The 139,593-nt window shown below is 31.5% G+C and overlaps 4 protein-coding genes and 2 long non-coding RNA genes across 9 annotated transcripts; 4 read left to right on the top strand and 2 right to left on the bottom strand.

Moving 5' to 3' along the window:
* The first annotated feature begins 41,435 nt into the window (after nucleotides 1-41,435).
* How (held out wings) lies at nucleotides 41,436-96,405 on the top strand. 3 transcript variants are annotated; one of them, XM_064056285.1, is made up of 9 exons: nucleotides 41,436-41,713; nucleotides 86,002-86,135; nucleotides 87,676-87,792; nucleotides 88,310-88,450; nucleotides 88,960-89,062; nucleotides 90,623-90,760; nucleotides 90,815-90,937; nucleotides 93,319-93,413; nucleotides 94,636-96,405. In XM_064056285.1, exons 1-8 carry the CDS (start codon nucleotides 41,587-41,589, stop codon nucleotides 93,402-93,404), a joined length of 969 nt encoding a protein of 322 aa, XP_063912355.1. In that variant the 5' UTR covers nucleotides 41,436-41,586; the 3' UTR covers nucleotides 93,405-93,413; nucleotides 94,636-96,405. The 3 variants fall into 3 exon arrangements, with proteins under 3 accessions (XP_063912355.1, XP_063912354.1, XP_063912356.1); XM_064056284.1 differs by having other exon boundaries at nucleotides 41,437-41,713; nucleotides 90,623-90,937; XM_064056286.1 differs by lacking the exons at nucleotides 93,319-93,413; nucleotides 94,636-96,405 and having other exon boundaries at nucleotides 41,437-41,713; nucleotides 90,623-91,503.
* On the bottom strand, nucleotides 96,362-97,962 carry LOC135129173 (vacuolar protein sorting-associated protein 72 homolog). Its single transcript, XM_064056283.1, has 6 exons — nucleotides 97,554-97,962; nucleotides 97,375-97,501; nucleotides 97,227-97,323; nucleotides 96,991-97,173; nucleotides 96,670-96,943; nucleotides 96,362-96,611 (listed from the first exon to the last, which is right to left on the bottom strand). The coding sequence occupies exons 1-6, from the start codon at nucleotides 97,688-97,690 to the stop codon at nucleotides 96,392-96,394; spliced, it is 1,038 nt and encodes a 345-aa protein (XP_063912353.1). The 5' UTR covers nucleotides 97,691-97,962; the 3' UTR covers nucleotides 96,362-96,391.
* Nucleotides 97,963-98,058: 96 nt separating this feature from the next.
* Nucleotides 98,059-100,240, top strand: LOC135129176 (uncharacterized). Its single transcript, XR_010280520.1, has 3 exons — nucleotides 98,059-98,159; nucleotides 98,400-98,676; nucleotides 98,733-100,240. It is a non-coding gene; the product is annotated as an uncharacterized LOC135129176 (long non-coding RNA).
* An 8,347-nt stretch (nucleotides 100,241-108,587) lies between these two features.
* LOC135128955 (uncharacterized) lies at nucleotides 108,588-110,004 on the top strand. Of its 2 annotated transcripts, none has more exons than XR_010280477.1 (3): nucleotides 108,588-109,177; nucleotides 109,479-109,684; nucleotides 109,734-110,004. It is a non-coding gene; the product is annotated as an uncharacterized LOC135128955 (long non-coding RNA). The 2 variants fall into 2 exon arrangements; XR_010280476.1 differs by having other exon boundaries at nucleotides 109,471-109,684.
* Nucleotides 110,005-116,622: 6,618 nt separating this feature from the next.
* Nucleotides 116,623-122,432, top strand: LOC135128977 (DNA damage-regulated autophagy modulator protein 2-like). The gene is made up of 5 exons (XM_064056058.1): nucleotides 116,623-116,874; nucleotides 116,938-117,059; nucleotides 117,903-118,132; nucleotides 118,195-118,333; nucleotides 122,150-122,432. The coding sequence occupies exons 1-5, from the start codon at nucleotides 116,804-116,806 to the stop codon at nucleotides 122,317-122,319; spliced, it is 732 nt and encodes a 243-aa protein (XP_063912128.1). The 5' UTR covers nucleotides 116,623-116,803; the 3' UTR covers nucleotides 122,320-122,432.
* Nucleotides 122,433-133,180: 10,748 nt separating this feature from the next.
* On the bottom strand, nucleotides 133,181-137,721 carry LOC135129172 (DNA damage-regulated autophagy modulator protein 2-like). Its single transcript, XM_064056282.1, has 5 exons — nucleotides 137,583-137,721; nucleotides 134,177-134,298; nucleotides 133,902-134,125; nucleotides 133,629-133,758; nucleotides 133,181-133,575 (listed from the first exon to the last, which is right to left on the bottom strand). Exons 1-5 carry the CDS (start codon nucleotides 137,660-137,662, stop codon nucleotides 133,403-133,405), a joined length of 729 nt encoding a protein of 242 aa, XP_063912352.1. The 5' UTR covers nucleotides 137,663-137,721; the 3' UTR covers nucleotides 133,181-133,402.
* Between the last annotated feature and the right edge of the window lie 1,872 nt (nucleotides 137,722-139,593).

Genomic DNA, 139,593 nt, shown 5'->3' with positions numbered 1-139,593 from the left:
GATTTTTAGTACACCATCGTAACAATGGAAGATTTAAGTGGTTATATTTGTAAAATTCTGAAAGCTTTGATTTTAGTTTTCCGACTTAGTTGTTATTAATAATAATAATAAGTTATATACATGTTACGGTTTTATTTGTTTTTATGTTAAATTGAAGTAAGCATAAAAATTCTTGTATGTAGCAATACGAAGGAATGTTGATAAATCGCCAGCTGTAAATAAAGCCGAGAGCGGCTACTATAACAAGGGATGAATTGTTTGACAAGTAGACCGTTCTAGACTTTTTTTTTGTAACCCCTGTTACTAAGAATGATGCTCCTGAGGTTAGCTCCAGATTTTTATTTGGATTTGTGTTTCGCTGACTTAAATTGAGGTCACCTTGCGTTGGATCACGAAGGTAATAAAAGCTTTGCATTGAAATGAATATAACGAAAAAAAAAACTACTTCAAAGTTATAAAAATCAAAAAAGTACTGTGGATGACATGATTTTAAAGGGCGACGAATTGGGCGGTTCAAACGTATACTTGAGTCTTCAAACATTTCATAATATGAAGGTGTCTTTCACTCAGTATATCATGATTTTGGTACGAAAAAATGAGAAGTGACAATCAAAACGAAAAGGGCCATCACGTGGGTTGCGCAGTGAAGCAAGTTACGTTGGTCGAGTCAATTCATAGCTCTCGGGGGATAGAAACATTGGGCAGTAGCGCCGTTAATTTGTCTTAGTTTTGTACTGTCTTCGTATGTCTGGTGCCAACGTTTTGTCTCCTATTTTTTTTTAAGTTATTATTATTTATTTTGTCACTTTGTATTTATTAGCAAGAAGAATTTTGTTTAATAGGGTCCTTAGAGCATTTATTACTTTAATTACATTTTATGATAAGTCAGTTACGCCACTGGTAAGAGATAGGCGCGCATCTGAAGTTCCGCCCATGTCACCTTCCGTTCTGCTTGGCACTCCATCAATTTCACCCTGAATGCTGATCAAAAACGATTCAAAGGAACAATTTCGAAGTCACTTTGCCCCCGTTTTGCAGAAATCGCTCGAATTTTTTAAATCGTAGTGTAATTATGTTGGAAATAAAGTAACAATTGAAGGAATGAAATATGTAGTAGATTGTACATCGAGGGAGAGAAATGCGTTAAGGATGGCATTTCGCTCCTGAGGTGTATATACAATTTCTTGCACTCGCAGAGATCCCTACAGTCTTTCACCTTATAAAAAATTATATCATTATTAAAATAGTAATCATAATAGCCTGTGGATCCTATGTCTAACAAAAAAAAAAAAAACTCAAACAATAAATGTATTTTTTTTTTCAATCGAAAATATCGAAATGCGAAATGAAGATTCGCAAGAAATTCGTACTGCTGCTGAAGCTGCTGTACTGAATTTGTTGCCTCCTAAATTAAATTTGTTTATGTATTTCTCTCCCGAGGGACCGAATATTCTATTTCTCTCCCGATTTTGCGGTCGCGAGTGCAAAAATACGCTTTTCCCCTGTTCCAGAGTAATTTCGTGCTCAAAAATTGGCAGAAGCAGTCTGCGCGCAATTTTAACGCATAAGAATAATTTTGTCGAACTATTTAGAAGTGCATAAAATCATGACTGAACGTATTAAACTGCATTTGCGCAAATGATGTTCAAACTTTCGTTTAACTTCATGTTATGTATACGTATTTATTTATACGATTTCACAGGCGATAAAGACACTTGCGGTTTCCGACTTTTGAAATTCTGTAAGTTTATACAATTACATTTAATCGTGTATTTTGCTGATTCTGTATTCTATTCTAAAGGTACGTGTTCACTGGAGAGCAACTCTCACGAGAGTTCTGATTTTAATTTTATACCATCCTAAAGGATCTTAAGTTGTCATTTCAAATTTCAGAGGCCTATTATTGCAATGAATTCAGTTATTACGAAAAAAATACACGTAAAACAGACTTATCGGAGATCACTATCCCATTTCGAAATGCGTTCGTATTGTGGGAGTCACTCAGAAACTCGGAGAAAGCAGGTAAAAACGATACGCATACCCAGTTGAGGGCAGGTCCGACCATAGCTTTACGGGCTGATTTTGCAATTATTTCTCGCAAGCGCCCTCTCAAGTGGACACGTACCTTAACACTAGCAGATTGTATTATTTCTAAAACTGGTACAAAGAAAATTTTCCTAATGTGTATCAAGCTTGATTCCCGGGACCGTTGCCGGCCAAGTATGCGTTATCCATCTATCATGGCATATAACATCAACGTCAAAAATAGATTTACACAAGATACATTTTTCATTTTCCTCATAATTTTTATGAGAGTTTGTACCAGTTTTATATGTCCACCGATTGTACCTATGACTTTTGCTAAAATCTTGTATGTAGGCATATAATAAAGCGATTTTTCTATAATACACACGGAGGGTTTTGTCGCCTCTTGTAAAAATCGATCGAAGCTTATTTCGACATTCGACAGAACTTCCCTCGCCCCTGGAGTACAATAAAAGCATATCCCGATTTTTCGAAAAATACAAAATTTGATTTTGCCAATTTCATTTTTGTATGAGAACCCCTATAAGTTAACGCACTGTTCAAGTAAATGTGAAGAAGCGTTGCTACACGTATGTTTCAAATGAATTTTTCTTTTATAAAATCTCAGTTTGGACAGGTGAAGCGTAATAAGAGTATTTTATTCTCAAATTTTCGAGAAAATGGAGCGATCCGTTCCTGTTTTAGTCAGTAAAATAATTTGACCCATTGTTTGTTTAAGTCATCCTGTATTAACAATTTTAAAAAATATGAATGCATTGCTAAATCATAACTACAGACTCGTCATCTTTTGCACATTTTTGGAGAGGATAAACTGATAAACAGATATATTTTGATTAAAATTTACCACGTTTACTGTAACTTTAAAACGTCTGCAAGATTTAAAAACATTCGGTTTTGCAGTTTCTAATTTAATCGATTAAATAAATTGATTTATTCATTATTTTGAGTCAATGGTTTTTTTTCCAAAAATCTGGATGTCGCAGGTAAAAACTTATTTTATATAATTTAAAACCCATTTACTATGTACAATTTTGAAATGACTGCATCACATTGTTGATGGGGATGATTGGACAGAGTTTGGTTAATGTTGTACTATGTACATGATATTCATAATACACATATAAAACAGATGACAGCATTACTCCATCTATTTTGCATTTTCTTTTCTCTCCAAATTTTCAGTAACAGGTGCCAAAGTTTTCTTGAAACCTTTAAAATTCCAACTGGTATTCCATTCTCTCTTGATGTGGTTGACTTTCGGCACTTAAACCTGACTATGTACAAACTGTTCCTCGGGATTTGGTTAGCATTTTAAAATTTTATAAATTTTCAAAGTACTTCAGGGGTGAGGGGAATTCTATCAAAATAATTTTCGACCAATATTTTATATCTTCTTTGATAAGTCGATCTCTGAAAAAAAGTCGAAAAATTTCAGAAACAGAACTATCAACTTTAGAAACAGAAAATTCTTAACAAAAAAGAAAGGGAATAAAAAACAAATTAAAATACCATAATAAAATAGTATAATAATATTTCTAGGTTCGATGTGAAAAAATTGATACATGGACATTTGAAAATTATAATAAGTATTTTTAAATTTTTTTATAAACACGATGTGGTGCTAAAGCAAAACTCTTTTTATGAGAAGCTATAATTTTGGCGCAGTCAATTAGCCGACAGGCGTGTAAGAGGTGATATGTTTACAACTTTCAGGCTTCCACAAATGTTAGTTCACCCATCTTTTTCCGTCTCAAGTTGGAAGCGGACAATCGTCGGACTTCTATTCGACAGAGCGACAGACGTCCGTCACTAACAGGACGTTCACCGAATGGAATGCATTACCCCCTGAAGTTGTTGAAAGTGCGTCCGTTCCTACATAATTGTATAGTAATAGTATATTTCAATTAATTTATAATTCCAAGTGTAGTCTTGCATAGGTATAGCACACTTCGGTCTCTGACGCTGTTCCTGAAATAATCAATATATCTACATAAGCAGGTCACTTGTGGCCTTACATAGATCCGTATTTTCTTCCCGGTGATTCATAAGAGTACCTATCCTAATGTTTAAGCCATTAACAGAGATTTGTAGGTAAATGTGGTAAAGTGCAGTTTCATTGTTACCAAAGACGTCATAATATTAATAAAAGAATATTTAGTAGCTGCTTAAGATGTGGTTAAGTAACATGATAGTTAAAGAGGAAACCTGTCATTTATTGTTTTTATTAAAAAAAAAACATTCTACCACTAACGCATACTCATTATCAAATTGGAAGCCTAAAGTAACATTTTACAAGAGACGCGTTCAGCTTTGCATATTTTGTTGTTATATGCAAAACAAATTATGAAAAATATTTCCCAAAATTTAGATAAAGTTTAAAAATGAAGAGTTACCTGAAATTCCGTACAGGCCGATACGTGGGATCATTTCAAACGAAAATTTGGAAAGGAAATTGAAATCGTTATTAAACTGGTGAGAATGAAGACGACACGACACGCCGGCGAGGATTTTCTTTACGAAAGTGATGATCAGATTTACTTACCTATATTGAAAACTAGAATTTAATTATTATTATTAACCTTAAAAATATAGGAGTAAATGATTAAAAGTTAATACCTATCTACCAAATGAAACATGTCATGTCAGTCTATAATAAGCAGTGTGTGAGTAACACACAGATTAATTTACGATGAGTACGTTCAACCCCCTGAAGGTTGTGGTAAGAGTTTTCCCTCCATATCATAAAAACTGTTTTGTTTTATTAGATGCCGTAGGGGTAAGCATAACTAACACGTTTTTATAAACAGTAATAAGACTTAATTACTGCCATAACACAGTGTATCATTTTGTTTATGTATCCACAAAATATTGCAAGGCAGATGTTTTAAATAACCCTATTGCGATTTTTTGTAAATCTTCTCTTTGTTAAAAAAAATCAACAAGACTAGAACGCAGCGCATCATTGTATGGAATTTCAAAGTAGAAATTTTTGCATTCATGATCCTGGTGAGTGAGCGAAATTCATGAAAAAAGGTCATAAGTGCAAAAATTATTCTTTCGGACTAACTTAATAAATAACCAGTGAAGAAACTTTTGGAACAGATAAAATATAATTTTAAAGTTTCTGCTGTTACTTTAGTATTGTTTTTTCATTAATTTACTAGTTTAATTGTGCAACATATTATATACAATATTTGCCATAAGTATAATATGATATTATAAATCAATTCAAATACATACTACAGTTTATAGTCACATAATTATTACCAAAAGTTTGACCGAATGCATGATCACGAAACACTTTTGAAACACGTCTTATTACGGAAAAAGTTTAAGTTTATAATTGTTAGTCAAACATTAAAAAAAAATATTTGTCTGTTGCGTGGACGTTGATTTTAACACACTGAAGAACTCTCACGATTATGCACACAACCATAAGTATTATAATTATAATTATACCATAATTAGACATTATATGGGGCACCATCGACCTCATGAAGGTAATGAACAGTAAGACTGCTGACTACCTACGAGTATAAGACATGGTATTCATAACGGTAAATCAGATATGATACGTATAATTTATAATTAATAGCAATTGTGTTCATTTACCTTCTTCCAAATATAACAATCGACACTATATTTTGGGGATGTGGTTGGTGAAGTACTTAGATGTCAACTTATTTTTTTTTTAAATAAGTAATATAAATAATGTAAGTTGAAATCTATGATGAAGTACTAAGAATCGTGCTTTTTACGTTGCTGTTGTTATAGTTATAGTTTGTTACAACAATGAATTTAATTTAGTTATAGCAAAACTTTGCATTTACCAAAAGTATACAAAACCACACAATTAACCTTGAACTTATCACTCACTTAGTTTGATAACATTATATTTTATAGAAGAAAACATTTTGCTTCATTCAACTTACACCTATTAATGAGAGCTTTAAAGTCATTTGTAAATAAAACCAAAGTAAGTTTTATTATTACTGTGATTATTATTATTTGTTCATACTCACAGCGTATCATCAAACTAACCAACTCACAATATCTCTAACATAAAAATTGATAAAGAAAAATAAAAATATCACATTGTTTAGGGTTTTTTTAAGTTTACTTCACTGCTCAATATGTTTCGGTTGTAAAAAACATAATAGGCATGCAGTCGTCATGTTTTCGACAGCGAGGGAAGTACTGTCTAAACTCTTTAGACCCATTTTTTAATTTTGTTGAAATTTTTGCATCACTTATTTAAAAAAATCGAGATCCCAATTATTTATGGATTTTGGAATGCGGTTTCCACCACTGTTTTTAGCTTCCAAAACATTTGAAATCGTTCTCGACTTTATTTGTTGGAACTAAGATACAGCAAAAAGAAGCGTCTAGAAGCTTCTACGACACAAGCTTCTTTTCACTGTGTCTCATTTACAACAAAAAAATCGAAGACACATCTGGCACAATTTCTAGAATTTTTGAAAGCAGTGTTGAAAACCGGCTTCAGAAATGTCCATAAGTAGTTGAGATATTAATTTTTAAAGATACGTTACAGCAAAAATTTCACTAAAATAAAAAATAATGATAAACTGTTTTTAATAAAACTGCCCGCGTTGTATAAAGAAAGTTGTGGACATGTTGTACTTAAAATTTCACAACCTAAGTCTGCAAATAACGCAGATATTAATTCTAAATTTGTATTGCAAATCTCATGCAGAAAACGTAGCGATTGGTCTTAACAAAACCGTTAGGACGTTGGCTGTTAGTCGCTTTAGAAACTAGAAATTCTTTTAAAAAGGATGCGACACAAGTTTTCTGTACTCTAATTAGGGTTACAGAAAAATAATAGATATTTATTTTATTAGGAGTTTAAGTGATACTTTATGTGTCGAGTATGGACGATTAAACGCCGAGCGATAGCGAGGCGAATTAAGTTCATACGAGTCACATGAAGTGACTTAAACTCCGAATGAAATACAATATTTTATTTTCAAACGATTAATCTTCTTTTGAAATGATTATTTTCTATCTTATTGCTTCATTAACGAATTGCCTTGATTTCACTTACCATAGTTACTATGGTTGACAACCACTATGATTTTCACATATTTATACTCCGGCGGAGTATAAATGTTTTATTTATACGCCGGCGGAGTATAAGTTCTATTTATACGCTGCTCAAAAACGCTGTCATAGAAATGACACTTAAACACCGGTAAGAACGTCATATAAGTGTCAGTTATATGACGTTTGAAAATAAAATATAAATAAAAATATTTTCAAACGTCATATAACTGACACTTATATGACGTTCTTACCGGGGTTTAAGTGTCATTTCTATGACACCGTGTTTGAGCGGCGCATAAGTACTACCTACTTACTACTCCGCCGGCGTATAAATAAAACATTTATACTCCGCCGGAGTATAAATATGTGAAAATCATAGTGGTTGTTAACCATAATAACCAGTAGCGGCTCGTGGTCTTTCCGTTAGGGGAGGCAACATTTTTGTTTCAAAATCAGCAGGTATTAATTAACATGTTCGCAATTACTTTTGTAAAAAGACAGATTCTTTATCCGTTTTTATGAAAACAATACAAACAACTCTGAGTCAGTAACATATTTCCACCCTTTTCGAATAAAAAACATTTAATTGCTTCTCACAAACCAACGAGAATGTGTAAAGACTACAGAATTTGCTTTATTAGCATAAATTTTAATTCATATGAATTAGGGCTGATTTAAATATATTAATCAATTAATTAATAAAGTTCTGCTCAAATCTGGGATGAGAGGTTCCTAAATCTTTGACATACAACTGTTCGTCGTAAGAAAACCGTGCTTAAATATTTAAACTTTATAAGAAATTCTACAATATCGTTAGAGAATTAGAGATTCTTAGTTCCTATCAGCATTGCAAAACTGACATTTTCATGGTCCTAATGTTTTCAAGTTAACTTAAAAGTTTTAATACATAACCTTGGCAATGCAATTGCAGTGAACACCTTTTCTCGCGTCTAATTAATGCACGCTAAATGCATTCAGCATCCCTGTTCAGCATTGTGCAGTTTCACTGTGAGATTAAAAAATTCGATCCGATTGGCTTAAGGACGGTAGGCGTTGGTGCCTCCGCTGGCGCTTTGATAAAGCACTGCTGACTATTGTCTTTCTCAAAAACATATTAGCACCACTGACTAATCATACTGAAGATATCCGTCTATCTGAGGCATGCCTCCGTCTGAAGTTGGCCTACACGGTGATAATCAGCGCTTATTCCTGTCGAAAGCGCGTACTTCAAAATATGTTACCAAGACGCGTTTTAATAAATCACAGTGTTCTATAAACGTTATTTGCTATATCTATAAAATATATTTGAAGTTGAGAGATATTAAAACAAAAACTAATAGTCAATTTTTCCAGGGGAGGCACTGCCTCCCCTGCCTCCCCTGACGAGCCGCCACTGATAATAACCATGGTAAGTGAAATCAAGGCAATTCCATAATGAAGCAAGAAAATAGGAAATAATCATTTCAAAAGAAGATTAATCGTTAGAAAATAATATATTGTATTTCATTGGGAGTTTAAGTGACTTTATGTGACTCGTATGGACTTAATTCGCTTCGCTATCGCTCGGCGTTTAATCGTCCATACTCCGTCACACAAAGTATCACTTAAACTCCTAATAAAATAAATATCTATTGCTTCACCCACAGATGATGTCATTTTTATAGACTAAACACTCCCAAATGTGTTTTAAAATATTCATAATATAATGAATAATCATTTCCAATATGTAAAAACTGGTTTAAGGTTATTTAGACAGAACTTCCATCGTCCTTCTACAGTTCAACAAATTACAAAATTTGATTTTGTGAAATAAATTTTTTGATAGCCTTAAAAGTTAAATTAAAGATATGTAGTGTTAAAGTAAATGTAAAGAAGCATGCTAAGTATATGTTTGAAGTGAGTTTTTTCATAAAAAAAATTGTAGTGACGTCATCAACATTTTAGCAAGATACGGATATCAACTGCAGTAATTTTTAAGTTTTTTGTAAAGTTGGGTAATCCGTTCCTGATTTAATCAATAAAATAAATTGTTTTCTTCATTAATTTTTTTGAGTCAGCTTGTATAACCAATTAAAAAAAATGAATATGAACTCATAATATTGACACATTTCATAGTAATCATTTTTGGCAATTTCAAAGTTAAACTGTAAAATGTAGTTATACAATTTTGATTTTCACAAATATCTGGATATAGAAGTTAAAAAATAAAGAGATAAATCACAAGTGTAGGAGTATATGTGTTTGTAAAATTTTGATGATAATTTAGGATTTGATACAGTGCGACTTTCTTAGTTGAAGTTTATTCGAGAACTCTACATACAGGGATATATAACCCAAGGTACATACCTGCTTAAGCTATTCATTATAGAAATTTCCAATAACATGTTATTTTATAAAACTTAAATAACATCTTAAATAACATTTACCATGTAACATTTTAAGTGACTTTATCGCATTATATACCTATATAGTATGTCTATACAAACATGAAAGTCATATTAAATTTGACAACAATTGGTTCGGTAGTTTCGGAGATTGTCTGTCTATAAACTATCGATGCAGACGATAGACGAGAGAGAGACATACTCTAATAAGGTTCATAGTCTAGGATTCATAAGCCGTCAAGAAAACATGAAATTCCAGTCGGCGGATGTTCACAAAAATAAAGTGTTTCCAAGAAGCTGGATTTGTTGAACTGGACTTCAGGAGCGAGGGAAGTTCTGTCAAAGTAATCTTAGACCAATTATTTGCAAACTGTTACAAAAAAAAACATTGGGTTTTTTTCTGATCGTTCAAGTATTCAACAAGTTAACTAAATTTTTAAGAGTAACGACATCCTTCTTTTTAAGACTTTACTTTTGAACAGTATCACATCATACCTTTTCAAAAATTGTTACAAAGCTGCATCAGATGATGTAATTTTATTTTTTTTTTTTAATAAATATTACTAATCAATTTATAGATAGCAGTTAAATCATGAAAATTCTGTCGTACAACGCTGAGTCATCAATTCATCATTGAATATATGGTAAATACACAAACTGGGCACACACAAAATTAATCAAGTGTACAACGTATATTAAAAGTTCCATAAACACGAACAAAGTTTTATGACTAAATATTCAGTGCATTAGGGACCTTTCTTTAGGGTCTCTACAATGCATCTTTGAGCACATCCATGTTATTATTCGGCCGTGAACTGATATTCCTGTTATACTTAAGCTTCCTTTATTCATATTCATAACTTCTCTTTAAACTTTGCTGGTGTCCAGAAAAAAAATTGTGATTTCATTGTTATTTAAGCATACAGCAACGTTATGTTTGGTGTTTTATTAACTATATTATTTGTTCTCTCAGCAAGGAGACGACAGGGTTTCAAGAAGATAATTAATAAACCTTGTTTAAAATGTTTTAATATTCAACCTTTATTTTTAACGTTGACCGCTATCGCACTGCAGCTCGCTTGATTTGAAAAATAGAGCAAATTAAATGTACCTACATATTTCAGAAAGTTGCCAGTATTCCTTTTTTAAAACATATTATGTACATATAACTTCTAGACAAAGCCGTTGATAAAATTTCATTGTAAATAACTTTAAACATGTTTTCTTAATTAAAGTAGTAAGTAATATTTGAAAAATTAAATCATACCAACGTCGGGGTTGCGAGGACTACAGAAATATTATTTCAGCTGTTTTGGAACCAAAACCAAACAACATTCTAATGAAGAAAAAAGGCTGTAAAAAAGTAGTTAAAAGTAGTTAACATTAATAAAGTGTTGCAATTATACCCTACCCACTATTGATGGAGCGAAATGATTCATCGTGTTTGTTTATATTTTTCTCGTTATTTTTATGTTAATTTGGAAATTATTCCAGAAAAATGGAAACATAAATATCAACGATTATTTAGAAAGCAATAATTTTTTTACCTTTGAAAACGTGTATTTTATTGTGTAATCTGTATGCCTTCTTTGTTAAATTTTCATATAACTGCTAGCAGGACACGGACAAATATTGATGAAAGCTATATTTATTTATATCAAAATACTTTTAACTTGGTGTTCATTGAAGTATTGGTCGTGTATATGGTGTAGGTACATTACAGTTTAACAATTTCACTTTAATATCTAAGTCATTTCAACAAATAAAAGTTCGAATTTTAGAATGGTTAATTAAAGCACTGAAATCTATAAAATGAATATACCTACCTCAATGTACCTACCTACTCTTATTACCATTATCTTACCCGTAGTTTTTTTAAAAGTGACGTCAAGTAGAATAACGTATGTTTTTTAAAGGAGTTAAGTAGAATATTTTTTGATTTTTATGTGGTGTAGCACTTAGGTTTTTTAACTAAAAGAAAAATCTTAACGTTAATAAAAAGTCGTAAAACGCGAACTGTGTGTGAGTTTTTTGCCTTTCTGGTTTTGAGGCATATGATCGAACTAGGAATTTACATATGCCAGTAGTACGATATATTAATTATGTATGTGGTGTTTGCAAACAAACCTTGATTTAGTGCTCCCCTATGACATCATAGGTTAGGTCGAACCCTCGGGTTTTACGTACTAACTTTCAGCTGTTTAATGAGAGTCATTTAAAAGTTAACAAGAAAAGAGTAAGTGTGAAGAAGTGTGGTATATTATTCATCCAAGAATTTCAAGATGACGATGCCTATTTTAGAGCTCACTCACTTTAGATATGAAATAATTTAACTGTTATCTCGTTGTAGCGTTGTTTTTTTTTTTTTTAATGGTGTGGAGTAGGTTATTCAGAGTATTTAGAATAGTTTGTTATACAACAAATAACAAATATAGTTTGTAAACAGGTTATATTTATTAACTTATTCCATTCCATATTTACAATAAAAACGTCACTGTCTTATAAATACAATAAATACAAACTATCCTCAAGCTAAACATAAACTTTGAAATCTACAATTGCAGCATAAGAATAAACATATTAAGTAATTCCATAAGCAAGGTTTTTTTGTAAACTTGATTACACAGTGTAATGTTTTTCCAATGCGCAGTTACCTGTATGTTCCTATTTTGGGTGATGGCAACCTACGATAAAGTGAGCAAGGTTCCACTCTCTGCATATGGGGTTTCGACCACATGGTAGTTTCTGGTGGGTCGTCTTTTTGGAGAGACCGGCACCTACCTCAGGGTGACGTCAAAGTACTGCCTACGGTGCCTGAACATTTCCAGAAATTTATCGTCGCTTCTTTAATAGGAAAATGTCAGTATGTTTTTATACTATAAACACGACACAGTGAGCCATCGGCAAAATTCAAAATTTGCTAGTAAGCTACATCATTCATCGCATGTTACACTTCATATGTGACAAGAAATTTTGAAATTAGATTCATATTCAGAAAACAAAAATGAGATACAAAACAGGAGACGACAAACAATGATGAAAATGATGGATTACGGAAGAATGCTGGATACATAAAGAGTCGAGTTATACGAGGATCTATTTTTGAATTCTGGCGCCGACCCCAAATCTCTGCATCATGCAGGTGTTACAACCATATTATTGTCGTTTCCCGTTTCAGATACGTTCTTAAAAACGACGTTGAAATACATTCAGTGTATTACTGGAACAACGAATGTGGTAAATAATGCTGAACGGTTGTGTGGATGCATATGACTACATCAATGACTTCACCAAACAAAATTTTTTCCATGTATAGAATTTTTTTAAACTTTTGGATTAATATTGTTTCCTAATATTAATTCGTCAGCTAACTAAGTTTAGATATCGCAGCTTACATGTAAAAAATGTATCTATTTACGCAATGGTTCATGCAGTCATTTTTAGTGGATTAAATTAATAAGTATTTTACTAGTTTGTATCAGCAAAACGTGTTATTTGTGTAATACGAATTTTAGTGTATTTTCATTTTATTTAAGGAATATAGAACTCAGGTAATAATAATTCTACCTACTACAATGTGTTCAGAATAAAATATAGCAGGAAATAGAATTTTAAAAATAAGTTCATGTGTTTTCTCTTTCTCGTATGTTTTCAGAAATACGGAAATCAATCCTACACACATTTACATTCTGTAGTCGTTTCTAATATATATAAATTAAAAATTATGAAACTATTCGAAAAACTTTGATTAAACAACAGCTTAAAAGTTTGTTTCTTGGACTCTCGTAGTTGGTAGAATATGAAAATGTAGGTTTCTCCTTTCTGTGTTTCTGTCTTTTGATGGCGCTTATTGCAAATTTTGAACAAATTGACTCTTAAACCAACTAAAATTTCTCTGTTCCACCACACATAAAAAAATATAATTTTACTTCCCTATTTACTAGTAAATGACATTTAAAATGAGCAGCGTGGCGTGCTTTTTAAGTATATAAAATTTTTGTTCCCCCTATTTATTACTGATTTCGTTCATAGCTTCACTATTTTATTTTTGTGATCATGTTTCAAATGTTAAAAAAATTACCGTAAGACCAAATTTGACTAGTGTTACCTCCATTGCATTGAAAATATGAAGGTGTGTATTGAGGTGTATGCTGAATTTTTTATAATTGGGAGATCAGAAAATTTTAAAGCAAATAACTCTGTATTGTTTTTATTTTTCTTCTTAGGTATATTTGTTAGGATCAGAATTTGTTTATTTTTATCACTGATTAATTCATTATACTTATTAATATAATGTCCGAAAATGTTCTGCTGCGCTAAAATTGCCAAGGACACACACAGTTGTAAATATTAAGTAATAAATACACACTGTAGTTTCTTTAACATTTGTACTGTTTTAACGTCAACCAGCAATTCTAAATGCCAACTAGTTCACGGTTGTATAGGTACATCAACCATTAATTAAACTATAGGTAAAAATTTCCCTTAAAACTGTTAAACCAAATCGAAAAGGTAGTCTAATTTTTTGAGAAATTTGTTATTTTATATATACGAAAGCCTAAAAACTGATTTAAAGTTGTTTAGAGAGAGCGTCCCGCTTGATAAAACCAGCTAGATTAAAATTTCATTCTGGATTTGTTTATTTTTTGATAATTCATATATCATAATGTAAAAATAAGCATGAATTACTACTAAATTTCAAGTAAAGGGGCATACAAGATACGTATTTTATTTTTATTATTTTTTAATGACAATTATAATTCCTGGATGTGTTTGGCTAGAAGCACAATTTTTATTTTCTTTTTTTCTTTCCCAACCAGCAGAAGAAATCTAGCATCAGTATCGTTTTCTCCTCTCTCGAATTTTTCATTCTTCTCGTTCCATAATACCTGCAAATGTTGCTTAAAAAGTAGCCAAACATCAGAATTTGAACAAAAAGCGTTTTAATAACAACAAATAATTTACAGTAGTAAGTTCTCTGTTGTTATTTTCGTATATATAGTGCAATTATATATCGAATGCTGTCAAATCTTGCAAACGTTTTAAGGTGATTGTAAGCAAGGTACATCGTTAATCAAAATTGATTCGTTTGTCTTCTCTCAAAAAATTGATTACGTCATCTCAAAATTTTACTGAATAAATCCTAACTAAAATGCGCAAAATATTATAAATTTATACTTGTGGTTTACCAATGCAATAATATTTTTTGGAATTACTTATACAGTGTGACTCAAAAAAATTATTGAATGAAGGAAACTTTTATTGATCAAATCAAGAACGACTCACCCCACTTTCCCGAAAATTTGAGTATACTGTACTGTTATTAAACATATTCATAGCATGCTTCTTTACTTTTGTACTTTAACAGTCCACACATATCTTTATTTTAATTTATAGGGTTATCAAAAAAAAAAAATTCACAAAATTTAATTTTATAATTTTTCGAAGAATCTGTATTTGTTTGTCTGTAGTTCAACGAGAGGAAGTTTGAATGACTACACCAATTTCTTTGTACACAAAAAAAGAACTTATTGCAGTATGTGTTTGACCATGTTATTTTGTTCGATGTGTTTATTACAAGGTCTAAAGTGCCTCGGTGTTCAAAGTTTTTTATATAACTATAACAAAACTTCAGTTTCAATTTTTGAGACAAAGCTTTTTAAGACTTATGAGAAAAAATTTGACATTTCAGCAGGGGAAACAAGTCATTGAAAGAAAGACTGTAAGTATTCTATAAGTTATTGATTAGTTATTTGGTTCATTATTGCTTCACAATTATTTTATAACCTTGAGGTATTTTCAGGGAGACCGCTAAGATCTTCTAAGTGGCGCTGTTTTTCTTTCCATTTTTTGTTAATATGCAGTTTTCTAACTTTAATGAATCTACGATTTCTTTCTTGAAGTTTGATAAGATTCGAATAGAGTCTTAATTGATTTTCCATGGTTGGTTATTCCATTAGGAATATCTCATTCATTGACATATGAGGTTTTTCTAAATTTTCATAAATTCAAGACGAATTTTGAAGAGGTTAAGAAACTGTACTTCACAAAACTTTAGATGTATTTTCTTGGTATTGGTATTATTTTGATTATAAATATATTTTTCTTTTGGACTATACCAACATAATATAACATTTCAAAATCACAAATCTGTGGTCCTGTGGTTGAAAAATTAAAAAGGGCATCCAGTATTATTATTTGAAGTAATATAGAAGTAGTTTTTTTACTAGCTGTAAACACTCGTAGCGACGCACTGGCTACGACCTTGTGGACCAGCTCAAAGCGTCCCCGCTGCTCGCCGTAAAACACACCTTACTTCAACTGGGGGATTGCACCGGTGAGATAAATCCCCGCGTACTGGGGTGCGATTTTGTTTCTCGACCGAAAAAAACCCGTCAGCGATAAAATCTCGTTTGCTGATTGGTTGAGATGCTACATTTCTGTCACATTTCTCGATTCTGTCACAAAATCAAGTCTTCGTGCAGCGATCTTTTATCGATAGCTCTGAGTAAAGTGATAAATTTTGGAGACATAACCTCGAAATTTATGTCAAAATAGAAGTTCAAAATCGTAATTCTGAGTTATAAGTTCTTAAAATTAAGGTAATTGTAAACTTTTGAGCATTTAATAAGCTTATATGCAAAGAATAAATGCAAACTTTTGCATTTAAAACCTACGTAATGACATTTATTTTATCGCTTCGGTCGAGAAACAAAATCGCACCCCTGGTAATGATACATTTCTTCATTTTTTAATCTATCCAAGACATTTTTTATTCTAGACTTTCGTAATGTAAATTTCAACAATTGTTTTCAGCATACTATGTAAAAAATTGGTTCCAATTTGACTGTCTTGTGGTATTTTCAGGAATAGGTGGTATATAACTTATACAGTGGTAAGCCAAACTAAAGTAGGACACTTTTGTTTTCCCACTGTAACTTTCAAATTTTTATTAACGTTTATATGTCATTTTCAATGAATATCTATTCGAATGAATCCAGTTTACACCACTAAATTTCTTGATAAACATTTCGGTCCAGAATATTCTGATAACTGTCAGACATTCAATTGTGCGTCGTCATATCTTTGGAACAGAACTCGAACAATTTCAATTTCGCGGGTTCTGTTAGAGGGACCTCTAAAATCATACAGCATACAGAAATCTCTTTGAAAAGTTTTAATTTCAATGATTTATAACATAACATATCTACTTACTTGCCTTTAGACGGGTTTATGCGTTTTGTTTTTGGTAAAGTGTTCAAGTATTAAAATAAAACATTTGTAAAATTCAGTAATGAATTGTTTAATTTTTCAGTGCTAGAATAGAAAAAGACAATGGATCGTATGTTTTTCCTTTTGTGAAGTCATTCATTATCTAAAATTTTGATTAAAATGAGTGACACAATACGATAAAAGTATCTATCAGATAATGAGAAAAAAATTAACGAACGTCTCTAAATATTAAAGCAAAAGAATTCGGACCTCTGTCAATATCTACTTTTTATATACATAATGTTAACTAAAAAATTTGAACTGTTTTCAAATAAGCCGTCTGTTGAATTATTTGAATCGGATTTCTTTACATTAAGAAAATTTTGTTCTTGGAATATTTGGGATACATTTGGTAAAATATCACTACTGTTTTCATAACACTGTTGCTTGTCTCCTACTATTTTTGAAAATATTCCTAATATTCGATGTACAATTCAGCAACGCTCTAACTTCCAATTCCATGGCGCTTGAGAACAGTGATATCAGCCCCAGCGTCTCCGCTGATTCCCACAATCAAAAATGTCTAATTTTTGGATGGAATCAAAATAAGGTAAAAGTTATTTAGAACTTTTCTTGTCTCGTACCGAATTTTACAAAATTTTGCGTGCAACTTGTGAGAAAAAGTGTTTTTCCACATTCGATCTCGACTTGACCTAGATCAAAAAACGTCCTCAATGTGGAAAAAAAAAACACTATTCCTATCTCATTGTAAAAATAGCTAATTTAATTCAATTTTCTTTAAAGATAATTCTGTAATAAATTAAAACCAATAATAATACTTAATCGTTTGATTTTACAGTTAACGCTAAAATATAAATTAAAGTGTCCATCTAGTATAAGTTACAGACTATATCGTTGGAAAAAGAACCAACAAAACAAAGAATATATTTACTAGATCGAGTGTATTTGTAAGTGCGGCGGACACGTGGATAAAAAATCTCGCATATGTATAAGATTTTTTACTAAAAATTGACTTAACTTAGATGTTTAAAACTCTGAATGTGTGTGGCCTAATAATAATAATTAGAATGTATGCCACTATTTTTACCTAAGTCACTTCGATGCCCTTTTGCAACTTTCTTAGTTTCTTGGATCAGGGCCGCACTCGGTTACATCAGAGTTATGATTTTTAATAGTAATGACTACAAACGAATCAATCACTCCATAGTTGTCATTGTATTTCCTACCGTTGATTGATTTGTGAACTATGAAGGCGTAAAATATGATTTATTAAAATTCTACCTTGACTCTTCATCTTTCGGATAAGAAGGCTGATGTTAATTTAATAAAATTATTATCCAGCCTGGCTGGGAGGTGTGATAAAGTGATAAAGCCACGATAGAAGTGCAATATGTTATGCAAGAGTGACTCATGTCCTTCACAGCATCAAACCAGCCGCCAAAACGCCCACACTATGCCGCCAGCAACCTATCTTGGATCGCCCATAATGGAAAGGTCTGTTTCGAAGAAATATCTCTCAAGACTATCATAGTGAATAAATGTGAATCAAATAAATACTGTTTAACTAAGAAATATTTTTCTATTTGAACCAGATGTATATATATATTTACAGTCAGTTATTAATATTTAAGACAATAAAAGAAAATGTAATTGAATGCCTCTCGTTTAGATTTGTTGATTTTTTTATTTTCATTGTTTTGTTTTTCACAGTATAAAAATGATATTCTATAATAATGTAAATAAAAAAATAAAATTTGTAACTAACACCATATTCGAAAATGAACTTCAGTCTGCAATTTGTATTAACTTTGGAACAATTGTATACTCTATTATCGTTTTTATGTAATCTTCATTTTTCTGGAATTTTACGTGTGTAAAAGGGAATATAGTATAATAAGTATACGATTCGGTTCCTAAATAAATTAGGTATGTTGGTATGTATAAAATTTTAATATAAACGAATTCTTCAAAAAAACACATTGGACTAGACATAATGAGTCTTCGTATTTTTTTGTTTTCCACACTTGTTCGTTATTTTTGAGATTTAGAAAGGTGCTTACGACAAAATAATTTTGAAAGGAGTTTTAAAATTGTTTTTAAAATATAGCATCTGTAAAACTGCTTGGAAGGTTTGAGTTTGGAATGTTTTGCTAAATTCAACATTTGTTTTTTTTACCTGTTTAAAGTTTTACACAAGCATACTCGGTTTCGAATCCTATTTTAAAATGTGCACAAAAAAAACAATTGTTATTAAAAAAAAAAAAAAACATCGAAACATGATAAGTTTGACAGCGACAGTCATAAATTTTCGATTTGGTAAAATGCAAATGATGGAAAAATATTTGATCAATGCGAACATTTTTGTCAGATTGTATTTGTAACTTTATAACATTACTGCCACATGTTACGTTTATTATTGTTTCTTAATAAACTGTTGACACGTTTTATCGAACGAAACGAAATCCTCGCTGTCGGCTAATAACAATGATCTAAAAGTAATACCTAATGGCAGAACTAAAATTTCAATGCCAGTTTCTTGGAGCAAAAGACCACAGTGTTGATCGAAAACGTGAGTTTAAATTGAACTAGTATCAACAGGTACCAGAATAAATTTAAGACATTTTACAACCTCAACCCACGCTTGTTCACGTGTCCTCCCACGCGTGAACTCACTCGACTACCGACTTATATGGTATTGAAGAAGTTATGGAGGCAGGTAAACATGCAATATCTGATTAGCGCTCGCCTCATAACAATTACTACATTAACTACTGACAAAATCCTTACAAGATTTTTTTTGTGGCGACCATGCAACAAATATTTACGCAGATAAAAACTTTATACTCGCACATCCTTAATGCGAAACAATTTATAACCGTGGTTGATGGTTATGTTTAGTCTCTCTAGTAATGCATCTGTTAATAAAAGTAATATTTATATTATTCAAATGAAATTCGTGAAAGGGCTGACACAAAACGGGAAATTTTTTAAATAAAATTTAAATACAGCAAAATAAGGTAACAAATATAGGTGGACAGCGGGGGCAGAATTATGTAAGTAAATAACAAATTTGGTAACAAATGATGTAAGTTGCCTTTTAGGAAAAAATGGGGGCTATATATATTGTTTTTAATGGAATCATATACTTTTTAGTTGACATGTCGTTTAAAATTTACAGACATACTTACGTGTTTGATAATGTTCAGATGAAGGAAACTGATTTGATTCCAGATGTACATTTGTTGCCGTTTGTCACAAACTTGCTCAAATGTTTCATTATCATTATCAGGCATGTTTCACTCGTTTTTAAATTTTAGTTATTTTGAATATATTCCGGTTTGTCTTCGCATATACAAAACTCAGTTAGTCCCATTTAAAACGCTAGCACAACTATGAAATTGTGTTTTTCCTTTAACATCGTAATATTTTTATGGAACTGTGAAAATGTCTTCACCCAGTTCGGAAGCAACCATATAATCGTATTTCATAGTCGCTGTTATATTAGTCTAATATTTACAAGTTGATGAAACAATTAGTTTTGGCAGCACGGCGATGCACATGCAAGTAGAAAACATGGAACCAAATGCACATCAGTTTATTCATTTAAACAGTCTCCAATGATTTTTATAACATATGTTGGATATTATTCAAAAACAGTGACGAAATGATGCATGTACAATGTACATATCTCATTGTAAAGCTGTTATCTTCAGATATTACTTGCAGTCACTTCAAAAATTATAATTCAGGGTAGTCTTATTTTATCATTTAATTTGTCTATATCGTCAGTTAACCACGAAATATTTTCAAGTGAAGTATTTTGAAAAATTTCTGCAATTTTCTTGTTTGTGCAAAACATAAATATTTATACATTACATCGTTAAAGATTTTAAAATGTACCAACACCTCAGTGATAAAACGCAGCTGAACAACTGACAATTTTTCAGGGATTATAAATGGTCATGATTAGTCAGTGTCTAATTGTATCTGGCAAGCACTGACCTATCAAATTCTGTGACAGACATCACCTTGTACGAACTAAGTACACAATTTTGTTATAATCAAGCGACTTTGAATTTGACGTTTTTTAGATTAAAAATACAGCTGGAGTTACAAATTGGTTAAGAGTTTGACGCACCTGAATCGAGTACTTTAATACGGTACCCCATTTAAATAATAAAATAATTTTATAGAATACAGCTGCATTTATTACCAATTTTGATTTCCTGAGCGTAAGCTGAGGCAGTATTGTAAACGCGTCCATCGTCCCACTCTCTACTTTTATGTTTTCTCGACACACCTAGAATTTGAAGAAATACGTCTCCTGCTTCCGTCTGTCTGTATATCTGCCGTCTGTCCAGATTTTTATTACACAGATAATCTCCGAAACTACTGGACCGATTGTTGTCAAATTTTAATGTACATTAGGAATATCATGTAGATGGCAAAACGCTCACCAAAATTTCGTTAATCATCCCCACCAGCGACGTCATATCCAAAATTTACAATAATCTGTTTTTTTTAATTATACAAAAAAAGACACTTGTGATGTATGAATTCGTGTTGAGTTTTCACCCTAAACATACAGATTTTTGAAAAAATAAATCAAAATTGTATAACAACATTTTGCAATTTAACTTTGAAATTCCAAAACTGAATGCTATGAAATTTTGGAAACGTTTTAAGAATATGATAATGATGGTAAATCGTTAATCAAAATTTATTAGTTTATCCCCTCCCAAAAAATTGATGATGTTATCTTAAATTTTTTAATAAATCTTTTTTAAAATGTGTAAGTCTACACATGTGATTTATCATTCCATTAATAGTTTATACAGGGTGTCTCAAAAAGATTAATGAACAAGTTCATTTATTTTATTGTTTGCTTTGAAATCTTGCAGACATTTTAAAGTTATCGTAAGCATGGTAAATTTGTAATCAAAATGTATCTGTTTATCCCCTGCAAGAAATTGATGACGTCATCTCAAAATTTTGCAGACTAAATACTATCGAAAATTTGCAAAATATGATGAGTCTATACTTGTGATTTACCACTACATTCATATGTTTTAGATTTGCTTATTTATATAGGGTGATTCAAAAATATAATTAATGACTCAATTTATTTTATTTATTAAATCAGGAACTGCAATGCTTTGAAACTCTGCAGATGTTTTAAAGTTATCATAGGCATGGTAAATTTTTAATCAAAATATATTTGATTATCCCCCCAAAAAATCAATGACGTCACCTCAAAATTTTGCCGAATAAATACTGTCTACAATGTGCAAAATATGATGAGTCTATATTTGTAATTGATCATTGCATTAATATTTTTTAGTTTTGCTTATACAGGGTGACTCAAAAAATTAATGAATGAGTCAATTTATTGTACTGAATAAATCAGGAATTGCAAAACCAAATGCTTTGAAATCTTGCAAACGTTTTAAGGTCAAGGTTTTACCATAGTAATGGTAAATCGTTAATCAAAATGTATTCATTGATCCCCTTCCAAAAAATTCATGACGTGATCTCAAAATTTTTTCGAATAAATTTTCGTTCAATTATGCAAAATATTATTATCACTCCATACTAACTTGTGATTTATCATTAATTAAATTAATTTAGCATTAATATTTTTTAGATTTCCTCATGCAGGTGACTCAAAAAAATTAGTGAATGAATCAATTTATTTGATTGTTCAAATCAAGAACGGCTCACTGAATTTTTCCGAAAATTTGGGAATACAATACTGTTATTATTAGTGTCCCCTACGTCGATTCAAGTTGATACACGTGACCTTATTACACATATATGTTTATTTCAATTTATAAAAGTTCTCATAAAAAATAAACTTCGTAACATTAAATTTTATACTTTTTCGAAAATGCTGGATATGTTTTATGGGTTCTATTTATTTGGTCAGTATTTATATGAATAAATTGCAAGTATTTTTAATAAAAATGGTCAGTATTTTGTGTATATTACGAGCAGTATAATATACATCATTATCAGTATAATATTGATTTGAGTAAAATAATAATTCATGTATGGTCAGTAATTTTATAACCTTTTATCAGTAAAATCTTTAGATACTGTTAGTAAAAAATAATTGAACGTCTTTAAAATATAATTTTATTTATTATATTAAATAAACAACAAATAAATGGTAGTAAATACATTTTTATAGGAACATACTTTAAATGCAATTTAACGAAAAATATGATTGTCTTACAAATAAACGAAAAACTCTGTATCAATAAAACTTAACTGTAATAAATTCTTGTAAGAACATAACAAAAAATATAGGAATAATTGTCTAAAAAATGAAAAATAAACAATAAACTCTAAAATACAAGCAAATGTAATAAAATAAGACATTACAGCCAATCAATTAAGAGAGCCCGTGTTGCCAATTTGGGTCTCCCTCTTGACCGTTTTTTACCTATAGGTACTTGTTTGGCACTGGGAGGAGGTGCGACATATTTTAACCTAATGGATAATCCTATTTCACGTCACTCTTTTATAGGTTATATTTCTGCCGCGAAACTACATACTGCCACATTACATTATAAAAAACAATTTTAATTAATTTATAGACGTTACAAATTAAAATACTGCTAGTTTGTCTTTAATACATTACCTACTATTTAAAATACTGACAAAATATAAATTTTACTGACCACATTTTCACTGATCATAAGCTACTGACCTCATCCAAAACAAACTTATTTTAAACTATAAATACTGACCATTTATTAAATTTGCGGACAAAAAACAATCAAAAATACTGACCACATAAATGACAGCCATGTTTTATTGTACTTCAGGTCCGAGGGAAGTTCTGTCGAAACAACCTTCGACCATTTTTTTTAATTCGATATAATTTCGTATATAATCTTTTCCAAAATGATTTGTTAATATAAATAATAAATTGAACATAAATTTTGCATTTGCATTTTTTGTGTTGTTTTTGTAATTTTTTAATACTTACGAGTATAATTATTAAAACTGTAATTTTTGACATTTTGATAAACAATACTGTACTTTGCAATGGAGTGTAAGCATTATTTTAAAACAATTACGTGTTTTTATAACATTGTTTATTATGTTGTGGATACGTATATTAATAAACGTGTACAAAATTTAAGCTCACCAATATTCTTCTAAAACAAAGAAATTGGAACAAAAAGTTTCAAAATTGTAGGGGAAAAATGTCCGCATTCGTATAAAATATTTTTTACGTTACAGGTAGATATAAAAACATCTGGTTTGTATTCTAAATCTTTCTTCACTTATATGTATCTACTCAGAGTAGCCAAACGGTGGTATTCTCTCCAATATGTTCTAAAAAAGTTTGTAATATGTGTGCTTTATTTTTTAGTTAAGTTTTTATTTTTGAAAGAATCGGTGTTCCAACTTTTTCTTTGAAGTAGGTATAACAATTATAATTTTTCCTGGTTAATTAACATTTGGTATCGTTATTTGGCTCACGCTAATGTGTACTCAGATATTTAAACAGAGTTCTATGTTATTCCTTTACTTAGAAAAGACAATAGCTTTGAAATTACAAATTATCGCGCTATGCCAGCCGTATGTAAAACTGTAAAATTAGTTAATAACGTAGAATATTTTTGTCACTTTCAAACTGGTAATTGTCACAAACCTCTGCCTTTTCACTAATCATATTTGTCAAGTACAGGAAGAAGGTTTTCAAGTCGACACCAGTTACACCTACTTTAGCAGTATTCATTTGACAGAGTTGATTATGATCTTTTATACTTTAAGTAATAATGAATGTAGTGGTGGGAGTTTGTAGCATTGAGTTGAAATTTATGTAAATATTGTACACGTACTACACATTTGGAAGATTATTATGCTAATTCTTTCATTTTAAGTTCAGGTCTTCCACAAGGTAGCTACCTTGTTCCTGCTTTATTTTGTTTATTTGTAAACGATCTACCTTGTCAGTTAAATAATAGTTTACTATTTATTGAAGACATAAAAATTGACAGCAAACCTTCATGTTGTGATGACGGGCTGAATAACTTAGAAATAAACCGTAATGGTCTAATAATGTTATGTGTTTAAACGCTGATAAATGTAAAGTGATAATATTTGCACGTAAACCTAGTCCTGTTACTTATCCATATAATTTAAATTAAGACACTTTTGAATGCGTTTTAATCTCAATAGACAAATCATAGATTTTCCTAACGTTTACATACATTTTTCATTTGTTTAGTTAGGCCCATCCTGGAAAATTGTCACATTAGTTGATATTTATTTTATTCATTATACAGCAGTAGCCTAGAATAAATTCAACGTTATTACTTTTGACTTACTTTTTAAAGACTATTTTTATAAGCACCTTAGCTCCGGCTTGTAAACTTCGAACTATTCCGGAGCTTTCGTAGTCATTTTTTGTGTAGAATAAGATTGTTTTATTTGCGTTATTTTATACTGATTTGTCGGCAATAAGTATTTTTTAATTGATAATTTTATTATTTTTGCAGAGTAAGAATAATTTTTACTTCTGATTCTGTGTATCCCTTGTTGCCACAACTAAGATTAGTTGTAATATTTGTTATAAAATACAAGTAGTTCTAGTGAGGTTTATAAATTAGATGATGAAATATATTTTGGCAAATTTAAAAGTTTAAATTATTCCATCAACGCTTAGAATATTATTTATCTTCTTAGCAAAATGTCTAATAACTATTAATGTTTCAAATTAAACTGTTGTAACATGTAATATGTGTCTGATGTGCTATAAATTTTAAATTTGTTAAATATTGTGTGAATGTACGCATTTAGTTTTGTAAGTTTCCGTAAAAAGAATGAAATGTGTCATATTTAAACTTTCTATGCGAGAATTTACACAAGTGGGTTGAGATTTATTTGTAGACTTTATTTAAATGATTTGTCCATTACGCCTGAGGTAACTTTGACTAAAACGGATATTTTTAACAAATTCCATGTTTAAAAATGACATCAATTCATAATTACAAATTATACAACACGAAGTAGTCATGCGTTTTGTTACTAACGTGAATTAAATGTAATGTGTTTAATTAAGACTTTTGATAAATAATTTGATGAAAAATCATTTATCTTTTGGGTGGTAAAAAATTTTTACTACTAGCTACCGATTATATGGTAGGTTATATCATACACATACATTACGTCAGAGTTGTTTACATTACCAGATGGGTAAACAAAATTTTGAGTTGTGGTTTGCCGAGGTTTGCAGATGTTACTTATGGAATAAATTCACTAACTTAACTACGTCTAAAATTTGAGGATGCATATGCGTGTTTTTTTAAGAAAGGGTTAACATTTCTTTAATATTTAAATAATTATGTTATACTTACTTCAATTTTTAACTAAATACAACATAATAGTCCCTGTAAGTAGATCTCTCAAACAATGATGTCATAACATTTAACAAAGATAAAAGCAATGATTATCAGGCCTTTGGAGATTCAAAATTACATTGTTAAAAGTGAAAGTAATGAATTTCCTAGATTTTTATTTAGTTAGTTTTTTTAGCAGTTTTGATGTTACACATGACAGTGTCCATAATTTTCGAAATGTAAAAATAAACATAACTCTTTAGTATTGTAAAGATTTTTGTCTTATTATAAACACAGGAAGTTATTCACCATCAATACTTTCACAGATAGTGTTAATTAAAATGTTTCAAAATCTGAAATAAGTATAATTGAAAGGCTAATTCAAATGGACACAAATTTATGCAAATTATTACTAGTGTTTAAATCAAGGAATTTATTCTTAATATTAATCACATTTTACAGAGTTTTCTTAATTTTCTTTTTTAACAGTGTTCATTGGTATGATCTGTTATGTTATACAGTCATATACCTACAACTTTTTTGTACGGCATGATAAGCATTTTTTACATTACATTTTTTACAATTCTAAATCCAGAAAAAAAAGCATTTAAAAATATGGTAACAAATAATAACTCTAAAACGCATCTCTAGAATAGCAAAAACTAAAAATACTAATATAACTGTTAAATTAAAATATGGTTAGTTATAAATTACAATATTTAGTAAATAAGTAATTTTCACTGTTAGTTTTATTATTATTTTAGTTTTGTTTTTATTTTACATCTCGATTCCAGTTTATCGAAATTCTTTGGAGTATCAGTGTGGATTATCAAAAATAATATTTTTTTCAGGCACAGTAGGTAACACTGGCATAACAGTTGTATAATAAACCCAGGGCTTTAATTGCATTTAAATTACTTAAAAGAGCTCTAAAGCGTATTATTTTCATAGCTAGTTCGAATTTAAAAAAAAAATCATTAAAAGCTTTTAATTTGTTACGGTTTTAAACTACGCATTAATATGTTCTTTGCATCGTAACGGATAGAAAAAATACCGTTCTAAGTATGTTGATTGAAGAGAGAATTAATGAAGAATTAAATCTATGTAAGTATACCTATGTATATACATATAATTTTAAAAGCAATTCAGATTTAAAACAACGACCCCTTGTTATAAAAACATTAAAATTTTTAAACCTCAAAACAATTACAAAAGTTAGTTTCATAACTAAATTATTTATTAAACAGATCTTAGGTAATTCATGATTATTGTCATCGGAACTTGATTAATATGCACTAGTTCATAAAATATTCTAAATCTGATTAATCTCTGCTTCCGTCGTTGAATGCAAGAGGTATAAAATCTGGTTACGAATAAAGTACTTAATCTTTCAGGAAATTACCAGTTCGATTTACACAATTGGAAATTTAAATGTTCTCTCTTTTCGTTGCATTTATCCAATCAATCTGTACAATTTTAGTGACTCGTAAGGAAAATGGTACGCATTGTAGGGTGATTTCCTTAAAGAGGGTTAAACGAACTCGAGAATTCGGACAGTCATGGGTAATTATCAATTTATAATTAATAAAGACCTTTTAACTTCCTTCTTGAATGAAGACAATCACGTTGGGTGATGTATTCGTTATATAGCCTAAATAATAATAAAGTTATAATTTTAAATCTTTGTACGACCATCTCATAAGAAATTTCTTTCCAACAGATAAAATCTTACAATTGTTTATAACTCACGTACAGACTGTGGCACTTCATGTGAAAACTAAAAGCTAAACAGTTGTACAGTGTTATAACTGTTGTAGTACATTTACTTATGTAATAATAATTCAAGTTGAGTTAAATTCAGCTTTTGCCACATTTCGATTTGTAAAGTGATTATAAGGAAGTTGTTGTCAAGGAAATACTTAATATAACATATAAAGTTAATGTTTACGTTTGTTTCGCTGAGTTAGATTGAATTAATGATAGGTATATTCTGTTAGCTAATGCAGGTAACTTTTTTTTAAATGATAGGTATATGGTGTATGTAAGGTGCATGTTTATAATAATAATTTCAAGTTGATGATTTAATGGGATTTTAATTAAAAAATTACATATATAGTCATCAAGCTTTTAAAAATATTAATAATAACACTAATGGCAACGGTAATAAATTATGAGGCAGTAATAAGTCTAATAAGCAAAGAATATAATAATTGTTGGTCAGCCCACTCTAATGCCCTAATCTGAGCACTTGTTTGGAATCAACAACTATAAGGTGGGTTGTTTTCATTGCCGTTTTCTCTACAATTTGACTAGCAACTAATGCGACACCTATAAATTATTATTCAAAAACTCCTGTGGGTTTATTAAAGGATGTGAATGTTCAAATGCAAAATGACGCCCAATATTAAAATTACAATTAATAAGATCAAGGTAGCTAAGAGAACCTTACATGCAATGTAAGGAAATACAGAGTACTGAAGAAACCTTCAAGTAAACTTCACCAAGTAATTAAACAAGAATGCAAACAGTTAAAAGTCCTACTGTAACGTAGATAACAGTGGAATATATTAAACATAAAATACAATTTTTTAAATAGAAAAATGCTTATAAATTAACTAACACATGATGACATGAACACATAGAAATTTTTATTAATGTTAGAAAGACGCGGACACAGCAGGAGAAATGGCCGTTAGTACGAACGTCGATAGAAGGAAAATTAAATTCAACTGCTTACTCATACACTGTAGTGTAATAACACCGACTAAAAAAAGACAAGCCAAAAACCGTTCTAAGTTCACAAAAACAAAAAAATTGGTCTAAAGAGTTTAGACAGTACTTCCCTCGCTGTCGGAAACGTGACGACTGCATGTCTATTATGTTTTTTTTCGCAGTAGATTTCATTATTTTTTTTGAGTCACCCGATATATGCAAATTCAAAAAATATTAATGGAATGATAAATTACAAGTACAGACTCATCATATTTTGTATATTCTAGATAGGATTTATTCGGTAAACTTTTGAGCTGACGTCATCAGTTTTTTGTAGAAGATAACCAAATATATTTTGACTAAAAATTTATTATGCCCTTTATAACCTTAAAATATTTGCAAGATTTCAAAACATTCGGTTCTGGAGTTCCTGATTAAATGAATGAAATACATTTACCCATTCGTTAATTTTTTTGGGTCACCCTGTATATGCAAATCCAAAAACTATGAACGGAATGATAAATCACAAGAAAAGACTCATCATATTTTGTACATTTTAGATAGGATTTATTTAGCAAAATTTTGTGGTCACGTCATAAATTTTTTAGGGGGGATGAGCAAATACATTTTGATGAAAAACTTACCATGCTTATGATAATTTTAAAACACCTTCAAGATTTCAAAGCATTCGGTTTTGTAGTTCCTGAGTAAATCAATAAAATAAATTTACGCATTCATTATTTTTTTTGAGTCACCCTGTATATGCAAATCCAAAAAATATGAATGGAGTGATAAATTACAAGTACAGACTCATCATATTTTGTACAGTTTAGATAGGATTTATTCGGAAAACTTTCGAGCTGACGTCATTAATTTTTTGGAGGGGATAAGCAAAAATATTTTGACTAAACATTTATTATGCTCTTTATAACCTTAAAACATCTGCAAGATTTCAAAGCATTCGGTTTTGTAGTTCCTGCTTAACTCAATAAAATAAATTCACGCATTTATTAATTTTTTTGAGTCACCCTGTATATGGAAATCGAAAAACTTTGAATGGAATGATAAATGACAAGAAGAGACTCACCATACTTTGTACATTTTAGATAGGATTTATTCGGCAAAATTTTGTGGTCACGTCATAAATTTTTTAGGGGGGATGAGCAAATACATTTTGATCAAAAACTTACCATGCTTATGATAATTTTAAAACACCTTCAAGATTTCAAAGCATTCGGTTTTGTAGTTCCTGAGTAAATCAATAACATAAATTTAGGCATTCATTATTTTTTTTGAGTCACCCTGTATATGCAAATCCAAAAAATATGAATGGAGTGATAAATTACAAGTACAGACTCATCATATTTTGTACAGTTTAGAGAGGATTTATTCGGCAAACTTTCGAGCTGACGTCATTAATTTTTTGGAGGGGATAAGCAAAAATATTTTGACTAAACATTTATTATGCTCTTTATAACCTTAAAACATCTGCAAGATTTCAAAGCATTCGGTTTTGTAGTTCCTGCTTAACTCAATAAAATAAATTCACGCATTTATTAATTTTTTTGAGTCACCCTATATATGGAAATCGAAAAAATTTGAATGGAATGATAAATGACAAGAAGAGACTCACCATATTTTGTACATTTTAGATAGGATTTATTCGGCAAAATTTTGTGGTGACGTCATCAATTTTTTAGGGGGGATGAGCAAATACATTTTGATCAAAAACTTACCATGCTTATGATAACTTTAAAACACCTTCAAGATTTCAAAGCATTCGGTTTTGTAGTTCCTGAGTAAATCAGTAAAATAAATTTACGCATTCATTAATTTTTTTGAGTCACCCTGTATATGCAAATCCAAAAAATATGAATGGAGTGATATATCACAAGCACAGACTCATCATATATCATATTTTGTACATTTTACATAGGATTTATTTGGCAAACTTTTGAGCTGACGTCATCAAGTTTTTGGAGGGGATAACCAAATATATTTTGAGTAAAGATTTATGATGCTCTTTATAGCCTTAAAACATTCGGATTAGCAGATTCAAAATTAAATTGCAACATGTTGTTTTATAATTTTGATTTTTTTTCCAAAAATCTGGACGTTTCGGGTAAAAACTCAATTCGGAGTCGTAAACTACATGTTTAGGACTATATTATTTTATACAATTTAAAACCCATTTACTATGTACAATTTTGAAGTGACGTCATCACTTTAATGGTGGGGATGATTAGACAAATTTTGGTTAGCGTTTTACCATCTACATGATATTCCTAATATAACTACAAAATTTCACAACAATCGGTCCAGTACTTTCGGAGATTATCTATCTAATAAAAATCCGGGACGGCAGACAGACGGACAGACGGACGGACAGACGGACAGACGGACAGACAGGCGGAAATGGGAGACCTATTTCTTCGTCTTCTAGGGGTCATGAAAGATCGAGAAAACGTAAAAGTAGAGTCGGCCGACGGACTCGATTACAATACTTCCTTTGCTTACGCTCGGGAAGTAAAAATTGGATCATTTTTGGCCAAAACATCCCAAAATAAATACACTAGCAATAAAAATATTAATAACTATAATAGGAAGAAATCATTTAAAATTATGTTCTCGCAAGCAAAAAAAAAATAGAAAATGTATGTGAGTGTACCTTTGTAGGAACACAAAACTACAATTCACGAGACGCTTTGTTCAAATGCGATTAATTTTTTATTTGTTTGAAAATTATCATAGAAACTATCAAGATGACTTATTAGTTTATTGCGGTAATAGTTTTTTCATTTAAACTTTTATAAAATTGATTTTAAACGTTCGTTCGCAGAAAAAATGATATATGATATACTTGAGCAAAGTGCTACGCGTCGGGCCTCAACCTGAATCCGCGGGAGGAAATGTTTCACTTTGCTCCCTTGATAATAAATAACTATTATTGTCACTAATAAGTTATGACGTTATAAAACAGTAAACAATTGTAACAAGAGAAGAAATATACAACAAATATTACAAATAAAAAAAATACGTAAGATTCTCACGTTGTTTTTTTGTTCGAAACATATTTGATACTCGAATAGATCGCATCCGCAAAGAAATGTTTTTGTAATAAGACTTGACCGCAGGATGAAAGACACTGGTTGTTTGAACATTATTAGCTAGACAATTCCGATGGTCGAGGAGGCTGTTCTCCTCCCACACGTCGAAGGACTTCCTCAGGAAGCATTAGACAAATTAGTAGGGAAGAAACAATTCCAAAGAGTATGGTCCATGGCATACCCAAAGCGGGAAAACTATATGCCTTCCGTTATACTAAAGTGGAAGCCTTGTAAGTAGATGACTTTCCTCGTAGAAGAAACTCTGCAATGGGGTCTTTAACCGAACTCAGGAAACCGAAAATTTCACACGACAAGTATTGTGGACCGATGAGACGACTTTTACTAGAAATGGCATACTTAACGTTCATAATAATCATTACTGGGCAATGAAAACCCTCATGTTACTCCGTAAACGTCTGGGCAGGCATAATAAACTAAAGACCTCAATTATTATGGTCCATACTTTCTCCCCCCACGTGTAGATGGTAATATTTTTATAAATTTTTTGACTTGGTCTTTGCAACAAATGTTGGAGAAACTTACTCTAGTGAAATTAAAGAGTGGTTTGATGCAAACCATGAAAATCGCCAACATCACACGAAACGCAAACGCCGGTCGTGACGCAAATCGTCATAATTTTAAATATTTGCAGTAAATGGATTAATGCGTGAAGCTACCTTTCTCTTTTTTAATTGTTCTTTTTCATTTGGTTGTTAATGTAAAATTGTTTGTTTTTAATTTTCTATGTACGTGCATTATGAACGTATAGTTATTACTACAAAATTAGGAAAACTTCCACGGAGGCCATAGAAGTTATAATGAAGTTGTCATGATTTTTAATAATTTAATTTTATTGGCTTAGCTTTTCAAAGGTGACCAAAGTGGTAGTTACTTTTTAGGTTTAAATTCTAAATAAGTTTTTTTTTTCAACTATTGTTGGCTATTTTACTAGTTTTAATTTGTTTGTAAGGCAAAGATAAACGACATGGTAATTTTTAAGCATTTTTCTCGTATTCCATGTGGCGTTTCCAAATTGTACCTTCAAGGAAATTTGGGACATTTTGGAAACCAGTATGTATACTTACAAAACCGCTACTTTTAAGAAAAGTAGAATTCTCCTTTTCAAGAAATGCGATAATAATTTTTTTAGAGTTTTTTTTTATAAAAATATTGTGCCAATCATTGAAGTTCCCAGATTCACCTAATGGTTACACTAATGTGTAAGTACTCTACTTTTAATTCAGTAAACTATTTAAGCACCTACTTAGTTTATTGTTATTTAATGGTTTTTCTTCGTTGAATTCAGTATATTATGTGCTTGTTCCAAGAAACCCAATTCGTTTTTTGTTCCTGAGGGCTTTTTGTTGCAATAGGACATATTTTGAGTAACTATTTATTTTAAAACTAGGTATTTTTATGAAATCATTACGAACTTATTGTTTTTTCGTCTCAATAAATAGACCTACTAGAAAGTTAGGTTAAATAATGCAACTGTCTCATCCTTATAATTTCTTGGATTTTCCTAAGTACTTGTATGGTCAGTTTTACGTAACTAATACAAATGGTGCAAGGTGCAAGGTTATTTAGACACAACTTCTTTCGCTCCTGATGCACAGAGTCCGACAAATCACGGTTTCCTAAAAATCAATGGGCCCTATTACAATATTTTCTTAACTTACGCTCAGGCACTAACAATGTTCATGAACTCATGAGTAGAACTCCTACAGTTTAACTGCTAGAGGTAGACCCTGTCTTTTTCAAAGAAAAGATTTTATTTTAATGGCAAACCTCTTAATGGCTTAAGTGTGGGTACTCTTTTACTACTGGCTATCATTCGGATAACATTCTCAATTTGTTTAAATAATTAACCTAGCTTTCAGTATAGAACCCCGAAAATTACACCAGGGTACACCATTACCCTTGTGTAATTTATTATATTATTGTATCCATACGCAATTTTGTAAAAGCAGCCACCATTTAATTTGAAATATATAGAGATTTTGCAGAACTGCAAAAGACCGTATTATATTCAGATTAATCAGAGAAAATTTTTATAGGGATTGATGGTTTGTGCATTTACGTAACTCTGCTATAAATAATAATAATAACTAATCACACGATCCTAGTGTATCATTTTTTTGTAAGTAAAATGTATGTATGTCTGCTTCTGCATCCACACAAAATGTCAAAAATTGAGCTTGTAACGAAGTGACGTGATGCAAACTTGGAAGCACAAACAACAGAACGAAACACGGAAATCCAGGAGAGATGTGTAAGATGACGAAGACTATCACTAGTAATTAGAGGTGTTTTTGTTTTGATTGCGGGTCAGTATTCAAAAAATTTCCTTAGGGGATTTCATTATGCAACTGATTTTTATAACAAAATTAGAAATTCAAAAGTTTATTTTTATTTTTACAATAATAATTATTAAAAACAGTTGGAGAAATATTATTAAGAGGAATGGAAGTGTTTTCGATATCTATTATTGATTTCTTGTGCAATATTTGATCTGCTGTGCTACTTAGTTTTGGTTTCTACTGAATTTTTAGTTAACTCTCAGTTGTCGTCGTTCATTTTCAATCCCTGTGCCCCTTTGTACTTAAGTATTTGCATGAGCATCCAATAAAAGAGTTGCAGAAGTTTTGCGTAGGTAGTAATCGGTGTATAAGTCTGTACTGGGTAAATCCAAGAAGATGACCACCATATTCGGCATTTTCCAAAGATATTCTTCCTAAATGGTTGTACGGTACATTTCCCAGTTTTGTGGAATAAAAATCATTGACGATGATTAGTGTGGGAGCCATGGAGATCAGCGTATTTGCGGTACATACATACTCAACATTTCCACACTGCCGTCGTTAATGATAACTGCAAAAGTTTTGGGGTTTTATTCTTTGTGTTGGGAATATTGATGATTAACGACGTTCCCACGTCTTCAATATCATTAACTTTCAAGTTTACGAGTTCGTCTGCCCGGCATGCGTCAGATATGCCCAAAAACACTGCAACCTACGAAGTATTGGAATAATTATTATACCTACATTTTATGCTAAAGCTGGCAAAATATTTTACCTTGATCATCAATTCATCATCAAATATTTCGTATCTAGCCAAAAATATTTCTACTTGTTCATGTGTCAGAACTTTTAGGTTTCTTGTTTGATTATCGTCAGAGTTTCTTTCCAGTTATACTTGTTTATCACTTACCACTGACTTGAAGACATGCTTTTTTATCGTAGAATGTTGGGCACACGCATAAAATATGTAATAGATGATTCGAACGCATTATTTTATTATTTCGCTGAAGTAAAGGAGTATGATATTCTCACTGTAAGTTTGAATTTTTTTTTACGAGTACTATTCTTTAAAATAATTATTTAATCATTTTTTCAGATTCTTTGATTTCAAACTAGTTTTACTTTTTTTACAGACGTTACTGTGTACACAAATTTTATCTGTTGTAATGGAGTTTAAAGATTACCAAATACAGAGGTTTCTTAAATTACGAGGTAGGCTTCTAATGATGTTGGGGCAAAACTGTGTATACGTTTTAGAAGACCATTTTTTCTTCGATGTTTAGTAACTTTTTAGTTACAAATTACACCTCATTACAAATCATGTAATATTTTCCTTAGATGCGCAATTTACCCTTAAAATTGGTCTAAGGTTATTTACACAGAACTTCCTTCACTCCAGAAGTTCAGTACAACATTTTCACCTTTTTCGAAAAATTATAAAATTTGATTTTGCGAATTTTCTCGTTTTTATGATAACCCTTGTATCCCCGTAACTTAAAATAAAGATATATGTGTACTGTTAAAGTAAAGGTAAAGAAACATGCTATCCGTTTGTTTCACAATTTTTCATTACAAAATTTTGTGATATAAAAAATGTGTGCAGTGTTAAACTCAGATAACAGTAAAGAAACATGGTGTGTAAATGTTTCTAGTGACTTTTTTTCATTACACAATTTTGTGATAACTGTACTCTATTCTCAAATTTTTGAGAAAATGCAGTGAACTGTTTTTGATTTGAATGATAAAATAAATTTGATATGCATTGATAGATTACGTGTATAGATATACAATACAGGATAAAAAATTAAATTATTATTAACGATTTACCATGTTTACGATAAGCTTAAAATGTTGGCAAGATTTCAAAGCATTCGATTTTGCAGTGTCAAAGTTAAATTGTCAAACGTTGTTATACAATTTTGATTTTTGTCTAAAAATCTGGATATCTAGGTTAAAACATCAAGACGGATTCATGAACTACACTTGTAGGAGTATCTTATTTTATACCACTTAAATATTAATTAGATAAATTTTGGTTACATAGACAGACGGAAACGGAAAACCTAATTTTTCGTACTGTAGGGGTCATGAATCAATTTATCATTTTATCTCAGAAGACAGAAGACAAAAATTATAAAAATAAATATATAAACGAATTATTGAATTAGTAGATTGAAAAATTCTCTCAAATCAAAATAATTAATAGTAATTTAATTCTTCAGCTGTTAAAAAACATGATAAGAATTTAAAAAATAAAAAATAGAACACAATTTGGTTTGAAATAAGTACATGGTTATTATTTTTCAAGTGTCAAATATTATTATCTTTTATTATTATCCTGCTTTTGTAGTATTTCTATTACCTACTTTTGTACTAGTTGACTGGTTCTAATAGAAACGTAACGTGTTGTTTTAAGTTTCTTTTCCAAATTGTAAATTTATTTGAAATTTAATTTTTTATACACAGCATAGAAACATTCCATGTCATAACGTTACTTACAAAGTAATTATGCTATTGTGTTACACATGTTGACACCTTTCAAATAAGATATTATAAGCCTAGTCTTCAAAAACAATTGTAAAAATAAACCAAAATGGAAGGTCATTGGTAAATAAGTGTGCCCCCTTTTACCCTAAAAATGGTTTTGTTTATTTAAAAAGCTAAATTATCCTTCATGATATTTTCCATATTTGGCGTAAGTAATTTAACACTAGTCTAGTAATTTTATTGGTGTTATTTGTACCGTGTCATCAAATTTTATTTGTGATTATTTACAGAGTAACAACAATTATACCAATACATGTTTATAAGCAAACAGTCAACGATTAAAAATTAATCATCCATGTTGCAAACGTTTTTAAACATGGATGCGATAACGCTGAAAACAATATCATGAAACCGGAAACAAAATGCTTTAGAATAAACTAGCACTGATCGTCGTGTGCCATCAAGGTTCAACCTAAAGTTCTATCGGTAAATAGATATAAATATCCAGAATTGAAAATCTTAGTTCTACAATTTTTTGAGAAAATATCATTGGTTTCTTGAAAGAGACAAATGAACAAGATTTGGTTGGCGTTCCACCATGCCCACAACAGTTTCAATTAACTCCCTGGTACCTGTTGTCAGTATGGTTGATAGTTTGCAGATAATTCTTTACGAGTTACATAGTACCGAGACAGCAGTAAACAACACAATCGAAGAGAGCCTTGGAATTTTTAAAATTTGTCTTTGAAGAATCTTTGTCTTCTCAGGTTACCATCAACTTGAAAGTTTGAGTTGATCAAAGACAAACCCTTAGAAATCCATGGCTGCCTTTGATCTAACGAGTCGAGATATTAAAATTCGGTGAACGCCACTGGCAAAAGCTCAATTTGGTACATTGCAGTTGCTCACAATCAAGTTTAATTTTTTTAAGTTTACTAATTGTATTATTTTATCAACTGAAAATGAAATAAATATCTAAGTGTTGTATACCATTTTAATCAGAATTTAACAGTAATATTAAAATTCGTTAAAAAATATGTGCATTGCAGTTTAAAAAAATATGTTTACATCGCGACGCCATCATGTAGGCGTCATATTTGCACTAAATTATTATATTAATTGTACTAAGCTTTCCCGTTCAAGCTAAAAGCAACGGCGTACATAGAATTTTAATATCTCCATCCATTCTTTAGATGTAAGGCCGAGAACTTTTAATTGGACCACCGTGTATACCTAAAATTTCAAACTCTTGTTATAAATGTGGTCATAGACTGTAAAAGATGTAAATTTCCAATAGTTATAGTTACCTACAGTTATAGTTAATAGTTCATACTTTTATGGTAATCCTATGGAGGGCTTTAAAAATTAGGTCTCTCACTCGTATTTTCCACTACTACACAATAATTGTAACTAAATAATAACTAACATATTTTTGTCCTGCCGTATTTTTATATCTTTGTCTTTTTCTAATAATAATTCTATTAAAATTTGTTTAGTCATAATCATAAGACTTAATGATTTATTAAGGTTTCAACGATGTTCCTTAAGTGTTTTATACGGCAAACTGCAAACTTTTTTGTACAGTTTTTAACATTTTTACATATATTCATATGTCTAAAGTTAAAAGTAAGAGTGGATCAATAAATCACAAATAAAGGAGCACATCATTCTAATCATTCTATACATTTCAGTAAGATTTATTGCATAAAATTGTAAAATAACAACATTTTTCAGAAAGAAATTAATAAAAAAATTATTAATAATCTGCAATCCAGTAATCACTAAACCAATATTAGATAAAAAATTGTGATATTATGACTTTGGCATTTCCAAACCCCTAGTTTACGCAGAAAGTATCTCTAAACAGTCCGGTTTAGAAGAAACGTGTCAGCCAAACACAACAAAGAGCTGCCACCTATATTTAGGGTGATGTCATAAATTTACATCTAATATGCTGCATTATTCGTTGGCAAGGGTGGTGAAGGAGTCAAAGTCGTAAAACCATTATTTTCGCAGATGGCCTGCACCAAAATTTTCCTGTATTAAACCCTTCAAAAATTCATGACCTCGCAAATTTTATTCAATAGTGTACATAGCACGACGTCCTCTCTTACATATTGTCTCAAACACCACATAAGGAAACTTTTCATAATTCCAAAATAGATAAGCAGGTAGAAAATAATAGAATACTAATAAGGTAATAAGTAATCTGTATTCATTCTTGTTTTCCAGAGTAGTCATTATATAAAGTATCTGGGAAAAAAACTTTATTAATAAGTGTGCTCTGAGTTTGTATGTTTGCACCAGGAACATGCGCTTAGTTTTAGCAAGTGATTACTGATTAGTGATTATATAGCATACCTAAAAATGTATTAATTATTATTTATTTAAAATACTTATGCATAAATGAGGTATTTGCTATGCTGTAGGAGCGAGGAATTACATATATTTTAAAGATTAATGTATAGATTAATTTGTTACACTTGAATATCTTAGGAACGGCTTATCTAATTTCTCTAGAGTTTTACAAACATCTGATTAGTGTTAATTTTGTAACCAAAACGTCCATTATATTAATTATTACATTAATTTTTACTTCTTTAACATAAGCTGCCAATAGTGCCAATGGATAAATTCGTCTTTTCTTTTTGACATTTTAGAGCTCGTGCAATATTAAAATACCAGTCGTCTGTTTCCGCCTATCTGTCAATTATATCTACTGGACTGAATGCTAAATTTTACGTGTAAAGTCCAGCAAAAGATAAATGCAAACGCCGTCAATTATTTTATGAGGGATATTTAGCATAGTGCTCCAACTGCTGGTTCGTTTTTATGACTGCATCCTATTGTGAAGGCGTTAAGTCTTCCACAATAGGCCTCTCCCGCAAGTAATCCAGCGGTCATAAACCATCAAGGGACCAACTGTACACTACACAGGGCCGTATGGGCCCGTAAACCTTTAAGATGATTTATGGCATGGCTATTTACATTTTCAATAGAGTTCACCCCGCTCTTCAGCTGTGCAATAAAATTGACAACAGGGCTGTAAAACAAATTAACTTTGGGATTCCATAAAATTCATATAATTCTGGACAATCTTTACATACATAGTGAAATTCTAACCAAAATGTGCATGTCTTCTTGTCTCCCATAAAAATTTGGTGACTTCATCTCAAAATATGTATTGTTAAGTACAATACTTTTTTATGTGTAATTTAAAGTAGGGATATTTTGACATTATGCATATAGATCAGCGTCAAAAAATTCACTTTGTAGAATGTGCTTGTAGCATCAACTTTTTGGTGGGGATGAACAAATAAATTCTGGTTAGCGTTTTACCATCTACACGATAGTGTTGAAGTACACGAAAACGGTTCAATAATTTCGGAGATCTGTTTCAACGAAAATCGTTAATCGACGAAAAATAGACAAACGAAAAACAAATGAAAACAAGAGATCGATATTTTCTTGTTCTACAAGTTATGAAATGTCGAGAAAACATGCACTTATACATTCGTCGAAATGATGAGTTTACGCTTGGAAAGTAAAAAGTATTACAATTCATACTTACTGTCCTTGAACAGAAGAGAAAAGCTTTATTGTACAACCGATCAGCTAAGGGTTAATGTACTGAGATGTACTAAATTCTGGATATAAGAAATAACAAACATAACACAGTACTGGGTATCTGGTAACAAAAAGTATTTTCGAGATTTAAAAAAAAATGACCTTAAAAGTGGAATTACAGCTTAGGGCTGTGAACATTGTACAATTATGTGTGTTTCTTAATATCAATTTTTTTGTGGTTGGTGTTATAATTTTTGAAAAGTGAAAAGTTTTTTGTGACTTGATCGTGCATTTTTCCATTCTTTACCTAGCAACCTTCACTGAATTAAATTATTTTAGCTAAAGCGTTTACGATTTTTTTTATGCAAGTAGTTACATTAGAAGTTTATAGAACAGTACTATGTATGAAGTTACTTAATAAAAAAAAGGAGTCTTTATTTTTGAAAAGATTAGTGATTACTGTTATGCCTCAATGATAATTTTGATCAGTTTAGTATAGCTGATTAATTTTTTATATAAATAAGTAATTTAAACACAAATTTACAACTTGGGTTAAATTTTATTCTTGACAAACGTAATTCACATCCCTTGAATGTAGATAATATTATCGTGTAATCCAAAACTTTGGGTTAAAAACTTTGTTGTCCGTAGTCGTGAAAATGATACATATACCTACTATATATTTGATTTTTACCAAGGAATTCCGGTACCTTGAATAGTAATGGACCCTTGACTTGAAATGGAAGTTTACAAAAAAGGGTCATTTTTGATAATTAGAAAAGTACACTTTTGCAAGAAAATGTTTTCCGATGTAAATATGCAATTGCTTTCTTTTTTAATTTGCAGATGTGGAAAATCTGAGACAGACGTCGATTTCTTGAACCATAGTGGAAAGTTTGTTAATGACGAAACAGGTGTGAGGCACATCCTACAGCATCAGAAAGATTTCATAATAATAGCATTTGATTTGGATTGTATGTCGGGTAAGTTATGAAATAATTAATTAAAAACCTTCTCCGAAGGGCGTATTTCCGTGCGTTCGTTTTTTGCGATGGTATCTCTCGACCAACATAATCCAAGAAGAGATTAAATTAAATCCGAAAAACTTGTGCGCCCCTTATATGGCCAATCCAAACTGCGCAGAGGCGACTTTTTCAGTACGCAGCCGCACATTCAGTCATGGACTCCCGTTCAACTTTCAACCAAATACCTCCTACCATCTCAGTTCAAGTTTGTAGTGCGTTGAGAAAGTTGGTGTCAAAAGTCCATGATAACAGCCAGTAAACAAAGTTTGTAGAAACCGTGTTGCCGTGGACATTTTGTTAACAAAATGTGTGATACAACGAATGCCTCGACGCAGAGCATAGCGGACTATTTAGCACAGTTACTCAAAGATAGGAAACAACTCGCAGCCTTTCCGAACGTATTCATTCACGTCGAACGTCTTCTGGACGAAGGTGAGTTGACCAGACTGAATTTTCGCCCCGATGCGTCGCCGAGGGCTCTTGCGCGGCCGATTTTCGCGTTTTTGGCCGAGATATGGCCCATATCGCGAACATGTGACAGGCCGTGACGCACTGTTGACCCAGACGTGCCGCCAGATCGTTCGCCCGAGCGGCGGCTCGAGGGAGCATTTTCGCCGAAAACTATGAAAACGCAGAAATTCCTTGCTGCCTTGGTCAACCTCCACGAACGGCAGGCGTGGCTTTATTACGCTGGCTGCTCGGTATGTAGGTAACTGCTCAGAAAAGTCGATCGCTACACCAGAGACCGGCTCAGCGCTGGCCTTTTGTTTCTCTCTGAGACGACCGGCCGACTAAGATTTTCGATTTAAGCGGTCGCCATAATGTCATTTGCCATTTTTAGATGTGGTAGCAACAAATTACAGACAATGATGTCATTTCGTCGAGCTGTCAATAATAGAAGGCTTTTTTTTATAACTTGAGTGGGCGGACGGTAAGCGCTAATAACGTGTTGTCACATTTCTATGCTTTATAAACTAATTGTTTACGGTATGTGAAAGCACGCACCCTTTCATAGGGCGCAACCGGTGGAAGCAACAGGTTGAGAAGTGGATTCCTACCTGTACATTCATTTGTTATGCACCCCTACAACCTTCACGAATCTCATTGGATAAAAACCGGAATCAGAGATAAGATTTATACACTCTGAGGATTAGTTGATTCGATACAAAATTTGATTGGGCATTGATAAGTGAGAGTAAGAGGTGGCGTCGGAATTCAATCAAACTAAATTTTATTTGTTTAATAAAATTTATAAGAACGGGGCATAAAATTACGACATGTTTATTGTCATTTGTTGTTATTACTTTCATTAAATATTTAAAAACGTTAGGAATGAACCTAATTATTGAATACCTAATCAAATTTTGCCATAAATGATAAGATTTAATTGCCTTTAAAGTCTTATAATTATGTGTCAGGTTTATAAGAAACGGATGACCTTCTGTGCGCCAGCTTTGACGCATTATCGTGGTTTGTTGCTCTTGATTCACCCAGTCTATTTTTCACTTCAGATTATTGTTTATGCAAAAAAGATGATCAAAAATACATTTATGTTTTACTTATAATTGGCAATGAACGATAAACACTATCTTTGAAAGAAATTACGGTTTTTTTTGTATGTCGGAAAGGAATAACTAACTCTCTTATATGCAGTGTCGAGATATAGATCTGTTACATATTTTTAAGTTAATGATACTTAATAAAAGTAGACAACATTTTTAGATGTTTGTTGTTAAATTGATTGTAAATTAAATAGTTTTAATCATTAAGAATAGTACCAACATTCATTTTTTATGTATACTCATATTACACTAAACACACAGTTTCAATGGTATACCGCGATTTTTTAAAGATTGATTACACTGATTATTATGTAGGAGTATATATTAATGAAGTGTCAAAACTAGAAATCACTAGTTTGTTTGTTGTTATATCACTAGTTCCTAGTAATAGTCTTGTGTGTTTTCTTTCATCCTGTACTGTAGCTACTGTTTTCCGTTGTATATTAAAAAAAATATATAACGATTCACATTTCATAAAAACTTTCTAAATTTTCGTTTCATAAGTGTGAAGCTTATATAGCAAGTTGTGAACTTGAGAATGTTGGGTTTTCATGAAAATTATTTTGTTGTAAAAGTGCCATTAATGTATATAATTTTACGCAAAAAATTTAGTGGTGGAGCTGTGAAAACTATTTTTTTCTTTTTTATACCGTTTTTGTAGTGCTAAAGCGAAGTATTGTTTTTTTTAGTTTTTTTTTGGTTTAAAAGATCTATCCTGAAAATTTGGAATTTGCTTATAGAAAAAAAAAAAATAGAGATGTTTTCGTGATCCTGAAGGATGAGTCTCTTTCGTTCTGGTAACAGGAAATTCATATTCGGTGAAAAGTTGCATTCTAAGTATAAAAATACCTAAGGAAATAATAAAACGAAATATTGAATCTGACTGGGTTTTTCGGTGTTAAAATTTTATGTAAACACATGGTCATGTTTTGAACGTCTGCGCAATTTCTTGCACATATTGCCATTCAAGTATAGAATATTTTTTATATACAAATTTTGGTAGTAATTTTCGGAGGAGTAATTTTATGATGAGTAAAAGGGCCTTTCGACTATTTTTTTTGTTGTAGGAAATATGAGGAATTTAACTTATAAGGTCAGGGAAAATGAGAATGAAATTCTCTAACGTCTGTATTGTTATTGTGGCGTTTATGGCGTATACAACGAAATAGGCAAGAACTGCCGTAAGATATCACAAAATATTTTCTGCTAGATACTTTCAAAAATTAATCAGAAAAATATAGGACAATGGTATATGCTTATGCAGTTTATGTCTAACCTCTCTCCACTGTTCTAATTTCTAGAGTCATTAATATACTTATTTAACAGGTACAACAAATTGCCACTGTTCTTGGATGATAGAAAATTTTGTATTTTTAGTGTGATACTTATATTGTATAGAATGAAAGATGAAATAATAAAATAATAAAATAGATACGTGGTACCGTCATGATAACCAAAAATGTTTAAATCTAAAAAAGTTATCAAAAATAGACTCAAGTTGTTCTGTATTGTCATGTTTCGTTGACAATTCCTCCATCAACAATTCCCAAATACGTAGACAATTTTTCTCGAACTAGTCAAAATAAACCATACAGTAGGTTTAACAAATAAAAAATCAACGGATTGTGTAATATTAATTCGTTTCAGTGCTGTTCTGCTGTGCTGGTTGCAGTTAGATGTGCATTGGCAGTTTTTTTTTTATTTGACTGTAGGTTTGTTAATAAACTTATGTATGATAAAACAGTGAGGTAGTACTATCAAAAAGGTGAAGCATGTGGCATTTATGGTTCTGTAAATTTTTATACTACGTCATATATGTATACAAACATAATTTTTTAGTGCTGTTTTAATTGCTTATAATTAATTGTACGTATGTATATGTTTGAGTAAGGTTTTCCGCCAGCATGTACGATGAAAGTAATTCTTTTTAAAATCTTTATGAAAAGTTGTTGCAAACACAAGCTTTCTAAATTGCTTAACGTAGAAGTACTGGGTAGAATATGTCAGGTATGTTTTAAAATAATTAAATTGCTTGCAATAAATTGTTTTTTTTTTGGCTAGTGAACAACAACTTGGCTAAACGCCTTAAAGTAAAATGCATTTTACGTTATTCTTAATTGAAAAATATGTTTCATTAAAAGCAACAATTACTGCGCTTTATCTGGCCCAGTAGCTCTTTTATTTATTTATTTGTTGAGATTTAAAAGAAAGTGTTTTAAACTCATAGGTATATGTAGTTGAAATTTGTTCTAGCAAAAATAGTTGTTTTGTTTTCTTTTATTATAAAGCATGTTTCTAAGTTTGATTGTCCTTAAATATGACTTAAGATGACGTTCTAAGGAAGTGGAAGTTTAAAAGGAAGTTTATAAGAAGTATGATAATTTGTTGTACTCAGAATAAACGTATTATACACTTTAAAGTTTTTAAGACAAGATTTATGCGTTTTTCGTACATGTTAGATACTCTTAAGATATACAGGATGTCCTGATACAGAAATACCATTTATTCAAACCATAAAATTATAATAGAAAGAAAACGTTCCACTCAAAATAAGCAGAAACAATATTTTTTTTTGTCAGCGACGCCGGCCACTGCATTGGGTTTAATTTTAGAGTACGTACGTACATGTATGTGTCTTTTTCAAAAATACTGGTTGAGATAAGATATTTCTTGTGCTTCAGGAATGTGTCTATTTTGTTTTTTTTTTAATCGTTTCCACACAATATCCCAAAAGTTCTATAGCTAATCGATTTATTTAAATGAATTATCTCAAAAATGATTGCCCCATTTTTTTGTAAATTTCTGGGAATAGTTGTTAGTGTTACATTAAGATATTAAAATAATATATATATATTTCTCTTACCAATTAAAAAAAATGTATAGTGCGTGTACATAGTTAACAGAATTGTTTATAGTTATATGGCTAAGTTAACTTGGCATATGTAATTCAGTATTTGGGATTGATAGTGCATTGTAAAAATCAGGTCGCAAGTGAAATGCAAGCAGTACTAGAATTACTTTCAACGTGGTGAAAAAGCTACATCCCCAAGTAGCACAAAACACATCAATTTTGATTATTCACATTTTTGAACATATGTTTAACTATAATTGATAAATTGTAAAATGTCGATAATTTTTGTGGACAATATACGATTATTTGTAATACTGTTGCGCTCAGTGAGAAAGACGCATAGTTATCTACCCATCGTGCGTTCTAGCTGATCAGTCTGGGTGGTAATTGTGGAGATCTAGGTCATCTGCATTTTCTTTAGTCATTGATCAACATGCGATGTGCTGTGGTTCCGTAATATTTACAACTGTTGGTTACAGTCGCCTAAAAATTTGGACGATGCAAAATTATCTGCATCATAATTTATTATATTGCACATCGAACCATTAGGTGTGTTGTTCCTAATTGTACGTTAGATGGGTATATATATATTTATCATTTTTGTAAACCTTAAATTCCAGAGAGAGAAAAGTAAGCTTTGTACAGAATTAGTTTATACTATTCTAAAAATTTTGGACTCAGGTTACTTATTATTCAAAAAAGACATATTAAATCGCTAATAGATAACCATTTAGAAAAAATATAGACATACCGTAAATATTTTAAAGAAAGTTGTAATTTAAGCAGCACATTCAGGTTGTCCACTGTTGTCCTAGCCGTTATTCACATGTGATGGACAAACGTTTACAATTATTTTTCGGTTTTTTGATTAAGTATTTTTATGGCCAGTATTGTTTGATAGCAATGGAAAGATCTGAAAACTTAATTAAAAGCCTCTGTTTTAACAAATTCTAATTGTCAGTGAAATGTTTATCTACAGTTCAGTTTCTGTAATCATTTCAATAAAATTGTTATTTTTACTCAGTCAGTAGATAATATTCATATTTCACAATATTTTTCTAGACCTACCAGAACATGAAGATAACCAGTTTTATGTTCATTTATATTTATATGTGTTAATCGGATAGCTCTGCCATCAGGTAATAAAATTGTGGACCGACCAATACAAGTCAGTATACAATTTTAACTCATCAATAAATTTGCCTCGGAAAGTGTCTTAACAACAATTTTGTGCGGAGAATGAATCCACGAATCTGCATTGTTTTCAATTCTATATTATCTCAATTCGATTTCAAGTAGACAGTTTTAATAGTTCATAATTTAATTACATAAACGTATCCTGCAGCTATTACATAAATCATTAAATGATTTAAAAATAATGTTCTAAGCTGTACGTAAGATGTGACTAAGATTCAATAATTAGATATTTTGGCGCTGCGTTAATAACAAGTAATGACGAAATTTCAGTAGCAGGACGGCAAATGCAACAGTTTTTTAGCGTATTATGTCAGTATAACTGACATTCCAATGTAATCGTCGATTTATGATAAACACCTGTTGCAGATTTTACGCAAATAATTCTAAATATGTGTACAGAATTCATTATACATTGTAATATTTCACTAAATTGAAAACTATGTCATCCTTCAGTGCTTTATACAAAAACTCATTGTATTTCATAATGCAACTCTTTTGTTCATATGAAAGAAGTAGAACTTAGTCATTACTGTATGCATGTTAAGAATGAGGTAATGGGCAAAAATGGCGTATGCCCTGTCACCAGTTCTGATTACGTTATGACCATTTAGTGCCATACGAACGATTATGCGTTACAACCGCACCTATGTATTAATTAATTTATGCATACGTGAAGAAAATCGTGCACGGGTTAATCCAGATGTTCAGCCTTATGTTAATCACTTTGTAAGGTTATTTCAGATTTATTTCCACCTTCATTTTCTTTCAATACCGCATTTTTAGCTTGGCTACAAAGGAACTTATGGATCTAACTTAATTGCGTAGACTATGTACCTCCGACGATGTTCCTTATCCCGGAAGTCTCTTATGTGAGCAGTAAAAACAGGTTACACCAAGAATCTGTTTTACATATCTTAAATACATCATAAATCTTCTGAGGAGCTATGCGTCACCCCACAAATATCTACACTGTCACTTCAGAATTCAACTAGAACGTTACTTTTGGGAAAATGTTTTTTTTTACTTTACATCAAATAAAAAAAATCAAACACGCTTACCTGACACAGATATTTTTTCAACCGCCTCAGCTTGACCTTGGCTTCTGTAACAATTGCAGCGTGACTTTTGAGGTTGTGGTACAAGGCGATTTCCTCCAGGTCGGTGCATTCCATTCCGCTTAACAGGAAGTGACCACCGATGATGAGGGATAAAACATCTTTATTGTCGTCATTTGCGTATAGAAGTTAAGTCCCGTTGGCCGGTCAGTTGGTCGCTGATCTTCTCCACGTTACTGGTTGGCATTCCGTTCGCCCGTTTTCTCTGCAGGTGCCATCGAGATTCGAGATTCTTTCGACTTGTTCTTCTTTTACTATTTTTCAACTGAAGATCTCATAAAGTCAGCGTGGGATGAAATTTTAAGATTATGTGAAATACTCGAGCCTAAACTCTGATTTATAATAAAATATGATATCAAAACAATAAGTACGTATTTGTTCGCACAAAGAGCATGAAAGTGTAGCCGTTTTTTACGAGCACAAAAGTTGTTTTATGCGTGTTAAAATGAGTACCCAATAAGGGAGGACTTGCCTGTATATATACTGTCTCTTGTTTATACAGTAGCGGCCAAAATAAAGTAGAACACTTCTTGAAAGGATTTTTCAAGAAATTTAGTTGTGTAAACTGGACTCACTTGAATAGGTATTCATTAGCAATGACATTTAAACGTCAATACAAATTTGAAATTTACACTGGGCAAAGAAAAGTGTCCTACTTTATTTTGGCTGCCACTGTATGCAACTTCCTTGTCTCCTAATTGAGATTTTACAGTAGCAGTAAAACATTGTCCAATCTAAAATGATGTGTCTGGTAGTTTGAGTACTTTAAATAAATAGACATATTGAAAATAGGTATTGTAGCCGCAAACAATATGATTTTGTAAATCACTAAAAATGTATGTTGCAAATATAACGTTTGAAGTAAGTTGCCTATTAGTTTTTTCTGGTTTAAATGTATTTCTTTATATTCCGATCTGCTAGATACCAAGAGTTGATAATCAGGCTTTGCAGTCAGTCAGTTTACCGTTTATCGCATGACACCACATTCGATAAAAAACTTGTTAACCTAAAAATTTCGTTAGTACATGTTTGTCGTAATTGCTCGAAATTGCAGTGATAAATTAGTGTTTTTAATTCGTTTTCTATTGTTCACGCGTTCACATATACAGTTTTTGTGGTAAAATGCCAAAGCATCTTCTTGTCAGCTTCTAATAATTTAAATGTTACTTCACAGTTATTTGATTTTTGGCCCATTGGCAGTGTTAAAGCGAGGTTATCTATACAGCAGAGCGAACGAAAATTGTAAATATATTTTGAATCATTTAACTAATAAATTTATATTTATTGTATACAGCTACAATATATTGCTTTAATTTGAATTAATTTCGAAACGTGATGAAATGTCGTAAACCAATACAAACAATTAATAAAAAACAGCATTTTCTGTTTATATTATTTTTTCATCCACCACACTACATGTGACCTTCTTGATTTTGATATATTTGACATATTTTTCTCTTTAGGTATAGCACAAGATGTCGTGGGTGTCCATTTGTGCTTCACATATTCTGTGTATTGAATTGTTCACTTATGAGTTACAAAATTTATTGTAATTCTCATTCTTTCCACTACGTAGTTGCATGTTCTTTCTCCTGCCTCGGTTGTAATACATTTATTTTTCGTCTATCTTAAAATTGTATGAACTGACGAAGCCCACTTGCCATTTTAGATCTATAATTATAAAAGTGCGACATTGGTCTTTATTATTTTTATGTGCTATTTTAAATATGGGAAATTTTTGTAGCAACCAATCTTTACTTAAAATTCACCAGAATTCAATATTTATTCAAAACGTGCAATAAATACCTCGCCACTATTCTTGATAATGTGGACCAGCAAATTGTTGTGTGTTTTGCACAAAAATACTAGCGCCTTTTTCGGACATATCTGTATCATGGTTGTTCCAAGCAATATTACGATACAACTACCACTTTTTTGTGTTGGTTCCAAGCTAATGTGTATGTCGATTTACTATCATAAAAGATGTAAATGAACGTGTCCTTTATGTGAATTATTATGAAAAATTAAAATTATAAACAGGGATTTTAGAACACACTTTGGAAATGAAGTTATTAATTTTTGGCCTTGCTGTCACCAGCACTCTTGTTTAATAACAGTAAATTCCTGGCATCATTAGGGTGTATAAGATCTGTTGAAGATCTACTGTATTTTTTGACAACTGGGCAGAGCGACTACATACATATTGCACCAGTTGCGCTGCATAGTACTTAATTTTTTCAAGAAATTCAATGACAGTGTTTCATGTGATGACTATTCTGTTTAGTCAACCATTTGAATAATGGGTACGGTACGGTATAATTCTACACAGACAATATGTTACCTCATACATTACCGTAAAGATTAGTGCAACATTAACGTTGTTTCTGATGCGGTGTCCACGATGATTACGGATTTTTTTTTGTAATTGTATCTAATGTGCTTCGCCGAATTTATGAAGTTTTAAAGCTCTCAGACATTTGGCGTTATAGAAACTAGTACAGAATAAATCAGAATAACCGGATTTACAAACCGTGTCTGCGGTTAGGAACTTCGATAAATATGATAAACATAAGATAGATTGTGTTGTAATTTTGTAAAATGAGATTTATTTTCAGATTCAACGATGTGTTTAATTTCGTTTTGTTTTGTAAACAGTTTTTATTTATTTTTGGTCGCCTTTTATCTCCCAGGCCTATCTATCTAAGTATTAACATTGGATCATTGTGACAAATCTATAACTTCATATTTTCTCTACGTTTCGTTCCAGAACATAGACTAAAATTTATTATACTTCCCAAAAATTTGATGATTTCATCTCAGAGTTTACTGAAAAGTACGAGTTGAAATTCAATTTTATTTGTTTTTGGAATTACTCGCAAGGGATGGTTAAAAAAGTGTAATTTATAATGCAGTATCTTTCCAGATTAAGTCTAAAAAGGTCTATTTAAAATTTTTCAGCTTTCTAGGAAATAATTTTGTTGTTATTAATTAGTGGTTACTGATTACATATCAAGAATTTATATGTTATTAATTTTATATATCAGAATTTGGATATTTGTCTTTACGAATAAAACTGTAACGGTAACAACATGCTATTTTATCTGTAGTTGAATGATCCACTTTATTTGGTTTTAAACTCTAGGGGTTATCTTAAAAAAAATAGAGTTAGCAGAATCAAAGTTTACGATTTATTTAAGAAAATACATAATGAACTTCTTTTTGGTGAAACGCTAGTAATGATTTAAAGATCAGAAAATCACGTCCCCTGAAAATTTTGTTGAGTAAATATCACTTTTAAACTGTGTTATTTTTGGCTTAGTAATCCTCTGTTATTTTTAATTAAGCACGTGAATATGGGCTGTTTAAAAAAATCAAAACTGAACAGTACATTTTTTTAATTCATCTTAGAAAGTTTGTAACGAACTTCTTTGAAATAGCATATATTATATCTCGAAAAGCGTTCATGGTACCTCTCTGTAATTTTGAGTAGACTTTACACAAACAATTTAAGGTGCATAATATGTAATTTTTTTAATCTTTACCTTGATTTTTTATAAGATCCAACAGCGTGAAATTTAACATCATTGAAAAGAATATTTTTGTTTTATTTTCTTCACTAACTTGTTATTGACTTCGTGACAGTAACGAAGCATTGTTTTCTAGGGCTTCAAATTCTAGGGTGTAACGTAGTTTTGACTAGTTAAGTGGTTTTTCACATAAAGATTTTCCGGACAAGTAATCTGTATGACATGCACAGGCTATTCGTCATGCTTCAGATGGTGAGGGAAGCACTGTGCATATTCTTTAGACCGATTTTTGTACGTACGCGTAGTTGTAATTTATGTCACGTAAATAGGTGTGTATACATGTTATATTTTGTCAAGAAGAATCTTTACGATATTCGCAAAATGGACCTTAAATAACATTTTAAAATTTTACGACGTCTTTGTAATAAGCACGATTACTATTGAATTGCTAGATAATTGTATCAGTAATTTCTGTTTTTGAAAACAATCTTTTCATTTTAATGGTTTTCTCTATTAACCCCAACTCTAAACATGAACAATGGTTACTCTGTAAATACAACATACCTACACTTCTGCTTAGGTCAATGTACAATGTAGTTAAGAACTCTTGTCAACTCGTATTGTATGTGATATACATGTAATTTAGATTATTGGGTCCGCGTAAAAAAACCGCCAGTGTAGTTTACTTGCTTAGTGATTTAACTACGCGCTTTTAAAAATAATTTAATGTTTTGGCCATAATCCCAAACAAAAGAAAAAATTAGCACACATGTTGATGAATCACACGAGAAACGACTGAAAACTTAATTTGCTGGGACGTGAGGACTGAGGATCACATAAGCATTGGTATGGCTATTTTATTAGCTATCAAACTATTATAATGAATTTGCATTCAGAAACGTTTGCGTTTCAAAGCACATGTGCCGAAACGTTGCTTGCATAATGGATACAAACGAAAACGTCATCAAGCGTAAGGCTGCAAAAATACTGGTCTATTTTGTAATAGTTCTCTGTGTATAATGGAGAAGCTCGGAATCTGATCTTCTAAATTATTATACTGTGGTTTTTTTAATCAGTGTGAATGTGCACTTGTAATTTTATGTCGGTTGAATAAAGAGAACTAAGCGATACATTAAATGTGTAATGCGCACACATGTTTGTGCGACATTAAGAGAGAATTAAATTGATCGCCATTACATGAATTGTGTGATTGATAATTATTGTTCACGGTTTTTTTTGTCTAAATTTGTAGAGATTTTATTTCATAATGGGGTTAGAAACATTGAGATTACTCTATGCTTGTATCACAAAAATATTCAAAAGAACGACTCGAAAATATTGCATTTGACACAAAATGACGACGTGATGTAATAAGTAATTATTACAATCTAAAGCTGACGATAGCCCGTTGATGCTGGCCCCAGTTTGGATAATTGATTCAACAACCCCCTTTTAATTTGGACTTTCTCCAGCAAGTTGACTGTTAACTTGTTAAAAAAAATATATATGAAAACAAAAATGTTATCTAAACTAATTTCGACGATAGAATAGTTAAAACAAACTTCTATACATCCAAATTAATATTATTACGGGAACAGTTTTCTATTAGTAAGTTGCTATACAAGTATACGTTAACAGTTAATTTGATCTGTGAAGGTTGTTTTACAGTTTTAATGTAGTCAAAATAGAAGAAATTATATAATAACGTTAAAATATGATGTCATTTTCCACTTGTGGTGGTTACACTTGAAATTATTTGTTTTTTAATAATTGGAAGCTTTGTCTATAGATTATTGAAAATAAATTAATCACTTAGGTTTGTGGGTCTTCCGTTTCCGTGTGTCTGTCGTCTGTTGTCTGTTGGCGATTTTATTAGACATATAATCTTAGAAACTAATGGACTGATTGTTGTGAAAAAATAACGCAATTCACAACAACGTATTGCATGAAACAAAGTCTTTGTTTTTTTTTTTTTTTGAAGCTCAGATCTTGGAGTTTGTTTAGAATCTTATACCTGCTTTTGATTTTTGATGTCTAAAAACATGACGCTATTAGGACCTACATGCTTATGTGTACATACGTCCTTCATACACACGCAACGTAAAAAGTTGTAATCCACTTTTTAAATCTTTAGTTCTTACTTGGAAAAAATCATACAGAAATGAGATTTATACTGCTATTCTTGGATTAATATTTAGCATCAAATTAGGTCTACATGGTTAATGACTTATTTGGCCTTTAAGGAAGGAGAATAACTGTAATTCCATCGTTGTTATGACAACAAATAAAATCAGTCTTTATTAGACATCCAACAAGCTGTTTTTGCCACTTAAAATTGTCGTTAGGGATGAAGACTTTGTGTCTTTTTGGTGCATTATTGTACCTTTTACTATATGTTGGAAATTGCCACTAATGGGTTTTTTAATTTAATGAAGAATCCATAACATTCAGTATAAGAATTTTCATTTTGTATGTGTGCAATTTAAAATGTGCGACTTACAGTTCTCAATTTCATTTATGTATAAATTATTTTAAAGTTTTATTAGTTATTGCAACAAGAGAGTGATTATGGTATGTAATACGTGAAACATCGGATATTTAGATCAAAAGTTCAGGTAAAGATTAAGTCTGTTGCGTCTTTTTTTTAAGCAGGCTGTACGCGAAACCATAATAATCAGTATATAAAACAAAAAAATTATGAAACGGAATTTTCTCTATGACTAAGTTACATGCCGCAGCTGTTGCAAACAAACCTCAAACGTCCTGAAATAATTTTCGAATTATTCAAGATTTAAAATTGGCACTAGGTCATGTTGTGTTTGAATGAGATTAGCAATATGTGGATACATTTTATTGGTCTAATCACTTTTTTGTAGCTTAAACGGTTGACTTCTTTACAGATATTCTAGTTCTTTTTTAGAACATTAATGCCAAAACAGCCGAAATGTGTAGTAAATTATCTCAACTTTGAGTTAATTGCAAGACTGGCTGCTTTTTCACCTAGTTTGTCTTAGTGGTATGGCAACAGCGCCACAGGTCGATCTTCCATGGGTAAACAGACTTATTCTTAGAAACTGTTAGAACAGCTATTTTCAGGTCCAGACTCAGTGAAACCATCACGTGTGCTTTTCCCGATGTACGATTCGATGGTTGATCATAAGCTCGGCACGGGGGGTGGGACACATGCTTTTGGAAATGGGTGCACAGTGGAGGGGTTAATGCTTACATGCGCACTATCCGTGGATTTTTCCTGCGGAGTAACTGCAGGCGCAATCTTAATTGAAGTGAAAATTGACTCGATGAAAAAATGGAATTACCGAGAAATACTCGGTCTAGAGGCGATGCAATTAGCGTGCAAAGAGAACATGTAAAGCATTCCATGTGGACATGATTAATCGTGGAAAAATGCCGATATCACAAGACGAATTAAAATTACACACTTGCAAACTCTCCGTACTCTGAAATGGCTTTGCGGTGCATTCAAACAAGAAGTTGTTCTGTATGGAAGGTGTGACGGCTGACGGGCATGTTTACTTGTTTGTTCATTTTTCTTTTAAATTACAAACTGTAAACGCGGTGGGAGATCACCACCAAGAGTCTTCCTTCAGATGACGCAACAGTCGCCGAAACGAACATAAAAGGATGTATAAACTTTTTCATTGGCATCTGGGTAATAAAAATCAAGAGCGGCCATTAAGAAATGTGAAAATTTACTTTGTTGTAATTTGTATGTTTATCCAGATAATTCATTAAATTTTGTTTACAGCGATAAGAATAAATTACGACAAAAATGTGATAAATCGCTCCAAACATCTTTATTATGTAGGTATTCTATTTTTAACCATCACAAATCCACCTACATGAATCACGTTTAACAATCGGCTATTGAGCCTGCCGGCATAGGGACCGTTTGCGTATATTATATTTTTTTAGAAATTCGGATCATCCAGAACAAGCGCTTTAGAGTCATATTACAGAGCAGCAAGTAGAAGTAGTTATTTTCATGATCAAAAGTACTCCCTCAATCGATTCTAATGTTTCGATGTAACCGTTAAATTTCATTTTGTATTAAGAAAAAATTATTGAGAAGTTCTGTTTTCATAGCATCTTTGTGTACGCATTTCTACTGAGATTGGTTGGAAATTCAAAATGTGGTAGTTACTAGTGGTAAACAAACACAAAATATGCACGTTTGGTATGATTCGTTCACAAATAATAAAATTGGTTGTTTTACTTCTTGTAGAAAACCTGTGGATCATGTTAAAGACAGAGAACACTTGAGAATAGACACAGGCATTACGGAAAGAACTCGATCAACCCCTTTGGAAAAATCCGGACCTTTCAAGCAAAGTAATTGTCAATATACATATATCATTTCTTGCGATATGTTAATGCGTATACTGACCTTTTGAAAAATATTGTTATTAAGTGATTCTACAGACATCTGTTAGTTTATACTTAATAAAATAATCCGCTTAGTATTAATGTTTTATGTTTACATTTCCTACCTAATTAGCATTTAACAGAGTTTACTTACTTTCGTAACAGAAGCCGACCAGAAGTCTGTTTTTTCTTTTAACAAATTAATATCGAGGCTATTAAAAGTTAAATGAACATTGCAAATAACGGAATAACGAATTTCAGTTTAAAAATAATATCAATTGACGACTTGTTGATATAATGTAATTGTAATGTACTAACGATTTAGATTTGACATAGTTAAGAAGACTATTTGTTTTTTGTTTGTTTTAGGTAAGCACCTAGCATCTTTGGAACTATGTTGGTTAGAGGGGGATTCGTAAGTATGGCTGCGACTATAGGATTTAATTTTATACAACATAAAATTTAGGAACATTTATGTACACCTTTACAAGGAAATTTGACTAAAAATGTCGTAACAAGAAGTTGTTAAAATTGTTTAAGCGCGTAAAAAGATTATGTAGTTGCGCAGAATAGCTTTTATAAGGAATAAGTCGCATATATCATCACATCAGAAAAACAAAACTTTTTTTAATGTTACATATTTTATTTTTGCGAGTCCTAATATAATTTTCTTCGCAATATTAAAGGAAATAAGACGTCCCTTTGTTACTAGAACGTACAATAAATTCTTCAAAAAATCTAATCATTGGTGTTTCTAGTATCTGGTTGTAAATTATGTTAAATCCCGGATGCAGATACGTTGCAACGTCCATTTAAGGAATTGTTAATTTTATGTTTTCTCCCATTTTAATACGGCTTGTACATACCATATCCACAGGTTCCATTTCCGTCTGTCTGTCTGTTGGTGATTTTCTAGATATGTAATCTTGATTCTACTCGACCGATTCCTATGGAATTTTGGGTGTACTGCAAGATCATAAGCACGTTGATTGTTCGACCCTATCTAAAGTTTGTTTGTTCAGCTTTATAAAGAATTTTTGATATTTGAAATTGTGATTACTAAATCCCATAGTAGCTTGTATAGCTACTTGGGGTTCATCACTTTGCTCTCATCAATGTCATCTTAAAATTTTGCGAAGTACTTAAATGCTACATAAAATGTGTAAAATACATACATATATGTTTATTTATGTGATTCACCCATATTTTGGTTTTCCTATAGGCATTCTCATAAAAAATAAAATTAGCAAAATCAGCTTTCATAATTTATCAAAGAATTTCAACTATTTGTTTGTGCTTTAGGTGCCAGGGAAGTTTTGCTTAAATAGTTTTAGACCAATTTTTGTAAATTATTATATAAGCAGTGCGACATGACTCGCAAATTACCATTGAAAACTCAAATTTGCTTCTCATCCTTAAGTTAAATTTCCATGCACTGGTTGCTGATGATAAAATTATAATGGAAAAAAATGGTTTTCTTTCTAAGTATGTGACACCTGTCGTCTGTTTTCAAAGGCGAAAGTGTTTCTATGCTTATTTGTATTAGTCGAAACCTGATAGTGTGTGTTGCAGACACACGTTTTATTGTTTTTCAGTATATTGGCCAATAATCAATGCAAACTAAGTCAGCTTTTATGCTAATAACATTACCATAAACATATCTCACAAACTGGCTTGTAACATCAGTTTATAATTCCTGTTTAGACAAAACGACAATGTTCAACCCTCACAATGACATGATAATTATTTATAGCATTCTGTATTTTATGTGCAGCTGTAGGATCTGTACTATTGCATGATAGCTGACACTTTGTGTTTGTTATATGGTTACAGGGTTTTTTATCACAATTAAACGATCAAATTATAGAATACAGTGACATAGTGTAGTAATCAATAATAACATTCCACTTTAACAGAGATCCAAGAATATTTTTATACCAAAACACCAACAAGTTTCAAGATAAAATTTTCAAATTCGCTTTTTGTTTACAATAACAACACATATATAATTGTAATCGCGGAAACACAGTTTAAATGTTAACTTTCTAGTCTAATAAAAATCAAGAGAAATAATAACATGTGATCAACAAAAAAGTCCAGAAATTGGGTTATAGAAAACGATTTTCTTGATTACTTTTTTCTGTTTTACGGTTGTTTAGTAACATAATTAAAATAAATCTTTAGAAATTAATTATCGCTATGTACTGTAATTGTTTCATTTATTCACGTTTATTTCAAAAAGTAATGTCACATTATATACTCCAATTTTCAAGGTTAATAACCAACTTAATGCATCGCCATATGTCATGTATAATAATTACTTAATTTTTACTTAGTTTTGTTTTGTTTTTGTTTCTCTTCGGATGGATATTTAAATGGTCAACAAAAGCGGCCAGATATAAAGTATTTGTAACATTGTTGTGAAAACAGGACCGCTTGAACATAAGTTGTAAGAAATAATGTAAATAATGTTCTTAAGTTGATGTTTATTTGAGCAGCGTGTTAATAAAACGCCGACATTGAAGCTCCAGCCGCCCATTAAAAACTTTAATGTTTGCTTTGCTGAAAAGGAATAAGATAAGCATATATTCGAAAACGGTAGTAGAAGCTATACTGAAATTTGATTAATATTGAATGGAAACTGGTTGTTTGGCAGCATGCCTGAAATTGTTACCGACTAGTATAAATAAATACTCATATTTGCAAATTTTCCGAGAAATGATGATTTTTAGCTTGGAACTCGTTCGTTCTTTCGCAATCGGCACTGCGAAGTCTTACCATGCAAATTTGTGATTGTGGAATTTAGCAAAACAAAAAATCTCTATAAAGACAGTATTTTCGGTAAAATCAGTTTGCTCCTCGGTTTTGAAACTACTGGAGTAGCCGGCGAAATGAGGGATTTGTGTGCTTAAGCGTAATGATAAGGAGGCTATCTACACTAAAATACATACACCTATCCAGTGTTATTTATAGAGTATCTATAACCGGAATAATAGTAGGCGTTGACGAGTAAATCACAGCCTACCTGACGCACCGCTTCCGCTGCTTCTATTCGATGGTTAAACTTATCTAAGATAAAGATTTTTTTACTGATTCATTTGTTATTGTGGGTCGCATTACAATTTTCATTCGATCTACGATTCACTTAATTTGAAACGTGAAATGCCAACAGTCTTGACCTATTATTTCAGCGGAATAATATTTCTGTAGAGAAGTTCAGTCATTCATGCAGGAACTAGATCCAACAATCGCGGGTGGAAGCTTCGATTTGAAAGAAGAAAAAAAACACATTTTTTTATGAGAATTTTTTCTGTTATATAAATCTACACTTTTTGTTTTTAAATTCTCATGTTAAAAATTGACGAACACATTTATGTAATATAAACATCGATATGTAGAAGTTTAATCAAAAGTAGAAGTTGTGACTAGTAGGTCGAAGATAGTGTGATATTCCTGGACCATTTTCGATATAATGAAAAATACGAAGCTCATTTTAAAAATTTTGTCGTTCCAACTTCCGCATATTGTAAATCGACCTTGTCGTTGACACATCAAAGAATTTTCTCTGTTGGTTTTATATCTGATCATCTTTTGGCGATTCATCATCCTGTGGGTGACCGGCTTGTATTTTAATCCTTGTAACTTTGCCAGTTTGTGAGTAATTTTGTACCTTTAAAACACACACCTGTGGTAAAACTTGCAAAAGAATAGAAGCGCTCTTACTCAATTCTGAAAAATTATAAATATCTAGGCCACATTTCAAGATAATTGCATTTGGCTACTGTTAAATCATCTTACCATGGTTTGTCGTCATCGATACCGTGAAGTTCGTATGTAGTGTAACCAAGTACGATGACATCACAGCCGAAAATACGGACATGGCTTGGTCATTTTTATTCTGTGATGATTCAACATTGTCAAGAAATAAACTTACGATGGACATAGAATCGTATTTGAACAAAGATTACAAAAGACTTGCGTAAACAAAGATGCTTGTAGAATTTCACTTAGCGGAGACTATTATTAATGGTGGATTTAACTAACAGAACGGACAGAAGTGACCTTTTTACCACTGAAGTAATATGTGTTTATTCTTCAATTCAAGTAACTCTAATTGTGATAGTACATCGAAAAGATGATTTGCTACCTAATACAAACACGGATGTTCGGTTAGTTGAAAGAATATTGTGATCACACTGCACTCAGGCTTTTATCATTTGTTCGAAGCTGGAATATTTGTTTTGATTGCAGTATTATTTAGTAAGTAACTAGTTACGTGTAGTGTAGAAGGTTTTTAACCCCGAAGAAAATCATCTATATATATCGGCATATCCGCTTAGTGACACAAGCACTTATGACGTTGATTACCAAAGATAAAGATCGAGGTATTGTAACAATAAAATATGTACTCACTGTTTACGATGAGTAGTAATCTAAAATGTAATATTAAATTGTGTACAGACTGTTACGGTACGAAGAACCACCTCCAATAATAACACCAATGTGGTCTATAATTTGACGGATACTATTCATAATGAGGATTCGTTATGTTAAACATCGCTAAACATTTGTAATGCTGTCGTATAATTTAGCCTCTGTTTTGTTTTCTCAATTTAATGTTTCCCAACATTTTGTTTGAACGGAAGACGCACCTTCTACAGTGCGAGTGACATAAATTATTGTTTGATAAAATAGTTGCGGTTTAGCCGTTTGTAGAAATTTTCCGTGTTTATTTGCGTATTCGTGATTCTTATTTATAGTTTATTAATTCCAACGGAAAATTTCTTTTAGGATTAGACAATGATTGTCTTCGTCATTTCCAGGATAATTCGGAGAAGCTCTTAATATGTTGCAATTGCTGCAGGCGCTATCGAGAAGATAATATGAATTAAAAAAAAATAATTAATTACAGACTGTTAAAAAACATTTAAGAACGCATTCAGAACATTACAGATATAATTGACCAAGTTTTTTTTATTATTTGTTGCTGATTGCTTTAATTTGTTAATTGGATAATTGATACTTGAGTTGTATTAATCCAGTAAAGTGAAAGATATCATCAAGACAGGATAACTCTCTTTGCACCACTATACAGAGTGATTCAGCTGAAAATTTAATTTGTTGAAAGAAATGTGGGGCGACAAACTATAAGCTTATGGGTTATTGTTATTAGCAACATTATAATAAGAACGTGCCATTTATTGCTCTCTGTAGTTTATTTATTAGAAGTATTTTATTCTGACTGTTTTTGATCATTATGTTTTCATTTATTGTGGAACGAATAAATGAATTTCTAATATTGTTGGTTTGGACACTTTTTTAGAAAATTTCGTTTCGACAATATTATAACCAGACTTCCATTTTGACGACCACAAGAGCGTAATGAGTTTTTGAAATATAAGATTAAGTTGATTTTAAATCACTTTGAGTGACAAATTGTAACTTGTATTCAGTATATGCTTGGTTAGCTTCAAATATTTTTACTGTTACTAAAAATCAGTTTTTTTATCAATGGACAAATGCTAATGCTCAATATTTTCAAAAAGGTATTTTATGTTGAAATTATTGATGGTCTAGAATGTATTAGGAACGGTGAAAGCATTCGCGGTCATTGAAATATTTCTTTGTCGTGATTTTGTTATTTCTCTAAGGTCATCCTTTTCAAGTGACTCCGACGTGAATTCTTGTTTTTCTTTCTTGCTTGTGTTACAATTTCGTTTAGAAAGAATAATTTTCTATGCTTTTTACTTCCCGAGCGTAAGCAAAGGAAGTATTGTAATCGAGTCCGTCGGCCGACTCTCTACTTTTACGTTTTCTCGATCTTTCATGACCCCTAGAAGACGAAGAAATAGGTCTCCCATTTCCGTCTGTCTGTCCGTCTGTCCGTCTGTCCGTCCGTCTGTCCGTCTGTCCGTCTGTTGTCACGGATTTTTATTAGACAGATAATCTCCGAAAGTACTCGACCGATTGTTGTGAAATTTTGTACTTATATTAAGAATATCATGTAGATGGTAAAACGCTAACCAAAATTTGTCGAATCATCCCCACCACTAAAGCGATGACGTCACTTCAAAATTGTACATAGTAAATGGGTTTTCAATTGTATAAAATAACATAGTCCTACACATGTAGTTTACAACTCTGAATCGACTTTTCACCCGAAACGTCCAGATTTTTGGAAAAAAAATCAAAATTATAAAACAACATTTTGAAATTTAATTTTTAATCTGCTAACCAGAATGCTTTGAAATGTTGCAGATGTTTTAAGGCTATAAAGAGCATCATAAATCTTTAGTCAAAAAATATTTGCTTATCCCCTCCAAAAACTTGATGACGTCAGCTCAAAAGTTTGTGGAATAAATCATATCTAAAATGTACAAAATATGATGAGTCTGTACTTGTGAACTATCACTCCATTCATATTTTTTGGATTTGCATATACAGGGTGACTCAAAAAAATTAATGAATGCGTAAATATATTTTATTGATTTAATCAGGAACTACAAAACCGAATGCTCTGAAATCTTGCAGATGTTTTAAGGTCATAAAGAGCATAATAAATGTTTAGTCAAAATATATTTGCTTATCCCCTCCAAAAACTTGATGACGTCAGCTCGAAAGTTTGCCGAATAAATCATATCTAAAATGTACAAAATATGATGAGCCTATACTTGTCATTTATCACTCCATTCATATTTTTTGGATTTGCATATACAGAGTGACTCAAAAAAATTAATGAATGCGTAAATTTATTTTATTGATTTAATCAGGAACTACAAAACCGAATGCTTTGAAATCTTGCAGATGTTTTAAGGTTATAAAGAGCATAATAAATTTTTAGTCAAAATATATTTGGTTATCTTCTACAAAAAACTGATGACGTCAGCTCAAAAGTTTTCCGAATAAATCGTATCTAAAATGTACAAAATATGATGAGTCTGTACTTGTGATTTATCATTCCATTCATATTTTTGGATTTGCATATGCAGGGTGACTCAAAAAAATTAATGAAGGCGTGAATTTATTTTATCGATTTAATCAGGAATTACAAAACCGAATGCTTTGAAATCTTGGGAATATTTTAAAGTTATTATAAGCATGGTAAACTTTTGTTCAAAATGTATTTGTTCATCCCTCCTAAAAAAATTGATGACGTCACCCTTAAATTTTGCTGAATAAATCCTATCTAAAATGCAAAAAATACGATGAGTTTGTACTTGTGATTTATCATTCCATTCATATTTTTTAGATTTTCTTAAGAGGTGGTTCAAAAAAATTAATGAAGTCAATTTATTTTATTGATTAAATTAAAGGCAACACTTATTATTAGTATTACACCCCAACCAACCCAATTTGGTAGACACAAAATTTGTTAAAGGAAAAACTCGGTTGAAACATAAGGGTAGCACGCTTATTTACATCGACTTTAACATTACAGACCTGCATTTGTTTTATGCGTTCACTTGATTCCGCGAATGTGAAATAGACATGTTTATAATCAACCAATTGTGAATTTCACCGTCAAGAATTAAAATAAAACCCAATGTTTTATATAATAAGCGGAAGTCGAAGCAATAAAACCGACGGTCGTTTTGTTTACAGTTTCTGTGTTTGGCTCTCACGTATGCTGTTACGCCTGTCATCTCAAATTAACAATGTTTATACATACACGATTTTCAGTTGCCTCTGATACGTAGGTATACGTGAGTAAATTGTTTCGTTATTTTATTGATTATTACAAATCAATATTCAAATGACCCAATTCATTTTCCCGAAAATTTGAGAATATAATAATTTTATTCTTAGTATTACACTACATCTATCCCAACTGATATACGTGTCCTTGCAAAAATGTTGATGACGTCATCGCAATTTTTTTTTAAATTCCCACTACAAAAATGTAATGAGAAAAAAAACACAATAGGCATGCAGTCGTCAAGTTTCCGACAGCGAGGGAAGTACTGTCTAAACTCTTTCTAGTTGTTTTCGGAGGTGTTATCTTTAAACGAAAAGCTTCATGTTACATGTATTATACTTACATATATATGTTAGGTTTTAACTAAATAATGACGATCCTTACGTTGTAAATGCGACAGTTATAATATTTTTCAGCTTCTAATAATACTTCTAGCCGATGAATTAGCCTCGGTCGTCATCTCAGAATGCGACTTAACTAGGGGGCAAATACAAATCAGTGATGATTAATTTAACATGAAAATTGCAGCAGTGGGTTGGTTGGTCACTAAAATGATCTAACACATGACTGGTACCTGGGCAGGAATTAATAATAAGTATTCTGTTTTTATTAGATTTGGTTAAATGTGAAAGTACTTCATTTACACGGTTTTTGAATGATTTTGTAAAACTGTCGTTTATAACGTATGCATATATTAACTATAAGTGGTACTTACTTAAACAGAAGAGTTCAGCTTTATCTAGAATATGCCAACGTCGTTGGCGAAACGCATCGGCAATTATTTTGTGTTTTCGGTGTTGTGAGGATAAACGTTATATTATTATAGCACACCGAGTGATGAAAAAGATTCCTAAAAAGAATTATTTTATAAAAAAAAGGGAAGTACCTTTGACGCATTGATTAATATTTTTTCAAAAAATTGTCTGCGAATTGTCATAACATAAACACTTTAATCGACGGTTGAAAATGCAGTTTCAACATTGCTCGAAACTCTGGTGTCAAGTAAACTGAGTTTTGTTAAAGGAAAGTATCATTCCCTCCAAATTTCCAGTGCCATTGCTGAAAAATATATTTTAATTCGAATTGACTCGAATTTTTTGTGACAGTTTGTTCTTGTAAAGAGGAAAACATGTTTTCAAAAAGTGTCAGATAAAGGACACTTCTTTTAAAAACGAGTGTCGTTTTTTATAGCAAGTCGGACTCGTTTTTTGTTAAAATATGTATCATCTGTTGTATTAATTTATTAAATTTAGTTTTGTAATAAGGAAAATATCGAAAATTCAAGAATGAGAAAGAATAGTTTGTTGTATTTAATTAAGAAATGTTTTGGCATATGTAGAGGTCATAAACATTGTTTAGTGATTTGCGTGGGACACATGGAGTAACCATATGTCTTGCAACCTAATTATTTATAAGATAACAACAAAAAACACGGTGATTCAGTAAGGAAAGTGATTCATGCATATTCACACAGGTCCAACCCACATTTTTGAGCAGATTTATTTGAGAAAATGTATCTGCGTAGTTACTACAATTTTTGGAAAAACTATATTTGTTATGTATCTCTTCTACTCACATGTTAGTGTACTCGTAAGTAAGTAAAATCGATATGTTTTATTTTTTGCATAATATAATAGTTTGTTTTTCATGTTTGTAACGCCGAAGATATTTGCTTACAATGTAATAAAAGTGAAACCCCAATAAGAAGATCGAGAAAGTTTCTCAAGCAGTTTGGACCATAGTTACCATTTTTAAGTACATATTTGCTATTAATGCGGATATGTTGCAACAGAATTTGGTTAATTGATTTGCCTACAATGTTTGATACTGTTCTATCAACCATCAGATTTATAAACACCAAACATGTTAAGGATTTCCGGCGTAATAAAAAGTGCTCAATTTATATTTATAACTTGTTTCTGCACTTGTTTCTTCAACATCCTGTCACTGTTATCGATAAATAAATATTTGCGAAATTTAAAATTAAATTTACCTCCTTCCAATAAAAGGAGAAGGAACTTTTGCAGTATACACGATCAGTTTACTTTGTAATTGGAAATAACTTTTATTTGATTGATGTTTACTTTAAGGCTAAAGTTTATATACTTTCTCAGCGTTGGTGATTTTATTAAAGAAGTGAAAAGCTGATGAATAACTTAATTGATACATATCTGTTCCGTCATCATTTAAAAAGAATAGGTTGTATTATGTTTTTGGGATATTAAAACAATGAACTTATGAATGAATGATTACGATTTCTTCCAGTTTTCTGCGTGAGTGTTAATTTACATAATGCTCGACCTTATTCCCTACATATCGCCATCAATATGTATTATACCTGGATAAATACATTCATAGTGAAATCATATGTTGGTGAGATAAATGTTATTTCAAAGTGACGTACTACAACATACGTTTCTTAATTACTATTGGGAGAGCCTCAATATTTGTCTACCTATCTTTAACCCGAGGAGGTAATGAAACGTGAATTAAAAACACCGTGTCAAATTATGACCGTTTTCATAATCAAAATTTATGGATGCGGATTATTAATTAGCAAATTCATCACATTTGATTACCATAACGGCTTATGAAACGGAAAGTGACGCTTAATAAATTTTCTTCGGTGTGTGGGCTTGATACATTCTAACACCTAACTAATTACTTACCAAAATTTTCAAGAGTAGTAGCTTTGGAACAGATGCTGTAAAATTTCCAGTGTGTACGTTTTATAAAATTCCTCGCTTTTCCGGAAACTCTTCTGAAAATAGGTTCCTCTACCATCAGCATCGCCAGGAAAATTATTTTTGGATTGGCGCCCCCTACCACACAGATCCGGTGAATTTTCGGCAATGTTTACACAAGCATAAATCAAGTCATTAAATCAAATCAAACCTTCGCGTCCAGTTTGATTGAAAGTGCCTTAATAAAAAAACTAGCAGTTGTGAGTCGTGTGGGTAGTACGTCCTTAATTTTCCCCATGTGGGCGCAATTACCGTACTTAATGGGTCCGATCATAGAGAAAGATATACGTCGAGAGCTGCGGGTGCGGCATCTATTGGGCAATTATGTACGTATTATGTTTGTGAATTTGACCAACTACAAATTGGAAGAAATCGAAGTCATCAACTGCCCACCTTGGCGCCGATAAATAAATGGAAAGAGGGCGCAAAAAACTGTGTAGGAGGTATTAGTGCGGTCACTAGAAAGGACAGGTAAACTGTTTACAAGGATTCTTGTCAAGATTTTACTAGGTTACCCCGAATCGGAGGCGGTATAAATTCAAAAGTACTTCGAAATTTGGTTTTTACGTGGGCAACTTGTTTATTATTTGAAGCAAACAGGGGAAACAGTGCGATGTATTTGTTGAATTGGTGGGTTATGTTTTTCATTATAATTTATTATAAGCGAAAATTTGTCATAATATTTCGTCGTAAATTTATATCTTACAGATTTAACTCTTAGGATAAAGTAAAATAAAGTGTTAGTGCTTGATAATAATTAGAAAAATAAGTAACCGTTATTTATTTTTGATAGTAGTGATTTTCATCTGCTAACGTTCCAGAAAGTTTCATCCCAGTAAAAAGTTCAATGTATGATCTGTGTGGAGAAAACGTATACCTACTACACAAAAAAGCCTTAGCGAAGTTCGAATCTGCTCTTGGTCCAACATTTGCTACTAACGGCCAGTCCCTCCCTTTTACTCTTGTGGGGTGGTCAATACATTTTCAGAATTCCGTTATTAACAGAGTTATTGTTATGAAATTTTAAATATAACTTGTCCACAACTTTCAGTAAGAATATTGTATAACACAAGGGCAGTTTTTTAAAACAATTTACCATCATCATTCTTTTTAAAATTTTGGTGAAATTTTTATATTTTCTTTATTTTTAAAAAAACAGTATCTTAGTTGTTTATGGAAACAACAAGGTTTTCACCACATGATTGACTTTTTTGTTGGAAGTGAGATGCAGTAAAAACTGGTTTTTGAAAATGTGTTGAATACCCTCCCAAGATAAAAAGGTATAGACTGGCCAGCACATCATATAAATCATAGAACTTTTAAAGTTGTTACCGAGATAAAATTGGTTACACTACCCACAAAATTTGCTTTATCAGACCTACATTTATTTCCATCATCAAAAGTAAAAAGCCAAAAATGAAAAAGAATTTTACAAATGGACAAAAAAAATATTGTTCCGTTATCGGTTTCTTTGAATTTCTTTGTTACAGGACTTGAAACGTTTCATAAAGTGTGCTAGTGATGGATCGCACGTAGCGAGGCTCATAACAGTATATGTTATTTTGTTTGGAGCTGAATACATAATTTTTAATTATTGTGTGTACTATCGTAAGATTGATAAATTTTATTAAAAAAATAAGTGTATGTGAGACAAAAGAACGAAGCGTAAAATAAAATTCCTTGTTTCATTTTTAAATTACACTAGTTTATACTTCTTTTTTATTTGTTAATTTTTCTCTAAACAGAACATTACATTAACGAATATACTACCCAAATTAATATCACTAGGATCTGTTAACTAGGTGTATAGGCAAGCCTTCGTTTTTAGCACAATAATATTACTTCAAATTCTTTTGTCAACAAGTTTTTTATGTACCTAGGAGTATAAATCACTGGTAATCCACCGAACATTAATCTAGAATGAAGGTCCTTTTCAGATGACAATTGTTTACATTTTTAAATTGTAAACAGTTAATGTTTGTTACAATTTTTATTAACATCCTACAGTCGAAATTTGTAGCAGTAATGATGTACAGTGTGATACACGCACGCGCAAGATTGAGCGTTAGGAATAAATTCTGATTGTATGTAGCTATTTTGAGTAATGTTTCAACATCTATCAAAACTGACGATTTATACTCAGTAATAACATTTTAAAAGTCAATAATGAGTCAGATTCTTAGAGTTTGTTGCGTAAACTCGAGAAGTTATTTCTTTCAAACTTTAACACAAAATTTATTACTCATTTAAAATACTCGAAAAAATTAACAGTTTGTGTTTGTTAACGTATTTTTACCATATACATTTCATATTTCTGGAATGAAGGACTAATCACACTGTTTTCCTGTTAATGAAACGCTTATTTACGATTGTTGGTTTACTTATTTTAATATGTGCACGAAAAACAATAGGTTTTGATCATAAACGGTTGTAATAATGAACGATAAAAATAAACAAACCACATTTTTGTGAAACTATTTTGGTATTTACTTAACCCTTGTTTGACTGAAATGTGATACATATACATAGTAAATGTTTGCTGAAGTCAATTTGAGTTGTAAACTATGAGGATAAAAAATAGTATAATATACTTTTTTAATCAAATTTAAACACTATAGTTTGTATTGTATTGTAGTGAAAATAAGATCGAAACACATAAACACAAAAAAAAAATAGAGAATGTAGATAAAAATTATACACTGTATTATACATATACAGTTTTAAGACAGCCAAAAAAAACAATAACAAAAAACACATCACCAAGATGTGTTTCAAGGAACTCGGAAATCACAACAGTTTTAGAAATAGTGTAAGAACAAAAAATTCTGGACAGCAGCTTACCTGCTTCAGTGTGAGTTAAAATTTCGAATTGTTTTTTAATTCATTAATATTATACATCTTGCTCCACTTTTGTAAGGCCAGTGGTCGAGAGGAGTTAATTTATAGTCGTACTTATAAATATATCCGTTTGAATCTTTTTCCACACAACTAACATTAATCTCCGAAGCCGTGACGTGCTACCAGCATGGTAGTTTGAAAATTACTAATGTGCTTTTATCAGTGATGACAACTTGAACTTGATGGCAATTTGATAGTTCAAGAATTTATAGAAATCATGGGAAGTCGTTAATAGTGCCAAAAATCTTCTTTCTGTTAGAATTTTACATCAATGGCGTTTGTAAACGATTAAAAACATGTTGAGTTAATATTACTGATCTGTACGAATTTTATGATACTGCTATCCATAGAATTAAAATTACTGATTCCTTTGCAGTTGAATGTGACTTCTAGCCAACCTTCAGAGCCCTATAAATAAATTAAATATCACCTGCTTAGCTTCTTTTTAGCTTTAGTTTATAGATATCGTGTGCAAACTATAGAAATAAAATTGCAAAAAATTATAGAATTGTTTCATATTCAACTACTCATATATTGACTCAGAATGAGGTTTACATTTTGTTGTTGTACTCAAGAAATACGAAGATAATTGGAGAAGTAAGTGGTAGCAAATATAAAGTATTATTTAAGATTGTTTTTATTTTATTTATGCAAATTAAAAAATAAACATTTTCTGCAAGTTGGTCTAACCGTAGTCATGAGATACTTGTAGTTATAAAAATAAAGAGAACCGGGATGATAATTATTAATGTAAATATGGAGAAACTTGTGTCCGCTAAAAAAGGAATTGCTTTTGATGACTCATGCGAGTCTAACATTTAAATTCCACCTAAGTTGCTTTAACAGATGTCATCGTTCCAAGGGTAGAAAGTCATAATCAAATGTTAAACGTGAGCCTATTTATTAATGAAGTCAGCTCCCATTCGCGTGTTTTGAAGGTGATTTACTAAAAAAATTATTGTATTCATTCAAGATGTTGGCAACACCTACGAGCTGACATCAAACAGGTGTGAATTACTGTCTAAAAAACATTTTGCACACAAAGAAAAGTAATAAATCCTGTAATTATGTCAATCCGCGAATCAAGTGTCACGTATATCAGCATTGAAAATCATCACGTATCTGATAATTGCATATCCAATGAAAAATTTTGCAGCTGATTTAGCGTCACTAACCGTGCATTAACATGGAGGACTTCCAATTTAAATGCTATTGACTCCGGACAAAAGTTACGGAGTCATTCGAAGAAAGAGTGACGGAAGATAGCGCAATTTGTACTCGAGTCACATCTTCATTACCTACTTTGATCGGAGTGGGTCTTAATTTTGTCTTCAAACGGACGCTGTTTAAAAATTTCAAACGTAATTATTGAGATGACAGCAGCTTAAATCAATTATGCTTCGCTACTTGGCAGCCACGATATTTTTCACTTTTAATTATGTAGTTTCAAATGGACATTCTGAAGGATTCATCCGACATAAAGTTACAACATAACGTATTTTTTATCATACGAAACATTAGTTTTATTAATGGTTAGAGATACGTGTTAATTACTGCTTTCTGGTTACTGAAAAATCAGGGTTGTTTTTGAGATGTTGTGGCTTCAAAAATTATTCGATTTTTAGACATGCAGTGTGTTGTTGAAACACTGCCTCATATTTTATTTTTTAAACTCGGATTAGAATAAAAATGAATTTGCATAGTACTTGGCCTTGCATTCGAATAAATGTGCTAGTTCAATCAATGGAAGTAAGTACATACATGTGAATATGTACCAATAATGGTTCATAAGTTTTGTTGTCTGGAAGTTGACAGTACTTAAGTGACGAAGGTGGATACTTTGAAATGTTGGGTAATACCTTCTGTTAATTAAGAATCACTGACAAATCCCACGAAAAGTTCGTGAATGATTTTAAAATTATTATTTACCTACATAAACCTAACTACAAACGGGAATTCCGTTGATAACGAGGATTCCACAAGGAAAGAGTTTCGTTGCATTTTACATGTTATTTCTTGTTGTGTTTGTTTCATATCTTCTGTTTTCTCGGCTTTTTATAGGTCTACTTATGAAAATGTCAATTTCATATCTAACTGTCGATAAATTCTGAAACTACGGGATTGGTAAAATGAAATTTGTTTTAACGTGTACATAAAAAACTTTTGAAATTTTGCCAAAAATATACTAACATTGAATTATTATAATTAAAAATAAAAATCAATGAATGATTAAGAAAACCGGACTTGCTTAAAATGTTTAATAACATACTAAGGAACATTCTTTTAGTGATTACAGAATATGACTAAAAGTAATATATTAATTTTTTTAATCGGCAGACATTTTAATAATTTTAGTTTTTACGATAATAATGATGTGTGAACTGATTTTAATATTTTTTCAGTTTCTTCAGTAAGTCCATCTTTTTGATCAAAAACGATTTTTTAGTTTCTCTGACAGTAGAACAGAATAACGTGTGTATTACGTTGAAAGTTTACGAAAAATTAATACGTACCTACATTTCTATTGAAGAATGTGCTTACATGGCCAAGGAAATTCTGTTTAAATAACTTTAGACCCTTTTTCATTCTGTTTTTTTTTACTCTTCTTTTGATTGATATAATACTGTACTTTCTTTAAATTAAGTTATTGCGCTTGTCTTAAACATAATACTGAGCCTTGTTAAAATTAAGTTAAAAAGTTATCAATTTATGTATTTGAGATATGGATTCATATTTAAGTGTGTTTTGAATTTTCTACGCTTTGAACGTTTGTTACATTTTCGACATTCTTGTTAATTGGTTGTCAGCTCTAAAATACCAAAGACATCCAGTATGATCCTCATTTTGCTAAGAATGGGGCCAATATTGTTGTCTTAATCCGATTTCGGTCTAAGAGTATTCACTTTTTTGCTTCATTTAAATAATCATTCATTGTTTAAATTATATTGTCATATAATTTAAAGAATGGTTTTCCCCCTTTCCATAATATTTACTTACCCATATCAGAAATAATAAATTTTTTTCATCGTTCAGTACTACGAAGCAGATTTTATTGGACAGGTATTCTTTGGTGTGATATTTTTGCTATATTGTTATTTTTTATTTGTACCAAATATGCAGAAGTTTAATTTTAGATTTGCTGTTCTGTCTTTTCAACCGACATTCTTCTGATACGTTCCTTGTCTGTGCATAACAAATCGAAATACGAAAGTTTATTTTCGGTTAAACCGTCACAAAGAAAGCATCACTTGTAGTTCTGACTCAGAGACGTTATTAATTTAAAATCCTACCACCGTTAACACGCCAAGGTGTAATACTAGCCTTAGAACAGATGTCAACATTTGTTAAAATATTGGTTCATAATATGCTCAGTTGTTTTTATGAATTTCGTGTGAAAATCTCATCCTCGTTACGCTTGTTTTTCTATTGGGACGGAAAGTTGGGTGGCTCAAATGTCTCACAGGTTATGGATGTATATCTACTATATATACGTCAATATGTTGTGATACCTGGACGTTTACAAAGTTGTCATTATACGTTTTTAAAATAATGTAGTAGGTATTTCCAATGTTGAAACTGGTATTTTTTGAAATCTGGAGCATTGATGTCCATAAATTTGTCTTAACTTCCTTGGACCACTTCTGAAAATAGTTCATTATCATAATTTTTAAATTAACACGATATTTGTGTCGTCCAACGAGATGCTTTGATCATTAAAGAAACAACGAAAGTAATATCCCAAGGGATTGTTTTTAGATTTTAGCACGATCCAAAAATTGACGATTTTATTATTATATGTGATAATAATAAAATTAATAGTTATTTAATATTAACTGATTTACTAAAAGTTTCATTTTGACACATTATTCTCCATTTCTGGTGAGACCAATGTTCCCTTTCTCATTGATAGTAAATTTTCGAATGTGTGAGTACCACTCTTCTCCTTCCCTCATAAATAATAGTCGCTTGAAGGCATTGCTTCAAGCAGCAATGTAGCTAATCGGTAGGCTGTTTTATGCATGTTTATCGGCCATATGGCTCCACTTCACGCGCTTCTTCTGTTGTAAAGTAAATATTGTGGCTTTCATCGCGAAAAAAAAAGTTGTAGAGGAATTGAGGGCAAGTAGGCCATGAGAAATTAAGACATTTTGATTGTCCATTGTTCGGACATGAACATGAGCTCCGATGTATTTGTGTTGTCACGTAACAGTCCTTCAAGACTTTTTGCAGGTTTTGAATTAGATGCAAATCGGTGTTCTCTTTAAGGTTTTGAGGAAACTCTTGGTGGTGAAAGCGGTAGGCGTGAAATGTAACTGTCAGAAGAGAAATCTTATTAACTTATTCAAGTCGTTTATCTTAGTTATAAAACTGAACTATTTGTACATATGGCTACCGATTGTTCTGTAATGTGTATGTACATATACACTTACATAAAAAATAGTTTCTTTTGATTAATCGTGTGTATGTCTGTCGATTAAAATTTACTTTGTTCACCTTGTTATGGTGAAGTGTGAGTTAAGCAAAAGAATCAGCCTTGTGGTGTTGATCTCGATAAAGTTCAAAATTATTTTGGAATCCCCCATTTTCATTTAAAACTATTCACATATTTGAATAAATTACCATGACTTTATTATATCTGTGATCCTGTTTAGTGATACGATTTGAGATGATTGTGTTCGACTAGCCATCGCGCAAATCACCAATGATTAAATTATATGACAAGAGTTTAACACTTTGGTCATGATGAAGTAGCTGTCTTAAAAGAATAAGTTATTATGATGCAATTTTTAAGAACTTAACGAAAATATATTCATCAGATTCACAAAATGTTTGCATAAATAATATAGTTTAGTCACTCATTTAAAATTCAAATAGACATGGGGATAGAGCCTAACAGATGCTTTGCAATTTGTTCAAACTTTCTAAAAAAAATTGTATGTTATGAACATTCCTCCTACTGAAACTAACTTTTCAGGATACTTTTCTATTATCGGACTAGAGGTCACGACAAAAAAATTATTATTACCAATTTTTACGGAGAACAGTTTTAATCAGATACGAAATGTAAATTAGTTGAAAATGAACAAACGAATATGATATTTTGTTTACAAATCTAGCAGTGGTTTTACCTTAGAAAAAACAGGTTTTGCAACATGTAGTTCCATAGTTGAAATTATTACGAAAGATGTGAAGATCTTGTAAATTTTTATGGTCCTAAATTTCTATCCGGTACCAGTTTATCAATTTTTCTTGGTGTTTTACGCAGAAAACTAATTCGTTGTAAATCCATCGCTTAAAGTTAGATGCGTGCTCAAAAAATAATTTATGTAGGGGAGCGCTTACAATAAATAATTAAAATTGAATCTTACAATTAATTTGTAAAGCTGTCGATAGGGTCAAGTGTTATTAATAATTTCATCCTAATAAAGACTCGGCATTTAAATTAATACTTAGGCTTGGGTTAAGCGCTTATTCAAATAATAATTATAGTTTACGTATAATTTGTAGATACAAAGTAGCAGCTGCCAGCAGCGTTTAATGAGGAAGATAATAATTCTTCAGAATTTAGTCAGTACAAAAAAAAATCATACAAGTTGTGTAAACTTTCGTGTTTGATGTTGATTTTTCTAGCCCGCCTAGTTGCTTAGGTGTTATCACATAGCTACCTTAAGAGGTGATTTAAAAATAGGAGATAACGGATTGGGTTGCTCTTCCATTTTTAAATGTAGAGGGCATCAGCCTCACGATGACTTAAGGTTAAAAATATCTAGTTGCAATGTGCGCCCAATATTGTAACAGAATGGTGGAAGTCGTATTTCTATTCTCATTCGATTTATTACGTGATTTCGTCCTATCAGTAAACAACTAGCTTGAGTGATTTTTGCCCCTTGGCACATTGACACCCACTAAAATTTTATTTTTATTGGATGCTAAAATATAACAACTTATTTCAGATTTTGCTTCCTGTTTGCAAAGTGTTTTTAATCGGGCATAGATCATATTTACTAAATATGTGGAAAACTTTCACATCGCAATCTGTGAAAGAACTCCATTGTTGCGAAGAAAAGTACGGCAGCTTCTGTTGCGCCATTATTTCTCTATAAGCGAAAACAAAAATTGTACACGTTTAGTTGACAGTATGGAAATGTGCAAAATGTCGAAACATTTGAAATAGTGATAAATTATGATAGACAATGAGGTTACTCCTTATATGGCGTACTGACAGAATATTTGTGTTCTTCGATGAGAAAATGTTTACTGCGTCTATTAGATCCTTTGTTGACGCAAGTCGAAACGAAGGACATTCTAACGCGAAATGGATGTTGGAAGTGTTTGTATATGGTCAAAATGGTAACATTGTTCCTACTAGACTAGTTTTTAAACTAGATAATTTAAATAGTGTAATCATAGTTAATGGTTTTAATAGTTCTACTTCCTTGATATGGACGGTACCACTTACCTAAATGGCAAATGGATATACGTGCAGGAAATGCAACTAATATGGAACCTCGGGCATATCAAGCTACAAGTAGTGTTGTCAGCATTTATCGAATTATTCTTTACAGACATGCGGATAAGAAAGCAACAAACTCAAAGCACTTCACACTGCATTTCCTGTATACAAGAAAATTGAATAACTGTAACGGTGGAGCTTACGGGAAAATATAACTGTTAACACAATTTGGAAAAGTCTGTTTCGTACCACATAAACTGGACAAGGCAAAAATCTGTTACGTTTATTTTACTCAAGACACGTATAAAATATTTCTGTTATAAGTACGGGCTAAGTTATGTTTGTTCTATAGACAAAGCGACAATAAAAAGTAATAATACAGCCACACAACACAATGAGTAATTTCTTAAAGTAACATGGTGAAATTGGCTTGGTCCCTAAACTAATTTTGTCGGTGTTTGTAATGAATGAAATCACGAAAATTGTCAGACATCCAAAGGATGCTTATAATCAAAAAGTAGCTTGTAACACTTATTGAGTTCGACGTCATTACATAAACACGCAGTAAAATAATTGCCAAGTAAACATAAAGAGAGCACTGTAATAAATGAAACATTTAAAAAATCGTTTTATATTTTTAGCGTGGAGATTCTCGCATTTGCACTGTTTATGTTTAAAGTTAACAAAACGAGTATGTGAGTGATGACCTTTACGAAAAACGATTTTATATGCCGTGGGGGTACCGACAACAGACGATGAGAAGTTACGATTCCAATGGTGCTTTTTTGATGCATCACATGAGATTAAAACTCGCATTGCAGATCCGAGATCGCAATTTGCGAGATTACCGATCAGGAATGTTAGGGGTTACCCTTAAGAGAAACACCTTTGGTTGTTCAATAGGTCGACAACCGTGACGGTAGATGAAAGACAGCAGTCTTCAGTGATGTCTAGAGTTAATTGCATCCACAATCCTGCACTTGGATTCTGGCGAGCTAATCAGATACAAGTGGAGAACGATTTATATTGGGAATTACTTTACCGAATCTTTCACAGGATGCGAGACACGCTTTCGACATTAAATTGTCATTAGGTTATTAATAGTAAAAATCGCTTATTAATTGCGTAAGTTTTTTGCAAATTACATAAAGGAAGCTGCAGCCTAGATAAATCTTACTTAAATGAGAACAGAATTAGGTATTTTGATGTTCATATTAAATTGTTTGGATGTCGTGCCTTGTTACTTAATTTGATGTACTTTTAAATTCTTATTCACACCTCCAACGCAAAAATGTCTAAGACTGATTTCGCATTCCTTTAAGTTTTTTTTTTATGTTTCTATTAACGACAGTATAATCAAATGATGAACACACGTCCACCTGTTGTCTTTGATGACCTTTGTTGGTAGCATTTACATTAACAATCAATCTTGGCGACAAACTGATTTTAGTAAAGCCAGGGGCGGCTGGTGCCGGGGGGCACAAGAGCACGTGCCCCCCCAAAATTACAACGTCTACAAACACACTGGACATAGCAAAATTGTAATTTTCAATATTTAAAAAATTATCCGGAAATTTGTGTCATAATTATCAAAACTAATTTTTTTATCTCGCTCCACTTGTATAAAATGTATCAAAACTTACTTCCACTTGCATCTAAAAAGTGCCTTGGATATATGATATGTTATTTCTGATGAAATGCTGATAAAAGCCGAGCACAGAGACCGAATGGACCGAATCATGACCAATTTAGATGTTTTGTTTACACCGGTGCAATGGAAAGTACACGTCGTGGCCGCTTGATATGCGCCTGATACAACTGGCTTGTGAGCCCATTGCGATCGTGCTCTGGAGGATTGGGTTACTACTGCGGGTTTTAATTTTCCTTCTGCGCGAACACGTATGATAAATATTCTTGGATAATCTTCTCGGTAATACAGACATTCGGAAACAACTACACACCGCTTACCTATATTAATAATATTCGGGCACATAACGCAAGGGTCGACAAAAATCGCCATATATTACGCCGATGTGCATAAAATTTTGTGGAGTGTTTGAATTTGCTTTACGTGGACATGACGAAAGTAGGGAATCACAAAATCCAGATATATTTCGAGGTCTGATTGATTTTATGGCTGAATTCGACTTTATCAGATCATTTGAAACAAGCAACGGTTTTTAAAGGAACGCCTAAAACTGTCCAAAATGAACTTTTAGATGCCATGAACACCGAAGGCAAAAGGGTATGTGGAGAAATCCTTTTTTATTTTTATTGAATGTATTTTTGTATTTATTTCCGTCACACAATTTCGTCTATTAATTGGTAATGACAACCTGGTTAATTTCTTCATATTTAACTCATCAATCAAATTGTGTCCCCCCATTTCAAAATGTCACCAGCCGCCACTGAGTAAAGCTTTGAATATACAAAAAGCAATCGGGTTTCCCAATTAGAATAGGTATTAAGTATGGTAAATTTGTATCTAAATAATATTTCTAAAATCGTTTTCAGTGCTAAATAAAATTCCGTATACAACTGTAGACATTTGTTTAAAAATACTTATAGTAAAAAAGTTAATTTGTATCAATAAGGTAAAAAAAAATGCATCCGAACAAATTTCTTGCTAATACAATCAAAGCTAGCATTACGAGTTTTTATTGAAGCAAAATTAAGTACATTGTCTTGTATATGCGTTTAACGTACGCATTTACATATAACTTTGACGGTAACAACTACTACACCGTAAATAGCACTCTTCAAAACGTTAGTCACATCAGACATTTCCGGTTTCGGATTCTATCTCTACAAAGGCTTATGAAATGGAGATTTCAATCAAAATCGGGTGAGTTTATATTGTTATTTTATTTTTTGATGTTTTTCTTTCATACATTCTTCTCAGGAGAAAGCAGATTTCGAATGAGGAAGTACTTAAACAATGACGGTGTAAGGTGCAAAGTGGTAAATTCATTTCCTAAGTAAATTCAGTGTAATTCAATACAGTAGATATAATAAGCGTCTTCCGAACAAGCAGTGTTTATCTGTATTAAATTTATACTGTAAATAATTTAAAATCTTAAGCATTAGGGTGTTGTTAATAAATGTTTTCGATATAATATACTCCTAATAAATAATACATACATTTAATATTTCAGCAAGCTTAAGTAATTTCACACAATGTTTTTTTATATATAACCTTGCCATTGTTTACAATTACGTCGAATTAGCTAGAAAGTGACATCATTGGTAAAATTTGAATCTGTTAAAGTGGTGTCTTATTCATACAAAAGTTATATAACTAAGTACAGGGTTAAAATCATAGGTAGGGATATTCACGTATAGCAGTTGCGTTATTGAGGGCTACCCATCGTTTTTATTCTTGCAGTTTAAAGGTCTAAGCTACCACCAAAGAATATTTACGAAAGATTGAGACTGAGGCGACTACGGGCTTATATACAATAGGTTATACTTACTTAGTTAAAAGATAAGTAAAGTTCTTGTTTAACTTTTTTCATTAGGGCCAATCGTTCCATTCTAGTAGTAAGTTCAAGTGATTATTAACTTTCGTCGGCTTTGAAGTGTATATGTCGTTGCATTAACTAGAGTTGGTATTTTAAATTTGTTTTTGGCTTTGGAAAACACAAAAATCAGAAAAAACAACGTTGTAATAGTATGCCTTGGAGAATTGAAGAAAATAATTAAAAGCTGATACATAATTGAGGTATGATCAGTTAATCACTCTCTCTGTAATGCGATTTATTTTAATGTGAAAAAAATATGTAATAGGTGCGATACAAAATCCAGTATGTACTCGTTCTACTACCAAAATGTTTGTATGTTGTTTGTATATTTCTCTAGTCTAGTCAATAATGAAAATTTGGGGTCACTACCAAAATTAAACATGGAACTTACAACAATGAAATTTCGGATGAATACAAAAAAAATCTGGGCTAATTAATCTCTTGACTGACCATTGGTAGTAGTTGAAATAAAATTAATAATGAACTTCTAGAATTGTAGTGTAATTGTAGAAGCATGTTTAATAGAGGAATGGGCAGAAAATTTTTTACAGAATTTTATCAAGAAAATGTAGGTATATGTATATGAATGAATGACTGTTCAGAGTAATAATAATAGTGATAAAGATCACTTATTTAAATTTAGTGAGACTACTATTCTGTCTATCGAAAATTTGACTACAAATTTTGCATTTTTTTTTTACAATTTGTGTTGCAACTTTGATAACCTTTTCGTTATTTTATAACAACATCATGTATTCCGCAAATTGTCTTATCTTATAACTCACACATCTTTTGAGTATCCCATCGTCAGAAAGTTGCCAATCACTTCGACACAAAATTTAATACCAAGACGCCAAAATTTGGTTTTTACACATCTGTATTAAATAAACTAAATATTTCATTGTAATTACAACTGAGTAAATGGAAAATTAAAATTAAATTTTAAAGTTACAGTTGAAGCAGTTATTCCCTGTGAGGAAAATATACGAAAACTAAACATTTGACCTCTGAAAGGCGGCAGTTTGTGACGGCCATCACGTGGCAATAATTAAACACGATGCCAAAACTGACGTGACATTTTTCCTAAATTATTAATTACTCGTATAATTTGTATCCGAGTATTTATTGGATTTTTAAAATGATCAGCAGATTTTTTAAAACCCTCTTTGATTTTTCAACTTTTTCTTTTAAAAATGAAAATATTTTTTGGGATGATAATAATATGCGGATCCGAAATTTTGTTCACAGTATACTCCGTACACAATTGATAGCAAGTATTGTGGAGACCAAAACAGAATTTGAACACACGATTGATTCCAAATTTTTAGATATTTATGTTTTTAGATCTTTTACACAATTATTAACCCATATACTGTTAGGTAGTGATACTTTGCTGTATTTTAAGATTGCATAGCCTTAATTTTACAAACAACTACATATTTAACGATAGACGAGAATTTATTTCATATACATACTTATTTTAACATTTTTTAAAATTGTGACATGTGGAGGAAGTGAATTAAACTATAGAAAAATTATATAAAAAGTCTAACGACGTTTCATTAAATTTACTGGTCAGCTGTCACATTCCAAAAAGAAGTTACATGAGATATTGGTAACCTGACTATTGCTTAAGGTGTCCCTTGGAAAGTAAAAAACTAAAAAAGGTTACGCTTTCTTTTCTTGATTCTTCGTAATTTAATTTGTTTGTAGTAGTAGTCTTAAAGTAGGCACATGTATCAGATGCGATGGACAACCTGTGCATATGTAATGTACAGTTTTGCTTTAATTGTAGCTCTAAAACTGTTAAAAAAATCTAAATTTGTTGTTTTCATTTTTGACAATTAATATAAAAATTCTCATTCTTGCTGTATAATGCAGATTCATTTCTTGTTCGAATGAAGATTTACATCGAACACTTCCAAAATTTTCTGTATGTTTTTTGCAGTTGTGGCATTTTGGATTTTCTAAAACCACTTCGAAATCAAAAACATCATCATTTGACAATTACCTATATATCTATCGATTATCAAATTCGTTATGTGTGTTTTGTGAATCATACAATATTCCCACGTTTAGTAAGTTCGGATTTCATTAGTAACGTCGGCACGTCATTATAATTTATGTTTTCAGTTCAGCAGCATTTCTTTTATTGTTGTTACCTAGTGGCTAGTGATGTTTACAAACAAGTTAACAAAAAAATATAAATTTGAGCAATAAATTTGTATCCTTTATTTAAAAGATTCGTTGTGTGTATTGAGTACACTGTAGCACTTTTCGTTGATGTATCTTGAGTTTTAGGGAAATATTTTTTTTTAATATTTATTTTGTCAGAAGAAGTTTGAAACAGTGAATTTGGCAACGTACAAAGAGCGTCAACCTGAAAATACCACTAATCAAAGAGAAAACTAACTTCCAAGAAGCGGTGGTAGAACACACCAGATAAAATTAGTGTTGCAACGACAATTAAATTCCATAAATTTTGTGGTTTCCAACTTTCCTACGTGTAATAATTTTCTATTTTTCTGCAAATGATTGATTTATTTTGAATGCACTTTTTATCTTTTGTGCTGGTCCATCTTCTGGTTCGGTCAATTTCCCCAGAAAGAAAAGCAATTCAAACTGTCTCGCATTTCATCATCACGTCTCAGACAACAAACAATGGAGCACACGCGAGATACAAATCTGATGAGGCGGAAATGACAAGATAGCATAGGTATATACTGCATAGGTGAGCGAGTACCGGTCGAGAAGTCGGTCGAACACTTTCTTAGCAGGAAACGTATCAGTAACCTCAATGCCGACAGTGGGAACAATCCGGACTCTCTTTCTCCGCCTGGCAGGGCCACATGTGAGCATTTACAATGATTGAACGGCCATCGGGAGCCCAAGAGCTTCGCTGGAGGCTCCGGACGGCCGTTTTTCGCGTGGCTATGGGGGTGAGGGGACTCCTGGTGACCACAATGCCTCAAGAAAGGGTTTTAAGGCGTTGAGTGTGACAGCCGTAGTTGAAGCATCACACCCACTTCCGTAACAACGTGTGGGTCGTCCGCCGCACCACGAATTATGCTTTATCTTTATCGCGACGACACCGGGAACAATAAAGACATGGTACTTTCTAAAAAACGACACCGATGGGTTTTTGGATGTGATGTTCCATTGTGCAATTGGGCGATCTTTGGGCATTGGATTTTGGTCAGTCACTGATCAACATGGAACGTATTCTAGCTTTGTGAGGTTTACAGTTGCCTATGATAGTAGCACATTCTTTGAATCTTACAGTGAATCACTTGACATATGTGAAAAAATGTGTTCAATACACAGAACTTGTCATATCCTTTTGCCAATATACGACGATATGTATCTACCAATGGATTCATACATTTTTAAAATGGTGGACTCAATATAAATGACAGTTTAGTTTTAATTTTGACAAATAAATGTACTGGTTCAAAATGTTCTTAATCTGAAGATAATTTGTTTTTGATTGGGGAAAAAGTTGAATTTTTGATAGCTTTTAAACACTGAAATTTCCTATTTTATAATTTTTGTATTTGATGTCACTTAATTCAATAATAAGTCACATGGTGGGCCGAAAATTGTTAAAATCTCTGTTTTTCCAATACAACACTGGTAACTATTTTGTTATAGTTTTCGCTTATCAATTTGTAAATTTGAATTTAAAAACGACTGTGACGCTTCCTTTAATTTTAGGCCTAAGTACTTTGAGTTTGACTAGTACAAGTATTTCCTTTCTGCAGTGCTGATCGTTAGTTTTATTCATTGCTAGTAAACTGGGCTTTTCCTGTGCGATTTTATCTTACTCTCACTAATTACAAAATGTTGTTGCGTATTCAGACTTGTTTAAAATGGAAGGGTTTATTGCAGAGATAAACAAAACAGTTGTTTGCAAAACTGACTGTAACATTACCACAAGCAAAGTATCACATTCTATTGAACCTGTTTTATTCAGTAGCTCTATTCATATTTAAGTCGATAATAAACACTGGAGAGATTATAGATTTTAGGACAATGTTGTTTTGTTAAACTCCAAAACGCTCACGTGCTACACAGACCTATTTAGTAGATTGTTAAATATTTAAAAACGTCTTCAAATTGGTTCTGAACGAGCAAGCTGTCACTTACCCTCTGTTATTGGACAAGACACCTTGCTCGTCCAACGCCAATTTGAGGCCGTTTTTTGTTGATCGAACGGTACGAAGATAGAAAAAATATTGGAATTGACGTCAAGAATAAGAAACATTGTTGGAATAAGTTTTAACATTTTTTTATATAAAAATATCACGAATTAAAAAAAATTGTAAATCAGTAAAAGTATCGGTTGTTAAAATAATTAAAAAGCAATTAAGAATTTAGTATTAATACTTTCTAAATTCTTGTTATTATTTGAAACAAAATATGAGGGATAGGTTTTTAAATTTCATACTACAAGAAAAGATAAGCGAAGACAAAATAAGTGCTTCAAATTACATAGGTATATGAACGCTTCATAATTTTTAGCATTTTGTTCTGTTTGCTCCCATTCTATTTCTGTTTTAATTTTTTTTTTTCGTTTCTCTTTTTACATAGGTTGTTGGTAAGTTTTTTCGTGATGGATAAGTAAATTAAAAAAATGTTTCTGACTCACTGCGCGTGCGTGCAAATATTTGCTAATTATGTATTGTTCAGTCTATATTAAGTTCCGTATAAAGCCCTAGTATACCCTAGTATATAATACTCTGAGTTTTCATAGCGAAGTTGGCAGGTTATCAAAAACAAGTCTTTTTTTTAAGAAGGAGTATATGAATCTGTACAATTTTTAATAAAATCTTTGTCGTTTTGCATCTGTGTCTATTATAATTCGATTTTTAAAAAGTTAAAATTCGTTGCTAATAACAATTTTTTTCAGTTGTATTTTTGAAAAGTGCGTTTTTTTGGTTATTATTTATCGTCTGTACTCCAATGTCTTTTTGAAATTTCTTTTTGCTTTTTAAGGAAATTATTAAACATTTTAATAATGGAAATTTTGTCCCATTGATCTCCTTAAAATTTTTAAAAATATATTTTCTTGTATTGCCTGTACAAAACGGATTCTGAACATTGAAAAAAGTAATATAAATTGAGTATCTCTTCCAATGGAAGAGTTGTAAATTATAGTTTAAAAGTATTTTTTAGAGGATAAAATATTTGGCAACGGTCTTGGTTTTGAGTTAAATGTTTATGAGCTTGTTAATTGAAATGATGCGTTGTTTGAAATACCTTTAGAGTATAAAAAATCTTTATCTGATAATTTTAATCTTTCAAAAATAATATCTTCAAAGTTTCATAGTTTAATAAAGTAAAGTTGAGGTAAATATTCTTTTGTACTCTTTTAGAACTTAAGAAATGAAAACAATAAACTTGATCTTAGCAGTTTTGTTGATGTACATTAATTCGTTTGTACATTTTGAATGTATTATTTAATCTCCATCTTCATCAGAATTTTTATTATACCAATTTTCGTTTTACAAGTTAAATCTATCAAAGTAAATTAGGTTTGCACTATGCTGTATATTTTTAACCTTAAAACTAAAAATCTGATTTTCTTGTCGCAACAAATTTGGTTATGAATAGATTCTAGGTAACCGCGATGACCTGATCTATCAATGATGTAGGAAAAGAAAGTATTTAACGTCGTGTGGGCACCCATTGGCACCTCGTAGTTCGTAACTTTACTACCCACTGATTAGTCGCAGAGGTAGATTTAGTAATACTTCAAGGAGAGCCACACAATATCGTTTTACAGCATAATGCTTCTTATATAAAACTTAAATTAAGGCTGTATTTTATTTTATGTTTTTACCATTTGTCACAGCATTGATGTAATTAACATGTGTTGCTTTTGTTATTTTAAATATTGTTGTTTGAAATATTTTAATGACTACCATATAGCACATTTAACATTTTCGAGTATAACAAATATACACAATATGGTAATATAGTATACAGAATATAAGATTTTTGGTATTGTTTTGGATGATCTTCAATGATCAGTAATTCTAAAGCAGCAAAAAATCCGCCTTGGTTGTGAGATTGCGTGATTTTATTGTTTATCCAGGCGAGACGGCCGCAACATTTTCCTATTAGTCTCAATTACATGCTTCTCTTAATTCATGTCTGGTGTAATGCTGCTGGTTTATTCGCTTAAATAGTAGGTACGTCGCCGGCCTTTGCATTAAACCTTTTAATGCCAAAAATACGTAGGATTTGTTATTTTCTCGTAATTACTTATTTTACAGTTCGATTTTTTAGAACAAGGTTCTACACATCAACAGAAAGTTTCGGTACTAAGAAAAATTAAGTAATAGTAATAATAGTTAAAGTTAGATGTTAATTTGATGTATATTATACTGTGGGTTTACGCAGTGGTGATAATGTAACATTATCATTCACAACCTTTTTATACTGTTAAAATGGGTAGAAGGATTCATTATTAAAATTATTTCTTTTTAATTTTGTACGTTTTACGGTAATTGTATGAAGTCCTGAAAAATGATGTAATGTAACCATATCATTCCTTCTAAAAATTTTGGGAGAAACATACCAAAAAAATTTCAGTTTTAAAAATGAAAAATGTAATTCAGAAAGACTAAACTTTAAAATAATTTTATTCGATAAAAAAACTGCGGTTATCAACTAAATGCAATTTGAATAATATAAAATGAGAGTAATAAAACTATGCAAACAAATGATGTTGTCAATTTGTATAAATTTTGTGTTTTTTTTTTTTCAGAAATTGCAAAAGTTCGAGCTAGTCTCTTTCAAATAAATGGAGTGAAGAAGGAACCTCTTATTTTGCCAGACGCTGATGGCCCTGTTACGACACTCACAGAAAAAGTATATGTGCCAGTTAAAGAGCATCCAGATGTAAGTAACCAGCTTATTGTATAAAATTTGGCACCATAAAGGTAGTTCGCTCAGATAACACTGCTAGATGTTAAGGGTAACGTTTTTCGTAATTTATTTTGTTCTTGAAAAAATAATTTTACAGTTCACTTGTTTGTGCATACATCACCTAATCTCTTGTATAAAGTTTGTACGTACGCAATTTTTAATAAAAAGTGTCATTTTAAAGCTAATGATAGTGTTGTTAACTTGATTTTAAGTTTGCCGATAAATTATTGTTTATATGTGTCATATACAAAGTGTGTTATTACTAAGTACCGTACCACCGGTGACCAAAAATATTTAGAATCATTATTACAAATTCGACAACTAAGTTCTAATTAACAAGTTGCAATAAAATAACTTTTAATTAACCGCAGCTTGTCACTGAAAAATAATAATGCAGTAATTAATTTGTCATAATAAAAATTTGTTACCTGTTACACCTATAAATTCGCTCATAATTTTTAATACATTACATTTGTCAAAAAATTACAATGTTACTATTTGTTCCTATTTTACAAAAGATTTCCGTGCTTTACACCAAAACGGTAACTTCTTTTAGAAAAGTTTTATTAGAGTGTCAGAAATTTGAGTTCCAATTTTGTAATTTACAAAATAATGTTTGGATATAAAAAATTATAAGTCGTTGGTGCACAGCGGCGTTTTTTTTTTCTCTTTCAAAAGATTAAGACAAATCCTTGAAATTTTTTAAGAACTTAAAATTTGACGTGAATAATAAATTTGACCTTAATATATGTATTTTACTAAAGCAACAAATGAAGAACTTAATAATCTATAAAACGAGACATGTGGAATACTTAAGATTAAAAAAAAAATTTATAAGCTTATAACTAAACGGCATTAAATATTAGTTATTTATAATATAAATATTTCTTAACTTAAGTGTTCAAGATAATATACACTATTGTGTTCATCAAAAACAAAGTTGATATTTTAATCTAAATCCTGGTAGGTGCACCATTTTTTTGTTATTTCTACCTTGTAAACAAATATTAATTAAGTTCAGAACTTCGTAGTGACCAAAGTAAAATTTAAAGTAGTTATTCAGATTTTAAAAGTAGACTAATTATTATTATTCCAATTTACATATTTGATGTATTATTGATTAGCACAAAAAAATCTTATTTTTAATTTCACATAACCTGCGTTTTACGGTTTTTAAGATAGAAGAATAAGACGACACAAAAATTATTTTTATGTAATAGTATATTTATGTAGTGCATGGAGATTTGTATGGCTACTTCATATTGAGTTAAATTTATGGTGGTTGTTTGTAAATTAAGATGTTTCATGACTTCTTTTTCACATTCTTGTAATAATTTGAGCAGTACAGTTGTATGTGCGAATGCATATGAGATGGTTTTATTTTGTCAAAAACTCTTAACTCATAACAGTGTTATTAATTCCGTCTAGCCCTGACTTAAAAAAGTGCATTCAATTAAAAATTCATCAAGATTTTGCCATACAGTACGTTCTGTAATTACTTTTTTGATTGCAGTTTAATTTCGTGGGAAGGATTCTGGGGCCTCGAGGAATGACAGCTAAACAGTTAGAACAAGAAACAGGCTGCAAAATTATGGTTAGAGGGAAGGGCTCGATGAGAGACAAAAAGAAGGTGTGTACGGATAATGTCACTTAAATAATTCTTTTGTATTTTTCTTACCTAGTTAGGATTGTTACGCAACAATGTGTTTACGGACCGCGATGTTTTCTTTAACTCTTGAATTTGTTGGTTTTTCACGCAAGTAATAAGCTAGTTGACTAATTAACTCGGAAGATATTCTCGCTAATTAGACGGCAGAAGGTGTAGATGATTCGTATTTTTTTGTTGATCTACAAATTTTGAAAGTCATGCTGGCGCGATTCCAATAGTAATTTTCAGACTTCAGGTGTTTTAGTTCCAAGTTGAATTACAAGAAAAACAAATAGTTTTTAAATAAACAGTTCTGTTGTCTGAAAATCAGTGAAATGAACTTATTTTTAAACCCGAAATTCTATACTAACGTATTTTTATTCCTGAACAGCTTTCATTCGTTCAATGGAATGAGTAAGTAAGCACAGAATGGAATTGTGTATTTCGTGTTTTCGCCGTTCGACTGGAATGACGTACTAATAAGATTTTTTTTTGTTAGGAGGATCAAAACAGAGGAAAACCCAACTGGGAACACCTTTCAGATGATCTGCATGTACTTTTAACAGTAGAAGATACAGAAAATAGAGCACAAATTAAGTTACAAAGGGCAGTAGAAGAAGTAAAAAAATTATTAGTGCCAGTAAGTAGTAATTAGTGATTCTAACATTTACTTACAAAGGAACCGAAAGTAGTTTGTGAGATGTTGTTTGCTTTTCCTCTTGATGAATATTTTTTTTAATGTAAATTTTATTCAATTTTACTTTGAATTTGCATATTAATATCCACAAAATTCATACACACTTTTGAATATAAACATAAAAATTAATTACAGGTTTTAAAATTCTACGTTCGACAAAAACAAAAGCATCGCCATTTTTAATTTCCTAAAATGGAGAAGTGTGACATTGGCCGCGCTGAATATAATTTGCGATGTAAAGGTCTACTGTTTATATTAGACACTTATTAAGTGTATGACTCATTCATATACCTTAAGTTAAAAGACAGAACATGAGTGTTTATGGTATATTACTAACCGCTAAAAACTACCAATTGCATATAGGAATTTGTTTTGACTTTTTAGCTCATTCGACATCTGGTTAACAAATTAAATGTTTTTTGTGTCCTCTTTTAAATCCGATCTAATTTCAGCAAGCGGATGGTGAAGACGAACTGAAGAAAAGACAGTTGATGGAGCTTGCCATAATAAACGGAACGTATAGGGATTCTAGTTCTAAGGCCGTTTCGGCGACAGGTAACTGTTTTAGTTAATAATAACTCGATTATGGATGGAATAAATTCAATTTGCGTGATCAAGTATTAAAAGAACTAAGAAAATGGCAGAATATGCAATCACAGTGCAAACGTAATTATAAATAAAAAGTTTTTTGTTTTGTTATTTTTTCGACCTTTGTTAGCAAAAAATCATCTGAAATAATGGTCGGTTCTATTCGGAAAAAACTGCTAGTGTCGGCGGAACGAAATTTTACATTAAATTCAACAAACTTGTTTAATTACTTAATTACATGTAAAAACAAAATATGACATAACACACTAGTAAATAGTTATGTTAATTAACAGAGGAGTCAGTAATAATAATAAAGTTGCAAGACATCTTTTTAATAACATTAAATTGATTTTAAAACTATTTAAATGGAAAGTCAAAAGTAACAATTTTCTTATCTCGTTTATCAAGCAAATTCGGGAACAATTTAGGTAATCAGTGTAACAAAAAGTTTTAAAGTTTTTTTTTTTAATTTATCCTATCGATTTATCTTAATAGGTTTTAAATATTTTGCTTGATACTGTCGAGATTGTCACTGATGAAAAACTATTGGAAACACAGATTTTTATATGTGAATCAAAAATGACTGCAGTTAAGTATTATGTATTTACAGTTAGTGTATAATGCTGAGGTATAAAACGTAATGTAATAATAACAACACTTTTTAAAATGGAAGTAAATGTTTAAAATTGTTAATTTAATTGAAATTTCGTGTATTATCTCCTATGTCTTACCGTGAATTGAATCAGAATGAAAATGAAAAGAATTTTCTTTCAAACGAGTTGTTACTATTTAATACTGAAACTTTGAAATTCTATTTACCCCTACCATGCCTAGAGCATTGGCTTGTAAATGATGTGTGGTGTGTTGGCATCTTGTAAACCAACGCATTGCGTAAAGACAAATTTCTGTGAAGTTTTCTATTTGAAAAACAAAACAATACAAAGTTGCTATGAATATTTTATTTTGTGAATTTTGGAATGTAACTAAAAGGAAAATAAAATTTCCATCATCAGATATTTTTTAAAATGCTTCCCATTAACAAATACAGTTACGCACTATTACACAGAATTGTTAGTGATTGTAAAAATACGCATTACTATTTACCACAAACATTATGAAAACAATTTCAATTTACCATCTAGTCTGTTGTATGAAGTGTAATTTTACTAGTACGAGATTATTTAAATGAAAGAGATTTAATCTGAAATGCTATACATATATAGCAAAGAATTTGATAGGAAAAGTTAACAATTTTAAAAGTTATTGTTTAAAAAATTGGAGCTCAACTTGTTAGAAAGTTAAAATAACTAAATTTAAGGCACACAATTGACAGACTTAAATGAAAAAATGTGAGTGCATTATTTGCACTGATATTATAGCAGTTTCCAATAGAAACCTTGACCTATTTTCCCAATTTCGCAATTATGTCAAACAGATTTGAATTTATTCCATAACTAGCAATTAGCAGTGATCATTCATGATGTCAAGCAGTCGCTGTTCTCTATTAATTGGAGTGATTTTTCTTAGCATGCGACGACGAATGGAGGCGTGTGGCGGCGGCTGCGGCCGAAACACAACGATTGCTGTCACCAGCTATCCCCGGTCTAGCCACACCCCTTCGCACTCCCGCCACACCATTAGGTGCTCCTCTAATACTCTCGCCCCGTATGTCAGTACCAACTACGGCAGCATCCATTCTTAATGGTTCTGCCCCCCCAGGTTCCCTGTTGTCCCCCGGGGATCCCCACGGCCTTATATACACACCATATGCAGACTACACGAATTACGCCGCGTTGGCAGCGTCTCCCCTACTAACGGAGTATGCAACGGCCGATCATTCTGGTGGGTTATTCGCACGCTGATGAGCGAATTGTTAGATGTTATTATCTAGTACTTAGGTTGTAATTGTCATTGTCTGTAGGGATTATTATTACTCAATACTATTATTACTGATAAGTATAAGCGCCATCGAACTGGTTCGGAAAATCTAGTCACTTTTTCTGATAGCGGTTTTCTGAATCAGAACACACTTTTTCGCCGATGGTTTGTTTAGTCACAATTTATTTTAATTACATTTTTTCTGTGATACTTGCCGCGAAAGCCGGTTGTTACATGTACTCAAAGTACGTAACATGAAAAATTATTTAATTTTCTGTATTTGCAAGTCATAGCATCTAGGTGTATTTTTTTATTTTAGATTTTAATTTTATTATTGAGACTACGTACGTCTGACGTACTCATCTGGTCAATCAAACAATAGTCAAATGTTTTTATAAGTTATTTACAGAAATCGTAATTATTAATTTAAAAGTAAACACAAATCGTTATATTACAATTTTTGTGTACATATTTTTTAATTTTATACAAATATTTTAAATGATTTATGAAATATAGTTTGTATGGTAAAAGCATTTATTACGTTACCTTAAGATAGCTTCATTTAGACGTACTTAAAAGGTACATAGAACATACTGTTACAAATTATGAACAATCAAATTGCTTTAATTTTTTTACTACCAGCGAACGAATCGATCATTATGAACAATTTTATTTATTTATTATTATTATTATTATTAATATAATTATTTGGGTGTTACTGCATAAAGTAACCATAAAACTCGTTCAGTGCTTTAATTGTTTTTAGTAGCTACAAAGTAGTAACTAGTATTTTTGTATTTTATCAAGTAGATTGATTTAGCGTGAACTTGCATCAAAATCAAAACTGCATCTATAATCTCAATTGTAACTACGTGTAAATACATGAAAAGGCATAGGTAAACATGTTTCAAAGGTGAAACCAATGTGTATCAGCAATCTGTAGGATGATCAATTAAATTTTCGTTTGGAGGCAGCCATTGAACAAACGAACCATGAAATACTGTCAAATATGACTACAGACTTAAGTATCAGTACTAATAGTAAGTATAGATTGCTAATGTTCAATTTGTTCATGGCCGCCGCTTTCTAATGATATATCTACCCTGCAAGACATTTCAATTGTATTGGCCAACATTGATAGTAGATAAACTTACAAGTTTAAAATTAATAACGAACTTGCAGATACTCCAAATTTAGTCCCTCACACCATGATATTGATTTTATAATCAATAGAAGAAAAACTTTGGCTAGTGAAACGAACATTATACTGAAACTCTGGAGTAGAAATTACTTAAATCTAATTTTTGATTTAGTTGAGCAAACAGAATGACAATCAATAAAATAACATGTCATCAAATGGTGGCTGTCAAAGTGACACGTTTGGAGTCGTATTACCAACTGCACATCAGTCAGAGTCAACCCAAAATTCGACTGTTTTCAATTGTAGGTGCATGTGGTTTCAATTTTTTTTAATGTTTGTTGAGACGGCCAATCATTTGAAATGGGCTTTTTTATTAGTTCATTGGTTTGTAATTTTTTCACCAGACAAACTTCAAGTTAATGGATAATTGCTAATAGTTATCCAACAACTACATAACTAGTTTACTTCAACTCTTCATGTCACCTTGGAAGCATATCAATATATTTAATTTTTGCATTTATTGTTTATTTATTTTCAATATATGGAACTAAGAGATTGTTGGTATTGAATTTATTAACAATATTTTTAGATTATGGGTGATTTGTAATTTTTTTTACTTCGTTGACAATTATAAAATTATTTAAAACGTAAAAACTTTATGTAATTGTTCCAACTAACGTATGAACAAAGATTTTGTAGCAATAACGTTACAAAATTGATCTAATAAAACCTTCGCCATATCACAAAGGTCATAGTAAATTGTTGACAGGAAATTTTGAACAACACAGGTAAAAAAGTCATCGAATGTATATCTCGTTTAAATAAGTGTGATTTCTATTTCGCATCAACTTTAAACGCCAAATAATTTAAATGTTAGAATATACGAATGTGTACATAACAATGAACAAAAATTATAAATAAATTTTAGTTACGGTTTATAAAGTTTGACAATCAGTTCTGGTTATTTGGAATGTGTTTTGGTTCTGTATATTGAAAGCGAATAAACTATACTACCAATCAGTGATTAATTGTGTTCAATTTTTTTTTGTGAAGTTGCTAGATAAAATTTGCAAAACCATATTGCGAAATATTTATATAGATGTTGTCTGATTTGATGTTTGCAACCATATTGAGAGTGTTGAATTCCATCACCTTTTAGGAGACTGCTTGTATTGACATGTACTTTAAATGATGATTTGTATAGGTGCAGCGGCAGTAGCTGCGAAACAGCGCAGGCATTTGGGGCAAATAAGGGAGCATCCTTACCAAAGAGCTGGTGCTCTTTCATAAACCGAAAAGGTTAGTTACGTTTTGTTTTCTATTTCTTACAGATGTTTGCCAGTCATGTGTGTCTCAGTGTGGATTTTTGATGTATCAATTGTAGTATTCCCTATTTTTAGAATTGCCTCGTCAGTCAGTGCTTACTGTTTATTTTAATCATATTCGATGATGAATAGCCGTTATTATTGTCAGTATTGAGAATTTCATGCGGGTTGTGACTCTACATACGTACGTACTATCGACAGGTTACTTGCAAATTGCGGGAAGAAGGTCAATTTAGGTTACCACTATGTTCAAACTTCGTACCTCACATGTGAAAGAACTAGTCTGAAATTTCAAAGCGCACCTTCTTTCTTGGATAAAAGTTGTGTAGCATTTTTTTCATTTTTCATTTGCGTATGTCTTATTGTTATAAGTAGACAGATCCATTCACTGGATTTGTCCTCCATGAATATATTTAAGTAGTTTTATACATATACGTTTATATAGTATATTATATTTTTTGTATGTTGTTGACTTGCGCCAATGTGGAACAAAATATATTTATATAAAACTCAATCAGTTTTTTATTACCCTCGTGCAAATGAATTATAAAAGTTTTTTTTTATTAACTTCTAATAATGCATTAACACTTCTCCACAAGATTTCATAACTACTTCTAATTCCACATGGCCAAGTAAACTAATGTATGGTTGATGATAACGTGTGATTGTGTTCATAGCACTATATTAAAATGTTATTGCAAATTAACCTTTTGTACAGTTTAATAACAACGCCTTCTAATAATTTAAGGTACATACACTATAAACCTATTTCAAATTTTCCGAAAGAAGCTGATGACGTAAAACACACTGAGGCATATGTTGCAAGGATTTTTAAGTCTTCAGCTTCTTGTCTGTAGCACACGATTTTCTTAATCTGAGCACGTATTTTAATATAGTCTATAGAACACTATCATTCCGCTGCTAGGTTTATACACTTACAGATGAAGTATTTTAATATCTTATGTGTATGTATAAATTGCTCTAATGTTGTCCCAGCGTCATACGATTAAAGTGCATGATCATTGAGGTGATTATGCCTCTAATAACGAGCATGAAATGATGGCATGGAATCTAGCCAATCTGTGACGCTGGGATAAGTACGTAATGAATAATTTGTGCTCGTGGTATAGCTATGATACAATACTAACAAACTGTTTTCTTTTCTTTTCTTGTTAACCTGGTTGCCCGGCCTGTAGGCTTGGAGTGCTAACCTGTCACCTGCGCCACTCCACTAACGGAAACACCGGACCATCTGAGGTAGCGGTACGTCTAACATTACATCACTAACATTTTATTTCACTACGTCATCGTGCACTGTGTACTAAAGGAAACGTAACTTTAAAATTACCATTTTGGAAGCAATAACATAACAATGTGTTTGTTACGTTCTTAGCAAAATTACACGGAACATTAAATCTCACTTTTCTGTTCAAATACCTCGACATAGATCTGCACTATATTGCTAAAACGTCCGTAGAGTTTTGCTTGAGTTGTTTTTTCACGTGGCATATTTGATATGCCGATGAAGATCGTGGATATTGTCGGTATCCAGTGGATTACTAATACTTGTTATAATTTTCTCTGTAAAGTACAAACTTATTTGCGTGCCAATAATGTTTAATCATGCACATGTAAAAAATAAACATTATCGCTGTAGACAATTATAATTTAGCCTGCAGGAAAATTCTGTTAGGTGGCACCTAGTATCGAGTAGTTGTTTTAATTAAAACTGAACTTAGTTGATTAGTACTTACTGAATTTTCCTGTTCGATTCGATCAGTTTAAGAAACATTTGCAATGTAAGTTGACTAAGGTAGGTATATATTAGTTACTTAAAACACATGTTATTTATGGAAAGATCGAACAAATATTTCATGTTGATATTATCTAAAGTAATGATGGACAACAATCTGATGATTTTTTTTATTATAGTTGTAAAATTATTTTTAAAATACATCATTTAAAGAGATCGATTTAATTTTTAAAAATTATGAAACGCGGTGTTTTATATTATTTATTATTAATGTTAAGTTTCGCAAAGTAAGCAATAAAATCTGAATTGTTATGTGCGGATGTCTCATATATTTCCGTCCAAATGATTTTTCGTCGATTAAGCAATAAAAAATAAACATCAAAACATACTCATTTTTTTTTGTTGTTGTAACAGGGGTTGAATTTTTCTCGTGTGCAATAGTTTTACATCAGTCATGTGCAATTTTAGAGAATATTTTATGAAATTGTTTTCGGACATGAATTGTTTTGCTGAGAGTACTTTAAAGATTTTTTAATTATTATAAATATTTACATAATGTTGTACTTAGATTAGAGATTAATTTGGTTTCTCAGAGTTTTAACGGATTGTATATTAAAACAGTAATCAATTAACAAATTTCGGAAATGTTGTTAATTGACTTATTTTTTTAATATGCATTGTTTATACTCTATGCTAAAATATTTTAACAAAATAATAAAGGCATTAATGAGGTAGCTTATCGAATACCTATTAATTTTATATAATTATATGTTAAAGTAGATGTAATTTATGTGTCATATTAATAATATTTAATGTTATTAATTTTTGTTGTACTTCATATGCCAATTTTCAGCCTATTTTTGGCTGTTGAGATTATGGTAATGTATTATTGTGCACCAGCAATTTAATAAATTCATTAACTAAACGTTTTCAATGCTTTTTCATTACTCTTATTAACACTAATGGTGTTACTGTGTGACATCACTTTGTTAATCAAAATACTAACAAATACAATAATTTCATTTTCGAAGTCATTTGACTTATCCGCGTTCGTCACTTCTAGTTTTTAACTGAAGGTTGTTTTATTTCTAAAGCAATAGGTGCAAACTTCAGTTACAAATTTTGTGAAACTTCATCAGGTTACCATGTGAATAAGAAAATTCTAGACATTCTTAGAAAAATTTTATTAAATTAATAAATCAGTTACGATCAATTTGATGTGTTTTAATTCTTAGCGCAAGTTCCCTTCTTAGTTTATCCTTATTTTTTACATACCACTTTAGCCAATTAGCAACCAGTGGGTTATTTCTGTCTCCATGAGCTTCCAACTGTTGGTAATATGCCGAACGAATTATTTTCAAGCACATACTGCTGTGGTATGGTAAGCAGGTTTTAGGATCAACATATTTTGCTGCATGCCTAAAAAACAAAAATAAAAAGAGATGAACAAATAAATGAATTATGATTATTCCGTTACCCAGTCACTGTACATCGAAGCCTTCGAGGTAAAGACCGTGCAGTTTTTTTTTCAAAAACTGTATTGAACGTTTCATCATTAGGGTCGTTAATTACTGTTATGAATGTGCGTTCACAAATATTTTCAGCTGATTCTGTTTTGACATCTTTCTTTTTGGTCTCAACTTCTTCAATGATGGGCATCCTGGTTGACCTATACTGTATGACAGGACCACTTACAACTTTCTTAACAGTTCGTTTTGTTTTTTTCTCACTTTCCATTTTTTGATATTTCTCTGAAACCAATATTTAATGGAAAAATAAGCACCGCCATCTTTCTTACCTAATGATTTTAAATTTTCCTGTTCAGTAACTTTTGCTTCTTCTAATAATTCCTCTTGTGTTGGTCTCCATTCTTCTTCTTTGGGTCTCTTTACTTTCTTTCTTTGTTCAAGATTACGCACTTTAATTCTTTGAGCTGTTGCTGCTGATTTGGCTGCTGTGGATTTTCTAATTGATTTTCTTTCTACAATAACATTATTTACATGTAAAGTCACATTTCTCGTAACATTATATTACCATAATCTGTTGATGGATGTGGAATTGTTTTTAGTCTTGAAATTGGCTTTGCAGGCTTTGGTTTCACTTTCTGCTTTGTAGGAGCTGCCACAGGTTCCTACAAAATAGCGGTCACATAAAGAGATTAAAGACACCTTATACAATTCACTTTATAAGCTTTTGTAACTAATCTTCGTTTTTTCTTTTGCCCCTCCTCCTCATTGTCAGAAATTGGTTCATCATTCTCATCTATGCTAAAATCTGAATCAACTACGTCTTCCCCTTCCTCTTCTTCTCTAAAATACATGATTTGAACGATAAAACAATTTTTCACAACACAAGCCATACTCATATTCTTTATCCGATTCTGTGTCCTCAAAACCACCATAATTAGTTTTATAAAATTCATCTTGACATTCTTCTTCTTCATCTAACAATTTAGCCATCCGATTACCGGCGTTTGCTCGTCTTTCTCGGCTGGTCATGTTTTAAATTTGGATAAAGTTATAAAGAAAAAACAAACGAAATAAACTTTTTAAAGGTATTTAAGCGGAGTTTGGCTGACTTAAATGTCACTTTACTTTATTTCCCCAGCAGCGATTGACACACACACACACAGTCCAAGCTTAAATGAAGTGAATTATTACACTTCTTATTAATCTTCCGGGTATTCTTTGATTTTGGTAGTTTCGTTGTTTTGTTACGGATTAAGGTTAACTGTCAAAAACATAATGTCAAATACTGTGGTGAAATAGTTATAAGGGTCGCCAATATAATGTAGAAAACATGCAAAATACCCATCACGAGTAGTTGTTGATTGGACAATTCGACGGTTGACATTGACGCATGGTTCTTTGACATACATTTGACAGACAGTTATATTGTTGTTGTTATGCAACGGTTTTCGATTTTTGTTAGAAGACATGGGTGTTTGTTGCAGCAACTAATCTGTAGGTAAGATTTCTACAAATAAAGTTATTTTAATAAGAGAATATGTATAACATCTGTATAATATTTATTTTGCATTTGTATGAGTAAAAGTAAGGTTAAGCGAAATCGTCTGTCAAAAATAAAGTTGATTGTTTATTTGTTATTTTCATAATAATGGCAGAAATTAGATTAAGTGTTTGGGGGGTTTACTGTGGTTTGATTATTAAACTTAAAGTGTATTCACCAGTTATTCATTGATTGTAGATGAGACATTTATGGTTTTCTAAATGTATCAAAAAATAATTCATTTGTCTGCCATTCTTACCACATTTTAAGACTATTTGTGATGGTGGGACAGTGAAAGTATGAAGATGGGTTATCAAGGTGTAGCATTACTTATAGCAGCATTTATTGGAATTGGCTTTGCTGCATATCAATATTATACCCAACAAAACACTGCTTATACACAAGATAGTCAAAGTAGATCACATGTTTATACTTATGTACCACCCTCAGATGAACCTACAGACGACACGTGTCGGTTAGTATATTTGGATAATGCATTTATATTAATTTTATATACAATTTACATTTTAGAAAACGCAGGAGATCATCACTTGGTGATAAATGTTCAATCTGTCAAGAAACTTTGATGGGTCATATCAGACATTTATCATGCAAGCATTCTTTTCATAAGGATTGTATTGAAGAATGGTTTAAAGAAAGTAGAACATGTCCAGTTTGCCGTAGGGTAGTATAATACTTCCTATATATTTTTTAATATTTAAATATGGGGTTTTAACTCAAGTGCTTTGTTGGGCACATTTTTCAGTTAGGTTATATATGTGGTTCTAGTCTAGTCCACTTTTTATTTACATGTTTTGCAGTTAAGTATGTTATCTCAAAAAAATAATACAATTATGATATAATTATTTGTGTGTAATGAGAATACATTAGATTAATGTATTCTCAAATTGTTAAATTTTGTTTTGACTTTCGTTGAAATGTGTGATTTTAATTATGAACAAAGTTTGAATTTAATTTAAAATAGGAAAAAGTGTGGTATAGTAATAAGTAGTCTTTAGGAATGCTAAGGGAGCTACATAACTGATTTGAAATCTAGAGTTTTATTGTTAAGGGTAGCAGATATTGTTTTATGATTCTTTGTCTTTGTATGTAGGTATTGAATATGGCAATATTTTTCTACAACACGTGCTGTTAAATTTGTGATATTAGTGAGCAAGTTATATGACAAACATGTGTGGACACTTTTTGTGTTTAGTTTTTTTTTTTTTTTTTTGAAACCTAATGAACATTAAATAAGTACACCAGTTTATATTGTGCACCAATTTTTCATGATGTTACCTTTTTGGATTTTTTTTGTTTGCTTTTGCTCTGTTTGTTGCAAAAAGGGGGTTTTGTAGGGTAGTGAATTTTTCCCCTTCCTATAAAAATTATGTGTCTGGGTATAACGATTTTTCAAACTTAAAAACGCATTACAGCTTTTTAACAAGAGGCACTGTTTCTGTTCCTGGGCCCCTTTACTATTAGCAGACAGCGGACACGTAAGTCCTCCATAGGCTCGCGTCTTCGCTGCATGTACCTCAAAAACTATTATTGTCCTCTCAATATTTTCCTTATTGAGTTTGTAATGTTGTTGTTGTGGTTTACGTTTAATGTGCAGCATGAACACTGGTGAATATGCGTGAATTTAAAGAAAAAAGTACCCCTTTGCAGTTAGCCATCTAAAGGTTAATTACTCGGACTCAAGCTTCAAGTGTATCACTGCGCTAGCGGTTTGTCCTCTTATTACCCGGTTGAGTCCCTCATCTGGCTATTACCTACCTTCCTCTAATTTTGTAAGCCCCCCCCTGTGCAGCTGCACTAGATGGCAGATTGTGTTTTACATTCGTTTAGTGTCTCGCATATATAAATTGTGTATTTTTTTGTCGACGCTGGTATTATAGGACCGTCCTGAATATGGTGTATTATTCACACGTACAGATGTTAATTTTGATTTAGGAAAGTGAGGATATTGATTAATAAAAAAAATGGTAGAAGGTTATTTTAACAGAATGAAGTACAATAAAACAAATCCAATTGATTATGCGAATTTAATTTTTTTTGTGTGGGAACCCTTATAAGTTAAAATAAAGATATGTGTGTAACTTAAAGTAAAAGTAAGAAAACATGCTGCGCGTACGTTTCAAATGAGTTTTAAAATTTTGTGATGACATCAACATTTTTGTAAAGATACATGTCACTTTGGATAGGGGCATGTAATACTAATGATAACAGTATTGTATTCCCAACTTTTTTGGAAAATGGAGTGGGCGTTCCCGATTTAATCTATAAACTAAATTGATTCATTCATTTATTTTATTAATCACCCTGTATAAGCAGTTTAAAAACTTTTAGTGCAATAATAAATCACAAGTATTGACTATGCACATTTTGGATACGATTTATTCGACAACATTTTGAGATGACGTCATCAATTTTTTTGAAGGGATAAACAGATATATTTTGATTAAAAATTTACCATGCTTGAGGTAAGTTTAAAACGTCAATTTCAAAGCATTCAATTGTGTTTAGTTCCTCGTTTAATCAATAAAATAAATTGATTCTCATTCATTTTTTCAGTCATCCTATATAAGTAATTCTAAAATCAATGAGTGCATTGATAAACCTCAAGTATACAGTAATAATATTTTGCATAAGTTCAGAGAGGATTTTTTTGGCAAAATTTTGAGATGACGTAATACATTTTTTGGGAAGGGGTAAAAGAATAAATTTTGCTTAACGATTTACCATGACTAGGATAACCTTAAAATATTTACACGATTTCAGAGCATTCGATTTTGCAGTTTCAAAGTTAAATTCCAAAATATTGTTATACAGTATTGTTTTTTTTCCAAAAATTTGGGTGTCTAGAGTGAAAATTCGATACGCATTCACACACCACAAATGCAGGAGTATCTTACTTTATAAAGTGAAAAAAACTTACATTATAAATTTTGGAGATGACGTCATTCATTACTCAAATTTTAGTTAGCCTTTAACCATCTACATGATATTCGTAATAAGCATACAAAATTTGACAACAATCGGTCCAGTAGTTTCGTAGATTATGTATCTAATAAAATGGATACAGACATCAGACAGACGGAAACCACTTGTTTCGTACTATAGAGGTCATGAGACGTCGAGAAAATATGAAAGTGGCAATGGACTCGATTACTATATTTCCTTAGCTTACGCTCGGGAAATAAAAATGGAAAGTTTGTGGTCAGGCTAAGCGAACGTAAATTTTATTACCGCAAGGTGTCATCTTCATGAACGTTAAAAATTCGTCAAAAATTGTTTCCACAGAACTTCCCTTGAAATAAACATATGTAAATATGTAATGCTAAAGTAAATGTAAAGAAGCATGCTACGCTCAAATAAGTTATTACTTTACAAAATTTTGTGATGACGTCAATCATCATTTTTGCAAGAACACGTATTTCAACTTACGTTGGTGCAGTAGTACTAATAACGTATTATATCTCCAAAAGATTTTCGGAAAAAGGGAGTGAACCGTTCTTGATTTAATCCATAAAATAAATTAATGTATTCATGCAAATTTAAAAAAATATTAATGCCATGATAAATCACAATATCATATTTTGCACAATTTAGATAGTATTTGTTCGCCAAAATTTTGACATGACGTCATCAATTTTTTGGGGGGAATAAAGAGATATACTGTAATAACCCAAACTTCCCGCCTTTAAACTGACCTTGAAAAATGTTGAAAGACCCGCGAAAAATTCAAAATTTGGCCTTGGCTGTGATCGTGTAACAAATGGGAACCTACGTTGTGGTTTTTTTTTTGAAATGTATTTAAATAACGATTAAACGTATCTGATTCTCATTTATGGGGAATGTAGGAAGAACGCTTATTTGGCAGCTAGAATATATGCGGTCCGCAGAAAAGAGCACCTACCAACAAAATCTTTTAAAAGCTGGAAATGTTACGGGAGAGTTAGCCACCAATTAAAAAACCAAGGCGGAGTACAGCTACCGGCATGCTACCGGCCTCAAAAATGAGATAGATTGCTGTCTTAGGAATGGTGGAAAATGACCCTCACGTGAGTCGAAAAACAGTGGCCGCCGCAGTACGTGTTAGTATAGCTTCTGTCAACAGGATTTTGAAAGTCAACAAATTTCATCCCTATCACCTGACCGTAGTGCAAGAATTAAAGCCGGCGCACAACGATTAGCTCTTTGCAATTTCTTGATGTTAATAAAAAATCTTTTTGAAGTTTCAAATCAATTGATGTTTTTTGTCAAAAGTTAACAAAAGCCAAAATTGTCCACTATGTTTATTTTTGAAAAAAGAATTTATAAAACTTAAAAAATATCCATGTAAGCCTGGTTGGTGTATTTTGGGTTGCATTTCCAATTCAGTCGGGTTCGTACTCATTCGTGTAATACCACAGCATAGATAACAATCAGTAGGGACAGCTCGTGTCGGCGCCTTTGTTCTTTCTGACCCGAATTTTAAGCCGTCATGGATGGTCGTTGCCTAAACTATTCCTAGATGTCGCCACCCAATTTAAAAAGTATCACTTCATTTAAAATTTCAAAAAAATATTACAAAAAAAAAAATACATATTTGTCGACTCGCATAAAGTGCAGGTAATTGGTATGGGTCGACGCAGGTAAGAATAATTAAGGAATTCATGAAACCGGAAGTCCATAGGGATTAAGCGAAAAAAGATATTTGACAAAATGTACGGCTTGGGTCATTTTTACCCACGCGCGACTGCTTATGGGTTAAGCAACGTCTCAAAATAAAACTCAAGATTGTGTAGGTCAAAAAAAAATATATATATACATGATGAATAAAAAAATTGTTTATTGAGTGAAGGTCTGCTTATATAATTTTTTGTTACGTGTAGTTTGTTTCTTATTACTTTTATATTAAATTTTACCACAACAACGGAATCATATATAATAAATTTTTTATATTTATTTCATAGCCACCGTTGTTGTTCGTTTGCGACGACTTTTTAAACAAAAAGTGTGTTATGTTTACTATCTTTTCCAAGAATTCCAAACACGAGGGAGAGAATAAGGCAGGCGCACAACAAGGATCCTGTATGAAAATTCATCGGACGAAGATTTTACCTTTTATTGTGAAAATTACATTTTTATACTATTTGTACAATTCTACTGGAAAAGCAGTCTTAAACAAGCAAAACCGGCAAAAATATTGTAACAAAACTGCCAAATTTCAAATATTTTAGACGTCAGTTGGGCGCCCTCATTCGGTCATAAAGCGAACGACCACCAACGAAAACGGGTCACGAAAAACGGCGAGCCGTCCCTACTGATTGTTATCTATGCTGTGGTAATACTCTGTACATGTTAGAAACTAGCCGATCCGGGAAATGTTGTTTTGGCGTTTCTAGTGAATATTTTGGTAGTTAAATAAAAAATCGAATTAATATAAATATAATTAAATTAAATTATAAATTATACATACAAATTTATCATACGACAATGATTATATTCAACAGCCATCTTGCAACCCTACTGCGCATCTGTGGATGAAAGCAAAATACTCATATCGTTATTAAAAAATGGGGGTTGGTGGTAGAAGGGTGAAAATTTAGGGTAAGTATTTTTCGATGCCAAATCTTAAAAAAATAAAAATAAAAAATTTTGTCCAAAAAATTAAAGAAGAAAAATTATTGGGCCACCCTTATCACTTAGGGGTATAAAAAATAGTTTACGACCTATTCTCAGACCTACCGAATATACACAAAAAATTTGATAAAAATCGGTCAAGCCGTTTCGGAGGAGTTTGGTTACAAACACTGTGACACCAGAATTTTATATTAGATTATTTTAGAACAAATTTCATTACCATAAAAAAGATTATACTGAGTCGACCTTAAAAGATAGACATATGCTGAACAATTCCATCATAGCGGAAGCTGTGAAAAGAGAAATAATTTTCTCTTTTTTCCGATATTTTTTATTGCTACTCCACACCTATTGATCGTAGCGTGATGCTATCCAGCACAAAAAGATTTTTTGCATTCGAACAAGTAGTTTCCGAGAGATTAGCGCGTTCAACCAAACAAACTCTTCAGCTTTATAATATAAGTAAGTATACTGTGAGGTTTTTTCTCTCTGAACATAGGATAATTCATGTATGTTGGGTTGCATAGAAGTATAGATAAAAATGCCCATTTTTTTATCTCAAAATTGTTTTCTTCTTGCTTTCTGATAAGTATTAACAAAACGAGCATGTGTTGATTTGTGTTTATTGAACTGCTTACAAGTTTATGTCTTACCTATTCGACTGTCTGTCTCAAAGAGAACGAGTCCTTCCAAGAAACATCAGTACCTACGCTATGCGCAGTCGCATTCCATACATCTTACTATTGACCTACTTCCTACTTAACCTACTGTACATTTAATCTACGCCTTAATTAATACATTACACTTTCCAATGGACACAAGTTGATACAAAATTTGACATATCTAAACTTCTGGCAATTTGATTTCCAATTGACAGATTCAGTGAAGATAATCTGCATTGGCCTATTGTGTTTCTTGAAAAATTTTTAGTCATTTTTAATTTCGAAAAAGATCTTTCCGCTGAAGCCACCGAAAGCGTTTTTGTAAGAAAAGTGAAACATGATAATTTCAGTGAAACTAGTGCAGCTAGGCCATTCTGTAATACTTTCGCAGTCTAATTTTTTTTCTACTTAAAAAATTAGTTGTAACATACATTAGATATATTTTACTATTCCAAAAAAGCACCACAAGTACAAAATTAAAATAGTTTTTAAAATATGAAAGGTTTGATAAACACGACTGAAGCTGAATTTTTTTTCACGTCGTATTACAGCATGAAGTTTCACTGAAGATCTGAGGACAAAATTTAAGTATTTTGTTGTTCTGCATCATAAATTCGTCATACTTTTGTCGGATAAAGATTGGTAATTTACTACATCGGGTGTTAGAAATGCCACAATGGGATTGTGACACTGCGACAGGTTTATTAGAAACAGATGCGCCGGTGCCGGTCGCTAAAACCCGAGTTTATTGAGTTTAGGATATTGAGATGCCGCCAAAAGTCCAGCCCTTTGCAGCAAAAAATTCGTAAATAGCAATGAACAATCGATCCTGGAATTCCCGCACATTTTCGAATTTTTTATTTCGGGATGTAATTTGGCCAATAATATGAAAAAATCTAATAACCGGGCCGGGCCCCTTGAAGACGCGGGCCCGTGTTCCGACGAACACATGGAACACCGGTAGTTACGCCACTGCTTTTAAGCCAAAGCGGAGCTGCGAATGTCCGATCTTGCTACTACCAGACCGAAATCAAAACTGAACACAAAGGATCTTTGCTCAGATAGCTCACGTGATAGTGACGTCATCGTACGTCACGATGAGATTGCAAAAGTTATTTTTCAAATTTTGGACGGGGAATTGCACATTTTCGGGGTTAATTTAACAATATTTAAACAAATAGAATTGTTTTTAATAACTTCATGTTTGTAGGTAAACGATTTTCGATTTAATTATGACATATTAAGGCGTATCACATATTTAAATGGTATAAATAATGTTAATTATGTTTAAATATTATTTATTATGTCATGATAATTTATATTATTATTATATTTGTCGAATATACGAATCACGGACTCCGATAAATTAAAGCTCAAATCGTACATACTTCGTTTTCGTGATTTTTTGGAAAAATATCCACTTTCTTTCATGTTCACAGCAATAACGCAAACATGTTCACTTGTGTTTATTAAAAACAAATTAGAAATTCGCGAACATGTACTACTTTTAAGCCAAAACAGGGTTCCAAATGCTCCGATGTTGCTGTCACCAGACCGAAATCAAAACTGAACACAAAGAACTGAAAAACTTGACCTTTGCTCATATAGCTCACGTGACAGTGACGTCATCGTACATTACGATGAGATTGCAAACATTATTTTTCAAATTTTGGCCGGAGAATTGCACATCTTCGGGGTTAAGTTAACAATATTTAAACAAATTGAATTGCTTTTAATAACTTCGTGTTTGTAGGAAAACGGTTTTCGGTTTAAATGTGACAGATTCATGCTTATCACACATTTAAACGGTATAAATAATGTTACTTATCTTTATTGTTTGTTATGTCATATTCTGGATAATGTAATTTTTCGCCATAAATTAAGCCGTCAAAAGTCAATTTTAAGACAAAATTTCAAAAATGCAACTACAGAGATCTCTAGATCTCTCTCTCTCTCTCTCTTAAGCAGATTTCAGCAATATAAAACTTACTGTGATAGAGCATATACTTTTTTCTGTAAAACAAGCCAAAGTTTGCATGAATGTATTTCCCTATCGCAAAATTTACTGCAACAGACCCTTCAGGCCAGCCAGAATCCTTAATATTTTAACTGTTGTTCTGAACACCCTCATATATGTAGTACAAATTTAAAAACAGGTCGACATGCCTTGAAATTCAACACGAATTTTAAATGTTTTTAAAAAAGTGAACTTTCTTGCCCGAAATCGTATTCATGTTTGTGCTGAAGTGGCCTATCTTAAAAACAAGACAAAATCTTTAAAATTTATAACATTATAAGTGTTTATAAAAGGTGAATTTTGGCCGAAATCGAATTCACCTTTGGAAAGCGGGACAGATTCCTTAAAATTCTGACTTTTAAAAAAGGGTACCTTGAAAAAAGGGACAAAAATTCTTAAAAAAGTGTTGTGTGCCGAAGGGGCCTTACTAAGGTTACTAGTAGTGTAGTTCCACTCATGGGTATTACAGTTGGAAATACCACGAGTGCGAAGCGTAATGACTATTCGTGACACCACCACAAAAATATTCTACATAACTTTGAGTACTTATGATATCATAATAAATGAAAATTGTTTTTTTTTTTTTTCATTTTTTGAAGGCAAGTTGTTGCCAAGTGCAAGATTACTTCCATTGAGAGTAGACTTTTATTATGTTGTAGGTACATATAAAATGAAATCGATAAAAAATGTCTTTGCCGCTGAGGAAGTCAGCTTTGTTATCGCTTGCTGTTCACAAGGGTACTCAAGGAGACACCTAAAATTCTCGTCAACGTGAGACCAACTTTTGATGTAAGTTAAAATTTTTGTTGTCTATTACCGAGAAAGTTTGTAATTATAGTCGTATCATATAGAGGTCCTGGGTGTTTAAGATTTTCTGTAATGCTCATCTTAACATTCTTTTGTCTTTGGTTTCCTTCCATATCTTCAATGAATTTTGGTCTTCGTCTTCGTTTCTTATTTGCGGTTTTGACTGATAATAAATAAGATAGGGTAGCTATATCTACTAATTTTAAGAGCATTACCAATACTATTTTTCAAATTCAGATACTTTATACTCTTTCTTATTTTTGATGTAGGAAATATTTTTTTTTATCCTGTCGATTCTTTTTTACTTCCTGAGCGTAAGCTAAGGAAGTATTGCAATAAAGTCCAAAGGTAGGTATTGTTGACTGTTGTAGCTCAGGATGTGTTTGATTGTGTTTTTGAGTAACAGACTGTATTTTGGGTTTTGTGTTTATTGGTTGAATGTCTAGATGTTACTGACTTGTATTACTGACCGTTTCAGGGCGGTTGGTGATAAGAATGCTATCTGAGGTAGAAGGGGAAACAACCCAGATTCTTAGTACTCAACAGGTATGAAAAAATAGGTCTTCTGTTTCCGGTTACAGTTTTGGGCATGGAAACCAGACATGTAGTTTGTTAGCTAAATATTTAGCCCCTATGTATTTTGGATTTTGCTTGCCCCTACTTAAATTTTGGGTTATTCTAAGATTATAGGTACTCTTTTCGCAACGTTATTTTCTGGTCACCTAGTTTAGAATTAGTTCTCCCTCTTTATTAGAGCAATTTTTTAGATTAGTATTTATCGAACGTCATGTAATAGATTTTTTAAATCATTAAAAATCTTGTTTCAGTAGCCTTATCTTCGAGTGTCTTAAAAGCTTACATTTTCTATCAAAGTTGATGCACTGTATACTATAAATGGTTTTCAAAATATTTACGCATTACAGTAAACCCTCGTTAACACGAACCCGTCGGGACCATGATCTTGACCAATTCGTGTTAACCGAATTCGCCATAACCGAAAATCACTTTTTGACATTTTAACACAAATATAACAAAAACAACTTATTTAAGCTGAATTTTCTTCGTATTAGATTTCTAACAATACATACCCAAATTTTTAACATTAATACTAGTACTACATACATATAAAATTTCATGGATCAATTTTCCTAAACAACTTTGTGAAAAAATTTGACGCAAATGGTCCCAACACTATTTTTTTTATTTGAGATCGGGTTTTCAGAATGGTGGACTGTGCAGATTTTGGAATGGTGAACATTTTAGCTACTGCAGTTTGCATTTTCCTTTTAATATTGATGGATTTTTGGCCTCGTTTTGGTTTTTGCTATGGCATTTTGGACGTTAGCACATTGAACAATAAGAACGAACTGATTACAACTCGGTAAACCACACAGAGACATACTTTTGCGTTGTGCTTACTAGATACCCATTAAGATAAAGTAAATCGTATTTGAGCACGATGCAAAGAGTTTGCACTTTTTGTTCGCGTTAACCGAGTGATTTTATATGAGAATTATAACTTGGGGCCGAAAAAGTTGTTCGAGTTTCGTATTAACCGAATTTCGTGTAAACCGAATTAAGTTGCATTCGTTTTATAAGTGGACTGTTTGGGACTTCGCTTCCAGTTCGTAATAACGAGGTGTTTGTCTTAACCGAGTTCGAAGTAACGAGGGTTTACTGTAGTTCCATACTTTTTACCGACTCCGTATTTGAAATGTATGACGCCAATACGGCGATGGCGTGACTGTAATAAAAATCAAGAGAACTATCAATTTTTTGTAAGTGAAAAGTAAGTACAACCACACAAAAGGGGTACGGTGATAAATTTTGTAGCAGAATTTCGAGATTCTTTGAAATTGGTAACTACAGTCATACTTATTACAATCATTTCTAAAATTTTATCACATACGAAGATCGCCTTATTAACTTTAACAAGTTTTAAATTTATTTGTATTTATTTTATCAGAAATATATTTAAAAAATAGATTAAATTCGTGCACACATAAACTTGAATTTTCCGAAATTTATATTACCTTCCACGTTACATTGTGCGGCCACTTATTTTTGCTTTCACCTTGACGTTTTGCGGATCGGTTTTCACTCCACATTCATTTGAAAACTGATCCTGAAATGTAAAACTGTAGTGTTTTAGTTTTTCAGGCAATATTTATAGTTTCCTTATATCCTTCACATACGATGGTTTTTCAAGGCATCTCTGTCTTTGCTATGGCAATTGTCAGCATTGGAGTAATGGTCTATCTTTTTTATAAAAATAGGGAAGTCGATTTTTATGATTATACTACTTCTCGTTGCGGTACTCTTCATGCATTGCAACAAAGATCTACAGGGAGTGAAGCGCCTAGTTGGTATGTATTTATTACCAAATTTTTTTAAACAAATATTTTTTTTAATTAGTTTAGGCATGAGAAAGCGAAATATGTCAAGTACTGAAGTTTGTTCCATTTGTATGGAAGTATTAGGGGATCCAGATGTATCAGAATTTTCTACTCCGATCGTATCACTTCCTTGTGAGCATCTATTTCACACTGCATGTGTTAATGCATGGTTAATCACCCACAGAACTTGCCCTAATTGTCGATCACCTACGTCGTTAATTTAGAAGAATGTAATTAAACGTTGCATGCTATGACTTTATTAATCTCAATAAAATAACCCTTTGTTTTTATATTTTTTGTTTATTTACTATACACTATCATACTTTACATCACTTTACACAATAGTAAAGTTATATATATATAGGGACATTGTTTTAACTGTGATTAAATCCCACCATCCTTAGTTCCTAACTTCAATTTTAAAAAATATATACAGATCAGTGTATTGGATGTTAGCTATTGATTAAAAAAAATAAACTAACTAATATAAATGTCAATTTGAATTATTGTCACAAAATAAATGACAAAAATATGTATAAACAGCCAAACACAATAATTTTTTTGCTTTATTTAAGAATGACCAATTACTGACGTTTGCATACTTTCAATATGCCTATTAACCTTTATTTTTTAAAATTGAACATAAGACCACCGTGATAGGTACTAAGTATAGTATACAGTGCATCTAATACTTAAAGGAACCCGACGGACCTGGAGAAAGACTGCATTCGACACTAATTGAACATTTAAGAATATTGAAACAACAAGATAATAAATTGGAAATATTTCTTTAATGTTATACAGCGTGTTATTGAAAGGTACGTACAAAATAAAATCGGGAATTGCTCTCGAGGTATGGATGCTAAAAGTTAAAAAAAGTTCAGGTAAAAGTCTTCTCCTTTTAGAGATAAATATTATTAAAATTTATGTCCAAATTCGTTGTACGCCTCTGATAAAAAGATCATCTTTCGTTTCTATAGCAACATTTAGTCTTGACAAAAGTTTTATTGTTACAGTTGCTAGGATTTACTAAAATAAATTAATTTTACCTATTTATCCTTCAGTAGCATCTAAAAAGGTTGGATAAGGGTGAATTTTCCCCTTATAATTTTGATAACACAAAATGAGGTTTTCAGACTGTTTGACTTCGCGAAGAAATGTTTTCTTGTACGTACATTTCAATAACACCCTGTATGTATACTATCGTCGCGCACTTCAGTAGTACCAGAGATACAAGTAGGTACAGGTTTTATTCCACACGAATTAGTAAACTATGCGCGACCCAATGAACTTATTGTCAACTCAAGTGTTCGTTCAATATGTGAATATTATAATCAAAACAATACAAAAGCTCTATACAAAGAAGTTGAGGAACAATCAAAAACTAAAGAACAAAATAAGTAATAGACCGAAATAATGAAAAAAAAAAAAACAACTTACAAGAAGTAAAAGAATAATAATGGTTAGATTAAAGAAGCTAAACTAATCAATATTGTTCCAAATGGGTCATCCTCAACAGAATAACCGAAATAAATTTTCATGACCCATATGCCTATCCCTGTAAACTACATAATTATGTAGGTAAAATTAAAATTTCGTCTAACCATTGGTTCCTTATTCAAAATTTTAATTTAACTCCTATAATCGAAGAATTTCATTTACACAGACACAAGACTATTTCCGTCAGAAAATTTCAACCAATGGAAGTGATAGAATTTTCAAATTCTGGCAAATCCATTGCGACTTACACGAAGATTTTTGAGAGGCGGGAACTTATAATTATATCGATCGATAAGTTCCCTGTGTGAACCAACGATAGCAAAATTGTAAAGCGACAATTTGCGTGCTGAACCAATAAAAAAAATCGATAATATTTTTATTAATAAAAGCAATAACAATGGTGAAACAATTAATTTTATTTAATGTAATAATTATTTATAACATTTTTTGCTTTTCAGGATTCATTTGCAACTCCTTTCTCTTGGCGGCATGAGCTTTTCGAGCGCTTGCAAAAATTACGTCTTGAAACGGATGAAACACCACATTATTTTCTTCCTTATATTTTTCCTGCAAAATCTTTGCTACAGTGTTCCAAATGGTTTTAATCACATTTTCCTTATAATATGATATGATGGTGATAAAAATACAGAGGATTGATTTGTATCTAAATTTTATTTAAAAATTTGGTTTTAGGAATGAAAATTCGACTAAGAGGTGAAATTTTCTTCAGGAAATAGTCTGTCAAAAGACCCCTCGACTTCGGGGGAAATTGACGATAATTTTTTCAAATTTCCGTCGTTCGCTACGTTCCTTGGTCTGGGGATCTTACTGTTGATTATTTCTTGCCTCCTTGCTTCATTAAAAAGTTGCCTTGCATTGATTTATCATGGTTGCCACGGTTGACAACCACGATGATTTTCACATAAACGTATTCTATTTATACTCTGCCGGAGTATAAGTAGTACTTATGTGCCTCTCAAACACGCTGTCATGGAAATGACACTTAAACCCCGGTGACAACGTAATGTAAGTGTCAATTATATGATGTTTGAAAATAATAGATATTTATTTTATTAGGAGTTTAAGTGATACTTTATGTGTCGAGTATGGACGATTAAACGCCGAGTGATAGCGAGGCGAATTAAGTCCACACGAGTCACATGAAGTCACTTAAACTCCGAATGAAATACATACAATATTTTATTTTCAAACGGTTAATCTTCTTTTGAAATGATTATTTCCTATCTTCTTGCTTCATTAACGAATTGCCTTGATTTCACTTACCATGGTTACTATGGTTGACAACCACTATAATTTTCACATATTTATACTCCGGCGGAGTATAAATGTTTTATTTATACGCCGGCGGAGTATAAGTTCTATTTATACGCCGCTCAAAAACGCTGTCATAGAAATGACACTTAAACCCCGGTAAGAACGTCATATAAGTGTCAGTTATATGACGTTTGAAAATAAACAACTTTTTTAAAAATTGAATCGAAAATATCAGTATGTAGTTAGGTAATCTAATGAAACAAAATTCAGCAAAAAATAGTGGACAGTCTTGGTTAACAATAATGAATTGCTCAACAAAGTCGTCCACAATAAAATGACGCCAACATTTATTAAACAGATAAAAATACTAACAGGAAATTTCTGTAAAAAGAGGTATTTTTTGCTGAGATAATTTTAACACGATCAATAAAAATTCTTTTTGCTCAGTATTGATATGTGACCCAAAAATGTCAGAGTTTTATTGATCATAAAACAGTATAGCTATATTTAGATTTTCTTTAAGCATGTATAATGTGATATCTAAGAACTTCTTTCTATATGATAATGGATGGACACTGACATTTACTTCATTTCAAATTTTAAATTCTATACTTTTAAGCAATGCAAAGGTAAAATCGAGAAAAATGTATTACTTATTTATAAGCGCCAAAGCATAATAAAATACCTACCTCGTTTTTTATTTAGTGTTATAAATGTGGCATGACCGTAATGCAAGTATTGATTTTTTATTATTGAGGAATAAAATATACGTTCAGATTTCTAGTCGCTATTTATCTTAAACATATTTATAACATATTTTATTCCATTTGCGATTCTTAAGCGTACCTACCAGAAAGTTGCAGACGTAAGTATTTGGATTAATGTTAAATTTGACCGCAAGTTTAAAGGAAACTTCGTTCACAACTTTTATTAGAGCTTCCATCATTTTTATTTTTAGTATATTTGAGTAGGTAACATTTTTATAAATAAAATTTATTTATAAAAAAATTCAAAATGAATACGCTTGTTATTTTTATTGGATCAATTGCATACCTGGGCTGTAGCAAATTTTCAGGAATCAACAGTGTTGGTAATTCATCGGATTGGTACTATCACATTATTTGTCTATAGACAGAGCATATCAGTGTTTACAAATTATATATTTAAATTAAATTTTATTAATAGTCAGTTAAAATATCCAGTTAACTTAATTAGGGAAATTTTAGCTCTAATTTCCACTGTTTCAGTTATAATTTTTATTGTAAACACTTGCAAAATGGATATGTGCAAGTTGCACAGTATCATTTAATGTAATAATTGAAGAGTTTTGAAAAGTTAAACTGACATGTCTATAGTCTGTGTGTCAATATAACATTTGTGTTTTTTGAGTTACTTCCTTAGATTTACAGCAAAATATTTGTGATTCGCTAGTTGAAATGAGTTTAGTTTAAAAGTTTGACTTTTTAGATAGATATAGCTGTTAATTTACGTGAGGTCTGAAGCTTTCGTCATACCAGCACTGCTTACTAAAACTAAAAATAACATACGATTATTATTTATGGTTATGGTATATTTGATTTTTGATTGCACTGTGGGAAAATTTTATGAAATCTAGACCGGGTGTCTTGGTGCGATATTTTATCATGGTTCAGATACTGAACACTACGAGCCAACAACATAACACGCACCTTTGTGAATAGATCAACCATTGAATTGGAGGAGTATGATTCATGGTTGTGAATAGGTACCTACGCCAAATTTTACGTACAGGTTGAAATTAACTCGAAGAGATGAAGTTTAACGTCGTTTTCCACTAATATACGAAGAGATATTTATAAGTTTTTTAACTTGATAATAAAATCAATTAATAATAATAATCCCACATCTTGAACAGCTGCAATTATGGTTTCAATATAAGAATTAACACCAAAACAGAAAGTAGGTTATGTCACTTGCTATATATGGATGATAACTGATAACTGTAAAAATATATGCAAGAACGAAAAATCAATTGATAATCTAATAGGTAAATCTAACAGAACAGTTTTCCGGTGACATTGGAATGAGCTTCGGAAAGCAGATTTTTTCATCAAAAAATAAAATCAATAAATAAATAAATAAATAATTAGTACCTTATGATAGAGTATATGTGTATTTATTTTTGTAGCCATCAGTTTTAATTATTGCGTTGCGTACAACGTTTTTGGTGTATAACTGTAATTGTAAATACATACCTATTTTACTTTAGTGTACTTGAATCTATTTTTTAATTAATTTAATGAGTACCTAACTATTTTCTGACAAAAATTTTAAATATATTGTTAGCGCACAAAGATTGACATGAAAATTAATTAGAAATGAGTGAATCTTAGATACAATAATACGTAAAACATGAGTGTTGTTTTTAAGAAATAAAGTAGGTACTAATAAATATGATATTATTTTTAGAGGAGTAGAATAATTTTCGTGAACCCTTCCAGGGAGATTTATTGTAAAGGTATGTATATACACACTTTTAAATTGCAGTATGTGTTGAAAGACTACATGTACATTAGTATTTTGTTATTTTTCAGTTGCGAAAAAAGATTACATTAATATACAGGTGTCCCAGATATAGCTCCGCAGCCTCATATTTTGAAAACGTGTAAAGATAATGAAATTCTATAATTCTCCATTGTTTTTAGCTTGAAGGGAGAAACTTAATTTAGTAAATACATTGCAAATATGACGGACGTGTAAAAAAATAAAGATGTGAATATAAAAAAAAATAAGTATTGAGTAAAATGAAGTACTACTATTACTTTATTTTATAAACAATTAGTGAGGTCTGTTTCAAAAACAGTCATTTCATAAGAATATGTTGCACTGACCGCAAAACTTACTATTAGTTCATTCAATTCAGTTTTTTTTTAAATTAATAAACTTTATTTTTTTATCGACTGAAAATGAAACACGTACGTGTTTCATTGTAATTCAATGATCCATTCAAATCCGACGTTGTGTTTAAAAAAATATAGGTTTGCGTTGAGACGCTGACATCATTTATGCGTCATATTTGCAATGTATTAAATTAAGCCTCCCCCTGCAAGCTGCAAACCATGATGTATACAGAATTTCAATATTTTTATCTATTATTATTATTGTTAATAAAATAAATTCGGCATCATTATAATTTTACAACATCGTAGTTTTTATTAAGTTAATATTTTTATAAAGTGGATTCGTTATTTATTTTTATCAGAACCATTCTAAACTACGTTACTTAAAACTGGAAAGTATAGTGACCTCACTTAGAATTAACCGTGTTAATATGTAAATTTTGTTGTACTTAACTGCTGACTGTGATATACAACCAGTCGCTAGATAAATACGAGGAGTTCCATTAATGTTTAGTTTAAACAGTTTAACGCACGAAACTACAATAGCATTTGTGATATTGGGTAACCACTAAACAGTGAAAGTGAAATACCAAGCTACAGAATTTCTGATTTCATAGATATTGTGGAATAATGCAATAAAGTCATACTGTTTAATATCAATCAAAAAATAATAACAACAAACTAAAAGTAACAAAATATTCAGAAATCTTCTAAGAACATGCTATGATAAATATTGCAAATATATTTTTCAAAATTATATTTTAAATTAACATGCAAACAAAAAATTATTATCAATCAATTTGTGACGATACTGTTTCTTTTTTAATATTTTGATGCATATATATTTTACTGATAATGTTCATTACAACCATTTTATTTAGTTTATTATAATAAATGTAATTATGCTGGAGGAGTTTATTGAACCTATGTCAATTCCCTAAGCTGAACGTTAATCAATACCTCATCAAAATATTATGATTTGTTGATTTCAGTTGCAGGAGATGTTTTGTTGTTTCTGAGCGTCTGATACGGTAGTAAATTAAATTAGTGTTGTAGTAGTGTATAGTTAGATGCAAAGAATATGAAATACGTCGAGAGGTAGTTTATCTATTTACCTTTGTGAATTATAAATATTTCGTTTGTTTTAGCACAACACAGTAAAAATTTTGTTTCCATGTTTTGTTTAATGACTAGTCAATGATAGCGATTCATAATGTAGCCATTAATAATGAGAACATGATTAGGAATAATACATGTAAGTATGGATTTTATATTAGTACCAGTACAACATTGTCGTAGAGATCCCGTGAGATACCACCTGTTGTTATAACTCATGGAAAATGTTCGTGGCTATTGTCCATCAGTAGCAACCTACATGTGCTACCATACAGATTATTGATAGGTGCATGACGGCAAAAGCAAAAACTTGGTAGGCATGCCTTTCCACTATTCTTACATATTACCAATTATATGTGCCGTTTGGTTTTATGTAACTTTTATACTAACGTGAGTATTAAGTGATGCATATATGAAAATTAAAATGAAAGATTTTTACCAAATTTGTTTTAGATATATAATTTCGGTGTATAGAAAAGATGTAACTCCTTTGTTTCCTTATATTAGTGACACTGGAACTTGGTCACCTGAAAGTTGTATTTTTGGAATAATGCTGAATATTGGGGCGTTAATTCGTAAGTTGCAGTTGCATGTTAAGACATGTAATGTTAGAGTCAATAATTTTCTGTGCCTCTTGGATTACAGTCAGGGTCAGTTCAAACGGAAAATCGATGTTTCAATTTTCCACATCCTAAAAAAAAACTCAATCGGATTCTATCTGTCACTTAACTTGTATGACTGCAAATTTATTTAATGAAGAGAAAGAGGTTTCTTAAAATTTGAAGAGTTTCTGCTCTAAAATAAAATTTGTTGTAATAATTAATCAAAGTCCTTTTTATATTTAAAGACGATTATTTGGTTGCCTCAAGTAAATGATTTTTAGCGTAAATAAACAAAAACCAAGATTATTAAAATAAGTGGCTTTGATGTTTAACATTGCACGTAACTGTGTAATTTAAGTGAACAATTTTATAAATAACTTAATTATTTCTTGTTACGTGAAATCGTCTTTTTTCTTTTTTGAAGTTTTTATTTTGCTTTATTAAAATCTTTCAATAGTCATGTGAATCGTATTGAGAGAAAATGAAACGATAATGACCGGTTACTATTAAATCTTTAGTGTTGTAGTTGATACGATTATAGCTTGCGCATATAGATTTGTCAATTAAGTGGTAGCAGTTAAAAATGTTTTTTTAACTTTGCAAATACAAATGTTTGGTTATCACTTTTTACGATTTGTACCGGGTGTTTTACGAAACAAGGTTTGACTTTCTCATGCTCATTCAAATAATAGTAATCGATTACTACCATTGTGTGAGTCGTGTAATTCACAATGTTAAGTTTTGTTTTAAACTGATTCGTGGGGCACCCAATAATATATTAATATAGGTACGTAAATATAGTAAGGAATGTTTTAGAGGCCTTAATAATGTATATTCGATATCGTCAAGTACAGTTCGTAATGACTAAGGAAAACCAACTGCCAATGACGATAAAGAAAAATAATAAAATATCACTATATTTAGGATTAATTGCTGCATTCGGAGTATGTATTGTTGGTAATTTTCAAGAAACAAATGCTTTGGTGGTACACTTAATTGGGGCTGTTGCTGCGTTTGGTCTGGGTTCTGTTTATCAGTGTATGCAGGTATTTTTTTCGTGTTGAGGTAACTAACGCTACACGTCTATTTATTCACGCATACCTTTCAGACTCGAATATCGTTCCAGTTGTTTCCGAATGTTGGTGATAAAATAATAAACTTTGGCAGACTCTTCTGCAGTGTAATTGGTGGCGTCATGTTTTTAATTAGCTGTGTTTTTGCAGGGATTTCTATAATGCAATTTACAGGTAAAATTATTTGTAAATCTTAATTATATTATCAGTTTGTTTCATCTCTTCATACACAATCTTGTCATTTTCTGTAAATCAAGACAACGGGTGTCGGGAAACGATATTTCGCAACACACATACCTACTCAGTATTTTAAAAAGCTAGATGTCATGCACTTTAGAAGGCAAACATTTATACATTTTATATTCGTATACATTTTACTAGTTTGATTTTCGATATGTACAATATGGGTAAGCAAAACTATCAATATTTGTATTGTAATTTTGTTTGTCATTGTTCGTAATTAAGCTGACACAAATTGGCCGGTGAAGCAAAATTAATAAAATTTAACTTTTACAAATTACCATTTTTAAGTTTTATAAATTCAAATAAAATTACTTGTATTTAGAGATTACAATGCATTTTTCCAAAAATTTCATTCAACAGTAACTCCGATCACGATTAGGAACATGTCAATGTAATGATTGTTGGCTATATGTATAACCATATCATGTGTATGTAATGAACACTTATGTTTGTCTCCTTCCAATGATAATAATGAATATTTAAAAAAAAAATAGTAATTGTATAAACATTGCTTTACTGGAAAATAGTCGGCTTAAAATTTTTTTAATGAACTGTTTGTCATTAAAAAGTGTTTTAATCTTTATGGGTTGTTTTAAGTGTGTTTGTAACAGCCACGCACAATTTACTACGTCCACATAGTTTTCCTTGGAAATTATGAGTAGAAATTACTCACGCTTAATATCCTTCGAAGAGTATAAAAATAATATAATAAGGTAGAAAATGATATGCCGTAGATAAATACAATACGCCATGATTTATTATTGAACCTTTAAGACAGGATTAGAATAGAACAGGAAAAAACATTATAGCATTTTCGGTTAAATGATACTACGAGAATAAAATAACAAATACAATTTCTATTTCAGTAACACTAATGGCAATCTTAAATTTACTTAAAAATGAAATTTTCTCAGTGCTTTAACATGTCACAAAAGAAATTTGCCAGATACGAGGGTCAGTCAAATATAAACCGGAATTATTTTTTATTAATTTAATAATGCAAAACAAATTATTATTATTATTATTATGAGTAATCCCTCAACAGGCTGAGAGCCCAATTACTGAGGAATAAAAACTAGAAAATAAAGGCAAAAACAACTAAGTTATTATAGAATTAGACACTGAAAAACTGCTTAATTTTTGCTGGCGAAGTACTAAATATATCAATTTCCGATTCCACCTCTCTATAGTTTTGAAGCATTTGATATACTGGAGACGATTTCAATATGTTTGTTCTTGGGACAGGCATATGCAACAAAGAATATGATCTTAAACCTGGTTTTAGCACACGTAGCTTTAGGATCTTAAGAAGATCTTCACATTTGATACGATAATTTAAAATATTATGTAACATTAAGATAGAAGCTGCTTTTCGCCTGCAGACCAAACTCTGATAGCCAAATCTACGTAACAGTATATCATTTGGAATTCCTCTTGCAGGGTAAACACCATCACAGATATAAGACAGGAATTTTAAGAATCGACGCTGCATTTTTTCCAACAGAGAAATGTAGGTTTGATAAAAAGGGCTCCATACCACCGACGCATACTCCAAGACGGATCTGACGTATGATAAAAAGAGAAGCCTTAGCACATCAAAATCTTTAAATTCCGCCGCGTTGCGAACAACAAACCCTAATGATTTATGCGCCGATGTCGAGATAACCTCATAGTGTTTGTGGAAACTTAATTTAGCATCATATGTGACACCCAAGTCACATACATAATCAGGGCGTTGCAGGACTTTTTGATCCAAGACGTAGTTGTATACAACATTTGAAAGTTTATTCGAATATGACTTGACGATGCATTTATTGGCGTTTAACAGCAAATTGTTTTTTTCCGACCATACCAACACACGATTCAAGTTGTCTTGCAGACGAATACAATCCAAAGATGACTGTACGCGAAAAAAGATTTTCAAATCATCTGCATAAAGCAAGGAAGGAACGTCCAAAACATCTATAATGTCATTGATATACATTATAAACAACAATGGTCCCAAGACCGAGCCCTGCGGCACACCAGATGTCTGTGGAAACTGACGTGAGGAGCAACTATTATAAAATACATACTGATATCTGTTGCTTAGATAAGATTTAAAGACACTAAGCAAACCATCGGAAAAGCCAAAACTCTCCAGTTTATGCAGTAGAATACGATGATCAATGCGATCAAAAGCCTTGCTAAAATCCAAATAAATGCAATCAACTTGAAGATGTTTGTCAAACATTTCTGAGATATATTGCGTCTTGATCATCAAATTCGTGACAGTCGACCTTCCTGTAATGAATCCATGCTGCATCGGTGACAAGTGCTGCGAAACATGGGAAAAGATGCGAGCATGCATTACAAATTCAAACACTTTAGCAAAGTTGTTGATCAAAGCAATTGGCCTATATTCACTGATTTCCGCAGTGCTTCCTTTTTTATGTATATGTTTGTACAAATGTACAAACGAAGTCTAGAATTTTTTTACGTAGTCTGCCTGAAGGGCTACACATTTTTGCCAACGTCTAGGAAGCTTTTTAATTCCTTTATCATAAAATGTTTGAGGCTGTGTCACAACCCAGTTGCGCACGAACAGCTCCACATCGTTATCGCTTTTGAAACGCTGCACTCCTATTGCCTCTTTTAGTGGACCAAACAAATGATAGTCACAGTACGACAAATCTGGGCTATAGGCGGGATGTTCGAAGACTTCTCAGTGAAAGTCAACCAATTTTTATGACGTTAAAAGGGCTGTGTGCGGTCGAGCGTTATCGTGAAGCAAAATTACGTCTCGGATTGGAGTTTGGCGTCTTTTGGATCTGTACGCGGCCTTTGCATCGTCCAAAAGCTGGCAGTAGTATGGAGCATTCACAGTACGACGTTCATGAAGAAGTCGACAAGCAATATTCCTCTCCAGTCCCAAAAAAAAAAAAAAAAAATGGTTGTGAGGACTATGGTGACTCCCATTTTCAACCTTTTCACGCCCTTCCTTAAATTTTCTGGACCATTCGTACACTTGAGTTTTTGACAACGTTTCTTCCCCGAACTGTGCAAGCAATTTGGTTAAAATTTCGGAGGATTTGACGCCCCCTTTTGCGAGAAATTTAACGATAATGCGTTGTGCAAACGACGCTGGCACTGCTTGCTTCGACATGATGCTACAGCTCATTGCAAAAAGATATCGGCTGCCGCTATGGCCACATCCCTTCTCTACATTCCTACCTTCATATTCTATTTATGGCAGCTTATTAGAATTAGTACAGTTTTCGAAAAAACAGAATTCCGGTTCATAATTGACTGACCCTCGTATATACTAAGTATTATTGTATGTAAGTATTTCTAACGAAGTCTCCAAAAACTGGCGAAGCGGTGGAATTTATTTATCAAACTAAGCTTCTATTTCAAAAATAGAAAACCTAAACATAATTACATTTGCACTAAATGGTCGACAGTTCGGTGTCTACAAAATGTTGCGTTACTGTTATAGCTGCTAAGGAAAAAGTTTGATATTAGGTTAATGTAATAAAACTTTTTAATAGCTTTGACTAATCGTTTAAATTTTCGCATTCTCTAAACTAGGACAAATCTGTTAGCTTTTGGACTATAAATCATCTAACTCCGTAAAACAGTTTTGTTGTTTGATAATTAAATGTACACTGTAGGTATTTGCTTAAATTGTATTTTGTGCATTATATAAGTTATCAACAGATGTTGCCGTTTTTAATTAAATATTTAATACATCTATGCATTTTTTAGGAGATGATACGACTAAATGGAAGAAAAAAGATGGAGGCTATATCAATCATTTTACCAGTGCCATCGCCGAATGGATACTGGCTATCACTTCTGTTTTATTTTTGTTGCTTTATACAAAAGAATTCAAGAATATTTCACTGACGGAACCACTTGTTAGTGAAAAGGTATAAGACTTATTATACCTACAACTCAATTTAACAGTCGTGCAGATATTGTGTTTATGAAGTTGTAAAATATGAAACTTTTGTGTGTATGAATTTAAAATAATGTTTGTTTTTGTTAATAATAAGGGATTTACTGTTGTTAATATTGTAATTTTTGCTATATGTTAGCAGTATTTTGAATTTTTTGGTCAACACCAAAAATTTCAAAATACTGCTAACATACAGCAACTCAACAGTTAGCACTAAGATTATGACGTCTTATAGAAACATGTTGAATTTTAAAGACACTGATGTTACTCTCATGAATCCAAACGATGCACTAAAATTTGCGAACAATTTAAATAAAAGCCCCAGATCATCTTTTTTCGAACAACAAAATATGTAGATCCGGGTGTGAAGTTTTGTTAATTCGGAGGGGATATTGATAAATAACTGGCCTCGGAATTTTCCCATAAACAAAAATGATAGCGGTGACCGTGAACAAGCATGCATGACGTTCGACAAATAATTCCACCAATTTTGATAACAAAATTCACACTTTCAATTTTAAGGGAAAGATATAGGAAAAAATTCTTAGTTTTGATAAAATTAAATATTGGTCGGTGATTGTTTTCGAAAGGATTGCCCCCAAGAAAAGTTATGCGAATATGGGTGGGGGCAAATTGAAGGATCATAGTACTTGGTATACCATCACAAGAAATGGGGTTGCCGAATCAGAACAAGTAAAAGCAGACGTCAAGATTGAACACCGTGTTTTTGTGTCCACTCCCGAAAAAAATACTGTGCTTGTCATGATTTTAGAGGATTTACTCATTACATTCATATACATTAAACATTTCCTATGGACGTGTCCTTAACATCGTACATCATGATTTGGGTATAAAAAAAATATCTGCTCAATGAACCCCTAAATGTGAATGCTAATCAAAAATGACTCAGACAATGTCGAAATCACTTTTACACCGTTTTGAAAAGAATTATTCGAATATTTTAGATTGCATTGTAACTATGGCTAAAACACGGACCCATCATTACAATCCCGAAACAAACAGAAATTCTCAACAGTTATTTATACCCAGCACTTCTTAGTCTGGATATATACATAATTAAAGGCCTTACAATATACCACTCCGCCCGAATAAAGAATCATCTCCTCTAGATTTAATTCTTGTAAATGAATCAGAACTTGTGTCAACTGTCCTGTGACTATCATGTATAAAATATAAGTTTAACCAACATTTCTCCTATAAACATAAGACATACGAAAACGTTGATACTTCTTTTAACAGTATTAACAGCAAATGAATGCATTTTGCAGAAATCGTTTTGAATTGTGTAGAAATATTATAAATAAAATAAATATTAAATATTAAATCCGTTAGAAAATTTTTCAATCTATGAAACCCTTATGTACAAAAGAACAGGATCTGATGACGGAAAAGACAAAGTTTTGAAAAATGCCTAATTAATAGAGGTGCAAAACATAACACATTATCGATAAGAATTTCAACTACTACGAGTCTTTGGGGTGAGGGTAGGTAAGAATCTCGGAATTTGACATACTTAGCTAAAACGATGGCTAATTATTTTGCATCCGTCTACGCAACAGAACATTGCCGTTGGGATTGAATATCGCCTATACAGGTTACTCAGGTAACGCTTGAAGAATTTACCGAATTTGATAGACCTACTCCCACATATTAAAAACTTTTATGAAAAGATATATTTAAAACATCTTTTCAGAAATTTTCACTTCCATCATCTTGGCTTCCCACTCCAGTCACAGCAATTTACAAGAAGGAAATTAGCTTCTGTCAGAAAATTACTTACATAACATTATTATTACTTTATTATTATTATTATTATTATTAATTAATAGACCCGCAGATCTTGTGTGGACTTTGTCAATGATTCTAATACCAAATTATCTTAGGTCAACTTTTCCTAAAATCTTTACGTGTACATATAAATACAGCGATTTAATATAGATATTTTTTTCTTTTAATTTGGAATATATGAATTGCTGATATTGTTTTGGTATATTTTAGAAGAACATTAAAAACTTTTACTTCACTGTAATGTAGATTACGTTCGAGTAAAGTTTATCTGATACCCTGTGTAGTACATATTATTTGGTCAACGGTTTTGGTTCACGAGTAATAATGAAATCAAAACGCAACACAAAATACATTTTCAAAGCGATCGTGGATACTTGGGTTTTATTTCCCGAGAGAGACCATCGTCTTCGTTGATTCATCGTTATCAATGTTGAATCAACGAAAAACATCGTGAACTGCACTTCAAACTTAATTTTTTAGTAAAATTCCGGATAATGCGTTCGAACGATGGGAAAGTTGATAAACTTTTGAATTATGGTGAATGCAACAAGAACGCGTCTTTAGCAGCGCATATTTCTGTCGGTCTTAACAGTGAAGTACTATTTTTAGAGTTTGTTGAAGACAATCTCAGAAAGTTTGACAGAAGCATTTCAAATCACTTCTACAGATATTTGGTATGGAATACTCGGAATACAAATTCTTGATCCCTTCTTTTTCCGGGAATATTTAAATTGAAATTTCGGATAATGCGTTCGAACGATGGGAAAGTTGATAAACTTTTGAATTATGGTGAATGCAACAAGAACGCGTCTTTAGCAGCGCATATTTCTGTCGGTCTTAACAGTGAAGTACTATTTTTAGAGTTTGTTGAAGACAATCTCAGAAGGTTTGACAGAAGCATTTCAAATCACTTCTACAGATATTTGGTATGGAATACTCGGAATACAAATTCTTGATCTCTTCTTTTTCCGGGAATATTTAAATTGAAATTTCTATCTGAATTTTCTTTGGAGTACATGACCACTTCTTCTAGAAAATGTTAATTTGGAGATACGTCAAAATTTGTGGTTTCAACAAAATGGAGCACCTTGACGAAACTTTTCCAACAAATAGATTGGGAGGTTTTATTCATCCTGTACTCTCGAGAAGTTGTCATATGGACCCCTTAGATTTTTTCTGTGGGATACAGTGAAAGGGAAAGTTTATATTAGGTACTACAATTAAATAATAACACTGAACGTTTCGAACAAAAAATTACGGAGGTGATTAGATGTATTTCTCCTGAAGCTTTAATGCATCCTAAAAGCTTTTTGGAATTATATTGGTGAAAGGAAAAAAAGTAATGGGCAACATTTTGCGTTAATATATTGTAATCAGAAGAAATTGTTTTTGAAAACAAGTAGTACTCTTGAGATTCGAATCACTAATTTGGTATAAACATCAACAAAGTGATATAGTTCGGCTTGGTTAAAAACCAACTTTTCTTGCACCTGTATCGCTTCACCATTTTTTCTGAAATTTCTTTCTATCTAATGCCTTTTTAAGGGGACCAAAGACATGGTAATCGGGTGAGGCTAGGTCAGGACAATAAGGAGATAGTGAAACTTCAAATCCTGGATGGTTGTCACCGTTAAACGTAGAGTGCGCATCCGTGCGTTATCGTGCTGCAAAAAAACTTGATTATTCAGAAACTCGCGCCTTTTTGTTCTGATGGCAGATGGTTCTTAAGAAGTTCTGAGTATGTGGTATTGATAACAGTAGCCATGCACTCTTCCAAAATTATCCTTTTTGCGTTCCAAAAAAAGCTCATAGTAATTTTCTATCCAAAGTTTTTTTGGTTTTGGTGAAGAGGCGTGATGCCATTCCTTGCTTGTTCTCTTAGTTTCGGTCCAGATAGGACAAGTTAGTGTAAGTTAACTTAAGCACTATAGCTATAATAAGTAGGTAACTAATCATTTTCATTATATGATTGCACTAATAAAACGTTTCATCTGTTTAGATGAAAATATCCACATTGTTTTATTGACAGTAAGAAAGTTCATTTGATGCATGGGGGACATTTGCAGAATGTTTGTTTCTAGCTCTTTCAAGATAAAATATGTCACATTTTCTACAATAAAAATGCTCGACAACAAAACAGGAGAATCAATATGTGATACTGTCAACTGCCCCAAGAATTTAATTACAACCATGCACCGTCTACTTTTTAATGTAGGAAATTGTGTACATTCTGTAATGTCTAGATATTAATCTATACTTATATAATAAAGCTGAAGCTTTTGTTTATTTGAACACGCATATCTCAGAAACTACTGGTTCAAATTCAAAAAATCTGTTTGTGTTGGATAGTCCATGTATCATATCTACATATAGGCTATATAACATCACGCTACGATCATTAGGAGCGAAGTAGCAATGAAAAATTCGGAAAAACGGGAAAATTATTCCTCCTTTGACAGCTTCCGTTGCTTACGCTGCTTAAACGGTTAAAGTTACGTAAAAATCATGTATGACGAAATTGTTCCCCTCTAAAAGTTCTAAAGAAAAGTCCGCGACAGCATATGTCTATCTTTTAAGGTCGAGTTAGTACATATAACCTTTTTTATGGTAATGAAATTTGTTCTAAAATAATGCATTATGTATAAAATTCTCGCCTCACAGTGTTTGTAACCGAACTTCTCCGAAATGGGTTGACCGATTTCTATGAAATTTCTTATGTATATTCGGTAGGTCTGACAATAAGTTGTAAACTATTTTTTAAATCCCTAAGTGATAAGGGTGGTCCACCCTAAAAAATGTTTGTCTATTTTTTGGCCAAAATTTTTTACTTTTATTTTTTTAAGATTTGGCATCAAAAAATACACATAACCCTAAATTTTTACCTTTCTACCACCAACCCCCATTTTTTAATCGTCTATAAAATGAAAATCAATTGCTGTTCCTGTTAGTCTCGCTAAGACTCAAAAACGGCTTGATCGATTTGAAATTTTTTTTATATTACGGGGATGGTTTATAAATAAAAAAAAGAAGGATAACTTAAAAGAACAGTTAAAAAATAAAAAAATTCTAAAAATTTTGTATGGGAATCGCCACTTCGAATTAATTTCAATAGTTGGCGTTTCTGACGGACCTGTCGTCTGACGCGGCATACAAAACTAATTCTTCCGTGCGATTGTGAAAAGTATATTGCATTTCAAATCGTTCTTTGTTTTTTCGTAAAAAAACGTCGTTTATTTTAAGAAAAGTCTTGGTTAAAGTGAATTTAATTACACATTGCGAAAGTTTCTTATTCATTTTGATCTGCCATTCTTTTTACCTATATTCACTTTGTTGGTTTGGACAAAACCTCAAACTTTACCGTTATTCGAGGATTTAATTTGAAGTTTTCAATATTTTAAAATTCTCAACACAAAATTTACAGATTTGATTGACTGTGAAAATAATTCTCTGTCGTTTTATGAAGTTCATTAAAATGCCGAGAAGACGACAACCTCACAGGTCCACGAAGTCATTCAAATGTGGGACGAACTACCTCAGGTGCAAACCGCAATGATTTATTTCAGGGGTAATTCGGATATGGATGTTGATCAGCGTTGTGCTCATAATCAACTTAATCAAACATTGAAGCGAGACAATGAGTGGTATGAATAAAACTGAGTAGGAACTAATATTCGAAGTACGAAGTACCTACTTCATTATTATTCTTATATACCTGAGCATCTACTCTATGTACTGAGTACCTACTTGGGAACATTGTATCTCCCCGGACACAAACTGAACATCTACGCGTTTTGTGAGCATTTAATCTAGAAATGAGCATCGGCGTGGCAAATAACTGAGCTGTCTGTAAAGCAGCTTAGAAAACCAGTAGGATCGTTGTAAGAGTGAATTTTAACTAAACATGGTGACTTTCATGAACGTGGAACGTCGTCAAAAGGTGCATTCAGTTTGAAAAACACATTAGGAGCAGGAATATCGAAAACTTTTCATGTAATTAACTTTTATTTACGCATAAATTGTGCAGTGCGTTTTTTCTAACAATGGCCATAGAGATTCCCATCTAAAAGGTGTCTACCCCATGCTAACTTATATTTTGGTGACTCGATTTTTGCCTTGATGGTTGAACACTGTCACTGTTGTCCTTTTTTGTTGTATCGAGATGCTACTTGAGCATCAACTGTTACTTCTTACTGAAGTATTAGTATCATCTAGAAAAATTAGAAATATTTTGATTTGATATTCGAGTAGATACTTCGTATTTCGAGTATGAGCATCTACTGAGTTTTATTTATATCAACCATTGTCAAAAAATTGATCGAACGTTGTTTCGACAGAACTTCCTTCGCACCAAAAGTATAATGAAACCTATTCAGCATTTTCGAGTTGAGTCTGTTCTTCACACAATTTTGTGATGACCTAATCAACATTTACTATCAAGACGTATACCACCTTGGATTGGTGCAGTGTAATACTAAAAATAACTGTATTGTATTCCCAAAATTATCTGCGAAAATCGAGTGAGCCATTCCATCAATTTTTTGGGGGGAATAAATAAATATTCTTAACAATTTACCATGCTTACAATAACTTTAAAACGTCTGCAAGATCTCAAAGTATTCATTTTTGCAACTCTTGTGTTATTCACTAAAATAAATTGACTGATCCATATATTTTTTTGAGTCACTGTAAAAGCAAATCTAAAAAATATGAATGCAATGATAAATTACGAAAATATACTGATGATGTTTTCTACATTTTAGATAGGATTTATTCGGCAAAATCTTGGGATGACGTCTTCAAGTTTTTGGGCTTGATAAACTAATATATTTTGATTGAAAACCTACCATGTCAAACAGTAACTTCAAAACGTCTGCAATATTTCAAAATTCAGTTTTGCAATTCTTGATTCAATCAATAAAATAAATTGACTCAGTGATTAATTTTTTTGAGACAGCCCCTATAAGCAAAACTAAAAAATATGAATGGAATGATAAATCACAAGTATAGTCTCATCCTATTTTGGACATTTTAGATAGGATTCATTTGGCAAAATTTTGGGCTGACGTCATCAATTTTTTGGAGGGGATAAGTAAATATATTTTGAATAAAAATTTATTATGCTTATCATATGTTTAAAACATCTGCAAAATTTCAAAGCATTCGATTTTGCAGGTTCAAAATTAAATTGTAGGTGAAACGAAGTTGACGGGGTCAGCTAGTTTCATATATTAGTGACCAAACAATATTTGCTTATTCTAATTTTTATCTTACCAATGTTTTATTCTTCATATGTCGCAAAAATTTTTCATAAGCATCGATACGTTAGTGCAAAACTCCAGTGAAGTCCCTATTTTTAAACTGCCACTGTGTCAACATTTTTAGTTGTTGACGGCCACACTTCTCAAAAATATAATACAACTTTTGTACGTTACATAGAATATCTATCTTTGGTGTGATGAAAACCCACATGCAATTCAAGAATTTTTAAGATCGATTTTCGGTAAACGTATGGGCAGGTATAGTTGGAAACCAATTGATAGGCTCCTACGTACTACCCTGTCGGTTAACAGCTCATGCTTATTTGGTTTTTTGACCAATAATTTGGCAAACGTTTTGGAGGAAGTACCGCTGTCAACAAGAAAAGATATGTGGTATCTCCATGATGGGGCGCCTGCTCATAACGCAAGAGAGGTGAGAGATTGAACTTTCCTGAAAAATGGATCGGAAGAAATGGACAGGTTCTGTGGTCTCCCCGATCATCTGATCTTAACGCTTGTGATTTCTTTCTATGAGGTTACATGAAAAGGTTAGTGTACCGAAGTCAATGGTTGCACATCACCACTCTTTAGTTGCTAAGGTTTCAAAAATAGCCGTTAAAATTATTGTGAGGTTAAATTGTTAGATAACAAACGTTTATTTAACTTTTAGGGATCATCAGATTCGCCAGATTTTTTCTTTTTGTATATTTACATAACACCCTGTATAAATATGTAATACAATACTGATAGGTTTGAAATGATGCAGGTGAGGTACCTATGTAACTATTAGTTAATCATAAAATAAATATGTAAGAACGTAAGTGTAAACTTGCGTTCACAGTGAGACAGCCCCACCGAACTAATTTTTGACAAATCTGGATACAATATCTGTGGCGACAATGTCCGTGACTGTCCTCAAAGGCAAGCTTAATTATCAGTAAAGTTTACTAGTTAAAATCAATTGGTATAATGAATTGTAGCAAACATGTTCCTTCCTTGTTATTTTTAAAATAATGCTCATGCAAATATTGTAGATTGTAGGTTACTTTTATTTTATTGATTGAAACTTGTTGTTTCTTAGTAAGACATTTGATGGCGCTGAGTGTGTAATAGGTAATCTAATAACAAGATGTTTTGCTTCAAAATATTTTATACTAAATTTTCCAGTTAAAATTTAATGCGCAATAAAAGCAATCTTAATTAATGGGACACGAATGTATATTTTTCGTATGCTGATCTGCATTAACAAAACAATCTTCTTTTTTACTTAAATCAAAGTTCAAATGAATTCTTCAACATGTGCAATTAATTTCCAAATAAGTTATCAGTATGGGTAAATAAATGATTAGTACATATTTACGTATGTACAATTAAAATTCCTTGATAGGTAGAACAATTTCAGATTTTTTCGTTATTTTACCAGAATACTACTAGAACTATTAAAAAATGCAGAAGAAGAAATTCTGATATTATATTATGTAATTGTTTTACAATATTATAAATATGGAGACAAAATGTAATACTAGGTTAAGGTTTTTGTTCGCTTCCTGATGTTTTTTCCTTTTATATTTTAAAGGTTTTGTTTACGTTTTTCAGTAAATGAAACTGGTAGTTGAAGTATCACAATATTATGCTTGTGGGTAATTGAAGAGCAATATGGAGATATAAGGACAACACTATTTATGCACACGTTGTGACAATGTTATGTATGTAAACAATTATGGTAAAACGTTATTGTAATATGTAAAATGAGACTGAATATGTTTTCGTTATCTGTTGAACATTCGTTTCGCGTATCTTTGGAAATTTATCGTTTATGTTTTCAGTTGTATTTTTAAAGATAAATTGTTGAAAAACCAATATACTTATTTAATTTGGCGTTACTTTAAATATTATGCAACGCATAATCCGCATTTGTTAAATTTGTTTTTAAATTTTAAATTTTGATAACAACGAAGCGTGTTTCAACATCCTGTTTATTACTTATAACGTGCACTTCTGTGTCTTTGATAAACATCATTGATTCATTATGGTATTTACGAGGGGGAGTTGATAAGTGTTTAAGCCTTGAAACCCTCTCAAAACAAAACCGAAAACTTTTGCAATGGCAACGAGTATGTCGGTGGAGAAATAATTCCTCCAATTTTAGCGCCAAAAAGTTTAGCCGATTTCACACTGTGCTTTTATAAATAGTAGATATTTAGACACAAACTTCAGTATCGGTCGGTAATTAATTAAGTGGCTGTTTTTGAATGTATACGGATGGTATGGTGGGTACATTTACTTCATGTTCGCCAGATTTCACTTCATCGGACTTTTATATATTTCAAAAATTCGAAAGAGATGGAGTTGCTGAAAATAATATTTTAGGAAAGGGGGCGAAGCGTCGAAACTCTTCTAAATCGCCACAGTACAATATGGGAAACGTTTTTCTGTTATTAATTTTGGTTCTGAACGCTTTTGTTTCCAAAGCATTAATATTTATTGTGGCGGCATTCAAAAATTGTGTAGACCAAAAAATACGTATAAAGTTAAAAGATGATTAAGTTCAACAAACACAAATTTATTTTGAAATACAGTAACGTTTTTAATAAAAATAATCGCAAATACATGGTTATTATTTATTATAAACGTTGTAGGTGGATTTGGGCGCACTTTCAAGTTGATTTAGCGACGTCGTAAAGCCACGTTGCTATGATGATATCATTGATATCGCAAAAGTCTTAAGATGTTTGCGACATCACCCATAGCAACGCAGTTTTGCGACGTCGCGTCGTTAAATCAACTTGAAATTGACTTCCTCTAAAAAAGGTCATCTATATTGGGTAAAAACACCAAAAAGGAACCACGATTTTGGAATGAAATTTTATAATATACAGATTAAGGGTTTTCAAAATAAGAATTGATTAGAATTTCAATGTTAACTATCCAGTAGTTTTAATAAAAACATTTTTTTTTCTCTACGCTGAAGAAAACTTATAGTGGTATGTGTGGCATATTTGACCATTTCCGTTACATTATGTTTGAAGTGTTTGTCACAAGGCCTACAGTGCGTCGTAGTCCAAATTTTAGACATCTTTGAGACTTTGAGAGAGGTCGAATGCCCCACGAGGACATTGATGATCGCATTAGGTCAATCCTACGACGTGTACTTCCACAGCGTATCAGAAGAAAATATTTTTTTCTTAAAATTACTCGACAGATAACATTGAAGTTCTAATCAATTCTTAGTTTAACAATACTTACCCTGTAGGTAAAATTTCATTACAAAATTCCTTCTTGGTGTTCTTTTACTTTTGTTACTCAGTATCTTTGCCGCTTTAAGCTTTTGCTACGATGAAGAAACATCTACAGCGTGATCAACAAGTACTGTTTAAGTCGACAATAGAATTAACCACTTTTGAGAGAATTTGCTTGCGCTGCTATTGCCAAGCCTGCTTCACATGTTTGGCGCTATATCACTTTAAGCGCGCAAGTAATGTGATGACGATATCTACTCGAAAATATAAACATAATTTTTCATTTCAGGTTTACATATGATGCTAGTGGTAGGTAGGACTAATAGGTACTATATGATATACTTTTAAAAAAATATTTTTTACTTACCATGAAGATCAGTTTTTACGGTCCCTGATATACAAAAACATAAGATATAATAAAAATTACATTACTACTTTTCTGCATAGTCCCCTGCAACTACATACGTATTTTTCTCAACGATGGTCCAGTGGTTGGATTCCTTTTAGTGAACACTAATAAGTAGGCGATTCATAATTTGTAGTAATTTTAATTCAGTATCATTCTTTTATTCAATTTTTTTAATTACTTACACGGGAAGTATCAAATGTATAATTATAAAAATGATCACAGGTAACCCATTCACTTAACTGATTTTTTAGTGATATTTACTTATTACACGTATTTTATTAGAGCACATAATTTTTTTAAATGTGGAAATAAATACATTGAAAGATACTGTCAGATATCTACAGATCATTTATCATCTTCCAACACGAAAGTGAGTCCTCCAAACTTGACTAATCTAAATTCGACGTAGAATGTTGCCATATAGAGGATCATTAATACTGCCATAATCCATTCAGTAAATGTTGCGAATAAGTGTAGCGTATATCCTTTATCGGTGTGCTTCCATTTAAACGCGTTCTCTGTAACAAATTATCAATACAATAACAAAACGCTGAAATCTATTTCATACAACCATTGAATTCTTTGAATGATAACGCGCTGCAAACTGTGGTGGTGATATACAAGGGAATTAACAGCAGGCTTAAAAGTATTCGAATGAGCTTCAGACGTTTGCTTGAGAACGATAACCATGTTAAATATGCCTAAAATTGAAATATTTAGTAGTGACCAGATGACCTGACATGGTTTGAAAACATTATCTATTCGATGTTGTTGCAGGACAGAACAGTTTTAATTTGTGGAGATAAGTTCGGAAGTTAACTCGTTTGTATGTAATGGGACTTACCTGAATAATACAATATACTGCTCCGACCGCAAACGCGAGAAATGCACCAATAAAATGAACAGTTATCTCGGATGTCTCTTGAAAGTTTGCGACTAAGCTTATCCCTAGACAAGAAAAAAAGCCAAATATGTTGGAGAATTTATTCCAGAATTTGTAATTCTTCGAAAATCCTACATGTTCGAGGAGTTGAACTGTTCGAAATCGAATGTACATTGTAATAAACACTAAAAGAAAACTGTATTTATAATCTAATTAGGCAATAGTGGAAGAATTACTTAAACAAGCAGCTATGTTTAGCATTTGTCCGAAAATACAGCTCTCGGGAGGTAAGGCACCAGTGTCACTGATGTAAGGAAACAGTGGATGTACATGTTGGTCGAAGATGGCCACTAAATAACTTAAAAATCAGATAAAATTAGTTTTGCTTTCTAAATTCCACATTATAAAAAGATGCAACAATGTATTCCTCAGTAATACTAATTTACACGACTAACTATGCAGCGATAATATACACAATAATTCCGACTCAGCCTGATTCGTACTCATTCATTGTACTCGACTGGCTGTTCCTAGCGATGGTCTTTATTTAAGCAGCCACCGCTCCTTTCTAGAGATTTCGCAATCGAGGTTGTTCTGGAGTGTCCATCGTGGCTTCCGCTTCCAGATTTTTCTTTAGTTAAGAGTCCATAAATTAACTATTTCGAGGTAGGTAGTTTATGCAAGCGCCGCCGTCGGTGATGATGAGTCTTACCGGGGTGATGTATGGGTTTATTTCGTAACAATACAGTCGACTTATTTTTTAGAGTTAATCAACCAGACTTTTCTGGAGAGTCACAGATTACAAAGTTTTGTTACTTTAAACTACCGTAGATGCCACAAACTGTATTTAAGAGGTAATACCTTACTTCGTTATTAATGAATTTATCTACGAGGAGTAAAATCTATGTGAAATATTAAGTGGAAAGAACACGTTGAAGATTAAAGTGTTGTAGATGTAACATCGCACGTATTCGTCGTCTCAAACGTTTTATGTTTAAATATAAATCTGTTATTTATTTCTTGGTACTGGATAAAATACGCATATCTTTTGAACTGAGATGTGACAATAAAAATCTTTTGAGTATATTTATTATGGTTTAACTTTTCACTTTTTCATATTCTCGTAAATAACTCATGCAATGAGACATTTTTGTAACGACAGGTTGAGTAGGTATTAGGTCTTTTCCTAAAGGAGTATTCAGTATTTTAGAAAATAGAATAGATAGCATTAAAACTGCCATTATAATTTACTTTCATGATCTAATTCTAACTCGATGCAAACTCTAAGGTTGTCGATTATGAACATCGCAGGTTTACTTGAATCATATATGAAATAATTATAGTCTCTTACTCAAGATCGCTCCAGAGAGACCCCTAAGTTTAAATTGAAACAAGAAATTTAAGCAATGCTTAAAATAGAAATCCGTTTTTCTTAGGTTTCAGACTACCGACGATTGAGGTATTTATTTTGAGAAAATGAATGCGAGAATAACGACATAATACACTTTATTTTAATAGAAAGATGTATAGAGACTATTAAATGGAGTTAAGAATATTTTCGCCAACATAAAAAAGAATTATTTTGGTTCTTAATTTGCCAGACAAGTTAGCTGCTAAATATCACAAGTTACTGTTGTACCTTCAGTGAACATCATTATTTTTACTAATAATCAAAATATTATCTGCTGATTAATGTCCTACATTTTACTGAAATTTTCACCTACTAAATCAAAGTAAAATACATATCTCTTTATCGGCAATGCTAATAGAAAACTTCGGAGAAGTAATGTGCTATCGCAAATACAAACTTAAAGAGATTATAGAAAATAATATGAAAAGTTTGTTTGAACCAGCTCCATAATTTTTATTTTGTGTAATTTTTTGTTTAAGTTATAGATATTGTATTCTTATTTTAGGTGTGAATCTGCGGAAAGTTATTGGAACAAGTTATTTTCCATATAATTTTTTATTTAAACTGAATGTTAGAAAGTTTTCTTTATCCCACATATTAATTTGCTTTCTTTAATGTAATATTAGGTATATCTACTGAAATGTGCTGTACTGATAAGACCAAAGGAGGTGGAAACTATCTTTTCATTGCTTTGTCTATTTATATATATCGAGTGAGTAGTTTTTTATCTGTATAAATTTTGTAGATAGTAGCGATTCTCTGAATAGGCACAAATTTATACATGAAACCCATTCTATTTATCAGTTTGTTGTGACAAGATTGGTATGTACATAATATGAGTTCGAGGAAAGAAATTAGGACCCGATTTATAGAAAGCGAAATTAAAGTTAATCCACGACTAACTTTTAACTTAGGTCCGTTGCTAGGAAACGTGCATGTTTTAACCAATCCTGGGCTCATATTCCACATTTTGATTCTGAGCTAAATTAATCGAGGAATAAATATTTAATTCGCTTTTCTATAAACCAGCCCTAGGGCTCTTAAACAAATATCTGTAAAATTCTTATTGATACGTAACATGAAAATTTTACTACTCTTTGATGCAAGAACACATCGGGTTTTTCCTACATCCGAAAAGAAATTAATTTTACAAAAGTGATGGAAGACTATTATCTCTAAATTACGGGAACTTCCTTAGAATTTGGCTCAGTGTTTTTTGGACAAATTTAAAATTTATTTCTCTTGTCTTTTGAAATATTGTCTGTAATTGTTGTTGATTTTAGATTTCTCACTGTCATCGTACATTTTTCTGGTGGCATGTGCCTTGTTTAGGTACATAATTGATGACCAGGCCAGAATATTAGGTATTTCTGATACTGTGTATTAATAAAATCAATTATGTTTGAAAGATTAGTGTAAATGTTTGTGTTTAGAACGTCACCTTTATTTCTTCGGACAAAACATTTTTGAAATTTTTGCCTCTGTATTAAAACGTTGTCCGAATATTTCATTTTTGACGTATATATAATTTCATTTGCACAATTTTCCATGTTAGAAGAGTAAGAGCCAACACTATCTCTCAATTCTGTATGATACTAAATCTGGAAGCTTTATTTATACGTAATTTAATCCTTTTGAAACAGATTCACTAAAGTATAGAATCAAATGTGAAAAGTCGAGTAGCCCCTACTTTTTCTACATTAATCTTTAAATTTTCGTAACATATCGCTTACTACTATTTGCACTTGTTTATTTTACAGTTAAAAGTATTTGGTGTGATGCCATTAAAATAAAATATAATGGTTTTTATTCCCAAAAGTACGTGTATACTTTTTGAATAAATTTTACTTTGGACAGACATTTATAATTATTCTACCATTCGTGAAGCATAAACATAAAATTAATGACAAACATGAACTTATTATTTTTTCTTTTAAATCCCTTGTACTACATTTTGGGTTCAGTAGTCCAAGGAAAATAATATTTGCTAAAATATTGTAAGTAAAAAATATTCTTTACCTACACTTTGATTTACTAGATTTATGCATATACATACTTACGTGTACTGTGTTTAGAACATTATTTTATAACTATTCTCTATAATATAATGTAAGGTATAAATAACACACTTCCAAGGCAAGAATAAATTAGTTTATAGTTTCCAGACTCATGAAAGACAGGAAACAAACAATTTTAAAATCTCATTATGTAAACAAAATAATTTTACTTACCATATAATAAATGCAAGTGAAATCCAAACTGCTGTTAAAATTGGCCAGTAATGAAGATGGAACCTTAACCTCAAAGTCATTACAACTAATTTTGTTCATTTTAAGGGATATGACAATATCAGTTGCTAAAAGTCTATTACGGATTTGTTATCACACTTATCGTGCTTATCTAATATTTGAAGAAGATATACATGTGTATAATTAAAAGGATTACCTGAATATAACTGAATTTCCAGTTGTAGTGTGTATGTAGGTATAGATTGTTTTTTGATTGAATGAAATATTGTAATTACCAAAACAACAAAAAATATGTTGTTAATATTATATCTACGTATATGTTTCTTTATATGAAATATATGAAACGTGCTTCTACTAACAATTAAGGCATAAAATTATATGCGAAACCGCAGTTGAAAAATAAAAAAACTATTTCAATAACATAGGTAATCACGTTCGCGCGTTTATGGAATTAGCTAATCTTACCATAGATGTAGGTTAGCAGCTTAGGAGTTGGAATGGAGAGTGTAGGTAAAACTGGGTATAATAGGGTAAAATTAGTTTTTAGTTAGTTGGTAGTGCCGTATAAACCGTGTTAAAATTCGTACATAGAATTTTGTTTGTAGTTTTATTAAAGGGCGATTGTTTAAACAAAATGAAATCGCATTTGATGCCACGCTCCTCCTGCAGCAAGTATAATAAATGTAAGACCCGATAAGATCAGTTTTCGTGTTGTCTCTGTCGTGATAGCGCTGCTAGAGACATTACGATATTACTTTGCAACACGCGTGCTGCAAAGTAAAAAGTACTTAACGCTTGCATTAAAAATTAGAATCTCTCCAGAATGTTTTACTATCTTTTAAAAACAGATGTAAAAAAACACATCTACGTTATTGAATTTTATAATAAGGCAACACGCAAATGTTGTATATTACTCATCTGAAAACGAGCATAGCGTAAATCACTCCCATGCAACACTCGAGCTTCGCTCTCGTGTCACATTAACGCTCGTCACATTATGCTCACTTTTCAACATTCGTTACATAAACTATTATTATTAACGATTTTCTAATCTATCATGTTGTGCAATTTTTGACGGTTATAATTTTTATTTCACTATTTGTAAATTCACACTGCACGTTAGGACTTTTAACCGTTCATGGTCGTAAGAATATTTTGCCGCAATAATGTGTACACAAAACACGTGACCGAAATTCACTTATTTGGGCTTAATTTATTTTATTAACCATATTAAAGGTTTTAGATGATTTAGGGAGACATAAAATAGTCCATTTACGGAATTGAAACTAATCTTAAACATTGATCCATTTTGAGGAAAAAATTTCGAAAATTATGATCAGCTAAATTAATATCCTAATTGATCGTATTCAATGTGTGCCTATTGTATTTATTTCATATGTGCTTTGTTTTATGTGATACGGAATTGTTCAGTCCACGATGTAATCTTGATGAACTTTTATTTGATTTATCAGTTAGTTGAATTAATGCATAATTTAACAAACTCTTGATAGAGTGTGGCGTCATTAAATTTTGTTATTGCGCTATCGTCAAAATTCGGGAGATCTCAATTTTAACCGAAATAAATGTACGTGATCGCGTGGTGCAGGAACTGAACCACGACTATCACAATTCATGTGAATGTTTATCTGCAATTTCGGATTTCGCTGTTGTAAATCAGGCCGCCTACTTGGTTTCTTCCTTTGGGAGAATGGATGGTAGCCTCAGGAATGCGAGTGTTAAACGTGCGTTGCGTGTTGTAGTTTGTTTTCTTCACTCAGCTTCGTTTGTTGAACTCGAATCTTCATGTTTAAATTTGCCGCCCCATCACTGTAATGACTTGAGTATTACGTATTACCATTGTTCGGTCCACCCAGGTACACCGATCCACCACTTTTCACTTTTGAAAATAAATGTACACATTTTGTAGATTCGAGAATAAACCGTCATAGAATAAAGTCGTGTCTCACAGAACAGAGGCTATATTAATACTTTC

The sequence above is a fragment of the Zophobas morio genome, unplaced genomic scaffold, assembly GCF_036711695.1.
Source record: "Zophobas morio isolate AGI-343-1 ecotype UQ-CSIRO unplaced genomic scaffold, CSIRO_AGI_Zmor_V1 ptg000014l, whole genome shotgun sequence".
In the NCBI taxonomy this organism is placed as follows: domain Eukaryota; kingdom Metazoa; phylum Arthropoda; class Insecta; order Coleoptera; family Tenebrionidae; genus Zophobas; species Zophobas morio.
This window is presented reverse-complemented; position numbering and strand designations above follow the sequence as displayed.

Excerpts from the sequence above, each read along its gene's own strand:
- LOC135128977 (XM_064056058.1), top strand. The coding sequence starts at position 116,804 with ATGCCTTTCCACTATTCTTACATATTACCAATTATATGTGCCGTTTGG. Across the intron at positions 118,133-118,194 it reads CTGTTTATCAGTGTATGCAG|ACTCGAATATCGTTCCAGTT; the intron begins GTATTTTTTTCG and ends CATACCTTTCAG. Across the intron at positions 118,334-122,149 it reads TTCTATAATGCAATTTACAG|GAGATGATACGACTAAATGG; the intron begins GTAAAATTATTT and ends TGCATTTTTTAG.
- LOC135129172 (XM_064056282.1), bottom strand. The coding sequence starts at position 137,662 with ATGACTTTGAGGTTAAGGTTCCATCTTCATTACTGGCCAATTTTAACA. Across the intron at positions 134,299-137,582 it reads TCACTTGCATTTATTATATG|TTATTTAGTGGCCATCTTCG; the intron begins GTAAGTAAAATT and ends CTGATTTTTAAG. Across the intron at positions 133,576-133,628 it reads ATCATTCAAAGAATTCAATG|AGAACGCGTTTAAATGGAAG; the intron begins GTTGTATGAAAT and ends AATTTGTTACAG.
- How (XM_064056284.1), top strand. The coding sequence starts at position 41,587 with ATGTGTGATACAACGAATGCCTCGACGCAGAGCATAGCGGACTATTTA. Across the intron at positions 41,714-86,001 it reads CGAACGTCTTCTGGACGAAG|AAATTGCAAAAGTTCGAGCT; the intron begins GTGAGTTGACCA and ends TTTTTTTTTCAG. Across the intron at positions 86,136-87,675 it reads CAGTTAAAGAGCATCCAGAT|TTTAATTTCGTGGGAAGGAT; the intron begins GTAAGTAACCAG and ends TTTTGATTGCAG.
- LOC135129173 (XM_064056283.1), bottom strand. The coding sequence starts at position 97,690 with ATGACCAGCCGAGAAAGACGAGCAAACGCCGGTAATCGGATGGCTAAA. Across the intron at positions 97,324-97,374 it reads TAGTTACAAAAGCTTATAAA|GAACCTGTGGCAGCTCCTAC; the intron begins GTGAATTGTATA and ends GCTATTTTGTAG. Across the intron at positions 97,174-97,226 it reads ACATCCATCAACAGATTATG|AAAGAAAATCAATTAGAAAA; the intron begins GTAATATAATGT and ends ATGTTATTGTAG.